This window comes from Magnolia sinica, chromosome 13, assembly GCF_029962835.1.
Source record: "Magnolia sinica isolate HGM2019 chromosome 13, MsV1, whole genome shotgun sequence".
Classification (NCBI taxonomy): domain Eukaryota; kingdom Viridiplantae; phylum Streptophyta; class Magnoliopsida; order Magnoliales; family Magnoliaceae; genus Magnolia; species Magnolia sinica.
In genome coordinates this window covers 61201617-61345795 of record NC_080585.1, presented here as the reverse complement: position 1 = coordinate 61345795, position 144179 = coordinate 61201617, and the positions used below count along the sequence as shown (strand labels likewise).

General features: G+C 41.5%; 1 protein-coding gene and 1 long non-coding RNA gene across 4 annotated transcripts; one reads left to right on the top strand and one right to left on the bottom strand.

The window, feature by feature from the left end:
* The first annotated feature begins 32843 nt into the window (after positions 1-32843).
* LOC131222263 (uncharacterized) lies at positions 32844-33484 on the top strand. The gene is made up of 3 exons (XR_009159960.1): positions 32844-32938; positions 33068-33145; positions 33226-33484. It is a non-coding gene; the product is annotated as an uncharacterized LOC131222263 (long non-coding RNA).
* Positions 33485-76946: 43462 nt separating this feature from the next.
* On the bottom strand, positions 76947-121670 carry LOC131223808 (tRNA (guanine(26)-N(2))-dimethyltransferase). Of its 3 annotated transcripts, XM_058219319.1 has the most exons (7): positions 120813-121670; positions 120577-120620; positions 87695-87821; positions 87508-87607; positions 79185-79388; positions 78979-79041; positions 76947-77347 (listed from the first exon to the last, which is right to left on the bottom strand). In XM_058219319.1, exons 1-7 carry the CDS (start codon positions 121577-121579, stop codon positions 77243-77245), a joined length of 1410 nt encoding a protein of 469 aa, XP_058075302.1. In that variant the 5' UTR covers positions 121580-121670; the 3' UTR covers positions 76947-77242. The 3 variants fall into 3 exon arrangements, with proteins under 3 accessions (XP_058075302.1, XP_058075303.1, XP_058075301.1); XM_058219320.1 differs by lacking the exon at positions 120577-120620 and having other exon boundaries at positions 87695-87736; XM_058219318.1 differs by lacking the exon at positions 120577-120620 and having other exon boundaries at positions 87695-87895; positions 120813-121665.
* Positions 121671-144179: the final 22509 nt, after the last annotated feature.

Here is a 144179-nt window from a genome sequence, read left to right as displayed (position 1 = left end):
TTGTTCTCAAATCTGTGTCCTAGCACACAAGCAGATAAGACAAATATGTCTCAAGTACCATATTCATCTATGGTAGGGAGCTTATGTTTGCCATAGTGTGCACCAAACTAGATGTTTCGCAAGTAGTGGGAGTAGTCAGTAAATACATACCCAACCTGAATAAAGATCATTGGACTGTTGTGAAGTAGATTTTTCATTACTCTCGAATGGTACTTCTAAGGCAATTATTTGTTATAGCGGCCAAAATTTAAACTTAATTGGGTTTGAGGATGCAAATTATGCAAGAGATAGTGATAAAAGAAGATATTCTATAGGTTATATTTTTTGCTTTGGTTGACGGTGCGGTTAGTTGGATGTCGAAATTATAGTTAGTGGTGACCTTGTATAGTATAAAAGCATAATACATATTAGCTACACAAGCATGCAAGGAAGCTGTTTGGTTGAAGATGTTGCTAGAATAATTGAAATTCAAGCAGAAAATGGTGGTGATTCACTGTAACAATCAGAGTGCATTACACTTAGCAAAAAATCCAATATTTCATGCTCGAATGAAGTACATCGATGTTTAATATTACTTTATTCACAATATGGTGGAAGATGGTCAAATCTCATTGCAAATATTCACACCGATGATAATATAATAGATATGTTGACAAAGCTTATTGTAAGGGGAAAAGTTTGTTTGGTGCAGGACTTCTCCTGGGCTTGTTGCTACCTAACATTTTGGTGATGTCTAGGCGGCTATTATTTGGAGTGTTTTTCACACTATTACAGAAACTAGTCTTCAAGTAGGATAATGTAGAGATGTGGTTGACGTCTTCCAGTGAGAGACATCTTTTCCCGTTTTGGTCTCTCTATTTCGTACTACGTATGTATGTACGACTCACTTTACCCTATACATATGAAGCCTAATTTTCCTAGGACTTCTAGTCAGGATCTCTTGTAGTCTATATAAGAAGAGACATAGTTAGAAAGTGGTACTTTATTGCATTAATTCATCTTTTAGGATATTCCTTTATGTGAGATTCCTTATATGGATGGGAGAGAGGCAAGGCTTGTATTTTTATTTCTCTTATTTTTAGTAAACAAGAAAGATTTGTATTATCATCTCGTAGAATAGCCATATTGTTGAACTACATATGTTCCTATGATCCTTTTGGGCTTTTGTTTGACCGTTATTATTATTATTATCTTGGTTTGTGTATATTGATCATGTGCAAGTATTTTCATGCAACAGTTTGTACATGGATTTCAAAAAAGGAGCAATCATAATTGGACTCAACTCGTTTAAACAACTTATCATGTGTGAGGTAAAGCCAAATTTTATATTGGAATTCTGGCTACTTCTGTTTAACTCAGTGCATAAAACACACTTGAAGCCCACCATATAGTATAGTATACTATATGTATAATCACTCCATCTATCAGGTTCTATCCTCGTTGGCCACAAGGCAAAAAATCAGCTAGATGCACAACTCACATGGGCAACGCCATATGGAACAATGGGAATGGAATAGCAATCACGAGTTTGTGTGTGGTCCACCGTGGTGTATATATTTTATCAAACAAATTAATAAAATGTAATACGCTAGCATGAAGAGAGTACAAAAATCAGCCCACTGCAAAACTAAGGAAACCACACAATGTGAAATTAGTGATTTTGGGATCAGTTTTACATTATTCCCATTATCGTGGTTCCTATGAGTTTTTAATCCAACATTTCTTAATTACGATGCAAATAATGGTTCTCACCAGATGGACGAAATTGATTTTAATATACAACATCGTGGACCCCACAGAGCTTGGATATTTATACCTGGCATAAAATAGGTATTGTAGGCCTCAAATTCCAAATAATAGGGGAAACAAAATTGACTATGGATCGCTTACCATATCGTTGGATCAGGAGCCGTGTGCGGTGTGATCTAAACCGTTTATAAGATTAGCCTGGACATAGATGGAGAATATCTAGTGAAGGAACTTTCCTATTGGAATACCTCAGAACTATTACTGTTTAACCTCTTTCTTCTTCTTATTTATTTATTTATTTATGATAATGGACGTTGCTTTGGTAGCCATTGATTCGAAGGTGTAAGATTTCCCAATCTTGGAAGATTTTGTAGGCAACAACCGTCAGCATTGTATTTCGTCAGATCAACCGCTTGGATCAAAGACGCACCAGATCCAACAGATATAGTCCCGAAGTTGAGATGCATTAGAGAAAACCGAAACTTGCGTAATGAGACCGGAATCATGTACAACACTTGTTTTGCAAGTAAAACACTCAAGACCTGTGTGGGGCCCACTAGTTGTATATGTAAAATTAACTCTGTCCTTCACGTTACATCCATAGGTAAATAATAAGACAGATACACAACTCAGGTGGTCCACAACGCAGGGAACAATGGGGATGTGGTGTCGACCATGGTATGTATCTTTGCCCTGCTCCTAGGCTGGGCATCGCCGGTTGCAACCCACCAAAAATGGTAATGCAGCGCGTGGGGATTAACTGGTGGGGCCTTTTAACATAGCGGCTAAACAAGCAAACAAGCAATTGCATACGTGGAGTTGAATAGGGTTGCATTGATTTAGGGTAGGATTGTCTGGTTACTACATATGTACGTGGAGTCCCATGTAAATACTATTTACATATTTATGTATGCAGTTTACTTGGTAAATTGTTTACAAAATATGTGATTTTTTATCCTCACTTGTTTGTGTTAGAAACAAGTGTAAAAATGTAATGAATATGACCCAACCTGTGAAAATTGGTGACATGACGTACCGTCTCACCACATGAATACACCTTGGATATCACATGAGTTCAAATCAATGTAGATGGGTTCGGCCCACCCTCATCAACATACGTGACAAATCACTTTGATTAGATGATCATACTCATAGGATTAGTAGTTTGGGAAATGGATAGTTCATATTTAAGTATATTAAAGAGGTATAACTATTGATTTGGACTGTCCATTATGTGAAGCCCATTTCAACTGTCTAATCACTTCGATTGGATTATCTTAACCATTAATTAATGGTTTTTTAAAAAAAAAAAATAAATTTACACGCACACACACCCACAAACTCACGCCGTAGTGGGATTTCACCAGCTACGGGTACTCGAACCTTTGAAAATCCTTTTTGGTCCGTCCATCATGTGATGCCCACCCATCTCAAATCACTTTTGACTGTATATCCTTACACTATAGTTAGTGGTTTTGGTAAATGGACGGCCCATGCCGAGTATAATAAAGATGTCTCAGCATCAATGTGGACTGGCCATCATGTATGATCCACCTTTGATTGCCCATCCATCTCAAATCACTTCGAATGGATGATCCTAACCATCTAAGTATTGGTCTGGAAAATGCATGGTTCACATTGAATATGCTTGTTTGATTTTCTTAATTACCCATGAATGCAATGTAAATGGGTTTGGGTACCCATTGTGGTGTGTGGGTGTGAAGGTGTGTTCATAAAAATAAAAAAAAAATAAAAAAAAATAAAAAAAATTGTAAATGAGTCATTATTACCTTTTTAAATGGTTTCTTTTTTGAGAAATTACTACCACTTAAATTGTGAGAATTTTAATTAAATTTCATGTATTTATACATGCACAAAAATGCCATGACGAATATGTTATATCCATGCCGCTCATATGTTCCACAAGCTCATTTTAGGGCATGCATCCAAAAATGAGCCAAATCCATGACTCAAATAGACCACGCCACGTGAAACAGTGATTATAATGGACCTAAATGGGTGAAAGTTAATGCCTTCTTAGAACCTACGCTAATGTCATTAGTCATCCAACATGTTCATAGGATCATATAGACATAGATAAAGGGATTTTTTTTTATTATTATTTTTATTTTTATTTTTATTTTTAAATCGGCTTGATTCAAAATTTATTTGGCACTCAAGCAATTATCAACGGTAGGCATTCAATTCTCACTTTTTAATGTGGTGTCGCTCACTTGAGCTTTAGATCGGCCTCATTTTTGGGCTCACATCCTAACATGAGCTGGCAAAATGGATGGGTGGCATGGATATGATCTATACATCATGGTGGGCCCCACAATTTTTGTCACTCCTCGCACTTCGGATACAGAGTGTGCACCCTCAGACCTGAGTTACGGTCTATGACTCGTACACCAAGTGTATATAATCCACTTATCAAACTGTTGCTAAGAGGTGTAGTTAAAGGTATTCTAGGTTCTCACCATATAAACATACAAACATTCACATCATTACACATCCATTGTTGCTACTTATTCCATCATATTCACAACTATAAATTTAAACTATAAAATTAAGTATATCCACCCATCTGGGACTTTTATTCAACTATAATATCAAATATTATTTAATAAATTTTAACTATAAACCATGAAACATCAAATCTAACATCAATAAGTAAAAAATATAATTAAATCCCTATCAACTAATTCCATAAATAGATTCATCCATCTAATACGGCAAGTTCCTCTTTCGCCAAATACAGCCATTGGTACTGAGTTTCATCTGCTAACCTAGCCTCATTCTTCAATACCTGATTTGATTACCCTGGATCGTTAATCTCCATACAGTTGTTAAATCCACAACGTTAACCGGGCAGGCTAGTGAGTGAACACATCATGGTTCATACATAGCACGATCAAACTGAAATAATCTGTATGCAGTACGAGTATGGATCCAGAGATGTCATGGGATGTATGTTAAGTGGGATGGTCATTTACTTATATAGGATATTTGTCAACCCAAAAATTGTACCCGATAGACATCCACCATAGGTAGGCATGGGTAATCTATACCCATCAGATATCTACCTAGGTAGGTTGGGCAATCATACATCACTCTGTGAGTAGGCTTCCACTATTGTAGGCATCTGGCAATGAATCTACTAGGCGTAACCATTCAAAGAGATCCTCCAGGAACCCAAGGCACGAGGTGTGCATGCATTCACAATGGATGCATGCAATGTATGCTCAATGTCCATACATCAACATGTATAGTCAACCGATACATCTCTCTTGGATAGGAACAATAGAATTAGGATATCATTGATTGGCATGATTGCATGTTCAATATGCATCAGGAATCTTTCATGATATGTGTCATAAAGCAAGAATTATAATAGCACAACATTACAATAATTACATTACAATCATATCAATCATGGCGTTTACAATCAATCACATCATATATGTTAATCGTACAAGTATGAGACAAGTTGGGATTCACTAACAGTTTTTAGGTCAAGTCGAATTCATCGAATAATCGAAAACTTTGGAATCTAAACTTTGAATCCCTATTAAGATAGTTTAACATATTACAATTTAATTAAACTATTCCAACAAGTAGGGTCCGCCTTTGATCAAGTCAAGATGACCAAATATTACTCCTTAAATTCAATTTGAAAATCAACAAGGATTGTCAATCAATACAGTCAATCGATCGATCGATCTAGCTCGATGGTCTTCGATTGATCTTCCAATCGATCAACTATAGATCGGTGAAATTCAAATTTTAAGGTCTCAACTCTCAAGACAAAATTTGTCACCTTTGATCGATTGAACATGCCCATCGATCGATTGAGACTGGTTAGATTAAATTTGATTTAGTTGTTAGATAATTTTGGTCATTCTTAATCAGTACCCTCGATTGATCAATCCTGGACTTCAATCAATTGCGATTTAGCATGATATTAAAATTTGATCTCTAGAAAAAAAATCGACACGTCCGATCGATCAAACGCTACTTCAATTGATCGATCGAAGTCGGATAAGTTTTGTTACACGATTCGATTTAAAGAAAAAAACTAGGGTCTCTTCCTCTTCCTTAATTTAGGTGGATTCAATTGATTCCAGGATTGTGTCTATCACACCCCAAACTCGAAAACCGGACTCACAAAATTTTCAATCGCTGAATCCGGTGTTCACAGCCTTCGTAGTAACCCATTCTCAGCTCCCAGCTCCCATGCACCAGGTTCCGATCTTGGGATCCTACAAGGAGGATTTTCAAGGTGAGTTTTTTTTTTTTTTGTAAAGGAGCATAATCACAAGTGTACCCAAGTCACCAAAACATTATTACCACATATCTACTAATATAATATTTAAGTACAATGCTGAAAGGAAAATACATCATATAACAGAATTTCAAAAGATCGGGCACATGCTCCTACCTCAATGATATTGCATTCTAGCATAACCTGCACGTAACAAATGTGCATAAGCTTACTACGAAGCTTACAGAGTGCGTGCGTGTCTGCACAATGCATGTGTCAAGCATACAAATGTTAGAGTAAGTGGAAAGATGGATGTCAAACTGGCAAGTCCATAAATACTATCAGCCCTATCTAGGCTATGCGATGCAAAGACATAGTAGGTCAAATGTCATATGCTGAGGATGCAATGTAATATTCAAATCTTGACAAGTCCATAAATACCATCTGCCTTATCTAGGCTATGCGATGCAAAGACATAATAGGTCAAATGTTATATGCTGATAATGTAATATAATATACAAATCCTGACAAGTTCATAATTACCATCAGCCTTATCCAGGCTATGCGATGCAAAGACATAGTAGGCCAAATGTCATATGTTGATGATGTAATGCAGTATGCAAATCCTGACAAGTCCATAAATACCATCAGCCTTATCTAAGATATGCGATGCAAAGACATAGTAGGCCAAATGTCATATGATGAAGACGCAATGTAATATGCAAATCCTGACAAGTCTATAAATACCATCAGCCCTATCCATGCTATGTGATGCAAAAGGTGTGACAAAGTTGGTGTGTGTAGTCGTGATGATAGTATGTGGTATTGTAAGCTGTGGAGTTCATCACAAGGGACTTCTATCCAAACTAGTCTCATACTTGATTTGGATAGCTAGACTCAATGTGGTAAACTCTTGATCTCAAGTTAGTTGCGTACCTAACCGAAATCATGGCCATTGCGAAGATGCACATAAGGATTTAGTTGCGCACTACCAGCCTAGGTAGATAGTGAATGAATGAGTCAAATGTTGAACATGCAACTCTTACTCAGTAAGTCCACATTTTAATACAATTATCATCACTCGAATCATCACCAGGGTCTAGTACACTCTACACTGGCTGCTGCCCCATTACGCGCATGCCTAGGTGAGTCGAAGAGACCTCACCATCCGCCTTACCAATGCTATGCCAATGCCCACCCGACTTGTTGATAATAGACCCATTTACGATCTGGTCAAACTCAACCTAACTTATAGCCCCCTACCCTCGGACGGATAAGGTCACACCCCTTTCTAACTGACCACGACACAATGGGAGATGCAGCCTACTAGTATTTGGCATTTAGATGCTCATGTAATCCACTCGGTCTTGACATTGAAGCATCCTGTTAGCCCACAGGTTTTAGAGACTTTCACCCAAGGACATCCTTAGCACCCTAATGCTAGAACAAATATTTTCGGTGTCCAGTCTGGCCATCCACGATATGTCTATGGAGGCCACAACCCTGATGTCGTTAGGGTGTAATGCAAATGAATCATACAATGCGTGAATGCATAAGTCCATCATCCGAGTCATGCAACCATGTCATGCAAGCCATACATACATGCAGGATGACCCCATCTCTTATGGGTTCCTGAAAGTATCCCAAGCTTGTAAAGTCGTCAATGCAGCCTTGCCATGCATAGACAAGCCAAAAATCATGAATTAGCCATCATCCAAGTCATGTACACATGATACGAATGAGATATGATAACATACAATTATAACCACTATGCATGAGGTGTGTAATACCATATCAAGCATAAATCAAGGCTAAATCAATATAAAGCAATGTTACATCTAAGATAAAATAGTGTCACATCAATATAAAAAAAGCACCATGTCAACATAAAGGATGTGTTATAGCAATCATGAGTGTAAACATCGCATAAATCACTAAGGTATACTACATAAATTATCAAGGAAGTATTGTACCAATACACATGTAAAATATCACACCACATGAAAATTCATCATTCATAATGGGTAGAACCTACTTGGAAACCAAGTTTATCAAGGCCCATAGGGCTATACTTAAGTGGTCTTTCAAGCTAATGGGCTCACTCAGCAAGCTCGCACCTAAGCGACCAAAACATATAACTATCGGCATCTAAACGGGATAACAAATTATAGGATCCACCAAAAAATCATAGTGGGCCTGAAATGGTCATCAAAGTGGGCCCTACAACTATCCCTAAGCAAGGCCCAAGAGGGCAGCTTGCAACCAACCAAACACAGGCCTATGATGGGCTCAATACATGCAATGTGTGGAACCTAAACAGTAGTTCAATGGTGGAAACATGACACAAACCACAGGGTTGGCCCATGGTATGACCACTACATATAAATGCAGGCAGGCCTAATGGGCAGTCACAACATGAACAATAAGGCAACCCATGGTGTGGGCATCATTTATTCACTAAAGAGGATCCACAATTAAGTTAGATTGCAAATAAAACATTATGGGCTCCACAAATCTAACATGTATATGACTAGGTGGGATCCACTCAAATCTACGCCTAATAGGCCCCGCATACTCCTACATAGGTGGGCTTATAGTTGAAAGGCCCACTCATAGTGAGCCATGTGGGCACATAAAGAGTTTAAGATGGGTGCCAGTCATATCCTCTAATTACAACTCAAGTATGCTCATAATAGCCTAGAAAGGCACATATGTGGGGTTCACCTACACTCATGGTGGGTCCCCTAAGTATCTCAGCCCAAGGGAATATGCTATGATCAATCATCACCCCACAACATGCATACAAATTATGCGTATGGGCATATGTCTGGTCATGATGTCATTATACTAAGCATATTCTTAGTGTGTCCTATCAGGCCAAGTATACTAGCATGTTATCAGACGTATCAGGCAATAATCGGCCTTAATTGGCATATCATATGCAGAGAGTGGGAATTGAACGACATGGCCCACTAGAAATATAGAAGTCTATGTAGTGTGGCCCATGTTAGACTAACATTAACTCATCATGTAGCCTACAAGGCATGAATAAAATATATATAACAAGGCGGGGTCCACTGGGAGTGACCCAGATGGATACCCATATGTACAACACGTGTGTCACTAGGCTACCAATCCATTTAGGCACATGGCCCACTAATGATGTCCCGAAATAATCAGATTATCAATGACATCACTATAATTACTTTAGTAGAATGATCTGCACCGTTTGATCATTGCTAACGTAAATCGACGATTACAAATCATTGGTTAGTTACTAAGATGTGATCCTATGTTTATAGCCCATCTGAGTCTTGGGATTTCATTAGTTCAGGCAAAGTATATGATTAAATGGATTTAATAAAACCATAGTTCAACATTCACATACCAACTAATTTAAAGATTTGTATTCAAGATGTTAAATATAACCAAAGACCTAAGGGATCTCGATTCCAGGGATTCCCAAGTCCAAGGGATCCCAAAACTAGGTATTCTCAATTTCGAGGAATCCCAAAACCAAGAAATCCCAAGTCTAAGAGGTTTCTACCCCCACATTACCCTATGGTGTGGCCCACTTAAGATCTGGATCAACCTGAGTTTTGGGCCCATAGCCTACCATGATCTGATAAGATGAATGAATGGAGTGGATGGGATACATACATCATGTACGGTCCCACATATGGGGGCAGCCCAAGGAGATTTTGGCCCTCACGTCACTGGGCAAAACCGCCGAGTAACACCTTTCTTTTTATTTGTTTCTCTTTTTTTATACATCATTAGTGCAGGCCCCACGTGGATCTTCTACTCCGTTCACCGCGTAGTTCATCTCGAGTGGGTCAACAGGCTCTGATTTGGGTTGATTTGGACAAATATGGACTCCACAGTAGGCCTTGGAAGATTTCAATAGCAATGGTTTGTTTCCCCTCATCGCGACCCACTTGAGATCTAAATCTGTCTCATCTTTCGGCCCATGGCTTAAAATGATCTTGAAGTCGGTGGATGGTGTGGATTCAATAAAAACATCAGATCAGGGTCCCACTTGTGAGACCCAAAATTTGCCAGCATTCATATATATATATATATATATATATATATATATATATATATATATATATATATATTATAATCGTTGTATATTTTGCATACATTATTAAGGTGGGCCCCAAGTGGATAATCTAACCCGTTCACCATCTTTGTCAGCTCGAGTGGAGTCTAATAGACTTTGGTTTGGGCTATTTGGATAATCAAGGATTCTAAAGTAGGCCTTAGAGGGTTTCAACAGATGGACATTAATACCCTTAGTACGGCCCACTCGAGACTCATATTTACCTCAAAATTTAACACATGGCCTAAAATTATATGGGGAAGATGGTGAACAGTGTGGATTAAACAAATTCACCATGGTGGGGTCCACGTGCGAGGGTAGCCCAAATGGTCTTCCGCCCTCATGACACTGGGTAATAATGCCAAGTGACATCTTTTGTTCTTTTTTCTTTCTTCCTTTATTTTTTGTTTTCTACTGTGGGGTCCATTAGTGAATAATCCATTTCGTCCATTATATCGGCCAGCTCTCTATGGACTAAAGAAGTCCAATGATAGGTAGGTCCACCACCTACACACACAACAGTCGGCCTTAGAAAGTTCCAATAGTGGGACTTTGTTTCCCTCATTGCAGTCCACTAGGAACTCAGATTTGTCTCATTTTTTTTCTCCTTGCCTAAAATGACATAGAGAAGGTGGTGGATGGCATGGATTAAACAAAATACATCAAGGTGGGTCCATGGTTGGGACGCCCCCACCCCACGTCCCCATGGTTGACGTGAGGGGGTGCTCCCATTCCCACCATCGGTTGTGGTGTGGTCCACCTAATGGCTGGATCGGCTAGATTTTTTAGCTCCTCCGCTAAAATGAGTCGACAGATGGATGGATGGTGTAGATCTAAGAAATACATCAATATGGGTCCCACGAGTAAAAACCCACTCCAAACCTCCCATGTAAAGTAAGAAATGATGTGGGTAACCTATCTCCTCTAGTATTTGTGGTATGCCCTACCTAGGATTCAGATTAGCTTCATTTTTTAGCTCAACACCTAAAATGAGAAGGGAAATAGGATGGATGGTGTGGATGATATATATATATATATATATATATCATGATTGAGCTCACGAGAGAAGCCCATATGGTGGCTTTGGAAGGTAAATGGTGCTAGAGACATGTCTCTGGACTAGGGCCGTACATGAATCGGGCTAGCGCGGTGAAGTCGCTCGACTCGGCCTGACCTGGAACTGAGTTCGATCTGGGATGGGTCATTTTCTTCATCTCGAAACTGAGTTCCGACTTAGTTCGAACATGTCCCAATTTGGCCCAACTTAGTCCGAAATTGTAACGTCTCAAAAAAATCTGTACAAGACCCGAGTACCACCTCAGGCAGAAATCACTCAAGACCAAATCCTTTAGAAATTAGACGAGAATTAACTAAGTGTTAAATGAGATTATCTATGAAATTAGCTTTGATCACTTTGAATACAATATGTAAGACCCAAAACTTGTAGAGTCATTTACGCTATATTACCGTGAAATCTAGGATCAATCCCAAAACCCAGTTGCTCTCGGGAGCATCGCAAAACTCCGTATCAGACCTGGACCACGCATCGAAAGTTCGATTACCCCAAGACTATACAGTTATGACTGCCTTGTTGGGCTTGACGACCAACTCGAAAATCAAGTCCTAATAATATCCAGAAATGCACAACTTGAGCCCAAAGCGAAGTGTGTGAGAAACGCGAATATCTTTAGAAAATGAACTACAACTTAAGTGAATTGAGTCGTTCACTTGCAGGCCAAATCTAAGGTTTCAGACCATCAGAATCTGACCCAATTACACCCTCAGATCAGAAAAAATTCTCTACACAAGTCAGTGTACTTATGGCCCTAATTGAGTGCCGGTGACCGTTGAACTGATACAAGTCCGCCACGGTCGATCTACAAATCCGATCGGACCAAAAACTTAACTTGACCTAGATCCAATGTTAGGAGACTTAATCCAGACCGTACGCAGAAATGGGCCTCCAGATGCACTCTGTTGGACCGAAACGGCCACTATTTGGTTATAACTTAAGTATACCATGGCCTTAGGGCCATTGAGTTCAGTTTTGGGCCTATATAAGGGCCTTAAACCCTCTCTCTCCCCTCACATACGAATTTGCAAACCCTAGAGAGAGAAGAGAGAAGAAAGAGAAGGAAAGAGAGAGAAAGTGAGTGAGAGAGTGGGGAATTGTTCCTAGGATTCTTCCCTGCCATTCCACGTGCTTAACCACCATTACCGTATCGCTATTCCAGTGATTCTGACTCCGTACTTGGGTAAGAAATTCTAACCCTAATCTATTTTAGGGATTCAAATAGAGCAGATGGTGGAATAGCTAACCTGTTTCATGTTATAGGTTGTCGTTGTGTCATAGACAAAGACTTAGTGTTTAAACTGAGTTCGTTACGAGTCTACCGGTGAAAGGTGTAGACTATAAATGTTTAGGTTAAGGTTTTTAAGGCTCTCAATGTCAGCAATGATTTATGTCTGACTTGATTGCTATCACATATGCTAAGATACGATGTCTTCTATATATTTCATATATATGTATACTATATTGATTTTAATGCATCCGAGTGTTTGTTTAAATGTCTGAATGAATTTGGAATTTAGACTTGTGCCTGCCGTGCTTATTAATTGTAATTATATGATGGTTGTATGCGTAATAACTCCTTTGTGAAAGGACTTGTCATAATATATGTTATAACTAATATATTACATGTATATGGATATGTGTAGTCTAAGTGTTTGATAAAATGCTTGAATGAGAAAATGTTTGATGTAATGTATGTAATGAGGGTGTTGAGATAGGATTCTCAATTCCCTTATACATAGTTACAGTTTCCTTTATGTAACCTATCTTACTACTATGCGATATATGGATGAAATGCTTATTTTTGGTTTCATGTGGAGTATGTGTTTGTTGAAGTAGTCAAATAAGATTTTTATTTAGATTTGGTTACCACATGTTGTCTTGGCTATCACATGTGGATGCAAATTATTTGGAGTATGATTGGGGCTACGATGTATTCCAGGCAATCGGTAATGGTTTACGATTAGTGGCCAAACTGGTTTAGCCACAACGGATACGTTTGAGGAATCCGAGTTGTATGGTGATTATTGACAGTGGTTAGGCCACAAGGGGTGCGTATGCACTCCATGTCAATTAATACAACGTACGCTCATACTAGTCAAGCTTGTCAAGTAACCCGATTGGCCCAATGTATGTTCACCATGTATGGACGCTACTGCTTGAATCTAAGATACCAAACTCACTAGTGAAAAGGCCGTTTAACCTTGGTACCTTAATCCGCTAAGACTCGTGAGCCGAGCATGATGGTATGGGATATTGTGGTCGAGCTGTCGGCCTACGCTAGGGCGACAAGCCTCCCGGTAGTGACCAGTGAGCAACCCAGACTCGTGAGCCGAATATAGTGGTATGGGACACTATATTCGAGTTGTCGGCCTAGGATTAGGTGATGAGCCTGTAATGTCCTCAAGCATACACTAGGACTATGTTAAGGTGACGAGCCTTTCTGCAGTAACCTCGAGTATAAACCAGGCCTGCGCTGAGGTAACGAGTCGCTCCGTAACGACCTAGAACTGCCTATCGTATGAGACTAACTAGGATTGACGACCCTAGATAGATCATTATTTGGGAAATGATATAAGGGAGGTACCTTAGCTTCCCAATCTTGCTGTATGAATAAACCTAATTAAGTATTGGCTAACACGATCATGCACCGCATTGCATGTGCTTTGGTGAGGAAGCGCATGTTTCAGAAGGATGCCATGCGCGAACGTGAGATGAAGTCACTGAGGGAGTATAGGCGAGGGCATGCATCATTATCACATACCATGCTTGCATTAACAAGAGTAATATAGGACATGATTGTTGTACTGCGTTATCATTACTGCTTGACTGAATTGATAACATGTTAACCTTTGCCTTATAGTTCCACTGAGTTGATCACTCACTCCCACTCTGAGACAATGTTTTAAAACACTAACCAGACTCTATCTTAGTTGCAGATGATGACACGGCTTATGAAGTGGAGCCTGATTTTGATGTTGATGAGGAGTTCTCGTATATGCAGTATTCAGGCGGGTTCATGTAGACCGCATTCTGATCTCGGGGCTACAGGGATTTCATGATGTAGACAGACCTACACCTTTGATATTTTGTAATTTGAAATGATATTTGTAATTGTTTAACTTGGAACATGATTATACTCTGAAGACGCACTACCACTTATATGCTTTTTATATATCTATCATAGTCTTCCGCCTGTGAAATTTAACTGTCTCTGGAGTATGATATGTTGTTTTGGCATAATGTCACTCATGTCCAATGCACTAATATGGACAACATTAAATCATCACTTTCCATGTTGCATAAGTGATGCGTTGGAACTCGGGAGTTAGGCTCCTACTCGACCCCCCAATTTTCAAGGCGTTACAAGTTGGTATCAGAGCATGATTTGGATTAAACTGGACCTGGGTTATGGTAACACAACACACACTGATATACTTTGACTTAGGAGGGTGCGATGAAACATAGAAACAGTTATAGGATTTCCATTTATGCCGTCAGGTGAAACTGACCGTTAAAATCGGGGCCCATATGCATCCGGGATCATACGTGGTGACCCCAAATTTTTTCTAGACCGTCAACCGATAGGTTTAGATGATGAAGTGACAGATCCCATACTCGAACAAACCAAAAAGCGTGAATATACGCGAGATGGAACCTGAAACGACTCAAACGGAGTCGAGGGCCCAAATAGTGCACATCGGATGGGGACGAAGTGGACCCTGCACATTTTCAGCACCCCGAGGGGGGGGGGGAGGGGATGGCATCGCCTCTAGGGCGAGCCATCGTCGGATTGTCCACGGACCGGCGATGGCATCGCCGAATCAGTGAGGCCTCGCCGGTCGGGTTGTTCGGGCCTGTCGGGCCAATGCGGGCTGGCACTTATGTGCTGCTGTGGGACCCACAAAATCAGGTGGGACCCCTTTTATTTCTTTCATTTGCTTCATTCTACCCGTAACCTAACTCCAAGCTTTCCTTTTTCTTAAAAACTTATTTCTTCTCTCTCAAATCCACCCCTCCATCCTCATATCTTCTTCATTGTATACCCACCTTCCATTATTTCTCTCAAATCCATCTTCCACAACTACCTATCTCCCTTAATCCCTCTCATTTGAGTACACAAACACTCATTGTGTCTCAAAAATCTCAAAGTCCAACAACCCATCATATCCCTCCACATTATTTCACTCCAATGGCTCCTTTCGAGCTTGTAATGACTATTTTCTCCATCTCCACGCTTCTTTCTCTCATGGGAAAGAAGAGAGCTTCCACAGATGAAGTTGGGCCTAACCGCCCTACTCGTTCAAGGAGGTCGAAAAGCACTGCCGCAGGTACAAGCGCTGATCGAAAGATAAGGATAAAGCGGGACTTCGATCCCCAGGCTCCTCGAGAGAGAGCTCTATTAGCATATCTATCCCATGGAAGATTTGAGGGCCGTAGTGTAAGCCCTATATCCTAGACTGTACCGTTCCATAGACTTCTGCGGTCTTTTTGGTCAAATTTTGGCAACCTTCGACCCTTAACCGGTATTTACGCGCGACCCTGATTCACACGCCGTCAACCCGGGTCGACTCAATCCAAGACTTGTACCATAGTGACCGCGCCGTCACCGTGGTTCCGATGCCGTGACTTACGCGCCACGGCGATACCTTGGTTAGGAGATGTGGGCCAACGTTCGGTGCGAGAAAAATGCCGCGCATGCGAATTTCGAGAGAATCTCTACGATTTGTCACATCAATCCATTAATCCATCAATCTCAACATGTCAAGCACACATCACCTTTCACCCATTCCCAAGCAACCACAAAAGTTAAAAAGTTCTTACAAAACCCATACTTTTCTTACACCATTTGCCACAAAAGTCAAAAAGTTCTTACAAAGCCCATACTTTTCTTACACCATTTGCCACAAAAGTTAAAAAGTCCCTTACACCCATCACTCACCACATCCATCACTCCATCACCCATCACTCTCTCTCTCCCTTTACAATTCTCTCTCCCCTTCATTTTTCAATTCACTTTCCCAAGTAAGAGAGCACCATACGTATGAGCCTCCTCAAGCTTTCCCAAGCAACAAAGGTGGCCCACTTTCCTACCCCTTCATCTCCCATCTCAACCATCCAAACCTCATCTCCTCCGTTGGAATCGAAGCTAAGGAGTTAAGGAAGCCAAGGGAGCAAAAAGATCAAGCGGTGGGTGCTTTGATAGAGTAGTTTTAATGTTTTTAAGATAGGCCAAGTGAGGCCAACCGACCAATGGTTTGGATCTCACTTGGGACCCTAAGATGTGGTCGATGGCCCACTTTGATCATCATGATCATTCCATGATGGAGCCATTCTCCATGGACCCCATTATGATGTTTATTTTTCTTGTATACCTAGGGTCATCTAGACCGTCTATTTTAGTGGAGAAGGGATCTCCACCCTTGAATTTTGATTTAATGGGCCCATGTGTAATGGGACCCACTTGATGTATGATTGGTTGCAAGGGAGGGCCCATAGTGTCGGGGTCCCTCCATCACGCGTGTCCCACTCTCTATCCTTCTCTCTCCCTCTCTATTTCATTTTCTTTTATGAGATCATGATATGGTTGTGTGGCCCACTTGAATGGACCCCACCATGAGGCATGTATTCTTCCCAACCATCTACAAGTGGGGCCCACTTTGTGTGTGTTGTATCCACACCATCCTCCATGAGGTGGCCCACCTAAGCAGGGCCCACCTCTAATGTATTTGTTACGTGCAATGTCCAGCGTCCAGGGACGCTGGACGTGGTTTGGAAAACACAAATATCAGCTTGTTTCCAAGCTTATGGGTGGCCCACTCATGTAGGCCCCACCTTGATGCATGTGTTCAATCCACGCCGTCCATCCTCTTCCTCAGACTATTTTAGGAGTTGAGTTGAAAAATGAGGTTGATCCGAGTATCTGGTGGGCCATAGCATTAAAACAGTGATTTTCACCTTTCAAGTTTGCTTAAAATTTCTTACGCGCCAAGACATGTCCAATATTGGGCTCGATAGACTTGTCATAGTCTGTAGAGACTAATGGCTGGGGTGGATTTACTTAATGTGGGCCCCACATGTGAAAAACCGTAGGAAGGTAAAAACAATAATAAAATAAATAACATCAGCAGCAGCAGGCGCTGCTGCTGTGTCAGAAGGCAGCAGATGCTGCCTGCGCACAGCGGACGGGCGGACGGGCAGCAGCCCACGGGCCCAACCGTGGGCCCCACCATGATGTATATCTGTCATCTAACCCGTTCATTGGGTGGGCCACTCCCTGAAGTGCACCCACCCCAAAGGTCAGCCTGATCTAGAGTTCAAGTCGCCCGCATCAAAGGAATCAGTGATGATGAACGTCTGCCATTGAAACCCTTTTTTTGGGTCCACAGAAGTTTTGGATCAGGATGAAATTTGTTTCTACTCTTCATCTGGGTCTACGTGACCTTATCAATGAGTTAGATGGTGTATAAACATTATGGTGGGCCCCACGTGGAGCCCACAGTGATATATGTGTTTTACTTTCGCCGTCCAGGCGGACGGTGGAGCCCACTGTGATTATGTGTTCTATCCCCACCGTCCAGGGGACAGTGGGTGTGTGTGTGCGCGTGTGCGTGTGTGTGTGGGCGTGTGTGTGTGTGTGTATATATATATAATATTATATTATATATATAATATTGTATATACTATATATAAAATATATATTATATTATATATAATATACTGGGTGGTGGGCCTTCATGTGGCCCCCCCTCACCATGATACAAGTGTTGCATCCAAAACCGTCCATCCATTTTGATAACTCATTTTACATCAGGAGTTAAGAAATGGGCTAGATCAAAAATTCAAGTGGACCCCACCATTCAAAGTAGTGGTCAATGACGCCCACTGTTCAAAATTTCCAAGAGGCCATAACAGTTTCCCATCAAGTTGATATTGACCCCACTCTATCTATCACTATGTAAATTATGGAAGGGGTTGTTGGGAAACATATTTCATGGTGGGCCTTAGGAATTTTAATGGTGGAAATCATCACCACCGCTTTTGTTGGGGTGTGGCCCATTGGATGTGCATGGGACCTAATTGGTGCGGCCCATTTGAGATACATAAGGCCCATGTGATTAGGCCCATTGTGATGTATTTTATGGCCCATGGGCTATGGCCCATTACAATGTACATAAGGCCCGTTGGTGAGGCCCATTAATGCGGCCCATTCGACGAATGTAAGGCCCATGTGATACGGCCCATTTGATATAATGAAGGCCCAATGGGATGTACCTAAGGTCCATTGCAATGTGTGATCCCAACATGGTTTATGTAATGATGTTTACGATGGGCTATGCCTTGGGAGCAATGATGGTTTGACGTCCACATTGCAAGTATAATATTGGTTAAATGTCCACATTACAACTCTCCCTAGGGCCCATTGATAGGCTCCTACTTGTTGTGTGTAGACCGTCTAGTCCATCTGCGTTGTAAGGATAGTGCATTACTTTATAGCATGTTTAGTATAGTTCCATAATTCATGATCATACGCATCATATGTATGCTTGATATGAGAAGTGACTGATCATAGCATATGCCTTCAGGCAGATTGTTTAGGGGCTCCCGAATAAGCGGTGTTGCCCTACATGAGCGCACGATATGCGCAGGATTGCTGCATGAGTGGATAGTGTGATTCATGCATTCGCATTGTGTGATATGGTACTGTACACCCTAGCGACATCAGGGCCGTAGCCTCCATAGGCATATCGTGGTTGGCAGGATTGGATACCAGAAATCGTGTTCTACATGGGGTGCTATAGATATCCCTGGGTGAAAGTCCCTAAACCCTTATGGTACCAAGAGGTTACTCCAACGTTTAGACCGAGTGGGTGCATGAGCGCCGAGTGCCGATTACCAGACGGTTGCGCTTTCCACTATGTCATGGTCGGTTGGAAGGGGGTACGGCCTTACCCGCCTAAGAGGAGGGGGCAAAGCTAGGCTGAGTCTGACCAGCTCGAGGAATGGGTCCACTATTGACGAGCCGAGCCTGATATTGGCAGGCAGATAGTGAGGTCTTTTTCACTCACCTTATTGCGCGCGATGGAGAGACAATCTGGCTTGTAGTGTACTAGACCCTGGTGATATCCCAGAGTTGAGCTATATTCATATGTGGAATTAGATGAGGATTCGCATGCTTGAGTTACATTTCGCATCGCATAGCCTTGATATGGCCGACATCATTCATGCCTTGCATCGCATGGCCTTGGTATGGCTAATAGCATTCATGGATTCATCAGCATATTCCACATTACTCTGATACTGCATAACTACTACCTTGCGCACACACTTTCACCACCCTCTAAGCTTTCCATAAGCTTATGCACGATCGTTGCATGCAAGTGACGTTGGAGCACAGCAGCGCTGAGGCAGGAGCGCTTTGTAGATCATCTTGGAGTTTTTTTGTTTATTATCATTATATTTCCCTTTATGCTCATTGTACTTTTAAAGTTTTTGATCATAGTGGAAATGTGATGGAGTTTTTGGTGTTGTTTGTGGTTTATGCCTTTGGTTATGCTTATTACGAATCAAACTGATGTTGAAAATCCTCCTCGTAGCATCCCAGGATCGGAACCTGGCGAATGGGCACTAGGAGCCGAGAATGGGGTTCTGCGGAGGCTGTCGGCGCCGAATTCAGCGATCGGGAATTTTGTGAGCCCGGTTTCCGAGCTTGGGGCGTAACAGAAGTTGGTATCAGAGCATAACTAGGGAATAACTAAGAATAATATTACATATCCGCTATAAATGGGTAAGTCCCGAAGTTCGGATAGCTTACCGATCTTTGATTACAGACCCTTAACGTGCGTGCCTTCGAGAGTTTTGAAGTTAATAGGCACCTTTGCTCTTTCCTGTAGGACAAGATGCCTAGGAGAGTGACCCGATCGACTCCCGCACCACCACCTGAGACTCTCGCTCCACCACCTGGGGCTCCCGCCCTACCACCTACGATGCCCACTCCACCACTAGAGATTTTTACCGCCCATCCCGAGGATGCTACTCCTCCATTAGAGACCGGTACGAACCTGACTGTATCTGTGAGTGCCTCCCAGTTGCAGTAGATGTTATAGGTTGTGACGGCTGCACTCCAGGGGCAGGGCAGGCACCCTGTTGTTTCACAGGCCTAGGCAGAGCAGGAGCGCGCGAGCGCCCTCCTTCGAGAGTTTCGACGGCTCGATCCCCCGGCGTTTCCAGGGTGAGCCAGACCCGACGGTAGCTGAGAGATGGCGCACCGATGTGGAGAAGATATTCGAGATGATAGGATGCATGGCTGAGCGGTGAGTCCGATTAGCCGTATTTCTCCTCTATAGTGAGGCTGAGCACTGGTGGACGTCAGTCTCCCGAGCAGCGGGCGCTGATTTTGTATGGACTTGGGAGGATTTTGTAGATCAGTTTGACCGACAGTATTTTCCTGATCTCATCTGACGACAGCGGGCGTTGGAGTTCGAGGCCTTGGTGCAGGGTGATATGATGGTGGCTCAGTATGCCGCTCATTTTGTAGCACTGTCCAAATTTGCACCGTACTTGGTGGATGATGAGGAGTGGAGAGCCCGTCGATTTGAGGACGGCTTGCGTTACGGTCTTCGAGGCCGTGTCATTGGGCATGAGCTCCCGACGTTCGAGGGGGTGGTACGAAAGGCTCAGATTTTTTAGGCTGAGTGGGCCGGTTCTCAGTCTGATCGTGGTCAGAGGAGAGACCGGAAGAGGAAGGCTCCTTCCAATGATTCCCATCAGGGTCGACCATAGCAGAGGCACACAGGTCGCCCAGCCTTTCGAGCGCCAGCACCACCTCTGAGGCAGTTCGCCGGCTCTTGTTTTAGGTGCGGTGCGACGGGGCATTGTATGTGGGAGTGTCCTCGCCCCCAGTAGCAGCAGCAACAGCAGAGAGGTCCACAACAGCCTCCACTGCAGCAGCAGCAGAGACCCCCACAGCAGTAGCGACAGCAGCCCCCACCACCGAGGTCACCTCAGCCGTAGCATCAGCACTAGCCTCCGAGACCGCAGCAGCAGAGGCAGCAGTTTCGACCGCCTCAGCGACAGCAGCAGCAGCATCAGCACGCTCAGAGGGGACAGGCGTCTCCCCAGCCGGCTCAGGCTAGGTTTTATGCGGCTCAGCAGGACTGCAGTCATCCGGAGGAGTCGTCGATAGTATACTTTTAGTATCTGCATGCATTGCACGTGTGTTGTTTGATTCTGGTGCATCGCATTCTTTTGTGGCCAAGAGTTTTTACCGATCACTGGTTTGTCATTGGAGTCTGCTCGTGAGGGCTTGTCAGTATCGACTCCCTTGGAGAAGACTGCAGTGTTGAGCCGATTCTGCTCGTCTTGCCCTGTTCTGGTTAGGGATATCTTTCTGCCTACCGATCTATTTGCATTGCCGATGTCCGAGTTCAACGTCATCGTGGGCATAGATTGGCTTGCCAAGTACCATGCCATATTGGATTATTCCGTGAGGACAGTCACGTTTTGTATACCTGGCTTGCCGCAGTACCAGTTCATTGCTGAGCCCAGAGGAGAGCCGTTGTCTTATTTGATGTCATGTGCCATAGAGGAGCCCATAGCGGTAAGCATCGACCAGTTGCCCGTGGTTTGTGATTTTCCTGACGTGTTCCAGGAGATTCTGAGATTACCGCCTCGTCGACTCACCGAGTTTCAGATTGATCTCGTGCCTGGTACCGTGCCTATTTCGAAGGCCCCGTATCGTATGGCACCGTTAGAGTTGAGGGAACTGCAGAAGCAGTTGGATGAGTTGCGCGAATTGGGCTTTATCCATCCTAGCAGTTTACCGTAGGGAGCGCCGGTACTCTTCGTAAAGAAGAAGGATGGCTCGTTGAGGCTCTACGTATATTACTGCGAGCTCAACAAGGTCACAATCAAGAACAAGTATCCGCTCTCAAGGATTGATGATTGTTCGATCAGCTGCAGAGTGCACAGTTCTTTTCGAAGATTGACTTGCGTTCCGGTTATCATCAGATTCGGGTCCAAGAGGAGGAAATTTCGAAGACAGCATTCAGGACGAGTTATGGTCATTTCGAGTTTCAGGTCATGTCCTTCGGACTGACCAATGCGCCCGCAATATTCATGCAGTTGATGAACGAGGTCTTCCGCCCTTATCTCAATCAGTTTGTTATAGTCTTCATTGACGACATTTTGATCTATTCGAGGACCCGTGAGGAGCACGAGCAGTATTTGGAGGTTACATTAAAGACCCTCTGCACACACCAGCTGTATGCGAAGCTGGAGAAGTGCGAGTTTTGACAGGAGGAGGTGAAGTTCCTCGGTCACGTGGTGACGAGGAAGGGTGTCACAGTGAACCCCTGAAAAGTTGAGGCAGTGCGTCGGTGGAGCCAGCCCACGAACGCGTCCGAGATCCGCAGTTTTCTTGGTTTGGCGGGCTACTACCGGCGTTTTATTGAGAGCTTCTCTCGTATTGCAGCCCCGCTGACCAGGTTGACTCGGAAGGGTGCGGAGTTTATTTGGAGCGACGCCTGTGAGCGAGCATTTATGGAGTTGAAGGACCGCCTCACGTCCGCTCCTATCCTCACTCTTCCCTTTGGGAGTGATGGTTTTATTGTATTTACCGATACCTCACATATTAGTTTGGGTGTTGTCCTGATGTAGCACGGGAGACCAGTGGCCTTCGCGTGTCATCAGATCAAGGTCCATGAGCTGAACTACCCCACGCATGATTTAGAGTTAGCTGCAGTTGTCTTTACACTGAAGGTGTGGAGACACTATCTCTACGGGGTTAGGTTTGAGCTCTTTTCTGATCACAAGAGCTTGAAGTACCTCTTCACACAGTCTGAGTTAAACATGAGGCAGAGGTGCTAGATGGAGCTCCTGAAGGATATGATTTCTATCTCCAGTACCACTCGGGTAAGGCGAACGTGGTGGCGAATGCCCTCAGCCGCCAGCCACGAGGCCTGGTGGTGCATATGATGATTCAGGAGTGGCGGATGCTCAAGGATATAGCAAAGTACGACTTTGAGTTTGGCTTGCAGTCTTCTATTGTGCAGTTATCGAGTCTGTCGATTCAACCCTCTCTTGTCGCAAGGGTGATCGAGGCTCAGCAGGCAGACGAGTCATTACAGGATTACCGACCAGAGGCAGCATCTGAGAGTCAGGCAGATTGGCATATTGGTACAGATGGTGGACTTCGCTTCAAAGGCCGATTATGTGTCCCGGATATTCCTGAGTTACGCAGAGATCTTATGACCGAGGTACATCGATCGCGGTTTTCTATCCATCCTGGCTCGACAAAAATGTACCGCGATATGAGGCGACAGTATTTTTGGGTGGGGATGAAGCGTCAAATCGCCAGTTTTGTGGCCAAGTGTGACACATGCCAGCATGTCAAGGCCGATCATCAGAGACCCCCTGGTCTATTGCAGCCGTTAAGTGTCCCAATGTGGAAGTGGGAGCACGTGTCGACAGATTTCATTATGGGCTTGCCGAGGACTCAGCGTGGTCATGACGTCATCTGGGTTGTTGTGGATCGTCTGACGAAGTCGGCACATTTTATTGCGATTCGTATGACTTGGCCTTTAGACCGGCTTGCGAGATTATTTATCAAGGATATTATGAGACTGCATGGTATTCCAGTCTCGATCGTTTCTGACTGAGAACCGAGGTTCACGTTTCAGTTTTTGGGGAGCTTTCAGAGAGCGATGGGGACTAAATTACAGCTCAGCACTGCGTACAATCTGCAGACCGATGGCCAGACCGAGAGGGTCAACCAGATCCTTAAGAATATGCTTCGGGCCTGCGCGATTGATTTCGAGGGTAACTGGGATGAGCATCTGCGATTGGCTGAGTTCGCATACAATAACAACTATCAGGCGACCATCGGCATGGCTCCTTTTGAGGCACTATATGGTAGACCATGCAGATCACCGAGTTGTTGGACCGAGGTTGGAAAGCGTCGTCTCCTAGGTCCCGAGCTTATGCAAGAGACGTCAGAGGTTATTGATATCATCAGGTAGAGGATGCGCACAGTTCAGAGCTGGCAGAAGAGTTTTGCTTATCGTTGGCGTCATCCCTTGGAGTTTGATGTAGGGGACCATGTGTATCTCAAGGTCTCGCCTATGAAGGGCGTAGTTCGATTTGGAGCGAAGGGCAAGCTTACCCCGAGATTCATAGGACCTTTTAAGATCACTGGGCGCGTTAGCGCCGTAGCCTATCGGCTTGCCTTACCATCTCAGTTGTCTGGCAACCACAACATTTTCCATGTCTCCATGTTGAGGAAGTGTGGGTCAGACATCATTCCTGTTATTGATTGGCAGCCGTTAGAGGTTCGTGAGAACGATTCCTATATTGAGCAGCTAGTCTGTATCCTTGATTGGAAGGAGCAGGTCCTCCAGACTAAGATCATTCCGTTGGTGAAGGTTCAGTGGGATCACCATTCTGTCGAGTTAGGAGGGGAGAGTTGTAAGCCCCGTATCCTAGACCGTACCGTTCCATAGACTTCTGCGGTCTTCCCGGTCGGATTCTGGCAACCTTCGACCCTTAACTGATATTTGCGCGCGACCTTGATTCACACGCTGTCAACCCGATTCGACTCAATCCAAGACTTGTACCATAGCGACCGCGCCATCGCGTGGTTCCGATGCGCGACTCGCGCACCAAGGCGATACCTTGGTTAGGAGATGTGGGCCAGCGTTCGATGTGAGAAAAACGCCACACGTGCGAATTCCAAGAGAATCTCTACAATTTGTCACATCAATCCATCAATCCATTAATCTCAACATGTCAAGTACACATCACCTTTCACCCATTCTCAAGCAACCACAAAAGTCAAAAAGTTCTTACAAAGCCCATACTTTTCTTACACCATTTGCCACAAAAGTTAAAAAGTTTTTACAAAGCCCATACTTTTCTTACACCATTTGCCATAAAAGTCAAAAAGTCCCTTACACCCATCACTCACCACATCCATCACTCCATCACCCATCACTCTCTCTCTCCCTTTACAATTCTCTCTCCCCTTCATTTTTCAATTCACTTTCCCAAGTAAGAGAGCACCATACGTATGAGCCTCCTCAAGTTTTCCCAAGCAACAAAGGTGGCCCACTTTCCTACTCCCATCTCAACCATCCAAACCTCATCTCCTCCATTGGAATCGAAGCTAAGGAGCTAAGGAAGCCAAGGGAGCAAGAAGATCAAGCGGTGGGTGCTTTGATAGAGTAGTTTTAATGTTTTTAAGATAGGCCAAGTGAGGCCAACCGACCAATGGTTTGGATCTCACTTGGGACCCTAAGATGTGGCCGATGGCCTATTTGATCATCATGATCATTCCATGATGGGGCATTCTCCATGGACCTCATTATAATGTTTATTTTTCTTGTATACCTAGGGTCATCTAGACTGTCTATTTTAGTGGAGAAGGGATCTCCACCCTTGGATTTTAATTTAATGGGCCCATGTGTAATGGGACCCACTTGATGTATGATTGGTTGCAAGGGAGGGCCCATGGTGTCGGGGTCCCTCCATCAGGCGTGTCCCACTCTCTATCCCTCTCTCTCCCTCTCTATTTCATTTTCTTTTATGAGATCATGATATGGTTGTGTGGCCCACTTGAATGGACCCCACCATGAGGCATGTATTCTATCCCAACCATCTACAAGTGGGGCCCACTTTGTGTGTGTTGTATCCACACCATCCTCCATGAGGTGGCCCACCTAAGCAGGGCCCACCTCTAATGTATTTGTTACGTGCAATGTCCAGCATCCAGGGACACTGGACGTGGTTTGGAAAACACAAATATCAGCTTGTTTCCAAGCTTATGGGTGGCCCACTCATGTAAGCCCCACCTTAATGCATGTGTTCAATCCACGCCGTCCATCCTCTTCCTCAGACTATTTTAGGAGTTGAGCTGAAAAATGAGGTTGATCCGAGTATCTGGTGGGCCATAGCATTAAAATGGTGATTTTCACCTTTCAAGTTTGCTTAAAATTTCTTACGCGCCAAGACATGTCCAATATTGGGCTCGATAGACTTGTCATAGTCTGTAGAGACTAATTGCTGGGGTGGATTTACTTAACGTGGGCCCCACATGTGAAAAACCGTAGGAAGGTAAAAAAAAATAATAAAATAAATAACATCAGCAGCAGCAGGCGCTGCTGCTGTGTCAGAATGCAACAGACGCTGCCTGCGCACAGTGGACGGGCGGACGGGCAGCAGCCCACGGGCCCAACCGTGGGCCCCACCATGATGTATATCTGTCATCTAACCCGTTCATTGGGTGGGCCACTCCCTGAAGTGCACCCACCCTAAAGGTCAGCCTAATCTGGAGTTCAAGTCGCCCGCATCAAAGGAATCAGTGATGATGAACGTCTGCCATTGAAACCCTTTTTTTGGGTCCACAGATGTTTTGGATCAGGATGAAATTTGTTCTACTCTTCATCTGGGTCTACGTGACCTTATCAACGGGTTGGATGGTGTATAAACATTATGATGGGCCCCACGTGGAGCCCACAGTGATATATGTGTTTTACTTTCACCGTCCAGGTGGACGGTGGAGCCCACTGTGATTATGTGTTCTATCCCCACCGTCCAGGGGACGGTGGGTGTGTGTGTGCGCGTGTGCGTGTGTGTGTGAGCGTGTGTGTGTGTGTGTGCGCGTGTGCGTGTGTGTGTGGGCATGTGTGTGTGTGTGTGTATATATATATAATATTATATTATATATATAATATTGTATATACTATATATAAAATATATTTATATTATATATAATATACTGGGTGGTGGGCCTTCATGTGGACCCACCCCCCCCCCCAACCATGATACAAGTGTTGCATCCAAAACCGTCCATCCATTTTGTGAGCTCATTTTACGTCAGGAGTTAAGGAATGGGCCAGATCAAAAATTCAAGTGGACCCCACCATTCAAAGTAGTGGTCAATGATGCCCACTATTCAAAATTTCCAAGAGGCCATAGCAGTTTCCCGTCAAGTTGATATTGACCCCACTCCATCTATCACTATGTAAATTATTGAAGGGGTTAATGGGAAACATATTTCATGGTGGGCCTTATGAATTTTAATGGTGGAAATCATCACCACCCCTTTTGTTGGGTGTGGCCCATTGGATGTGCATGGGGCCTAATTGGTGCGGCCCATTTGAGATACATAAGGCCCATGTGATTAGGCCCATTGTGATGTATTTTATGGCCCATGGGCTATGGCCCATTGCAATGTACATAAGGCCCATTGGTGAGGCCCATTAATGCGGCCCATTCGACAAATGTAAGGCCCATGTGATACGGCCCATTTGATATAATGAAGGCCCAATGGGATGTACCTAAGGTCCATTGCAATGTGTGATCCCAACTTGGTTTATGTAATGATGTTTACGACGGGTTGTGCCTTGGGAGCAATGATGGTTTGACGTCCACATTGCAAGTATAATGTTGGTTAAATGTCCACAGTACAACTCTCCCTAGGGCCCATTGATAGGCTCGTGGTTGTTGTGTGTAGGTCGTCTAGTCCATCTGCGTTGTAAGGATAGTGCATTACTTTATAGCATGTTTAGTATAGTTCCATAATTCATGATCATACGCATCATATGTATGCTTGATATGAGAAGTGACTGATCATAGCATATGCCTTCGGGCAGATTGTTTAGGGGCTCCCGAATGAGCAGTGTTGCCCTACATGGGCGCACGATATGCGCAGGATTGCTGCATGAGTGGATAGTGTGATTCATGCATTTGCATTGTGTGATATGGTACTGTATGCCCCAACGACATCAGGGCCGTAGCCTCCACAGGCATATCGTGGTTGGCTAGATTGGATACCGAAAATCTTGTTCTACATGGGGTGCTATAGATATCCCTGGGTGAAAGTCCCTAAACCCTTATGGTACCAAAAGGTTGCTCCAACGTCTAGACCGAGTGGGTGCATGAGCGCCGAGTGCCGATTACCAGACGGTTGCGCTTTCCACTGTGTCGTGGTCGGTTGGAAGGGGGTGCGGCCTTACCCGCCCGAGAGGAGGGGGCAAAGCTAGGCTGAGTCTGACCAGCTAGAGGAATGGGTCCACTATTGACGAGCCGAGCCCGATATTGGTAGGCGAATAGTGAGGTCTTTTCCACTCACCTTATTGCGCGCGATGGGGCGGCAATCTGGCTTGTAGTGTACTAGACCCTGGTGATATCCCAGAGTTGAGTTATATTGATATGTGGAATTAGATAAGGATTCACATGCTTGAGTTGCATTTCGCACCGCATAGCCTTGATAGGCCGACATCATTCATGCCTTGCACCGAATGGCCTTGGTACGGCTAATAGCATTCATGGATTCATTAGCATATTCCGCATTACTCTGATACTGTATAACTACTACCTTGCGCACACACTTTCACCACCCTCTAAGCTTTCCATAAGCTCATGCACGATCGTTGCGTGCAGGTGACGTTGGAGCACAGCAGCACTGAGGCAGGAGCGCTTTGTAGATCGTCTTGGAGTTTTTTGTTTATTATCATTATATTTCCCTTTATGCTCATTGTACTTTTAAAGTTTTTGATCATAGTGGAAATGCAATGGAGTTTTTGGTTGTTGTTTGTGGGTTATGCCTTTAGTTATGTTTATTATGAATCAAACTGATGTTGAAAATCCTCCTTATAGCATCTCAGGATCGGAACCTGGCGAATGGGCGCTGGGAGCCGAGAATGGGGTTTTACGGAGGCTGTCGGCGCCGGATTCAGCGATCGGGAATTTTGTGAGCCCAGTTTTCGAGCTTGGGGCGTCACACGTATGGTCCTTTTTGAAGCACACGTGGACGAGAGGCTCTTTGAGGAATATCTGGTGATGGACCACCTAGTGGATGCCGGGTGGGGTCCCATATTTGAGGGCAAGTCTCGTGCGAATGTGGGCATTGTTGAGCCTTCTATGCCCATATTCGAGAGTCAACCCTAGAGCCTTTGCAATTCAAGATTCCCGTGGGAAGGCGGGAGGCCACGGTTGATGTTGGCTTAATAGCTCGACTCATGGGGATACTTCTTGGCGAAGTCCATACTAATGAGAAGAGTCTTAAGAGTGTACATGAAAGGGATCGCCGTATGCGATTCCTTTGTGGCCAACTAGCCCACTAGAATCCAAACAATAGCCTCCTAGCATCCAATCTGACCGACGACTTCCGCCTGCTCCACCACATCTTCACATACAATGTGTACCCCAAGTGGAGCAATCGCAGCGAGTGCACGCACCTGATGGTAGACTTTCTGTACCGTGCTGGGCAGGGAGAGAAGCTGTGCGTGCCTACATATGTACTGCTACAGATAGTGCAGACTGCGTGCTCTTCTAGGACGTCTGTTTCGCTCCCCTTCGGCCGACTTATATGCAAGCTTGCACGTGAATTCGCCTACAAACTTGGGGCAGAACTTCCTGTGCCGATCCATTTCATCAACGACACTACTCTCAACAACATGGAGATTGGGCCACAACGGCGTCAAGCCCGACTCAACGAGAGTGAGGATGAGATGGAAAGCGAAGATGAGGGGAGTAAGGAAGAAGAGGAAGAGAATGAGATAGAGGAAGAAGGAGAGCAGGAAGAAGAAGAGGAGGCCCAAGACACTGATGAGGGCTCTCCTCCTACTACACCGGAGCGTGGTAGTGATCGGGCTGCTATAGAAGCCCGCTTGGCTCGACTTGAGGAGGGCCATGCCACCCTACGACAAGAGGTTGGTGAGACCCAGGCCTTCGTGAAGCAGAAATTCAAAAAGGTGTCTCGCACCTTGAAGGCTATCCTGTGCTGCATGCAGGATAAGGGTGCACCTCCTCCATCACCTGATTCAAACGACTAGTCATGCTCGCAGTTGTCTTTTAGTTTGCTTTGTTGCTTGCTTCCTAGTTTCTATGTTTTAGCCTTGACGGGCTTAGTAGTAGAGTAGGTCAATAGTGTGTTGTATTTAAGGCTTTGATTAAATTAGCTCACATGCGTTTCCTATCATGATTCATGTAATACTATATCTCATGTATGGTGATAAATTTTGTTTAATGAAATGCATGTGACTCCTTTTGTTATGGACTGCAGAGAATGCTTGAAGAATTAAGTGTTATATGCCAAATTTCATGGGTTGCACCCTATGTCGTATATAGGGAATGCCACCTAAGGTCACGTGGAGTACGGCACGTCTCACACTTGGCGACTTAGTTGACGGGGCACCTCCCCTCAACGATAGCCATATGGACCCCAGTTCGGGCCCGACTCACGAGACCCTACCGAATTCTCAGTTGGCCACTGGCCCCACTAATGGGCCGACACCTATTGCCCCACCTGTGGTACCACCGGTTCCTGAGCAGAACCATGTATCCTCTTCGATGCCTCGCATACCATAGTCCGCTCCTCCTCCTGATAGGCTGGAGAAGATGATACTATTGATGCAACAGCAGTAGATGCAGCACCAGCAGCAGTAACAACAGTTCTTGGCCACCATCGCAGGGACTTTTGCTCAGAATATACACACGGCCCCACCTGCACCACCTGTGCACCCTGCTGGGAATGCGGGTGTCAGCGACGCGTTCGAGCGATTCTAGCGCTTGGGCCCCCTACGTTCATGGGTACTCACAGACCCGAGGAAGCCGAGTATTAGCTTGACCGCATCTCTAAGATGTTAAAGCCGCTGCACTGCACTGAGGCAGAGCAGGTGGAGTTGGTCACCTTTATGTTTGAGAAGGAGGCCAACCTTTAGTGGGATAGCATCCTGTGGACTATTGCTATTAGCTTCGTGTGGACGTGGGAGGCCTTTAAAATGCGCTTCCACGAGAAGTATTTCCCCCTCACGTACCGCCATGAGAAGGAGGGAGAGTTCATTCGCCTCCGAAGGGAGAGATGACCATTTCTGAGTACAAGAATAGATTCATAGAGCTGGCTAGATATGCTCCATTGATACTAGCTGATTAGCCAATGCATATGTGGCAATTTTCTGAGGATCTGCGACCTAAGATCCACTCGAAGATGTGCTACGCTAGCATACCCAACTATGATGAGCTAGTGAGCATGTTTATGTGAGCTGAGCAGGATGGGGACAGGCAGTCCTGTATACGAGCACCCATGGGTCAGAGACCCCGACCAGATCTGCCGAGCAGACTATTCCTAGGTAAGAGGCCACCTGCGGATTCGCCTCTTAGGCTTGCGGCACCACCGACTCAGCTGGGGCGAGCAGACTTGCGGTGCACCTACTGCGGGAGGTCGGGCCACACAGATAGATATTGTTTCAGCAGGATGAGCGACAGCGATTTCTCACCACCTCAGAGGATTGACCGCCAGCTTCCTCAGGTTATTTCAGCCCCACCTCTACAGTCAGCACCAGCACATCCATCATTTCGGCCGCCTGCGCCTCGATTTAGGCCTCCACAATGACCTATGGTACTGCAGCTGAACCGTTCTCAGTAGGCTCGTGTGCACTCACTTGCAACTGAGGCATCCGAGATAGCACCTACAGCACCTATGGCTTTCGAGGTCATAGCTCACGTCCAAGGTACTCTAGTCTTTTTATTGGTGGACACCGGGTCCACTATCTCTATAGTATCATGCGCTGCAGTCAAGCGACTAGGGTTGGAAACTAGTCCTATAGTTGGGTTGAGACTCCTTACCACCACTGAGACTTTCTCAGATTCTACCAAGATGTGTAGGGGTTGTTCGATAGACCTAGGAAGCAGAACATTGCTCGTTGACCTGATGGTCACACCGTTTTGTCATTATGATGTGATTCTCGGTATGGATTTGCCCACGGAGGTGAAGGCAGAGATTGATTATATGTTATGGTGGTGACAGCACATGGACCTAAAGGCACGACCTTTATATTCCCAGTGCAGGTCAGTTGGTACTACCGCATCAGTTGCTATGCTACCTTGTTAGATCATGTGGATGGTCCGACGTTGGGGAACACGCCAGTAGTTCAGGATTTTCAGGATTTGTTCAGGAAGATTCCTAGATTGCCTCCCCGGCACAAGATCGATTTTACTATCGACCTGGTGCCTGGTGCGACACCTATTTCATTACCGACATATCACATACCTCCATGTGAGATGGAGGAACTGAGGAAACAGATCGATGATTTATTCGATGCGGGCTTCATACGACCTAGCGTGTCTCCGTGGGGAGCACCTGTGTTGTTTGTGAAGAAGAAGGATGAATCTTTGCAATTGTGTAATGATTATTGCAGGTTGAACCAAGTGATGGTGAAGAACAAGTATCCTTTGCCCAAGATAAATGACATGTTTGATCAGTTGAAGGGGGTGTAGTATTTCACCAAGATCGATTTACAGTCAGGGTATCACCAGTTACACGTCAGGGATGAGGACGTGCAACCATCAGGTCATTCAATATTGTCTGATTGGAGTGTCTAGCTCAACAGGCCAGCTTTGCTATTGAGCAGTGCAGAATACTATTTCCTTGCAGTATAACATGGGCGGGAATAGCTTGGTATTTCTATTCCCACATCCCTGGAATGGCCCCTTAACTTTCTTTTTTACTCATCATGATAGGAAACAGCCTAGTTGTAAGAGTCTTACAGTTTTAAGCATTTGCGACCATGAATTATTCTTTTAGAACTGATATGGAGGTTTACTATATAGAGCATTTGTTTTATTTTGCAGGAAATGATTCAACTCCTAGTGGACCCGTAATAGGGTTGGGCAAATTTCACACAGTGTGGTTCTGGGAACTTTCAATATTGGGGACCAAGGTGAAGGCATTGTACCTGACCTTACGCTGGTATGTTCATCGATTTTTTCGTAAGTGAATCACAGTCAATTGCTCTGAAGGGTGCAATCAGTCGGCCTATGCATAACAGTCTATTTTCCAATTTTGTAGGCTAATTTTTCTCATTGCTTTCTTTCATAGATTATTGGAGCAGTTCTGAATTCTGTTGGAGTTGGAAATGTGGCTACTAGTGGCGGGGCGAGAAATACACCTACAGCTGTGAGTAGTGCTTTGTTTATGCAATAACAATTTACATTGAGGTTCAACTGTATTCTCATCTGGGTGTTTGTGATTATCAGGCCAATGTGGCTGGCCCACCATCCCAAGGTGTTGATTTGCATCTTGCTCTAGTGGCTTTCCTTTAAAGCTCTCATCTTGTGTACAACTAAAATATTGGAGAGTCATTATCATAAAGTTGCATTTATAAGCCTAGTCCATTCATTCTTCTTCAGAGCCATAGGCAATGCGTTGATGTAATTTGGGCACGACAAGGCATTTTCTTTCCATGGAAATTACTTTTTGACTTTTATGATGCACAATTTTACACACTCTGAATCTTTTGCCAACTAGTTCTAGTTTTGCTTAATCGTTACTTTCTGCAGTTCCATGGACTTTTCATATAACACCAAGGTTCGGTGTCTCCAATCAACTGAGAGCATTTTTTTATTTTTATTTTTTTTATAATGGTGATGTGGGATGTTTGTATGTAATCCATAATAGATGGCTGATGTGGGATGTCTATTTTTTAATTATAGAATGATCAACACAAATATTGCTTCTTTCTCAATTAAGCAATGTCTGCCTGTTAGAATAGTTGAAGTACTCTTTTTAAAAATAAAAAATAAAAAATAAAAAATAAAAATAATAATCTTTGGTAAGTACATTTCTTTGACAAAGCTTCCTAGAAACTGTACTAATGATAATTGCCAACTTCATGCATATGCTGCTTTTGGGATTATTTTTTTTTTTTTTTGAAAGCAACGAAAGAATTTCATTAAAGAAAGAAGAAGGCAAGGAGAACTGCTGAGATAGTAGCCAAAAGGCAAACAAAAAGAAAAACTAGACACCTAAGAAAATAAAATTATAGTGATTTAAACCCATAACATTAGTCGCCCATTCAATAATCAATTTCTTAGCAAAAGAACCAACTGATTTAGCCGTAGCCTGTGTGTCATTAAAGACTGTCATTCCTTTCCAACCAGATGGCCCACCAAATAGCAATAATCACCAATCTCCAGATTTTGGTTTTCACGTTGCTAATTTTTGTGACCGTGCCAAGCAGCGAGAAAGGACACGGCGGGAAAGGGGGAGCAGCCCGTAAAGTTAAATCTAGACCAGAAATCCAAGTATATAAGATTGATGAACGGACAATGAACGAAGAGATGATCGACTGTTTCTTCGCTGCGCATGCAGCAGCGGCAGATACTGACAATCTGCATTCCTTTCTTGCTTTTGGGATTTGAAAGTTTAATAACTGGGGAACTCATTGTGGAGCCCCACAGTGTTTCTTCTCTTCTTTCCAAGTCATCAATATTCTTCTGTTGAGCAAGATACAGTTAATGACATCAAAAACCTGCATGCTACCTATCATCATCTTTCCAAAAAAATGTTTGTAGTTGGCCTTGTATGCTACCTAAAATACTATTATTGTAGGCAATTTTATACAACCATATGGACTATACAGGTTGTACAGTTATGTATGTACTAGCAAGTGGTTGATGTAGAGCCATATATATGACTAAAATTCTGAATTTACTCTCTTATCTTGCACATTGGGTGTTTATACAATTGTATGGTTATTCAAGGCTCTATGATTGATATACAAAACATAATAATTCAATTGCATGACATAAATGATGTAGGATTCAGTTTTGGTTGGACCTGTGGGTCTCAGAATCAGCAAACTAGCTATCCAAGCCATCCATTTGACTGGGTTTGTGGGTCTACAGTCCAATTGGATGTTAATGTAGGCCACATCCAACAATCGGATGGCACATGGTCTACTTATACTAGTTTAATTCGTATGCAGCTCAATTCTCTTGGGATGGTTGTTTTGCTACAACTATGACTCACTCATTCTTACATTTCTCTGTAGGAGGATCTCTTTCTGTGTCATTGGGTTAATTCACTTCTGTTAGGTTGAATTATCCATGCAAGTGTGGTGGATGCTGATGTACATGTTAAGTATATTCATGCTTCTTTGGCCTTACCATATCTTTTTCTATGAAAAAACAATTACCCTCATAGCATCTAGCATATTTTATTTAGATGTCCTTATGCAAGATAGGTGACCTATGCTTGTACTATCTCTATTGCTGATGTAGAGTGATGTAAGGATAAATGGCTCTTTTGATTCTATTCTTCAATCTCATCAATATTAAACTGGCCCACGATAAACTTTAACCACTAATATAGGTGATAGCAGGGTTTGATTGTTGTACTAAGCATCATAGAAATACAAAACTTGTTGGAGAATTAAATTTCCAGCTGCTAAGAACTAAATTCCAGCCGCTATAACACTTTCCCATTTAGTAGAAGTTGTTTTCTAGTGATTGGAAACTGTTTTTGACAATTTGAAGTTGTTTTATAGCCATCAAATTTTAGATGAAATTGCTGAAAAAGTGTCGACTTCTTTTATTTTTCGTTTTCTTATTTATGTAATTATTACATGCTTTTATAATTGGGTGGTAGACACTCTCCGGCACATTCGCAGGTTTCGGCACTATTTGCAGGAGCACTATTGGAAAAACAAGTTGTAGTCATATCTGTTGGGTAGCGCGGAAGGTGAGCCCTTAAGATCTGACGGTCTACACGATGTTTGGAACCTTTACAAAGTAGAAGAACGGTGCTCCAACGGCCCGCCTATCTACTACTGGAGCAGATGGAACTATTCACACCTCTGATCCTACGGTATATAGTGGTACGTGTATAGCTAGCCAACACTTGTGAAGCAGCCAATACGTGTACAATACAGCAACTTTAATACATATATGATGTATGATGTACAATACACTAGCATGTATAGGATCATTGTACATGATTGATTGTTTCAATATAGGCATTAACACATACATACATGCTGGTGTACATCAATGATTGGCTGGTGTACACGTATGCAATATAGGCATAAACTGTCCAGATGTTACAATATAGGCATTAAGGCATACACATGTATGTACGCTAGCATGATCATGTACAATACAAGCTGGTGTACATCAATGATTGGCTGGTGTACACGTATGCAATATAGGCATAAACTGTCCAGATGTTACAATATAGGCATTAAGGCATACACATGTATGTACGCTAGCATGATCATGTACAATACATGCTGGTGTACATCAATGATTGGCTGGTGTACACGTATGCAATATAGGCATAAACTGTCCAGATGTTACAATATAGGCATTAAGGCATACACATGTATGTACGCTAGCATGATCATGTACAATACATGCTGGTGTACATCAATGATTGGCTGGTGTACACGTATGCAATATAGGCATAAACTGTCCAGAATTTATCATTGATGTACACCAGCCAATCACTCCTCACATTTTATGGATTCTGTCTAGTGAGTCCCACCGTTAGTTAATGCCTAAGAATTCTAAGTCTGTGACTTATTTCCATAACACACATCCTTAGAATTTATTTATATGACAAGTGATCTGTTGCACATTGTACTCATAATTCTAAGTATGATTTAACTCACATACGTAGAAATGATTTATATTAATAAAAGGCTCTTATTACTGTAATGGATTAGCTAAGAAAACAATCCATTGTGCACATTGTACACACTTGTACACACTGATTGATTTGATACTAAAATCATAGACATGAATCTTGTCCATAAAAAAAAATCTGAACCGTCCATTTCCCTCATATGATTTTAGGGGTTGGGCCATTATTCCATTCCTAAAGGAAAAGACGGGCCACTTACCTTTTTAGATGATAATAATCGGAGATCCGCCGTTAAATATGCTCTGATACCACTGTTGGGTAGCGCGGAAGGTGAGCCCTCAAGATCTGACGATCTACATGATGTTTGGAACCTTTACAAAGTAGAAAAACGGTGCTCCAACGGCCCGCCTATCTACTACTGGAGCAGATGGAACTATTCACACCTCTGATCCTACGGTATATAGTGGTCCCGGATTGCGATCTATGGATCAGATCGTCCCAAGGACAAGCTAAGATGGACAATCTCTCGTGCACAATGTTTCTTTCTCCGTATACTCTCAGTATTTTGTATATCTCTCCTTATGCGAGAGAGAGCGCGTGCCTTTTATAGGAAAGGAGGGGAGATTGGATGAGACCATATCATCCGGTCTTATCCCTATCTCCTATCATAAATCAAATTCAATTTTGAATTTGAAATATAACCGAAAAGGAGAAAGGCCGGAAGATGCCTAAACATGTGGGACTCACCCACTAGTGATTGCTCACCAGTGGGCCCCACTGGCCTACGTCCAACAATATCCCCAAATTTGGTGAGTTGATACTTGTTTGGATGCTTTCCAATTCAATTTTTTATGAGCAACTTTCTTCAAAATATGTCGAATTTAGGAGCGGTGCAATTCAAAAGTGAGTCTAATGAACAACCTGCTTAGATATATATAAAAACCTCAAATAGAAAAAAAAAAAATCCATGCCTCTTTTGGATATGTGTGGCAAGAGCCCTACTGAGTTTTTGTTAAGAAACACTACAACAAAACAGGGTCTATTAAAAAAGAAGATAGCTGAACTTTATAATGCCCACATCAATTTCAATCTTGTTGAGAAAAGAAGATAGCTGAGCTTTATAGTCTGTTAAAAAATGTGCTTGGACAATCTATGATAACTAGACATTTCATTTCAACAAAGTTGCAGGATCCAAGACCACTATTGTATTCACATGTTGCATTACAACATGAAACACCCTGGCCATTATCATCTACACATTGTAGATATTGATGAAAACTATAGTTCTGACAATGACCAGAGATGTATCTGTTTTATCAATGGTAGGAAAGATTGAAAGAAACAAACACACACACAAACACAAAGCTCTGCCATATCTAGTTCAGTTGTGCTAAAGGGAGCGCCATGGGAAGTCAAATCGTTTGTTAAGGAAACGAACTTGAAAATGAAAAACTTTGCCTCTTCAGATGTTTACCTTGGGTATTCGTATTTCATAGTTGGTAGCTTCATCAGCTGCAACAGAAGGGTCGGTGACCATGCCATTTGTGACTTCTTTAAAAAATGCTTCCTCAGTTGATGACTTTGGAGCAAGAGTAGGGGTCAAGCTAGGAACTAGAATAGGACCTCCATGGCTAATTGGGATCCTAGCATCTTCCACACTTATCCAGTTCTCATTGTTTATAACTCTTATATTGCTTCCTGCTACATGCTCTACGAGGTTTGGTTCCTTGGTCAGGTTAGCCATTGATTCTTCTGCCAAGTTAACCAGTAAATCCCCTGTTGCATTAGCCTCTGATACATTTATCAGATCAGCCAGTGGTTCCTCTGTTACTTTCTGAAGATCTGCATTCTCCCAGTCTTCAGAAATGATGATTGTATTCTCAGTTTACCAAGTCTGGAAACACTGGTTTGGGCTGGGCTGTCATAGGATCTCTCCGTTAATTCCTTTGAGTATGAACTACATGTATTAGTAAATTTTCAGAAGTTCGAACCCATATTTAATCATGATTAAATTTCAATAACACATCTAGTGGCTAATTGTAGTATGATTTCTAGCAGAAAGATTGTTCCATCCAAGCCCACCTACTCAGGTGTGTTTATTTGCACCAACTATCATGAAATTTACACCATATTAGATTGCTTAATCATTAAATATCATGAGCTTTTGTTTGGTTTGCATTCTATAATCTATAATCTATACCTGTACCAATAATTTATCTAAACTCAATCTCATGATTTTAGAACTTGTTGCAAGTTGAATTTCAATCCTATTATGAAGCTTCAATTAAACTAAATATGATTATTTTAAAACCGATTTGAAGCCAATTTTGTAGCTATAATCTAAGAAGCATTCTTATAGCTTGATTTAAACAATCTGTTATGTTTAAGAACATGAAGTGAATTTTGCAGTTTTTCATTTTGCTGGAGTATGTGCTAGTTTAATTCTTAAAACTGATTTGAAGCCAATTTCGCACATGTAATCCTCTTCTTTACAGAGATACTGGTAGGAAGATGCTCATGAATTCTTCCAGTGCATGCTGGACAGGCTTCACAGTTTCTACGTGGACTTGAAACTGCAAGATGAGCCCTCATCTTCACATGCTAACAACTTCATAAACCAGATTTTTGGAGGCCGTCTTAGAAGCCAGGTATAAGCTATAACAGATAATACTTCTTTAGTTTTTTGTTTTTTTTAAATTTCTATACAAATCAGATATGACCATTATTCAATGCGTGAGATTGCAAACTAACTATTTATTTTTTTTCTTTGTAATTTTCTTTTGAATATCAGCTTTAATTTTGCAATTGTGGCCATTATTCAAACTCCTCTGAGCCTCTAATCGATCTCAGTCGTAGACTATAGATCCTCAAGATTTTTCTTACACCCATTAACTTGGGGAGCTTTTCTTCATTCATAGGAGTAATTTGGACAATCCCAAATTTACCTAGGATTCAGAAATTGTTTCTAATGATTGATATTCGGTGTACTCTGGGTAACCATGACAGGAAGTGAGAGATTATAGCTAATGAATGAGCTTAGAGGCTGAGTCCAAACCACTTTGGACAGCGTATAGGCTGAGCTTAGAAGCCCATGGATTGAACCGGGTCTTGAGATTCACACCCAATAGCTAATTGTTATGTAAGATGGACATCAGATAAACAATAGTTGTTAGCCAAAATCAAGCCATTGATTCCTCAATAACTGCTTCCATGTAATGTAATTGCATCCATTGCATACACTGGATGTCTTGTTTCTTCATCTAGTGGTAGTATGTCATCCAATATAACACTATTCCGTTAGGAACAAATTGAAACATGTGAGGCCTTTCTTTCATAACAAATGGTAAACAATGTTGAAACTAGACCAAGGAAAACTACAAGGTGCTAACAAGATGAAAACTACAAGCAAAACAAAAATGAAACTTGGCATTTTTAATCATCAAACTGGCATTTCTTTTAACTTCCACACTTGTGTTGTCCACATGCTTGTTTGGTAATGCGTGATTTTTATAACCATACAGGGACTTCCTTTCTCTTTAATGACACTTAAATATTCTGATTTGGCTAGATCCTTTCTTATTGTTTTTGGTTTGTCTGGTGACTCTTATCAGCTTACCTATGGGCAGTGACAGTAATCTTTGTTTGGAATTCAATTCACTTGTGCATCCAAAAGCGTCCTAAATCAGCTTAACTCAGTTAGGAAATAGACACAGATACTCTCATTTCTTATTTCAATCTTTCTGATAACATCGTCAATGTAGGTTGATTTGGGGTTGCCATTGACACCGGGGAATGTGACTGTTCTCCAGCTCAAGCTAAAGTGAGGAAGACATTTTATACAAATGTTCCTGATGAATATATGCAAGCTGTTGAAGATCTGGTTGTCCTAAGGACTGAATTTGGTAATGCATCAAAGAAAGAGCATTACCATGTGAAGGTATTATTTTAGCCTTAGTGGCTACTTTGTTACTAGTTTCCATTGAATAGATGTTGTAATGCTCAAAGGTTTTTTTTTTTTTTTGTTATTTAATGTAGGTGCTTGACCAACATGGAGTGACTCTTTCATGCAAATGTTCTACAACAAAAAATGGTGGAAAACTTGAGCTTCGTAAGGCAAGTATTACGCCTTCCTCTAGTCAATATTCATAACTAGATGCTATTAGTAAAATGCATGTGTATTGCATTTAGGAAATAACTCAAAGTAAGCAAAAGAACAATAAAATTACGGATCACTCCATGATTTATATGATCAAGGTTAATTTGTGTATGTTGATTGCTCTCTGGGGACCAAAATGTGTCCAGAAATGGATCCATCCACACATGAGTGAACCATTTTTCTGTCCATTGGATGGTATACATGTCAAAAATCTAGCTCATTCATCAGGTAGTGTACACTTTGCACATACCCTGGGCCAAAAACTGATGTTGGTCTACTAATCAAGGAAAATTATGCTTCTATGAGCAAAATCTTAGTACACTGCACATATACTTAGGCCAAAGATTGCTTCTTTGTGATAAATGGGTTGGGAATATTAGAATCGGATTTTTGTGAAGGTTTTAGCATTCTCAACCCCAAGGATTGTGTATGGAATCCACGAGCACTTAGTTCTCAACTGGTAATCCTGGTTAGGAGGTTGGGAAATACAGACCGTTGATCCGATGGGCCCTACGGAAATGCAGGTAAGATTCTCACGTGCTTGTGTAATTAGTGAATGTAAGGGCATCTGCAATTAGCATGAAACAGAATTTCTAGATGAAACAGATCTCTAACATAAAGAGGAGTCAGATACAAAATTTTGGATTCTTAGATCGATATTCAGTCTGGTACATGTTACAGGTTGAAATAATCACAAAGCGGCATTTCATCGCAGATACATTATGCCTCAATAAGGATTTCCACCTGAAGCTGACGCTGTTTACTAGGGAAACTTTTCGACAACTGCTAGCCTCCAGGAAAGGATTATATTAGAGACAGGCTCTCGGTTGGTGCAGTTGGCACAACAGATTTAAGGTTTTCAAAGGTAAAACGTTTCCAAAAATTGTTACTTATTAGTTGTACGGTTTTGCCTGTTTGGCTATATCAAGCTATGTGGCTGCATGGAAAGTTGTATTGCTATAAACATTTGGAGCATGGAAAATGGACATTCATGTGCATTTATAGTCTGAAAACATTAAATATACCGTTAACTGTTTTATTAGTATTGTGCTGATTATTGTCTTGATGAATGTTAAATGGACGAAACATGCACGCACATGTTTAATCATTGATTGACTATAATATTATTAAACAATTGTGTGAATTATTTTTTGAATGACTATCAGGTGTAAGATTCAAAAAAAAAAAATAAATACAAATTTGGCAATTTTTTGTAAATTTGCAGCTATTTTAGCAACGGACTAAATCCGTCGCTAATTTCTAAACAAGTAACGAACGACGGATATGAGGTCCGTCGCTCTCCTCATATTAACGACGAACCTTATCCGTCATAAATTTTTTTAATGACGTAAAATTCGATTTGGTTTTTTCAAATTTCAGCGACGGATTTTTTATTTTCGACGAATCTTATCCGTCGGTAAGCTGCGACGGACCTTATCCGTAGCATATTAAGCTCCATCGGAAAAAAAACGACCTAGTAAACAGCGACGGACGAAATCCGTCGTTTATTTGGTTTTACGACCAATTTGGTCCGTCATAAATCCGCAATTTTGGCGTAGTGTGCTTCTCTAGATTTCTAGTGCACATATGCTCTGTAACTTGATGTAAGGCCCATATCCTATCCATACTATTTCGTCGACTCTGGCGATCCTTTCCGATGAATTTTGGCAACCCGCGACCTATAATCGATGTTTGTGCGTGACCCTAAGTTGTATCCTGTAAATCTTAGTCGGCTCAATCCGAGACTTATATCATTGCGACCACACCGTCATGTGGTTCAAGCGTCATGTCTTGCATACCGATCCGATACCCTGGCCAGGAGATGTGGGCCCGCATTCAGTTCGAGGAAAACACCATGCGTTTTCAATCCCAAGAGAATCTCTACAACACGTCCCATCAATCAATCACTCAATCAATCAATCAATCATCTCATGTCAAGTACAAGAGCAATCCCAAAGTCAACTCTCTCCTTCTCTCTCTTACACACCCATAATGTCAAGTACAACTAACCTCCACGAGGACACCGTATCAACCTCCATGATAGCCCCCATAGTAGAAGCAGCAACCGCAGCACCAGCCTCTTATACCTCTCCCACAGTAGTAGAGGCAACAGATCAGGCCACCATAGCGGCAGCAATAGCAGAAGAGACCTCAAAGGGGACCTGCACCTCCCCAGCAGGCCCAGGGCAGATTTAATGCTGCCCAACAGGACCCTCAATCATCAGGAGGGATCGTCAAGGGTACTCTTCCTGTTTTCGCATGCATTGCACATGTATTGTTTGATTCTGGTGCATCGCATTCCTTTGTGGCCGATGATTTCTGCCGATCGACCGATTTGCCGATGGAGTCTGCCCGTGAGAATTTGTCGGTGTCGATGCCTTTGGGGAAGACTACAGTGATAGACCGATTTTGTGCATCTTGCCCCATTCTGATTGGGGATATCTTTTTGCCTGCTGATCTGTTCATATTGCCGATGTCTGAGTTTGATGTCATCTTAGGTATGGATTGGCTCGCCAAGTACCACGTCATATTGAACTGCTCCATGAGGACAGTCACGTTCTGTATACCTGACGTGCCAGAGTTCCAGTTTGTTGCTGAGCTTAGAGGAAGGCAACTTTCTTGCCTGTTGTCAAGTGCCGTTGACAAGTCAGCTGCTTTGAGTATCGACTAGCTGCCAGTCGTTTGTGGTTTAACCGATGTGTTTTAGGAGATTCCGGGGTTAGCACCTCGTCGGCACACTGAGTTCCAAATTAATCTAGTGCCCGGTACCACGCCTATTTCGAAGGCCCCGTATCGTATGGCATCGTTGGAGTTACAGGAACTGCAGAAGCAATTGGAGGAGTTGCGCGATCTAGGCTTTATTTGTCTGAGCAATTTGACGTGTGGAGCGTCGGTACTCTTCGTGAAGAAGAAGGATGGATCGTTAAGACTTTGCATAGATTACCGCGAGCTCAGCAAGGTCACGATTAAGAACAAGTACTTGCTCCTGAGGATCGATGATTTGTTTGATCAGCTGCAGGAGGTGCAATTCTTTTCGAAGATAGACTTGCAGTCCGGTTATCATCAGGTTCGGGTCCGAGATGAGGATATTCCGAAGACAGGCTTCAGGATGCGCTATGGTCATTTTGAGTTCCAAGTCATGTCCTTCGGACTGACCAATGCGCCCGTAGTGTTCATGCAGTTGATGAACGAGGCCTTCCGTCCGCATCTAGACCAGTTTGTTGTGGTGTTCATCGATAACATTCTGATCTATTCGAGGACCCGTGAGGAGCATGAGCAGCATCTAGAGATTACTTTGCAGACCCTCCGTGCACACCAGAAGTGCGAGTTCTGACAGGAGGAGGTGAAGTTCATCAGTCATGTAGTAACAAGGCAGGGCGTCGCAATGGACCCCTCGAAGATTAATGTCGTGCGTCAATGGGGCCAGCCCACGAACACATCCGAGATCCGTAGTTTCCTTGGTTTGGCGGGCTACTACCGAAGTTTTATTGAGGGATTCTCTCGTATTACAACCCCATTGACCAGGTTGACCCGGAAGAGTACCAAGTTTGTTTGGAGCGACGCTTGTGAGCAGGCATTTATGGAGTTGAAGGACCGCTTCACATCTACTCCTATCATCATTCTTCCCTCTGGGAGTGATGGGTTTGTTGTATTTACCGATGCCTAGCGAGTTGGTTTGGGTGTTCTCCTGATGCAGCACGGGAAGCCGGTGGCTTATGCATCTCACCAGCTCAAGGTCCATGAGCTGAACTACCCCACGCATAATTTGGAGCTGGCAGCAGTTGTCTTTGCATTGAAGGTGTGGAGGCACTATCTTTATAAGGTGAGGTTTGAGCTCTTCTCCGACCACAAGAGCTTGAAGTATTTGTTCTCTCAGTCCGAGCTAAACATGAGGTAGAGGCATTGAATAGAGCTCCTGAATGACTATGATTTTGATCTCCAATACCACTCGGGTAAGGCAAATGTAGTGGCGGATGCTCTCAGTGGTCAGCCACAAGGCCTGGTGACGCACATGATGATTCAGGAGTGGAAGATGCTTAAGGATGTGTTAGCATTTGACTTCAAGATTGGCTTGCAGTCTTCTATTGTGCAGTTATCGAGCTTGTCAATTGAACCCTCTCTTGTCGTAAGGGTGATCGAGGCTTAACAGGTAGATGAGTTAGTGCAGAGTTATCAGGCTGAGGCAGCATCTGAGAGTCAGTCAGATTGGCAGATTGGTTCTGATGGTGGACTTTGCTTCAAAGGCCGATTATATGTCCCGAATATTCCTGAGTTGCGCCGAGATCTTATGACTGAGGCACATCGATCGCGGTTCTCTATCCACCCTAGCTCGATGAAGATGTATCGTGATATAAGGCATCAGTATTTTTGGGCAAGGATAAAGCGTCAAATCGACCATTTTATGGCCAAGTGTGACACATGCCAGCATGTCAAGTCCGATCATCAGAGACCTCCTGGTCTATTGCAACCATTGAGTGTCCTGATGTGGATGTGGAAGCACGTATCGACAGATTTTATTATGGGCTTGCCGAGGACTCAGCACGATCATGAAGCCGTCTGGGTTGTCGTGGACCGTCTGACGAAGTCGACACATTTTCTTGCGATTCGTGAGACCTAGCATGCGGACAGGCTCGCTAAGCTGTTTGTTGATGAGATCGTGAGACTACACGGTATACCTTTGTTGATGAGATCGTGAGACTACACGGTATACCTGTCTCGATCGTTTCGGACCGAGACCCGAAGTTCACGTCTCAGTTTCGGGGGAGCTTTTAGAGAGCGATGGGGACTAATTTACAGCTCAGCACCGCGTATCATCCGCAAACCAATGAGCAGACCGAGAGGGTCAACCAGATCCTTGAGGATATGCTTCAGGCTTACGTGATTGATTTCTTGGGTAGCTGGGACGAGCATTTGTGATTGGTTGAGTTCGTGTACAACAACAACTAGCAAGTGACCATTGGCATGGCTCCTTTTGAAGCATTATATGACAGACCTGCAGATCTCTGAGTTGTTGGACCGAGTGTAACATCTCGAAAAAATCCGTATAAGGACCCGAGTACCACCTCAGGCAGAAATCACCCGAGACTAAATCCTTTAGAAATTAAGTTAGTATTAGCAAGTGCTAAACTAGAGTACTTGTGAAATTAGCACTGATCGCTTTAAATATGATCTGTAAGACCCAAACCGTGTAGTATCATCGGCACTACATTATCCTGAAATCTAAAATCCATCTCAAAACCCAGTTGCTCTCGGGAGCATCTTGAAACTTCGTATCAGACCTGGACCGCACATCGAAAGTCCAATGACCGCGAAACTATGCAATTATGACTGCATTACTGGACTTGACAACCCCCTCAGAAATCAAGTCTCAATTGTGTCTAAAAATGCACAACTTGAGCCTGGAGCAAAGTGTGTGAGAAATGTGAATATAATTAGAAATAAAATCCGAATTTAAGTAATCTGAGTCATGTCGCTTGCACGCCAAATATAAAGATTCAGACCGTCAGATTCAGACCCAAAAACACCCTCAGATCAGGAGAAATGTCCCACACATGTCGGTGTACTTATGGCCCTGATCGAGTGCCGGTGACCGTTAAACTGAAACTGGTCCGCCACGGCTGATCTGTAAACCCGATCGAAACGAAAACTCAGCCTGACCTAGATCCATGGTCAGGGAGCTTAAGTCCGACCGCAAGTGGAAAAGGGGCCACCAGAAGTGCTCCGTTAGGCTGAAACAGACGCCCTTTGGATATAACCTAAGTATACATTGGCCCTGGGGCCATTCCCATCAAACCTGGGCCTATATAAGGACCATAAACCCTCTCTCTCTCACCTCATACGAATTTGAGAAACCCTAGGAGAGAGAAAAGAGAAGGGAAAAGAGAGAAAGTGAGAGTGAGAGTTGGAGATTCTTCCTGAGATTCAATCCCGCTACTCCCGCACTCAACCGCCATTCTTGTATCGCTATACAGGTGATTCTGACTTCGTACTTGGGTAAGAAAACCTAACCCTAACTTGTCTTAGGGTTTTCGACGAGCGTAATAGATGAATTAGCTAACCTATTCCTTGTTATAGGTTATTGTGGTGCCGTAGACAAGACTTAGCTTTTAAAACTGAGTTCGCTACGAGTCTACCGGCGAAAGGTGCGGACTATAAATGTTTAGGTTATGGTTTTCAAGGCTTTCAATGTCAGTTAATGATTTATGACTGACTTGAATTGTTATCACATGCTTAGACACGTTGTTCCCGCACTTTACACACACACACACACACACACACACACACATATATATATATATATGAACTAGGTTGAATATAGTGTATTCTTGTGATTGTTGAAATGTTTGTATAAGTATGGATTCTGGATATGGATTTGTCATGATTAACTGTTGTAGGCATATGGTTGTGGTATACGTGACAATTCCTTAGTGAAAGGATTTGCCCTAATACGTGCTATCACCAACATACGTCATGTATGTTAGAATATATAGTCTAAGTGTTTGTAGAGTTGTCTGAATGAACAAGTGTATAATAAATTGTACTTTAAATGGGTGTTGAGAAGAGATTCTCAACTACCTTAACGATGTGTATGATTTTCTCCATGTAACTTATATTCTTTGTCTGTTTTACTTAGGGACTGTATATGTGTAAATTCATGTTTAAGTTGAAATCCATCAAATGCTCACATGCTTGTATGATGGGAATTGTTGATCCATTACTGTTCTGATTATCTTGTATGATTATCTGTTATAAATGAATGTGTTTGGGACTACGGAATAGTCCAGGTAATCGGTAACATGCACTGAATAGGTGGCTGAGGTTGTTTCGCCACATAAGACGTGATCGATGAATCCGAGCCGTACTTGGAATGTCGGCAGTGGTTATACCACACGGAGTGTTTATGCACTTGATATTGGTCAACTCAATGTGCGCTCGTACTAGTCGAGCTCATCAAGTAACCCGATTGACCCGATGTATGTTCACCATGTATGGGCGCTACTGCTTGAATCTAAGGTACTAAACTCACCAATAACAACCCCTTTAACCTTGGTACCTCGATCCGCCAAGACTCATGAGCCGGGCATGGTGGTGTGGGACACCGTGGTCGAGCTGTCGGCCTACGCTAGGGTGACGAGCTTCCCCGTAGTGTTCAGTGAGCAACACATCCTCGTGAGCCGAATACAGTGGTATGGGACACTGTATTCGAGCTGTCGGCCTACAATGATAAGGTGATGAGCCCTTTATAGTGACCTCGAGCGTACGCTAAGACTGCGTAGAGGCGACGAGCCCTTACGTAGCAACAGGAGTATAAAGTAGGCCTGCACTGATAAGGTGACGAGCCCTTTACAGTGAGCTAGAACTGCAACATCGTATGAGAACTGCTAGGACTGATGACCCTAGAATGGATCATTGTTTGGGAATTGATATAAGGGAGGTACCTTAGCTTCCCAATCCTGCTGTATGAAAATGACTAATAAGAACTTGGTAATCACGTTCATGCACTGCACTGCATGTGCCGTTTAGCGTTGGACAGAGCACTGAGGAAGTGATTGACATGCGTGACCGTTAGATGAAGATCGTAGAGGGAGTGCAGGCGAGGGCATGCATCACTTATACATACCATTCTTGCATTAATCAGAGTACTTAGGGATGTTTGACTGTATTGCTTTATCATTACTGCTTGACTGAATTGATAACATGTTAAACTTTGCTTTATTGTTCCACTAAGTTGATCACTCACTCCCACGTTACGTGACGGTGTTTTAAACACCAACCAAACTCTGTCTTAGTTTCAGATGGAGACTCGACTGATGAGGTAGAGGCGGACTTCGCAAATAATGAGGACGCTTTCTCATATATGCAGTATTTAGGCGAGTTCATATAGGTCGTTCTGATCGGTGGGGCTTCAGGGTTATACTTGTAGTGGACTATTACATTTTTTACATTTTGTATTTTGAAACAATACATGTAATTATTGACCTGGCAATGCATACATACTTTGGGGACTTATACTGACTTGTAAAGTTATACATATTCGTTTCAGTCTTCCGCTTGTGTATTTTAACTGTCCCTGGATTATGTTTTGCTGATTTGGCTTAATCTTATTCATGTTTTATGCACTAATATAGACACATTTAATCATCATTAAATATGTTGCAAAAGTGATGCGTTGGAACTCGGGAGTTGGACTTTTACTCGACCCTCGATTTTCAGGGTGTTACACCGAGGTTGGAGAGCGGCGTCTCTTAGGTCCTGAGCTTGTGCAGCAGACGTCAGAGGCTATCGATATCATCAGGCAGAGGATGCACACAGCTTAGAGCCGGCAGAAGAGTTTTGCTGATCATCGACGTCGTCCCTTAGAGTTTTTCATTGGGGACCATGTGTATCTCAAGGTCTCACCCATGAAGGATGTGGTTCATTTTGGAGCGAAAGGCAAGCTTGCCCCGAGATTCATAGGACCTTTCGAGATCACCGGGTGCACCGTGGCATATCTGCTTGCCTTGCCATCTCAGTTATCTGACATCCACAATGTTTTCTGTGTCTCTATGCTAAGGAAGTGTGGGTCAGATATCATTCCAGTTATTGATTAGCAGCCGTTGGAGGTTCGTGTGGACACTTCTTACATTGAGCAGCCAGTTCGTATCCTCGATCGGAAGGAGCAGGTCTTCCAGACCAAGGTCATTCCCTTGATGAAGGTGCAATGGGGTCATCATAGTGTGGATGAGGCGTCTTGGGAGCGCAAGGCTGAGATTCGAGAGCGTTATCCCCATCTTTTCGATGTTTGATTGTATGTTGTATCATGTTTTGATTATATATGATGTTATGTTTTCTATTCCTATATAAGTTATGTTTGGTTGCGATGGAGTGTAAATTTCTAGGATGACATTTTTATTAGGTGGGGAGAGCTATAAGGCCCGTATCCTAGTCCATACTGTTTTGTCGACTCCCGCAATCCTTCCCTATGAATTCCGGAAACCCGCGACTTATAATCGACGTTTGCGCGCGACCCTAAGTCGTATTCCGTAGATCTAAGTCAGCTCAATCTGAGACTTGTATCATTGTGACCGCACCATTGCCGTAGTTCCAACGCTACGTCTTGCATACCGATCCAATACCCTGGCCAGGAGATGTGGGCCCACATTCAGTTTGACGAAAACACCGCGCGTTTGCAATCCCAAGAGAATCTCTACAACATGTCCCATCAATCAATCACTCAATCAATCAATCAATCACTCAATCCCCCAAAGTCAACTCTCTCCCTCTCTCTCTCTCTCTTACACACCCATACATGTCAAGTACAACTATCACCTCACATCCATCACTCACATCCATCACCTCTCTTACAACTATCCCTTCTCTCTGTCTCTCTTCAGATTTTTCAAACACTAAAGAGGTGCACGTCCAAGCAATTCCAAGAGAGAAAAGTGTTGTGTGTGTCCCATTTCCCATCCCAAGATCTATCATCCTAGTCCTTCATCTCTCATCACCTTCCATCAAAGTGAGACACAAGGAGATCGGCGTTCCATCGGACCAAGAAGATCGAACAGTGGGTGTTTCTATAAGCCTAGATTTCACTTTTTTTATGATGGGCCAAGTGAAGCCTACCGATTAATGGTATGGATCTCACTTTGGACCCTAGATATGGCCAATGGCCCACCTTGATTCTCATGATCATTCCATGATGGGGCCATTCTCCATGGACCCCATCATGATGTTTACTTTTCTAGATTTAAAGAGGTCATCTAGACCTTCCATTTTGGTGGAGAAGTAATCTCCACCATTGATTTCTGATTTGGTGGGCCCACATGTATTGGGAGCCACTTGATGTACGATTAAATGCATGGAAGGGAGGGCTCATAGTGTTGGGGTCCCTCCATCGCACGTGTCACTCTCTCTCTCTCTCTCTCTCTCTCTCTCTCTCTCTCTCACTTTTGTTGTGTGTGACGATGTGGCCATGTGGCCCACCCGGATGTACATCACTTGATGTATGTCTTATCCACACCACCCAGCCATTTGGTGGCCCACCTGAGCAAGGCCTACCATAAATATATGTGTTGTGCCCAAAACCGTCTAGCGTCCAGGGACACTAGACGTGAACTGAAAACAAAAACATTAGCTCGAGTTAACAAGCTTTTGGGGTGGGCTTCTCATGCAGGCCCCACCTTGATGTATGGGTCCAATCCATGTCATCCATCCCATTCCCTAGACCATTTTAGGCATTGAGCCGAAAAATGAAGCCAATACAACTATCTAGCGGGCCATAGCATAAAAAAACAGTACTTTTACCGTTGAAATCCACCCTGATGTTTCTTTACACCAAAACATGTCGAATATTAGGCTTGATGGGTCTGTCTTGGGCCATAGAAACCAATGATTGAGTTGGATTTTACTGATGCGGACCCCACCTATGAAAAACCTTTTAAAAAAATCAAGCAGCAAGCACTGCCGCTGACACCAGAGGACGCGCGCAGCATCCTACTACTGCGCGCTGGAGAGGTAGGGACCGTTGGGTCCCAATCATGGGCCCCACCGTGAGGTGTGTTGGACAACAACACCATGCATTTGGTAGGCCCCCTTAGGGCAGTGGGCCACCCCAAAAATTAGCCGTATGAGGAAATCAGGTGGCCCACACGGCGAGAAATAGTGGGATTGAGCGTTTTCCATTGAAACCCTTTTAGGTTGTCACAGAAGTTTTGGATCATTATGAAATTGCTTTTCCTCTTTATCCAGGTATGTGTGACCTTGTTAACAGATTAGATGGTAGATAAATGTTATTGTGGGCCCCACGTGGGACCCACTGATGTAAGTGTTTTACCCACACCATCCCTGCGTGTGGAGGTGGGACGGCTGGTGTACCTCACTCTAGCTAAATAGCTGCTGTAGTGGAGTCACCAAGTTCCATGGGCCCCACCTATTTCATCCACGCCATCCATCTATCGAACCCACCATGATGCATGTATTGTATCCAAACCGTCCAACTATTTTGAAAGCTCATTCAAGGCTTGAGACTAAAAATAAGACAGATCTAGGATCAGGTGGACCCACCATCAATGTGGATAGTGACATCCACCGTTCAAACTTCTAAGGGTCATAGTACTTTCCAATAAAGCCGATATTTGTTTTCACTTCATCTATCACTATGTTAACTTATGAATTGGTTGGATCTCAAATACATTACAGCGGCCCCACACCGTGATGTGATCATCCATTAATCATGTGGACCACACCACAGAAATAGTGGAGGATTGAACGTCTATCATTGAAACCCATTTGGGTCACGGAAGTTCTGGATCAATGGGGAATTGTTCTCCCTCTTAATCCAAGTCTTTATGACCTTATGATTAGATTGGTTGAAAAATAAACTTTATAGTAGGCCCTGTGAATTATTTAACCATGAAAATTGTTATCTCCATTGCTATTTGTGGTATGGTCCAAATGATCCTTCAAAATGATTCTTTTGGGGATGTGATGAGGCCCATCTTAATGTATTTGTGGCCCGTCCGTTGAGGCCCACCTTGATATATATAAGGCCCATTTGAGGAGGCCCATCTTAATGTATTTATGGCCCGTCCGTTGAGGCCCAATGGGATGTACACAAGTCCATTGTAATGTGTGATTCTACCATGGTTTATGTAATGATGTTTATGGCGGGCTATGCCTTGGGAGCAATGATGGTTTAACGCCCACATTGTAAGTACAATGTTGGTTAAATGTCCACATTGTAACTCTCCTTAGGGCCCATTGATAAGCCCATACTTGTTATTAGTCCATCACTTTATAACATACTTAGTATAATTCCATGATTCATACCCATTCGCATCATATGTATGCTTGGTATGAGGAGTGACTGATCATATCATATGCCATTAGGCAGATTATCTATGGGACTCAGTGATAGGAGTTACCCACATGAGCGTGTGGTACGCGTAGGATTGCTGCATGACTGGATAGTGTGATTCATGCATCTCGCATTTGTGTGTCGTGATCATTGTACGCCCTAGCGACATCAGGGCCATGATGCACATCGTGGATGGCCTCATCGGTTACCGTAAATACTTGGTTCTAACACTATGGGCACTTAGGATGTCCTTGGGTGAAAGTCTCAGAACCTTTTTGGTATCAGGAGATGCTCCAACGTCTAAACCGAGTGGATACATGAACGACCGAGTGCCGAATACCAGTAAGCCGCGTCTCTCACTATGTCGTGGTCGGTTAGAAGGGGCTATAACCTTATCCGCTCGAGTGAAGGGGTTATAAGCTAGGCTAAGTTTGACTAGCTCACAAATGAGTCCACTATTGACGAGCCGGGTAGGTATTGACAGACTACTGGTTAGACAGATAGTGTGGTTTATTCCGCTCGCTGGGCTGTGCGACTAGGGAGGCAGCAGTCAGTGTGGAGTGTACTAGACCCCGGTGATATCCCAGAGAGAAACTGTACTGATATGTATACTTGATGAGGACTGGCATGCTTGCTTTGCATCTCGCATATGACATTTGGCTACATAGGCCTCGCATCGTATGGTCTTGGTATGGCTGATAGCATTCATGCATTGCATCACATAGCCTTGGTACAGCTGATTGTATTCATGGACTTACCAGCATTCTTCCACATTACTCTGATACTGCATACTTGGCACTTGTCTTGTGCACACACTTACACCACCCTTTAAGCTTTTGTAAGCTTGTGCATGACTGTTGCGTGCAAGTGGCGTTGGATCGTAGCAGCGTTGAGGTAGGAGCGCGCATCAAATTATTTTGAGCCTTTTGATCACCTTGTATTTCCCTTCCCGCATGGTACTTAAAATTTTTGATATAGTGGATATGTGGTGATGTTGTTTTGTGATTTGGTTATGCTTGTGGTTATGCTCCATTACAGAAATAAAATCATATTGAAAATCCTCCTTATAGGATCCCAGGATCGGAATCTGGCACATGAGTGCCGGGAGCCGAGAATGGGGCACTATGGAGGCTGTCAGCACCGGATTCGGTGATCGAGAATTTTGTGAGCCCATTTTCCAAGTTTGGGGCGTGACACTTGCCGTATATTGGATCCTGTCACATCAGAAATTCCTAGTAATCTAGTCCCTCTTTTTTACTTTTGCATAAGTATCATTGCATCTGCCTTCTAGACGCATTCTCGGACGTATGCTCTGGGGCTTGCCGAATTCTCGGATCTTGCTACATCAGAAATCCATGTGTGCCTAGTCCTATCCCAACCATAACATTCATCCCTTAAGATTTCCTTACCACACCAAGTAGAGACTATACATTCGTACGGGCAGAGAGGGTGCTTAACACCTTCCCTCTCCGTAATCGAGGTCCCTTACCCGGAATCCCAGATCGTAAACCAGGAGTCAATTTAAGGAAGGAGGATCTTTGGATTCCTCTGACCTTGCATATTCCGCAGGTTTTAGCCGACGACTGCGGGATTTTAAGGATAAGTGGCTAGTGGCGACTCAAAGACAACATCAACATCCAAATTAGTCCAGTCACCCTAATTGTCATCCTATACACCATTATCATTAAAAATAAGAACGTGGGCACCGATTCCCAGCGTTCATAAAATGACGACTCCACTGGGGATTTGCTGGAGCATACTGGCCGAGACCCGACTCGAAAGCATGTGGTACTCCAATCTCAAGGGACATTCTTCATACATTGAATACAAAAATAAAAAAATAAAAAATAAAAACAATCTTTGGCTTATGCTTGTCTAGCCATCAATCCGAGCCATGACTACTCGATCCCCTGCGGCTATGGCTACCCATGAAGAAGAGTCGACAACTTGGCCAGCTCCCGAAACATCAGCATCAACACCGGTACCATCACCAACGGACTCACCAATTACTGTAGCCATGAATGAAGTGGCTCAAAATCTCAAGACAATGCAGGAACTGTTGCTTCGTCTCGTACCAGGCACTATACTAAGCATGCAGGCAACACAACCCAGTGTTCAAAACAATCTAATCCCTCAAAATCCTTTTGCTTTCTCCCTCACTCCTCCAATAAATCATGTTCTCCCCCTTCTGCAGGAATCAATACAAGATCAACAGCAACCGACAATTGAGAACAACCCTCCCACACATTATCCAACACATCCCCCCGAAAACAGGAACAACAATCAACCAGTAACACAAGTTCCCCCTAACAGGAACGATCGACAAGAACTGGCGGATGCCCACGAAGGGGGCTAGTTGCGAGTCCAACTCACTCCCCCTAACGGGAGTAATGTTCCAGATCTGGCAGATACCCTAGGTGGGAGCCATTTTCGAACATCACACCCTCCCCTGAAAGGAAGCGGAGTTCAATTCTAGTTACCTCCTGCCACCGGGAGTCCATCTTCTTTCCACAAACCCCCCATGCTCAGAAGCTCGAGGAAATCGATCCTTATGAGGAGGAAGCAGCCCAAGCCCTATATCAAGGGGCAAGATATCCACAACACAAAAAGTCAAAAATTAAGGAGTTGAACAACTGCAATTGTTATAAAATCAACTGCAAAGGCAGCAAGGAGTGGATCATCCATCCACTAAATTCAAGGATCTATGTCCCTTTCCGGACGCTCGGGTGCCTCCAAACTTTGAAGTACCCAAATTCAAAAGATATGATGGTAGTGGGTGCCCCACAGCACATTTAAAAGGCTTTTGTAGGGAACTCAATACGATAGCAGGGAATAATGGGGCTTTGATACGACTCTTTCAGAAATCCCTTAAGGGCGATCCTTTGGATTGGTACACATCGCTAGATAGCCATCAGATTAGGACTTGGGAGAGACTCTCCCAAGCATTCATCGATAGATTTTCATACAATCTGAATATGGCTTCGAGAAGGGCAGATCTAGCTGCCTTGAGACATAAAAGCGATGAATCATTATCAGCATATGTAGGATGATGGCGGGCCATGACAGTCCAAATGAGAAACCCCATCGATGACAAAGAGCAGATATCCATGATCGTCCATTCAGTAAGTCCGAAAATTTCTAGATATCTAATCTCATACCCGTACGTGAACTTCTCCCAACTCATCCGAGCCGGGGAACAAGTGGAAGTCGGGACCATCTCCCCGTGGCCGCATCAGGCCCCCTCAATAATAAAAAAACAAAGTCCAAGGAAAGCCCATCGGATATGGGAATGGAAACAGCACCGCCCCCACGCAACGCACTACGGAGGTTAACAATATTGTCGCCAACACTTAGGGCAATCAGTACGCTCTGCAACTAGAGCCACAGCAAAACAGACAGTACCAACCACAACAGACCCAAAAGAGATATCAGGCGCAGCCGCCTTAACAACAATAGACAGGCAATGTTGGGCAAGAGTTTCACCCATTTAGCACAAACATACAGTCAGGTCCTGACAATGTTGATGTAAAGACAACTTCTGACACCGCTCTAACCTCAACTTCCGCCAAATCCCCTCCCCATAAGCTACAATGAGAATGAGTATTACGCATATCATTAGTCTCCTGGCCACTTGACCGATCGTTGTTTCGCCTTGAAACGCGCGGTCAAGGATTTGATCAAAAGCCAGAAGATCACAATCACCCTGCAGGCTAACAATACAGCTCAGGCCAACATACTCCAAAATCCCCTGCCATCGCATCAAGCAGGACCCAGCACATCCAGCACCTCTACCGTCAACAATATTGAGGAAAAACATCCTACATACTCCTCCCCGTATCATTCCATATAAGCAATCATGCCTGATATGGCAAATCGGACATGGGGATACCAACAGAAGCCTCCGCATGGGCTAGGTATTCCTTGAAGCAGCACCAAAGCACAGCCTCTCATCATCCAAGGGGCATCGATAACATCTAGCAGCTCACACTCTAAGCCTCTCACTCTCCAAGGGGCATATTTAGCTCCATCCCCGGGATATCCAAATAGGTCAGGTCATGAACCTCTTGTTCTTCCAATAAGCCTCCCCGATCTAGCCCCGTTGACCTTGCAAGGGGAACCCCCGGTCCAGCATCCAAGTTTCCTCTTACCTCACCAACTGGCACATGCCCAAAGAACCCCTCCTTCGCAAACCGCACATCAAAAGGAGGACCCCGCCGTTAAATCTCATGAGGATTTAGTCGTATCCTAGAGTCCACCATAGACTGTTCCGGCAACAACTCTAGCCTCAAAAGGTGATGATATACTTGGAAGGGAGGATGGTTCCCTCCTATAACACAAAGGCAGTCCCATGACACTATCCAGAATGCACCAAAGTAGGCGACAATGGTAGGTATTTCATAAGAGATAACCAGAATCCAAAAGAAACCTGGGAAACTTTGTTGGGAACAACCCACAAAGATGATGCTACCTATGACATAGCAGCTCAGCTCAAATCCATTCCTGCACAAATTTCCATTTGGGAACTCTTGTGCACATCGAGATCGCAACGAGAAATTTTTGTAAAAACTCCGAACAATGCACACATCTCTCTTGATGTACCACCTGAGATGGTGGCAAGCATGATCGGACAACTTCTCGCACCACAAGCCATCACTTTCTCTAATGATGAGCTACCCCCTCAGGTCCGTAAGCATGGGAGCCCACTCAACATAGCTGTCTATTACAAGGACCTCAAGGTCCCACTCGTGCTTATCGACAACGGATCAAGCTTGAATGTTTACCCTTTAAGGACTGCCGAACGTTTAGGGATCGAGCCATCTTCTTTAAGGCCCAGCACCATAAGTGTCAAAGCCTTCGATAACTCCGGAGGTAGGTAGAGGCAGAAATATACATTAAAATACAAATTGGACCAGACATGACTCTCGTCACGTTCCAGGTCATTGATATCTCTGCTTCGTTTAACCTTTTGTTGGAGCGACCATGTCTCCATGCTATTGGAGCCATCCCATCCACCCTCCATCAAAGGGTTAAATTCCCTTAAGGAAATCGAATCATTTCGGTACTGGCCGAACCAGAATCATTCTACCGATAGCAGTCAATATCCCAGAACCTGACCCCCCAGTAATAGATGTCCAGCATACAGAGGGTGACATACCATATCACAGCTTCGAGTTTGAAATTGTAAATTCCATTGCCAATCCCCACCCACTCGCAGCCGAATATGTCAACCCCCCAGCTGAATGGCTAATTTTGAACTACCGTATCGAGTTCCATGAAAGAGGTATGGTAGTAAAGCTAGAAGATCGGGCCCCAAGGCCTAGAAAGAGGCAACCATTCAAGTATCCACCCATCGAATTTGTCAAGGCTGGGACAATTTTTGGTGACACGATGATCTCTCTCTCAGATCACCTCCAACGACTCAAACTAATAGAACACTCCAGCCAGGAGTCCACCTGGCGCCAATACGGTGGGACAAGATCCTCAAAACATCAAAAGCACATCTAATGCTAGGGGCAGAACCCCCGGACCCATCACATGAGGCTAGGGGCATGGAAACGGGGCAACCCACAGAGGACTCAGGACCAAGAGTGCCCATTACAAGGCACACAGACAAGAGCGGGGAGGCACCCCCACCAACAGCTCAACAACGCAAGGGGCAAAAGCAACCCCCTTCATTGGATCGAAAAAGGAAAGTGGCCTTCCCTTGACTGGACAGACATCAGGATCCCACCACAATATAGACCTGAGGAGACTGAGGAGCTCCAACTCCTAAGCGGAGAGATTGGGTCAGACGCAGACTCTGAACCTAGTCCAGCGGACATCATGGTCATCGGGACGGATGACCCGCAGGTACGAACAATTCAGGACAATAGAGGCGAAAGGGGGAAAGAATCGAACTGGCCAGCCATCCCCCTAACGATCGAATCGGCCAGTAAGCCATCCACGGACACCGGTTTATAAAAAAAATGCCAATGTAAATATCAATTGGCATCCCGGACCAGGACAGGATCCATCATGGTTTGCAACGCCATCCTGTTCGGGATCCCTTGGCAACACGAAAAAAAACCCTCAAAACACAAAAACAACAAATATTTCAAAAATCACAAAAACATCAAATATTTCTTAAAATCACAAAAACTCAGAAACTCTTCAAAAACCAAAAACAACAGAAAATCTCTCAAAATTCACTATGCCAAACACATCACAAGCAACACTAGAGTTCGAGTTTAACTCGTATGATTTCGATCTAGAGTTTAAATTTGAACTCATGGGTTTAGATGAAGCCTGTGATGAGGGAAATGATGATACAACTCTCGAACTTGAGGATTCCCTCAAAAGGTTCGAAACAAAGGCCAATGTTGTGGCAAACGATTTCGAAGTTGTGAACTTGAGATCACTGGAACTCCCTAGGGAAGTGCGCATTGGTAGATCATTGCCTCCAGAATACAAGTAGAGGATGATGGAATTCTTGAAACCAAGGTTATCCAACTTTGCTTTCTCTTATGAAGACATGTCAGGGCTCGATGAAGATTTGGTAGTACACCACTTGCCAATAAAGCCGAAAATGAAGCTTGTCAAGCAGAAGGTCCAAAGAATGAAACCGGAATGGGCCCTGAATGTCCGTGATGAAGTGATCAAGCAATACAATGCGGGGTTCTTGGTAGTCTCCAACTATCCGGAATGACTCGCAAATATCATACCAGTTCCAAAGAAGGATAGTAAGGTCAGGATGTGCATCGACTTTAGGAACCTCAACAAAGCAAGGCCTAAAGACGATTTCCCTCTGCCTCACATTGATACGTTAGTAGATAATACCGCTGGACACAAGATCTTCTCATTCATGGACAACTTCTGTGAGACCCGTATCCTAGACCGTACTGTTCCATAGGATTTCGCCGTCCTCCTAGTCGAATTCTGGCAACCTTCGACCTGTATCCGACGTTTGCGCGTGATCCTAAGGCAAGTCTTACATACTGAAGTCGGCTCGACCTGAGACTTGTACCAGTGTGACCGTACCGTCGCCACGGTTCCGATGCCTTGTCTTATGCACCGATCCGATACCCAGGCCAAGAGATGTGGGCCCGCATTCAGTTCGAAGAAAAACATCGCGCGTTTGCAATCCCAAGAGAATCTCTGCATCATGTCCCATCAATCAATCAATCAATCACCTCATATCAAGTACAAGAGCAACCCCAAAGTCAAATGTCTCTCACCCTCTCTCTTACACACCCATACATGTCAAGTACACCTATCACCTCACATCCATCACTCACATCCATCACCCCTCTTACAACCATCTCTTCTCTCTCTTTCTCTTCACAAAATTCCAAGCAACAAAGTGGTGGACGTCCAAGCAATTCTAAGGAGAGAAAGTGTGTTTTGTGTGGCCCACTTCCCATCCCAAAATCCTTCATCCTAGCCATTCATTTCTCATCATCGTCCATCAAAGTGAGACACAAGGAGCTCGACATTCCATTAGACCAAGAAGATCGAACGGTGGGTGTTTCATAAGCATAGATTTCATGTTTTTATGATGGGCCAAGTGGGGCCAACTGATTGATGATATGGATCTCACTTTGGACCCTAGATGTGGCCAATGGTCCACTATGATTCTCATGATCATTCCATGATGGGGCCAATCTCCATGGACCCCATCATGATGTTTACTTTCTAGATTTAAAGAGGTCATCTAGACCTTTCATTTTGGTGGAGTGGTAATCTCCACTGTTGATTTTTGATTGATGGGCCCACGTGTAATGGGACCCACTTGATTTATGTTGTGATGTATGGAATGGAGGGCCCATAGTGGCAAGGTCCCTCCATCACACGCGTGCCTCTTTCTCTCTCTCTCTCTCTCCCTCTCTTTTTCATTCTTTTTCTTATGTGATGATGTGGCCGTGTGGCCCACCCGGATGTACCCCACTTGATGTATGTCTTATCCACACCATCCATGCATTTGGTGGCCCACCTGAGCAAGGCCCACCTTAATATGTGTTGTATTCAAACCGCCCAGCATCTAGGGACGCTGGACACGGACATGAAGTGTGAACGGACAGTGAGGTATACTCACAGCAGAAAAAAAAAAAAAAAAAAAAAGAAAGAAAAAAAAAAGGGGGTTTGATTTTAAGGCTTTTTGGGTGGGCTACTCATGTAGGCCCCACCTTGATGTATGAATTCAATCCACACCGTCCATTCTATTTCCCAACTCATTTTAGGTGTTGAGCCGAAAAATGAAGCTGATCCAATTTTCTTGCGGGCCATAGCATAGAAAATAGTGGTTTTTACCGTTAAAACCTACTCTGATGTTTTTATACACGAAAACATATTAGATATTGGGCTCTTTTAGACTGTCTTGAGCCATAGAATCCAATGGTAGGGTTCGATTTTTTGGATACAGGCCCCACCTAGGAAAAACCTCCAGAAAACAGTTTTTCAAAAATAAATAAATAAATAACAAAGCAGCAGCAGGCGCTGCTGCTGCAACGTCCAAAGGATGCACAACAGCGTCCTGTTGCGCTCCTATGCTGTGGACGGAAGGGCAGGGGGTCCCAACCGTGGGCCCCGCCGTGATGTGTGTGGACATCAGCATCGTGCATTTGGTAGCCCCTTTTTGGGGCAGTGAGCCCCCCATGATCAGTCGAGCAAGGAAGCTCAGGTGGCCCACGTCACAGGAAACAGTGAGGATTAAACGTCTACCATTGAAACCCTTTTTGGGTAACAGAAGTTTTGGATCATTATGAAATTTATTTTCCTCTTCATCCAGGTCTGCATGACCATACCATTAGATTGGGTGGAAAATGAACGTTATGGTGGGCCCCACATGGGACCCACTGATATATGTATTGTATTCACACCTTTCATCGATGTGGACCCCCACCATGAGGTATGTGCTATATTTATGCCGTCCATCCTTATGGGACCCACCATGATGCATGTGTTGCATCCAAACCGTCCACCATTTGGCAAGCTTGTTTTAAGGCTTGAGGCTAAAAATAAGACAGATCTAGGATCAAGTGGACCACATTATAGGAAACAGTGGGTTTGAACGTCCACCATTAAACCCTTAGGCTACAGGGTTTGGACCAATACGATATTTGTTCTTCCTATAGATCTAGGCATTTGTGACCTTATGAATAGGCTGGATGGGAAATAAACCTATGATGGGGCCCACTAGAATTTAAGCGTGGAAATCATTATCACCACGGTTAAATATGGTATGGTCTAGTTGATCTTTTGATATGATTCATTTATATATATATATATATATATATATATATATATCTAAAAATAGATGAGTTGGATTGGCCCATTCAACTCGGCCCATTCGAATCGGCCCGTTCGACTTGGCCCAATTGATTCGGCCCATTCAACTGGCCCATTTGATTAGGCCCGATGTGTTATATGAGGTCCGCTGTTGAGGCCCACCTTGATATATGTAAGGCCCATGTGATGAGGCCATATTGATATATTTGTGGCCTGTTGTTGAGGCCCACCTTGATATATATGAGGCCCATGTGATGCGACCCATTTGATATATTTAAGGCCATGGGTCGAGGCCCAATGGGATGTACTAAGGCCCATTGCAATGTGTGATTCCACCATGGTTTGTGTAAAGATGTTTATGGCGAGTCATGCCTTGGGAGCAATGTTGGTTTGATGTCCACATTGTAACGATAATGATGGTTAAATGTCTGCATTGTATCTCTCCCTAGGGCCCATTGATAGGCCCATACTTGTTATGTGTAAGCCATTTAGGCCCATCTTCTTTGTGAGGATAGTTCATCACCTTATAACATGCTTAGTGTAACTCCATGACTCATGCCCATACGCATCATATGTATGCTTGATATGAGTAGTGACTAATCATTGCATATGCCATTGGGCAGATTATTTATGGGACTCATTGATAGGAGTCACCCACATGAGCGCATTTGCATACAACAACAGCTATCAGGTGACCATTAGCATAACTCCTTTTGAGGCATTATATGGCAGACCGTGCAGATCTCTGAGTTGTTGGACCGAGGTTGAAGAGCGGCGTCTCCTAGGTCCCGAGCTTGTGCAGCAGACATCGGAGGCTATCGATATCATCAGGCAAAGGATGCGCACAGCTCAGAGCCGGTAAAAGAGTTTTGCTGATTGCCAGCGTCATCTCTTAGAGTTTATTATAGGAGACCATGTGTATCTCAAGGTCTCGCCTATGAAGGGCGTAGTTCGATTTGGAGCGAAGGGCAAGCATGCCCGGAGATTCATAGGACCTTTCGAGATCATTGGGCGTGTTGGTGCCATGGCCTATCGACTTGCCTTGCCATCTCAGTTGTCTGGCGTACACAACGTTTTTCATGTCTCTATGCTGAGGAAGTGTGGGTCAGACATTGTTCCTGTTATTGATTGGCAGCCATTGGAAGTTTGTGAGGACGCTTTTTACATTGAGCAGCTAGATCATATCCTTGATCGGAAGGAGCAAGTCCTCCGAACCAAGTTCATTCCCTTGGTGAAAGTTCAGTGGGGTCACCATTCTGTTGATAAAGCATCTTGGGAGTGCGAGGCCGAGATTTGAGAGCGTTATCCCCATCTCTTTGACGATTGATTATATGTTGTACCATGTATGCTGTCTCCGATTTTATATGATGATGCAATGTTTCCTCTTTCCTTATGAGTTATACCTAGTTATGTTGATTATGTAAATTTCGAGGATAAAATTTTTATTTGGAGGGGAGAGTTGTAAGGCCCATATCTTAGACCATAGCATTTCGTAGGCTTCCGCGGTCCTTCCGGTCGAATTCCAGCAACCCTCAACCCGTATCCGACGTTTGCGCGTGATCCGAAGCCGAGTCCTGCATACCAAAGTCGGCTCGACCCGAAACTTATATCTTAGCGATCGCGCCGTCGTCGCGGTTCTAACGCCGTGACTCGCGCACTGATCCGATACCCGGGCTAGAAGATGTGGGCTCGCGTTTATTCCAAAGAAACACCGCGTGTTGTGAATTTCGAGGAAATCTCTAAAACATGTCTCATCAATTAATCAATCAATCAATCAAGTACACTCCATACCTCAAGTATCAACACCCATCCCTCCTTTTCACAAGTCAACTCTCTCTCTCTCTCCCCTACCCATCCCTCTTTTATAAAAGTTTCAAACAAGACCTTACCTCCCCATTCCCTTCCTTACAACACCCATCCATATCATCCCATTACTTATCTCTCTCTCATTTCTCAAACCTCCCAAGCAACACCCCACATCCAAGCCTTCCCAAGCTCTCCCAAATCATCAAGTGTGGCCCACTTTTCCACCCTCTCATCTCTCATCCCCACCATCAAAACTCCATCAACCTCTATCAAAGTTGAAGGCAAGGAGCATACAAGTCTAAGGAGCTAAAGAAAGAAGCTGATAGGTGAGTGATCTACCGTCAATTTGCATTTGAGGGCACACTTATAGGTGGGACCCATTATGATGTATGTGTTGTAATCATGAGGGGCCCATAGTGGCGGGGCCCCTCCATCGCCGTCTCTCTCTCTCTCTCTCTCTCTCTCTCTCTCTCTCTCTCTTCCTTTATTTTGTGGCTCACTTAATGAGTATATGTGATGTCCAAACCATCCATCAAATGGACCCTATGGCTGTCCAAACTTGGGGACCAACCCCCTTTACTGGAGCCACCCCCTTTTAAAAGGTCTGGATGATGGGAAAATACACATCAGGTTGATCCAACCAAGTGGGCCACATCCACGTGGGACCCACCAACTGTGGTCCCCACATGTGGGACCCACCTTGATGAATGGTATATGCACGCCGTCCGTCCAGCGTCCAGGGACGCTGGACGTGTTCACTAAAGTGTGAACAGACAGTGAGGCGTACTAACAAATAAAAAAATATTAGTTTGATTCAAGCTTTGGGGTGGACTGCTCATGTAGGCCCCACCTTGATGTATGAATTCAATCCATGCCGTTCATCCGTTCCCCAGATCATTTTAGGCGTTAAGCCGAAAAATGAAGCCAATCCAACTTTTTAGCGAGCCTTAGCATATAAAACAGTGTTCTTACTGTTGAAATCCACTCTAATGTTTCTATACACCAAAACACATCGCATATTGGGCTCATTTAATCGATTATGAGCCGTAGAGTCCAATGGATGGAGCGGATCCACTTGATGGATCCGGGCCCTACCTAGGAAAAACCTCAGAAAAACTTGTTTTCAAAATATATATATATATAACATAGCAGCAGACGCTGCTGAGGACTTCCAGCAGCAGCGTCCTGCTGCGTTTGATGCTAGATGGGCAGGGACCACGGGTCCCAGTCTTGGGCCCCATTGTGATATGTGTGGAACATCAACACCGCGCATTTGGTGGCCCCCTTTTAGGATAGTGGCCCCTCCAAAAATCAGCCGTATATATAGTTCAGGTGGCCCACGCCATAGGGAACAGTGGGATTGAGCGTCTGCCATCGAAACCCTTTTTGGGTTGCAGAAGTTTTAGATCATTATGAAATTTGTTTTTCCTCTTCACCTGGGTTCATGTGACCTCGTGAACAGATTGGGTGGAAATAAACATTATGGTGGGCCCCACGTGGGTCCCATTGATGTATGTGTTCCACATTTTCCATTAGTGTGGCCCCCACCATGAGGCATGTGCCTTACCTATGTTGTCCATCCCTGTGGGACCCACCATAATGCATGGGTTGCATCCAAGCCGTCCAACCATTTTGAAAGCTCATTTCAAGGCTTGAGACTAAAAATAAGACAGATCTAGGATCAGGAGGACCACATTTCAGGAAACAGTGGGTTTGAACATCCACCATTAAAACCCTTAGACTATAGGGTTTGGACCAATATGATATTTGTTTTTCCCTCTTAATCCAGGTCTTTAAGACCTTATGATTAGATTGGGTGGGAAATAAACCTTATGGTAGGAACTTGTGAATTGTTTAAACAGTGAAAATTATCTCCACTGTTACTTGGGGTATGGTCCAAATGATCCTTCAATATGACTCTTTTTGGGTATGTGATGAGGCCCATCTTGATGTATTTATGGCCTATTGTTGAGGCCCACCTTAATGTGTAGGAGGTATGCTGTTGAGGCCCATCTTGATGTATTTATGGCCTATTGTTGAGGCCCACCTTGATGTGTATGAGGTATATTGTTGAGGCCCACTTTGATATATGAGGCTCACTGGTGCAGCCCATTTGATGTATTTGACTCGGCCCATTCGACTCGACATATTCAACTCGGCCCATTTCACTTGGCCCATTCGACTTGGCCCAGTTGATTCGGCCCATTGTTTCGGCCCATTTGATTAGGCCCGATGTGATATATGAGGCCCGATGTTGAGGCCCACCGGATATATATGAGGCCCATGTGATGTGGCCCATTTGATGTATTTAGAGCCCTTGGGTCGAGGCCCAACGGGATGTACATAAGGCCAATTGCAATGTATGATTCCACCATGGTTTATGTAATGATGTTCATGGCAGGCCGTGCCTTGGGAGCAATGATAGTTTGATGCCCACATAGTAAGGATGATGTTGGTTAAATGTCTGCATTGTCACTCTCCGTAGGGCCCATTGATAGGCCCATACTTATAGTGTGTAGGCCGTCTAGGCCCATCTTCGTTATGAACAGAGTCCATCACCATATAACATGTTTAGTATATATCCATGATTCATGCTTATACGCATCATGTGTATGCTTGATATGAGGAGTGACTGATCATAGCATATGTCTTCAGGAAGATTGTATATGGGCTCCCAGATAGGTGGAGTTGCCCTTCATGAGCGCGCGGTACGTGCAGGATTATTGCATGTTTGGTAGAGTGATTCATGCACTTGCATTTGTGTGATTGTAATTATTGTATACCCTAGCGACACTAGGGCTATAGCCTCCACAGACACATCGTGGATGACTAGATTGGATACCGAAAATACTGTTTCTAGCATCGGGGCACCATGGATGTCCCTAAATGAAAATCCCTAAACCTGATAGTACTAGAGGATGACTCCAACATCGAGACCAAGTGGATATATGAGCGCACAAGGGCCGTATACCAGTAAGCTGTGTCTCCCACTGTGTCGTGGTCGGTTGGAAAGGGGTGTGACCTTACCCGCCTGAGTGAGGGGGCAATTTCTAGGTTGAGTTTGACCAGCTTGAGGAATGGGTCCACTATCGACGAGCTGGGCCCAATATTGACAGGTGGATAGTGAGGTATCTTCCACTCTCCCAGTTGTGCGTTTGGATAGGGGCGGCAAGCTGGCGTAGAGTGTACTAGACCCTAGTGATTATTCAGAATGAGAACTGTACTGATATTTGATGAGCTGTATTGATATGTGGATTTGGATGAGGATTGGCATGCTTGAGTTACTTTTCGCATCGCATGATCTTGATATGGCCGATAGCATTCATATCTTGCATCGCATAGCCTTGGTACGGCTGATTGCATTCATGTACCCATCAGCATGATTCCGCATTACTCTGGCATTACATTCTAAGCACATTCATACTACACACACACTTACACCACCCTCTAAGATTTCTATAAGCTTATGCACGATTGATGCATGCAGGTGATGCCAGGACGCAACCGTAGCTTCGCCGCAGTTGGAGTGTGCCATCGAGCTTCTAGAGTTTCTGTTATTTTTATTATCTTATATTTCCTTTCATATGCATTATACTCAAAGTTTTTAATCATAATGGATTTTGTGATGGTGTTCTTGTGGTTAATGTTCGTGGGTTATGCTTATGGTTATGCTCATTAAGAATCAGAATCATATTAGAAATCCTCCTTGTAGGATCTCAGGATCAGAACCTGGTGTATGGGTGCCGGGAGCCAAGAATGGGGTACTACGGAGGCTGTCGGCGCCGGATTCGGCGATTAAAAATTTTGTGAGCTTGGTTTCCGAGTTTGGGGGGTGACAAGAATCCTCGTAAAGCCGCATCAATGCGCAGAGGCCCTACTTTTCAAACTTACCCTCCAATGTTATTAACAATCTAACGTGAAAGAGTTGTGATTGGTGACCCGTAATGCTGCATCAACGCGCAGGGACAATCACAGCGTTTTCCTCAACCCTCATGACATGTGCGTGTCATCTCTTTTCCAAACAATCAACTGACAATGATATAATAGCAAGCAACAGATTCAAACCACTACCTTTTCTGACCAGAAGGGTGGGGTGTCCACTCGCTTTGGCGCTCGGTTGCTCGCAACCTTGGCCAAAGAGGGGCATCTGTAGACACCCCACCCAGGCTAATGTCTTGAGAGGGCAAAGACAATCCGAGAACCATGATCATATCCGATCCAAACCCAGATTCGAACCCTAACCCTGATCCGAACCAAACCCTAAACTAGACCCTAACCCAAACCTTAGCCTAAAAATCCTAAACCTAGCCCAACCATAGCCTAAACCCTAATCCGAATCCCAAAAACATCGTCAAAACTGAAGCATACAAATCAGTACAAAAACACGCCCATTTGAGCCCAAAAGCCTGAAAGGATATTCCCGGATGAGCCAGAGCACTAAACAAAGTCCACCAATTAAATCCCGAGCCAAACCAAGCCCGGGCGGTAGTCGGACTACCGTCCAGCACGAGACATGCGTCTCCTCCGAGTAACAGCTTAGCCCTCTCCTCTTCACATTTCACACAACTACTTTCACTTTCCAAATCCAAGTGTGAGAGAGAGGGAGAGAGAGAGAAGAGAAGAGAGTGAGAGTGAGGGTGAGAAGGAGCTCCCGAGCCTCCAAGTCGAGATTTTTCAGCTATCCCCTTAGCCTCCTCCCTACCTTCCCAACCATCCCAATCCCCAAGTCTAGCCCGGATTGATCATGGTACAATCTATGTCTTAGCCTACTCAAGATCAAGCTAAAGATCCATTTATTTTATATATAGGTATTCATCATAACATTTATTCACTTCTCAACCCCCCCTGCTTCTCTAGATTTCTAGTAAACGTATGCTCTGTGACTTGCCATATATCGGATCCTGTCACATCAGAAATTCTTAGTAATCTAGTCCCTCTTCTTTACTTTTACATAAGCATCATTACATCCGCCTTCTAGACACATTCCCGGACGTATGCTCTGTGGCTTGTCGAATTCTCAGATCTTGCTACATCAGAAATTCGCGTGTGCCTAGTCCAATCCCGACCATAGCATTCATCCCTTGAGATTTCCTTACCACACCAAGTAGAGACCGTACATTCGTACGAGTTCCCTCTTCGTAATTGAGGTCCCTTACCCGGAATCCCGGATCGCAGACTAAGAATCAATTTAAGGAAGGAGGATCTTCGGATTCCTCTGACCTTGCATATTTCGCGGGTTCTAACCGACTGTGGAATTTTAAGGATAAGTGGCAAGTGGTGACTCCAAGACAGCATCAACAATCCAAATCAGTCCAGTCGCCCTAATTGTCATCCTACACCATTACCATTAAAAATAAGAATGTGGGCACCGATTCCCAGCGTTCACATTGAGCTATTGACATAACTCATTGCTCTAACTTCGAAAATTCAAGCATCTTTTGGAGACAATAAGCTTTGAAAAAATATTTCTTATGGAATCTACTCCTGAACTCACTCCAGGTCCACACATGCGCTATTGTGACCATTATTTTTCCCACTCTCCACCATATATTTGTTTCTCCTTGTAGTACGAACGTTGCCATCCTAGCTTTCTAATTCTTTTCACAATTAATCACTTAAAAATTTTCTCAACTTCGATTAGCGAGTCTTCTACTATCATTGGATTTGAAGTTCCCTTAAACACAAGCATTCTTAATTTCATGAATTTCTCCAATAAGTCCACTCCTAATTGCTCATGTCTCACAAAGGTTGGATTCAACTTGCCCTAAGGTGCCTCACACATGTTTACTATCATGTTCAGCTAGGGCCATGAACTGTTCTTGTTGTTGTTTCATCATGGTCATCATTTGAGTCACTAATCCAAATGTGACATCACATGGATGGGAACTAGATCTAGCAAATTTTTTGTGCATGGAAGTTGGTTATAATGGAAGTTATGCACTAGGTTCAGCACCACTCAAATTTCCTATTGGAGGGGCAAGACTTTTTGTCTCCTCTCATTCTTCTACATTTTCATCTTGCTCTTCACCTGGCATTTTAAACTCTAGTAGAACATCTGGGTCAACTGTCAGTTCATGAGGAACAATGACGCTAGTTGATGGAACTACGTCTCGGATACTATGCATTTTCTTTGCGGCCATTGAGTCCTATAAAAGATCTAAAGTTTATTATAAGAACAATATTTGTTGTCCATTTCTGTCCAGCAGAGTGTTGCAGATGAAAAACATTCAGATTTCATTTATTAAATCACACACACAGTTCATAGTGTTGGCAATGCCTATTTTAATTCCTAAGTTCTCCATCAATTAATATAATCAAGGGGTAAATCTCACGTATTGAGTTTCTAATTCTAGGGATCTACCAGTTAATGTGAGTATGTATGAGGACATAACCTACAAGTCACTCTAGTTTTTTTTTTTTTTTTTTTTTTTTTTTTTTTAAAGAGCCTCTCTAATACTATTCTGTCACTCCTCACACTTTAGATATAGAGTGTGTACCCTCAGACCCGAGTTACCATCCATGACTCGTACACCAAGTATATATAATTCACTCAGCAAACAATTGCTACGAGGTGCATTTTAAGGTATTATGTGTTAGTGCACTAATTTGTGCACCTTGTTTGTCAATCATGCAAGTCCATGTGTAGTCAATTGAGCCCTTGAAAGTTGAAGACCACGGACACAAGAGGATATAAGCATTAAGGAGCAAAGAATATGTATATGAGATGCCTTGGTGACCCTAACCCTTGACCTAAAACAATAAACCTTTAAACCTTTAGATAAACCCTAACTTTATAGTTAAGACTTGTTAATCATCCATTAGCCATAGGAGTTAAAATTGATCATTTTAAGATTGACTTTAAAGTTCAAAATAGCCAAAATTAGGACAAAAAGAAAACAAATGATCCTGAAATTTTTGACCGATGGATGGACCATTTCGACCGGTCAAAGGTCAAGTTCGGCCGGTTGAAAATAAGGGTCAACAGATCGAAAGTGGCAAAAACTAAATAACAAGAAATATCATGTGCCACTAAATATTTTGACAGGTCGAAGGACTTTTCGACTAGTCGAAGCCTTAGGTCGACAGGTTGATGGCTAACCGTTTTTGCCTGTTTTATGACCGTTGGAACTCGATTCCTTTATATAGAACATCTGGTCTTTAGGCAATTAGATGAGTTTTTGGTGGAATAGAAGTGTAGGTGATTCCATGATCATATCCCTCATCCCAAGTCTCTACTACAATGAGTTCTAAGTCATCTTCCTTGATATTAACACTCTAATGAGGATTCTAACCTCCACCTTAAAGATTTGCTTGAACTCCACCATTTTCTATATATCAGAACTAACTTCTATATGCATACTATTGTCTAAATCCTCTAAAAGACCCATCTAGGTGAATCTCCTATGAATTATAACTTCCCATTAGTTGTAGTAGATTTTACCAACCTCCCATCACCTTGGTTACCTCAAAGGAGCATCACATGTAATATGATTTATCACTGGAGCTGAAGCATTGGCATTACGATCGGATAAGCAAATGAGAACTAATTGAAGCACCGAAGAGTATCGATCATATGACTCAAGACAGCACTACAAAAGAGGATCAATCCGACAAGTAAGTTGTCAATTGTAAGGGTCCATGTATACTCCTTCCTAGTGTAGGATTGAGTATAGAGTTTGAATTACCAAAATCGACCAAGTCCTAAGGTAAGCCATCGGACATGGGTGTGTACGTGTTATTCTCTAAGGGAGCCTCCGACAAAAGTAATTAATGTAGGTCATTGGATTAGGACTAAAGTTGTTGCTTAGCTGATAGAAAACTAACTCAAGTCTCTTGCAAGAGGCTCCGACGGGAGTGTACATTAGGGTCCTTGTGTAGGATTGTAAAGGTTAGAGGTGAACCTAATTTAAAATCTCGAATAGTGAAAATCTGATATACTCATGGGTTGAGTGTGAAAACCAGGAATGGAGTAGGCAAACCGAACCACTATACATGCTTATGTTTGGGATTGTATTTGAGCACTTATTTAATTATGTTTATGTGATTGTTGGATGAATTGTATATATGCATGATTAGATGAATGCTATGAGTTAATAGTTAGCACATTTCACACACACTTGTACACTATCATATATATACTACTTGCTTCATTAGAATATGATTTGTAGTGTATGTGATTGGACCATTTATTAGCTTAGAAGCCTTAGAGTTAATTGTCTTACTTAGCTTGAATTGATAATTAGTTGAAGTAATCAATTGTGTATTAAAATATAAAAAACTTATTTGATCTTAATCAACCCCCCCCCCCCTCTCAGGACATAGCCTTCATTTCATAAGCTCCACCAAGCTTCCGCGCATAGCCCATTAGCCCTCCACGTGCAATTTTATTCCAGGTTCTCACCACATAAACATACAAATATCCACATAATTACACATCAATTGTTGCTACTTATTCCATCACAATCACAACTACAAAATAAAACTCCAAAATCAACTTTGTCCACCCATTTGGAACTTTTATTCAATAATAATATCAAATATCGTCTGTATAAATCATGACAGATCAAATTTAACATTAATAATTAAAAGAATCGAATTAAATCCTTATCAAGTAATTTCATAAATAGAATCATCCATCTAATACAGTAAGTTTATCTTCTGCTAAATATGGCCATTTGTAATGAGTCTCATCCGCTAGCCCGACCTTACTTGATCTGATTGCCATGCATCGTTCGTCTCTATATTGTTGTTAAATCCACAACATTAGTTGGTCGGGCTAGTAAGTGAACCCAACATGGTTCATACGTAGCACAATATAAGATAGCGCAATCAAACTGAAATAGTATGTATGCAGTATGAGTATGGATGTAGAGATGTTATAGGATGCATGCCAAGTGGGAAGATTATCCACTTAGGTAAGATATCCGTCAACCGGAAAACCATACCCGACAGATGATCATAGCTAGGCATGGGCAATCTGTACCCATTGGTCCATCAATTGAGCTCAAACAAGCAAGGTCTTTATCTGAGAAATGAGCTCGATCGTCGAACTAGATATCGAACCTTCGTCAACATAGAGAGATTGGGAAAGACAAAGGAATTGGGAAAAAGAATTGGAATTGAATGATAAGTAGGTCCCTTGTTTTTGGCAGGAATAGTTCTAGCCTTTGTTGCCCGCAAGCAAGGAGACGTAGGTCCATTACTGGCAGCTCCGGACCAAAAAAGACCTAACGGAGTAATCCCTTATCTCGGATCGGAAATGTTAATGGGACGGGCATAAATAAAGATACCAATTAGTTGTGATTGAATTCCTTTTATGGTTCGACATGAGAAACCAGTACGAATATAACCTACATGTCCAATCAAACTATGAGTTAGAGACACCCAGATCCATAGCTCAATTGGCAGATTGAGTGAAGATACCTCATTTCAACACTTGAGGTCTTGGTATTGATCCCTAGTGGGGGTGGCTAACATGGAGTGTGTGTACTGACATGAGTGTGTATTAACAAGCTAACCAAAAAAAAAAACTATGAGTTAGAGGCCTTTTGAATTTCATTTGGGAAGGAAATTCAATGAGGCAATGTAGAAAAATGAAGCGACATCCCCAGAGAAGGAGGTAGCATTTTTAGTATAGGTGATGGATTGGTCATCCACCTTCAACCCATTAGTAGCAAAAAATCAAACAGTGGATTAGAGTGAATGGTGGTTTTGGTTACTGCATTGGATTGGCCTATTTGACCAACCATTTGAGTTGTCACGAGCCAGATAGTGCACCAGCAATTTGAGTAACGAACACACATGTTTGGAACTTTCCGTTGACAGATAATGTCAGACATCCACCTATGTAAAATCATACATCTAATCTGTGAGTAGGCTTCCAATATCGTGGGCATCTAGCAAACGAATCTACCAGGCGTAACCATTCATGGAGATCCCCCAAGAACCCAAGGAACAGGGTGTGCAAACATACACAATGAATGTATATAATATATGTTGAATGCCTATGCATCAACATGTATAGTCAACCGATACATCTCTCTAAGAGTAACACCGGAATTATGATATGAATGATTGGCATGATTGCATGTTCAATATATATCAGGAATCTTTCAAGACATGTATCATAAAGAACGAATCATGATAGCACAACATTTTAATAATTACATGGCATTCATATCAATCATAACGATCACAATCAATCATATCATCTATGTTAATTGTACAGGTATGAGACACGTTAGGATTCACTCACCTGTTCGTAATAAAGTCAAATCCAAAGAATAATCGAACACTTTGGAATCTAAATTTCAAATCTCTATTAAGATAGTTTAACATATTACAATTTAATTAAACTATTCCAACAAGCACGGTCCATCTTTGATCAAGCCAAGATGACTAACATTACTACTTAAATTTAATTTGAAAATCAAATCAATCAAGCCAACTCGATGGCCTTCGATCGATCTCCTGATTGATTGGTTATAAATCGATCGATCGATTGGTTATAGATCGATGAAATTTGAATTTTAGGGTCTTAAGTCCCTAGACAAAAATTCCCACCTTTGATCGATCGAACCTACCCATCGATCAATCGAGATTGGTCGGATTAAATTTGATTTAGTTGTTGGACAATTTTGGTCATTATTGATCAGTTTCCTCAATCGATTGATCTTGGACTTCGATCAATCGTAATTCATCATGATATTAAACTTTGGTCTTTAGAAAAAATCGGCACATTCGATCGATTGAGTGCCAACTTCAATTGATTGACCGAAGTTAGATAGGTTCTCTTTCATGATTTGATTTTTAAAAATTTTTAGGGTTTTTCTTCTTCCTTAGTTTAGGTGATTTACATTGATCTCAGAATTGGGTCCAACCTATCCAATGGTTTATCTCATCATTGAATTCTGAGTAACTAGAGGATTGCTCGGATCCAAAACATCCAGTTTATAACTAGTGATTGAAAACTATTTTCGACATAAACTATTGTTATCTATCCAATTCGCATACCGTTGTGGGGAATCCCTCAATCGGATCACTTTAAAGTTTCAATTCCTAACATGATTCAGCTTTAGGATCCTTTGATTCGAATCTTCCTAGACTGATTCGGCTAGATTTCTAGCAGTCGATCTCCCAACATGTAGAATTAGTGAAGAAGCCGTTTTCTTCTCTACAAAACTTCTCCATATATTCAAGTAATTGGCGTAAGGTTAATCCTCCACGTTCATAGATTAGATCTAGGATTTTTAGATATAATATTATAAAAAATTAAAAAAAAATGTTCAGAGTTTTCGACCAGAGTTTTGTGGAATTCGGCAAATTCAGCTATGACCTATCCTTTCACCGAGTCTTATCACACCGACTAAGCTAAGTGTTTGGTTTGTTAATGACCATAAAAATAAATTATTAATTTGATTTTCTGGTTATCATATAGGTCTCTAAAGCAGGGATGTTACAGTTTTTGCGCCCCAAATTTCTTCCCACCTTTGTTTTGCGCCAGAATTTTTAACCCATCAATGTCAACTTTGTAATAAGAGAAGGAAATGTGTAAGTAATGATAATTATTTACAATATATTTACACCGTAATGTAGAAATCAAACAGGCCCGAAATGTCTAAGCGTTGATTTGGACTGTGCATCATGCGGGGCCCACTCTTGGTTGGCCAGTCCTTTCACTTTGATTGGATGATCCTAATCATCCAATTAGTAGTTTGGAAAATGGACAGTCTAAATTGATTAAACTAGAGAGGTCCAACAATTAATTTGGACTATCCATCCTGTAGGGCCCACCTATTGTCGATCCCTCTCGAAACACTTTGATTGATGAGTATAACCGTGGTTTAGGAAATGGACAGTCCATATTGAGTACACTAGAGAGATCTAACAATTGATGTGAACCGTCCATGTGGTCCGACAGTTAATTTGGACTATCCATCATGTAGGGCCCACCTATTGTCGATCCCTCTCGAAACACTTTGATTGATGAGCATAACCATTAGATTAGTGGTTTAGGAAATGGACAGTCCATATTGAGTACACTAGAGAGATCTAACAATTGATGTGAACCGTCCATGTGGGGTCCACCTTTAATTGCTCATACCTCTTAAATCACTTTGATAAGGCGATCCTAACCATATGATTAGTGGTTTAAGAAACATATAGTAGACATTGAGAGGTCTAAGCACTGATATGAACTATCCATCATGTGAGGTCCACCTTTGATTACCCATCCTTTTAAATCAGTTGTTTAGGGCTATAAAATGTCTCCTTTCCAAGCCATCCATCCATACATTTATGCATTTATATGATCATCCATCCATTAGATCATTGATCTATTTATCATCCATTCATTAATCATGTCATCCAACCATTAGGTCATCTAATCAACCATTTATTTAATTATCCAACCTTTAGATTATCTGTTGATGCATGTATTTAACCATCCATGCATTATTTATCCATCCATCTGTTAGATCATTCATTCATCCATTTATCTAATCGTCCCATCATCTAATTAAATTATGTATGTTCATGCATCTAAATGTGCAAATCCATCAATTTATTCATATGCTTGATGTGTACACTTCACACACTTGGATCATGCACACTCACATGTCCCATGAACACCGTACACACATCATCACACACTTACACATTTCATCACTACACACAATCCACTACATGATATATGAGGCCCACCTTTGATTGTCCATCTCTTTTAAATCACTTTGATCGTATGAGCCTAGCCATCAAATTAGTGGTTTGGGAAATGAATGGTCCATATTGAGTATACTAGGGGGATCTAATAATTGATGTGGACTATCCATCATGTGGGGCCCACCTTTGATTACCTATCCTTCCTAAATCACTTTGAAAGGACGAGCATAACCATTAGATTAATGGTTTAGAAAATGGATGGCCATATTGAGTACACTAGAGAGATCTAACCATCCATCCCACCTTTGATTGCCTATCTTATAAAAAACACTTTGATCGGATAACATAATAATACGATTAGCGGTTTGGAAAATAGACAACCCATATTGAGGTGGTAAAATCACAGATTGTAATTTACATATGTAAACACTCAGTAAACTGGCTTGTTTGCTGGGCCAGACAATCTACAAGGTGGATCAACCTGTTGGATGGTTTGAGCAATGGCCACATTTACATGGGCCAGAAACAACGCTAGCCAAGCTAGATTCTCCAAAATCTTAACTTTGGCCTGAATTTTTAGGCATAGATTTTTCGAAAAAACAACATCCAGATCTCCCAACCTTCTAATTTGAGATTTCATGGGCATGGTAATGATTTATGCATAAATGACATCAATTCCATTGGGCAAACTGAGAGCTCATGTCAAAAACTTAGGAAGGGCTTTTGCACATGAAGTCCAAGCTAACCCAATTTCTGGCTAACACTACTCAATATCAACATGGTACACTTGGGGCTCGAAATCAGGTAACAACGGTAGTGTGTGGGAGTAGTGAAAAATCACATCACCATTCGAGAAGGCCCTCCCAAGAGCAATGCCAAGCTTGAACGCTCCCCTTAATGTTTGAACCTAGAGACTCTGGAGTTGCTTTGCAATTTGAATGCACTTAGACATGGGACAATTCGTCTTGATTGCATTTGAGGCGATGTGTGACCTGCTCGCAGCATATCCTTCCTGAAACCAAATGATGGAGAGATTTTAATTCCCCCAAGATATGATAATGAAGTTAGCATGTCCCTATTCAGATTTGCTGATGGATGGCCAAAAAATGTGGGAGAAAAGGTCCAAATTCATTTTCATGTGCTCCGAGTTCCCCACCTCTGCGAGATGGGGGAATGCTATGAAAATTTCTATCCCTTTGGTGCCCACAAGCCACCCCACTCGAGACCAGTGTGAAAATGCCTCTGCATTAATCACCCCCGGTGAGGAATCTCGAACACGAGACATCCCGCTCTGATACTAATTTGATGTAGGACAATTGACCACTTGCTCTAAAAGCTCAAACCAATAGAGCATGGTGAATTAATCCCTTTTATCTCATCGCTGAGGCCCCACATTGCATGGGTTAGGACCTTGGCCGAACCCCTCGCATGGGCCCCACTTCATATGAATTCCACTTCACACGTGCCACCCACTTCACACAGGTGGGGCCCGACTCACATGGGCCACCCACCCCAAGTGTGGGATTCCGCCTCACACTGGATAATATACTACAATTGATAATAACATTGATGAGACTTGAAACATTCTTCTTTTTGCAAAAATCGAAAGTGATCCACACAGTGGGTTGCAAGAGACAGATGGTCTACATCCAAGAACACTAAGCAGTGTTCCAGATTGGATTGGTGACATTCACAATTATCAGATTCCATCTAGGACTGTCCAATCGCTTCATTATTTATTTATTTATTATTATTATTATTATTATTATTTTTTATTTTTTTTCTTTTGGGCTGTCATTGTCCACATAGTGGTGCACTAGAGAAACAGTTCCAATCATCCTAGAAATGAGTTAGCAACCATCTCAAGAATTGGCCATGAGCAATGCTGGTTAACGTCTTACCTATTCTGACATTAATCAACGATTCCTCTATTATAAGCAATTTTTGATATTTTACGAGATTACTAAATTTGTTTTATAGTACTATATGATCAGTTTTTATAGCCCTAATCCATGCATGTATTATGAAATGCCTTTTAACACCAATCATCATTATCATCATCTTAGTCATTCTCATAACAATTTGAGCTTAGCTTTTGAGTGTAAATTGACAAAACTTCTACAATTGGCTGCCATCAACATAAACCTTACTCTTTTACCTGAGCTCTTGGAACCAGCCATGGGTGTGGCTCACATTGACATCACTCAAATGCCAACATGGTCCCACCTGGTGTTGACCTCTAGCCCAAATATCATGCGCACATCCCAAAGCAGGAGAAAGCAAAGTAGGATCATGGCAGGGCAGTTGCCAGGCAAACATTCCTTTTAAAATCAATGATAATTTATATCCACAGAATTGAGATTGCACCCATAAACCGTATTTATCAGACGTTATCACTAATAATTGATAGTACGCATGTTATCACAATATGTGAAAAGTTACGATATACTCACCCTAGAAGCTCAAATGATACAAAATGGTATGATAAGATCATATTTCAAACCCTGAAGATTATCATATCAGTTTTTCTTAATGATACTGAAAGCATTTTATGAAATAACAAAAATATGGCTACTCTACCTTGTATATAAGAATGGTATTGTCAGTATATTTTTAAGAGTTAAAATATGAAGAAAAGATTACCTCATGCAAGGTGCTGATAATGGTCCTGAGGGGAGGGGAGTTTACTTTTGCTCGACTAGCTACCTGGGGGATACAACCAGAGAAATCCCATTTAACATTTCATTTGAAAAATATTGGAAGTTCACAATCACTTTGCATGCTCTTTGTGATAAAATTGATGAACTAAATACAGGTGCCAAGATGACAAGATCAAATGGCATGAGAACCTCATCTAGCCTGATGTATCCAAATGGGAGGTCAGGGTCACTTTCATCGATCATCTGTTTCAATAGCTTTTCTAAATCTGTGCCTTTCATGCCATTGCCTGTCCAGCCCCACTCTTCAGCTAATTTTAACATTTCAGTAACATAATCCCCATCATGAAGCGGTCCAGTCCAAAGTGGACCCGACACCACCAGTGAACGGGAAACCTGAAAAACCCCCCAACAGAAGTTCATGAGGAATTCCAACAAATCGACAAAGAAGACCCATATACAACCAAAAAAAAAAAATCATTATATCAAATATCAACCTTAGCATATAAACACCATCACTTGAAAGTAATAGAAAGCTAATACCAACCATCAAAACACTAGTTCCACATTGCAAATCCAAAAAAACTAATAGCAATATCAAATTTGTTTTGGTTCGACCTATAGTCACATATAAAAATGCTGATGGGATAAATTTAGGAACACATTTCCCCCATGATCTGTTGAAGGAAAGGGATAATGTGCAACCAGTGTTTTAAATAGCGGTAGTGTGATGCGTAGTGTTCAACCCTCTATAGCGTGTAGCGTAAATATGTAGCGTGTAGCGTAAATATGTAGCGTGTAGCGTAAGCTACATGATACTTCTATTTTTTAATTTAACAATATGACAAATATAATAAATAGTGAAAAAAAAAAAAATAGGAAAAAAAATGCCTAAAAGATGATTCATTTTATCAATTATAAGCATGTTTAAAAAAGTTATTAGTTATCATTTATCAAAAGCCAATCCACATATAAGCCAAATCAAATAATTATCACATCAACAACTTTCTAAGCAAACCACTTTAATTAATAATGTCTAATTGAAACCACAAGTCACAATTATGAAAAGAAATAAAAATCCCATAGGTTAAAAGTATCAAGTACAATACAAGTGTCACATTCCTCAACATTAGAAACAAAGAAAATGTGGAAAAAATAATAAAAAATAAAATAGTAAAAAAATACATTGTAGCTTACGCTACAAACGCTACGCGCTACGTAGCTATAGCATACACTACAGGGAATTTATGCTATTTGAGACGCTATGTAGCGCTACGGCCACGCTACGCTATGTAGCGTACACTACCGCTACGCTACGGGCGCTATTTGAAACACTGTGTGCAACTACGAGTTGTCAATTATATCCTTTATAGAAATGGCAAACCAACTCAAGGAATTTATCACACAAGTATTCAAGACCAAAATGGTTCTATAGAAGAGGTTCATGCTTCCTTTGTTGAAGTAGGGGCAAATGATCTGATAGGAGATTTTACCAGAACTGATTTGGTGAAGTCCCCTATTTCACATATCGGAAAAAGGAATGATACGGCAGGTTCAAAACATAGGTGGTTCTACAATGCAAATCCTAAAATCCACCATTCTGCCCATTAGATAGGAGAGGTATTAGAGAGGAAAGCATTGTCATCAATAAGAAAATGCCCAAAGTAAATGTTCAGTTCAAGGGATTAGAGAGGAAAGTATTACCATCAATTAATTGTTTTCTTGATTTGAACTTGGTCATTAGTGACCTTTATTGATAAATGGAACGAGGGAATACATGAACCACTTTTCCATGTGCTTTTATATTAATTGTGATTGGAAACTCAGATGAATTAGTGAGTTATAGAGATTTCTTATGGAATCTCTTTTGTGCACTTGAGAAAAATAGGAATGGATATAACTGCTCAGATGGGTCATAAATAGTTGTTGTTCCATATTATTGAGTGCTTGAAATATTCCATGACCACCCTAGTGGGTTTAGGTAACTCGGGGTTAGTTAGTCATCCTGTGTGATATGAATTGACAAAGAGTTAGGATAGATTAATCTCCACCAATGGGCATCTAGTTGCCATCACCCTTCACATTTGGGAGTATGGATGTTCATATGTTTATTGGGACCTAGTTCTAAGCTCGAATTATATATTTATATTGGATGGTCACATCGTCTCCCAACCAAGAGTACTCGTCATGCTTGGATTGGATCGACTCGATCATACACCAGCTTAAACATGTCCTCTGACCAGATATTGCAAAGGGACTTCAGGGGGTCTTGATGTGGGACTTTGATACTCCTTTTGATGCTACATTAGAGACTGACATACAAATGTTATTGGGTTCTCATATTAAAATTCAGTTGAGGCCCAATATACTTCAAAAAGGAATCCACTTGTCGCTAGGGACTAAGATTAGTGGCTAGATCTCATCTTTTAAATACTTCATTAGGCTCAAAATAATTGGTTAGTATCATTAAATATTTTCAAAGAGTTTTATAAAGAATTTCAAGCGTTGGATCTTTTGTTTTCATTGTATAATTATTTTTTATCAAGCTTGATAGAAATATTGATGGCCAGATGTTAATGTCCATTTTATAGGATTGCATTGGGTTTTGGAGACTTGGACTGGATGCCATAATGATGTGGAAGGACCTAGGTCTATTTGGGTGTGTGGATTATGTAGGATGATGGACTTTTCATGTTGTAGTACATATTGAAGTCTGTAGGGTCATGAAGCCCCAAAACAGGTGCTACACAAGAAACCCTAGAGCTCCTACATATAGATCATGGTATTAAAAAGGGCAATGTAACGGCCGTAACGGCCAATTATGTAAATAGTAATGGGCAGGCCAGTTATGCAACACGGGCTTGTAATGATCGTTCTTTTAAATAAATAAATAAATAAAGGATGTAAGAGATCTATAATGAGTAGATACGTGGCCGTAATGGACTGACATGGGCCTGTAACAGTCCGAGATGGGGCCAATACAATTTCCTCCCTTTTTTTTTCCTTTTTTTTTTTTTTTTTTCTTTTTTTTACAGGGCTGTTACAGCCATAGTTATCATTATTGAATACCTTGATATAGATCCTATTCCCTTTGGGAATAGGAGATCCTCAAAACATCACCTCTCCCCCTCAGGTGGATGAGAGATCATCCCTTCTCATCCCTTCTCATTTTGGCGGTCCATATACTCAATGACTCTACAGACCCATAATGTAAATAATTGGTGAGTATAGTTCTATTTTTTATTGGGAATAGAAAAGGAATGACATCAACTCATCGCCTTCTCCGCCTATGTTGGGAGGTGGAGGCATTAAAATCTTGTGGCTTAAGGTTTGAACTAAAACCATTCAAATTATTATTTTCAATATTTTCGTATATCTAAATGGGGATTGATCCTAAATTATTAAAAACAAAGTTTTGAAAACTTTTTATGCTTGTCTTTTGAAAATCACAACAGTTACAGGTCATAGGCTCTTGATTTTAGTTACATAAAGCATGAAGCGAAGTTGCAGTGGATTTGGGTGCGGAAGCAGGGAAGTATTTGTTTTGAAATGTTAGCAAGTATAAAAAAAAATAATAAATAAATAAAACTAGGAAGTAGGAGCCGGAGCACAATTTTGAAGAGCAAATCAAAGTGGGAGCCACATGCGATTAGATTGATCATGCAACTAAACTCTTGGTAACATAATAACAAAACTAAATGGAAAAAGAAGTGAACGACAAAATTGCAAGTCTTCACCATTGGTGAACCTTACATTTGTCCAGTCCATCTCGTATATTGATAAGAAGTAGACCCACTTTCTTTAGCTTTTCAGGAGGTAATCTGGCACAACCGACTGATGGGAAGGATCCACCCAAACATAAGCACCTCCAACCCAAATACTAGAAGCACAAACAAAGTAGAAACAATAACTGGAATTTTTATTCATTACAAATGTCCTTGAGACCACTCATGTCAGGCCCTTAAATAGGCTTCTTAGATATACAAAGAAGGAATGTTCTTAATGTCATTGACAACTAATGACTTATTGCAAAAATAAAAGAGCAATCAACTAATGATTTTATTGCATGGATGGCTGATTGATTTTGCAGAGTTAGTTGCCTAATTAGGAGGCTAGGGCCTCTTATTGATGGGCCATTTGTGGGGCTTATGCTTGAGCCTAATGGGCTTGGGCTTAAGCCCAATTCATCCTGCACCACAATCTTGATCAAACAACCTTTAGGGTCATTTAGGAGCGTGAATTGATGTCAATCGATGCTAATTGGTGAGTTTGGGAGGAGTGTGTGTGATGTGAATTGGAATCCAATTCACATCAAATTTCACCAAAAGGCGCTTTAATCCAATTCACATCAAATTTCACCAAAAGGCGCTTTAAAAAAAAATTTTATAGCAAAAACTGTGTGATTTTATTTAACATTGATTCCTTTTTTAAACAAACCAAAAAAAAAAAAAAAAAAAAAAAAAAAAAAAGAGGTAACGGAATTTCATTAAAAGAGTGCTGAGATAGCACAAAAGCTACAAGCCTACAACTGGAGCAAAAAAGAAAAATTACAATCCTTAAAAGAAGATATGCAAGAGGCCTACTCCACTACAAGGAGTATAGTCTTAGAGGAGACCTCTCCCACCATTGAAGATTTATTCCGAAAGCATCTGCTATTTCTTTCTCCCTAGATTGCCCACAAGGTGGCTGGAAGAGTCAATCTCTAAAGAGGCTTCTTTTGCTTTCCAAACTCAACCCCATGGCAAACAGATTGAAGGGCTCCCATCAAGGCTGGCATAACCTAACCCACATCACATTGAAAAGCTTAAGGATATTATTCCACATCTTCCTAACAAAGGTGCAATGGATGAAGAGATGATCTGCAGATTCGGCACCCGACATGCACATCACATACACACTGGGAAGTAACATAGCTTCTTCTTCTTCTTTTTTTTGAAGGAGCCCCATAATGCCACACATTGGACGTGGATATAAGGGGCAACCTCTATCAAGGATTGAAGAGAATTGAAGAAAGACCAAACCAAGAATTGGCCCATTTTATCTTTAAGCCAAATGATAGTCCCTATAGACCCTTATTGGAAAGCAAGGTTTGAGGCAATGAAGAAGCATATGAATTCCTCCACTTCCTCGTTCAACACACTCCTTGTGCAAGGCGGGGTCCACACCACCTTATCAACCCTCCACGAATAGCATCTAGAAACCGGGATGTTCTCCTTTGTAGATAGGCAAGCTAACCCTAGGAAATCGGACTTGAGGGGGAAAGCCCCAAACCACATCCTCCTAGAAGTGAGTTCTTTCTCTATTACCAAGGGAGAAGCCCAGCCCTTTCCATAACTTGTCTTTTAGACTAGAAATCCCCTTCCATAAACAGGAAGCTTTGGACAATGAGAAATCTTTGATCCACTAACCTCCAACTTGGCATAAGGTGAAACTTTTTCTTGTCATCAATCACTTGCTACAAAAAGTCACGTCTTAGGCACTCCAAACTAGTCAGAAACAACTTTGGGCATTTAAAGAGGGACATGAAATAGAGAGGTAAGTTCGATAGCGTTGCCTTAATGAAGGTGAGATGACCTCTAAGGGATAAATGTCTACTTTTCCACTTGCATAGTTTCCTCTCAAACCTTTCCACAAGACCACAACAACATTCCATGATACTTAGCCGGCTTACTGATGCATAGAGGGAGCTCGAGGTAAGTAGAAGGTAGGGAGGCCGCTGGACAAGTAAAGAAACATGACATCCTTGCAATTTCTTTCTTGGACAAATGCACACCCAACATCTCACTCTTGACAATGTTGACTTTTAAGCCCGACACTGATTTAAAGCATAGAATGATCATCCTTAGTTTGTCCACCATATCCTCATCAGCTTCTCAAAAGAGGATTGTGTCATCTGCAAACTAAAGATGGGAGTTTGTGAGGCATGTCTTATTGACCCAAAAGCCACAGATGAGCCCAACCTCAACATCTTGCCTAAGGCCTCTACTATCACCATAAACAAGAAGGGTGAGAGGGGATCAGCTTGCCGAATTCCTCTTGATGGCTTAAATAAGCCTTTATGAGACCCGTTGATCAATGCCGAGAACCTAGCAGAGCTCACGCACTCCATCTAACCTCTCCATTTCATACTACAACCCAAACTCCCTAACAAATAATTTAACAATTTTCAGTTAACGTGGTCAAAGTCGATGCACTTATGGGCAATTAGAGAACTATCTAAGACCTTTCTTCCAACAATAAACACGTTATGGCCTTTTGATGTCACACTAACTAAATTTGCCTGAAATCTGGGGGTTAAAGTTATTTGCAATAATTTTACATAACCCCTCCCCCCCCCCCCCCCCCCAATCAGACTGATCACCTTGGAATCTTTTAAGCTATCCGCCCTTGTCACCTTTGGGATGATAACAATTAAGGAAGCCCCTAATATTGATGACAAGCAGCCCCTCAAGTTTTGATTACCACCAGGCTCCAATTACTATCGATTCGCAAGTCACAGTTACCTCTCTCACTCTCTCTTCCAAATACAGGGTGTCAAATATAATTTGGTGATTCCAACTACTGGATTCCAGTGGATTTTGATTATAGGCTATAAAACACAACTAGTGATTCTAATTCACATGGATTCTATGGTAATTGTCAATGCATATCAATGCATATCGAATATGAGTTACCAAACAACCCCTTAGGTTCATGGATAACAAAATGCCAGTATGTTTTCAACACTAGATCATTCCACTTACATGCTTAGATATGAGAAAAACCATGGAAATCCATGAAAATGGAAAAGGTTTTCCATCAATGTGACCTTTTCTATTGTTTGGATAGCAAAGAAAATAGTGGATTCCATAAAACAATCATTAGCCTTTTCCATTGTTAGGATTCTCTATAATAAGATACGAGGTGATTATTATCTAATAAATATGATACTTCCACTTGCTCTCCAAATAAGACCTACAAAAATGAAAATAATGTTTTAATTGTGTTCATGATAATAATCATTAGATAGTTATTAGTTTTTCTTCTCTTTTCCTTTGGATTCCACATATCCAAACATGCCCTAGCCTGTTTGTATTGGTGAAAACCGAAACGTGCATGTGGAAAACCAAACATCATGTCTAGGGCTTGTTTTGTTTTGCCCATTACCATAGTAATTTAAAGGAAATGAGCAATGATTACATATTACTTTACCTATCTCCTGACAACAACTACATTTGACCACAATGATAACACTTTTACATTGTTTGATTTATCAACGATAAAATTGTAATGATAATAATTTTTACATTACTTCATTCTCAAATCATCATTTTAAAAAAAAAAAAAAAAAAAGAAGAAAAAAGAAACTGATGTTGGTGCTTAGATGGAGATTTTTACAGTAATTAGATGAAAATGTGCAATGATTACAAATTATGTGTCTACTGAATACATCTGCATTTGACCAACTATTCCTGTATTTGGTTTGGAAGTGGTAAAATAGTAATGATGATACAATTACTTTACATCACCACTGAAATGGGCAGAAGAAACAGGCCCCCAAGGAAAAGGACGTGTGGACAAGAAACCACAATAACCTAAATGTTTTAGCACATGTGATTACTATGGAAATGTAAAGAGGTGAAAGAGTCAAGCAAGGAGAACTATTTCTCATAATTGTGGAAATGTAGATTTAACTGGTTTTAAAGTGGGAATGGAAACCACCATTTTTAAGGAATAGGTGGAACTGGAATTCAATTTCGACGCATAATTTTGTTTTCTCGAACAAAGGAAAACTTCATATCTATGGAAATCAATTTTGTTTCCATCGTTTTCCGGAGGATTCCACCATTCCAAAGAAAATGGAGTCGATTCTTACCTCGTAGTACATAAAATCGGCATTATGTGACAAATAAGCCCTTAACATATAATAAATCGGCATTATGTGACAAATAAGCCCTTAACATACAATCGTTTCATCAAATGAACAAGTTTAACAGACAATCATTTCATCAAATGAATAAGTTTTTATTAGAAAGGATCGAGAACTCTGGAAATGGTAACACAAAATTGCATACTCCAACTCCATGGCCCCTCTGCGAAGTCTCATCCTTTTGAGCTCCTTAACCATATTCTGATTTTCTATGTCCTAGCATAGCTTTCTTCAAAAAAGGTGTCCCTTACAATGCAAGAACTCTGAAATATTTCCAAACAGAAACTTGGTAACTTATTGTTGCCACAGCTAAAGATTTAGATGGTCCCCTGCAACCCTAATTACCTCCATCAATCAAAGAAGAGAAAAAAGTGAAGTACAAAAGTTGATCATTTTTTGTTGAAGATTAAGAAGATCAAGTATATTAGAACCATCCAACTGAATTGTCTCATAGAACACTTATAAAGCAAGTCGTTGACAAGAATTTAGAGATTTTTTCTTCTATTGGATATTTCAGTAGTAATTAGAAACTGACATCAACTATCTAGACATTATATTGTCTACTGTTATAACAGAAAAAGAAAAAATAAAATAAAAAATCCAAACCTCCCCATTGCTGCAAGGGCAAGAAATCTTCCCCAGTTCATGCCATGAAAATGCTTGAGAATTTCCACATAGGTTGCAGTAACTAATGAAACCATAGCAGCTGTAGAGAATGGGAGGGTATGATATAATATCATATAGAAAAAATACCAACTAAAATGAGCAGAGCAAGCTGTCAACTAAGACTTACCCATTGTCAGGAAGCTTCCCACGATTCACACGGAACATGACTCTGAAAACAGGTCCATGGTACGAATAATATGAGAAAAGTGGTGAAATGTGGAAGCCCAAAACAACAGCTTCCCGTAGAGCCCCACCTATAAGCATTCGCAAACCAACCTCATTCGAATATGGCATAGGCCGAACATATGCTCCATATGAAGCTAAAGAACTAGAGAAGAAAACATTTGTGCATGTCATAATAAGAATTAATAAAATAACTAGTTATCAAACAAAGCCATCAATAAAAGATTGTCATGACAAACAAACAGAGAATGAAATAACTCATTCACGCAAAAAGAGACTGCAAATAAATCCCTCTACACGTCTAAATGGATACGAATGTGCTACCTCTATTCCACACTTCTTTTGAGTATAAATTCCATAAAATATTTGAGAAACATGGAGAGAGAAGGTGATAGCGGACAACCGACTAGCGCACCAAAAGCTCCAAAGCTGATGGGGAAGGACCAATTTATCCATATATGCAAGCTCTCCCAAACAAACCCAAGTGAGACTTTCCTGTGGGCAACCCCCGCTTTGCACGGATCCCCAAATCACACGGTCCCATAGTGGACCTACCTCGTGGCCATTCTGCATATCACAACCCTACCTCATGGGCCACCCCACCCCAACATGGAGATACCGGTGCATCCTTGGAATCACACAAAGATGCCCCCGCATTAGAAGGTAAATGAGAACAAAGTGCAATGGTGAAAATGTTGCCATTATATCAATAATTAGAACATTGAAAGACATGTTTTAGCATTCTTATGTTTGCTCCACTAGTTAAATGGACACCTATTTACTCATGTTTCTTGAAAAATGGAAGAAAAAGCCCATTCCTTAGGAAAAACCCGGCTACAAAAAGAGAAAAGGGCTGGAATCGACACATTGATTCTTTTTTAGTTTCGGGCTTCCTCGGATTCTGCATGAACTGGCTCACAACACCCACTGCAAATGCGATGTCTAGCCTGGTAATGGTGAGGTATATCAGTCTACCCACCAACTGACGATACATACGCTTATCCTCCTGTTTATCCCCGACGTCTACTCTCAGCTTCAGATTTGCTTCTATCGGCGCTTCCCGCATATTCCAAATCCAGAAGAGCATTGTTGAACACAGACAAGGCCAACAATAAATCTCCCTTTATTAGACCAAGCTGAAGTCCTTTTGGGATGAACTGGCATCTTACAATGATATTCCTCCTTGTACCTATCGAGCCACTGTCTCTTCAAGGGGGGGGGGGGTAGTTTACAAGTGTGAAATCTCACATCAATTTATTAACAGTGCATGTAGAGACTAATTTCAGCCATGTTTGTGTGACAGAATGTTGGGCAGTCAAGGAACAACAGGTTCATTTGTTTTCTTTCTTTTATCTTTATCTTTTTTAAAGATGGAACAACATGTTCATAGGTTGACCATAGCTGAAATGAGGATGTTGAGATGGGCAAGCGGCAAGCAAGGATAATTTAGGAGTTGCACCAATAGGTAATAAGATGAGGGAAGTAGACTCAGCTGGTTTGACCATGTGCAATAGAGAACAAGATTTGCACCAATTAGGAGTGGTTGGTTCAAGTTGAAGGCTCTAAAAGGCAAGGGGAGGGCCCAAAAGGATGTGGGTGGAGATAGTAAGAAAAGAGTTTAACTGAGGATATGGTCCTTGATCGAGTGGAATGGCGGAACAAGATTCTTGTAGCTGCTTGTTGGGATAAGGGTTAGATGGTGATGATTCAGAGAGTTATTCCTTTCTTAGTATTTCTCCTTTATATAGTGCCATACAATATTCCGCTTGATAAATAAACAAAAACATATTGGCATAAAATTAAAAAAAATAAAAAATAAATAAAAAATAAAAAGAAGAAGAAGAAGCATAGGTTAAACTTGTTATTTTTTATATATTGGTAACAGAAAAGCCTGTTAATAATGGAGCAAGAACCCAAAGGTTAAGCATTTTGTTTATAACTTATACATATAATTAAAACAATAGCAATCAAATGTGTGTTTCTCTCTCTTCGAAGGATTCAATTTAAGACATACATCCATGCTCGCTTGTTTTGTTCTTTCTTTTCAAAGGATTCAATTTAAGACACACATGCACACACAGGATACAATAGAACATCATCCATACATCATCATCATCCTAGCTATTTTGGGTTGGTTATGCGAATCTTGTTTTGGCAATCATTCCTATTTGAGACCCAATCCTCAGTAAGTGGACTCATTGTCACTTGTATCCTTTCTAATCTTCCCAAACATCCGTCTTAAGATCCACATCTCTGAATTGCTCATTTTGTGCTCTTTTTTGCCTCCTTATTGCCCAATAATCTGCCCCATATAGCATAGTCATTTGAATAACAATCTGATAAAAATTTCCCTTAAGTTCCATTGGCATATGTAAGCACATCTCCACTTCAACCACCTAGTTCTAAAACTAATGGAAACATATCTCTCCATCCTTTCATTTTTTTATTTTATTTTATTTTATTTTATTTTTATTATTTTTATTATTATTTTATTATTTATTTATTTTTGTGGGGGGATATTCCCAAGGGGCTCAGATCAGGACTTGATTTACCCTTATCAAGGCCCAATGATTGACCAGGCCAATCTACAACACATAGTGCTTCATTACAAGTGTCTACTTCAGTAACTCAGTCTTCTCTAGCCCATAGAAAATCAGTCACAGATTTACTTTTGCACAAAAGAGGTGATATAAGTTTTCAAGGAAGAGATTGAATCTTAGACACCTAATTACATAGTTTGATCCATCGTCTATTACTTACATTTCCTCACTACCCCATTTAGGTACTCATTACATTTCCTCACTAGCCCATTTAGGTACTCATACTTCTGCACATCATGCTTCATAGCATACAACCGATATGTGTTCCCTAATTTTCTTATCACAAAATATGTTTTGGTAGGGACAAGGTTGGGATTGCAGATGCTTCCTTTCATCAGTTGCGAAAAAAGGAAATATAGATGTCTTGCATAATCTCTCGTTACTCTCTATTCTTCATGTTCTCAACTTCGCAACTAACTTGCTTTTAGACAGTAGTATTACACAAAAGCTTGAATTATAGTGATGCAGGACATAATGATCTAATCTAATATGATGCCATGAAATTAAAAAATAAATTAACTAGAGAAATGGAACGGAAAAATAAAGCTAATTTACCATAAATTCATAAATTTCATATACATGACATGTTCAAATGCAAGCCTATGACAGTCCCGCAATGCGAATCTCATAAATCACTAATTAACCATGACCTATGGGAGATAGAACCCCCATCCTAGCATAGGGTTAAATCTGAATTCAATGAAAATCATGTGTCTTGTACAAGTTTGACGTGTTAGGGCGGTTTAAAGGCTAGGGAATGTGGGAAATGGGTTTGGGGTATCTAGGCCTAGAGGAATTAAGGTTGAAACATTAGGGTTGAGGTTTTGGGAGGTTTCGGGTTGTGATTTTAGATTTTAGGTTAAGGGTTTTAGGACTTAGGGTTTTTAGAATTGGAAATTTGGGTTTCACATTGTGGGAATTAGGTTAAGGGTTTTGGGACTTTGGGTTTCTAGAATTGGAAATTTTAGGTTAAGGGTTTTAAGACTTAGGGTTTCTAGAATTGGAAATTTGGGTTTCATGTTGTGGGAATTAGGGATTTATGATTCGGACAAGGGATTTTCAAATTTTAGGAATTTAGGTTTGGACAAATTGGGGATTTTGAAAATTAAGATTTGTGGATTAGGGTTTGGAATTCTAGAATCTAAGTTAGGATTTTAGAATTAGGATTGAAATAAGGGACAATGAATAGAGGGGAATGGAGGTGAGGAAGCAAGAGGGAGAAGGAGGAAAGGAACTGTTCATACGTACAACCCCATGTGTCCGTACGGCCATACGGACACCGGTTTGGGTCCGGGGTAGTTTGGGTTGGGGTGGATGGGTTAGGGTTTGGTTGGGTATGGATTTGGATGTGGGTTCTTTAGAGGCAAAAGAAAGATCAAAGAAGAGAGATTGGAGAAAATAGGGGAAAATAAAAGAAAAGAGAAGAAGGAAGATAATACCTTGTTGAGAAGAGAGAAAAATAGAAAAAATAACGAGGAAATTGCTCCCCGTGGTTTCGCAACACCAATTCAATCACATGACGATTTTTCTTTTTTTTTTTTTTTTTTTTTATAATATCATAATTCATAAACGACCTTTTACAAAAAGACACTCTCAAATAAGATTCTCAACATAAAGATGCTTAATGAATTAAAAGTTGTTCCTAACTCCCTAATCTCAACATAAATATGAGAGATACCAAAAAAAACGAAACATGTAGATAAACAAAACTAAACTATTTCGTGACCCATGGAGGTCTACGATCAAGATGTCCAATGATGATGATCCAATAGTCCAATCATCATGTCTACTCGATTCAACGATTAGATGTGTCCATCAAGTTCCTATATGCAGCCCACGCGCATCTTCTCAGTGTGGGGTCCTCAAAGATACACGAACATGCACGTGAGGTCTTCAACGTAACTAAGAATGTGAATTGGGCCAAGTGGGCCTCATGTAATGGTTGTCTAGCCATAAGAAGACTGCCTCAGCCCTCCTCTAGTATGTTTGCTTGGATGTCCTCATCATATAGTGTCACTTTCTTTCCTTCCAATTGTGTCTAAGGACTTGAAGACAAGGAGGACGATTGGAAGTGGTTGTGAGGCAGGCGATCTGAACCTCCTAGTTCCTGCTACTTGTGTCCTACAAGCTCTTCAATCTAGTAGAAGTGGTAATGATGATCAATTTATGCATGGGCATAATCAGCTTGGTTGTCTATCTTTTCAATCTCTAAGACTCTTATTTTCAGAATAATTTGTTTCATGCCTGTCTCTGAATTTCAGTCTGAATTTTGTGCATTATCAAAACATAATCACACTTCATTTTTACCTAATAATATAGAAATATTCTTCATTTACTCTATAGTTCATACTGATGTCTGGGGTCCCTCCCTGACCCTATCTTCCATTGGGTACCGCTACTTGATTTATTAATAACTATTCACGAAGCACATGTATCTATCTTATGAGGTTTAAGGATGAAGGCTATTTTAACCTTTGAAACCTGTCATAAGATGTCATGATCCAGTTTGAAAAATAAAAAAATAAAAAATAAAAATTCTTAGGTTGGATAAAGGTGGAGAATATTTCAATGATGAACACCAATCCTACCTTATACAGAACACCTAAAAAGTTGCTAATGCACTCTGCAAAATGGTGTTTCTGAGTGGAAAAACAGATCTTCTGGAGGTCAATAGAGATCTTCTTCTTATAAATCCTATGCCATCTCCGTCTTAAACTATAAAACTCCTTTTCAGCTTCATCATTTGGGTGTGTTTGTTATCTTCTCGTTTTAGACCCTAATGGATCTAAGTTGGATGCTAAGGATGTGAAGTGTGTGTTTCTTGGTACCCTTGTAGTCAGAGGGGTACAAATGCTACCAACCATACACTAGGAAGAAGTTCATATTGATGGATATTACCTTTTTGGAGTCTGTTCCTTTTTTTTTTCTGCCTCTATTCACGGGTAGAGTATTGTAGAAGAAAGGCCCTTTGTCCCACTTCTGCTGCAAATTCCTGATCTTTAGAGAAAGGAAAGAAGGTAATGATAGCCGTTGGAACTCCACACTAATCAACCTCTTCAAACCCAGGTAATTTGATTGATCTGGTTATGAATCCAGTCAATCCTCCTGTTGACGATGGTAGAGAATATGATCGACCATTGCCTTAAAGTACTCGTATTCACAGGCCTCAAAGTATCTTGAGTCTTATTGTTGAGGGAGATTGACAGTTCTACCACAGATACAGTTACTAATTTTGTCTCTTGTAAGTCCATGCCCGCTTCATATTGTGGCTATGTTTCCTTGTTATCTTCTTCTCTCATCCATTGTAGTGTTGTGGAAGTTCTTGCTCACCCTAAGTGGAAAGAAGCCATGCATGAGGAGATCAACACCTTAGAGAAGAACTGTACTTGGGAAATAGTAGATCTCCCTAAATGAAAAAGTCCCATGAGTTGTAAGTGGATTTATAATATGAAACACAAGGTTGATGAGTCAGTGGACAGACATAAAGCAAGATTTTTATTCATTATTATTATTATTTTGTGACTGGATAGAAGGCAAGATTGGTAGCCAAAAGGTTTACATTTTACCTGGACGAAGAATTTATTATGAAGAGACTTTTGCTCTAGTGGCAAAAATGAATTCTATCCATGTTATCCTTTTTCTTGCTGCCAATATGTCATGGGCTAATGGCCCTCATATGCAGCATCTACGACAAATACACCCATCTTTATTGTATGCGTAGATGATAGTGTTTTATCAAGCAAAAGCCTAGAAGAAATTTTGTTGCTCAAGGAGTATTTAGCAAAACTCATTTGATATTAAGGAGTCCAGTTGATTGAAGTATTTTCTCAGCATTGAAGTGGCAAGCTCAAAAACATAATCTTCACCTTCTAGCAAAAATATCTGTTGATCTTCTTACTGGAAGTCAAACTTGAGACTAAACCTACTGATATTCCTATAAAGCAAAATCACAGGCTTGGTGAACAGGGTGGTGAACCTCCCAGGTATGTGGGGATGTTTCAAAGGTTAATTGGCAGTTTAAAATATATTTACTTTAGTTGTCCTGAAATCAAATATGCAGTGGGAGTGATAAGTCAGTTTATGCACTCTCCCTATGTGACTGGAGGTTACTTGGTGATGAGGACATCACTTTACGTACACCTTTGCGTACATATCAGAGGAGGAGATGGGCCGCACCGATTTCTCTGTGGCTAGGTGAGTACCCATGATCATGTTGAGGACCTCATGTGCATGTGCAAGCATCTAGAAGACTCCACACTGGGAAGATGCACATGGGTTGCTTTAGGGAGTGATTTGGACCGTCAGATTCGATGGACGTGACGATCGAGCCATTAGATCACATGGAACACATGATCGGAACATTGCTCGTAGATCATTTTCACCATTATTGGACATTATTATCTTTTAAGATTTAGTTTATGATTGATTTATGTTGTGGACATCTGCGATTTAATTTGATTTTTCGTTAGACTAGGGTTATTTTAGTCAAAATTCATGAGACACGGTTTAAATTGTAATTTTAAAAAGTTCTTGAGGCTATAAAGGGGGAGGGGGGGAGAGGCGCCTCGCATTACTTGGGTTTTTGAGAGAGAGAGAGAGAGAGAGAGAGAGAGAGAGAGATCCTTGCTTCATTCTCCCATCTTCATGTGATTTGAGGGTGACTTCCATGTGAATAGGAAGGAAGATTGGTGCAAAGTTGATCTTCATCAACGGAAGTGCGAGGCCTCCTTTTACCCCCCACACTAACATCTCTTCATCAACAATCAAGGTATTCTTTCAAGTTCTTCAATCTTTCTTCCCCTTCATCCCAAACCATCAACATCCTCCCGATCTCCATCCCTTATACATCCATCAACAAGTCAAACCCTAGAAACCCAAAACCCCATCTACCTAACCCACACGTGTGAGGGTATATCCACACGTGTGAACCCATAGGGTTGGTCATATGGCCCCACTCTTGTTCCTTTGGCTTTCCACTACCCAAACAACAAAACTGTACTCTTTCTTGTCCAAACCCTAACCTAAACCTAAAAATCACCAAATCCCCAATTTTCCCAAAACCCTAATTCTTCACATTCTTTAATTAAAACTAAATCCCTACATTCCCTCCATCCAAAACCCTAATTCCTTTATCCCAGTACCTAAACCCCTTAACCCCTTTAACCAATTTACCCCATTATCGATAATTATAAGTTTTTCCCCAATTTCCCTAAACCCTAATTTCACCCTAGGTAATATTAGGCCTTTCCCTTTGGAAATAGGCTTATCCTATACTATTTGGATGTCCCTACATCCATTAGATCCTAATTTCTCTAATTTAATGATTTTGTAGGATGATGCTTGGTAACCTAGGTTTGAATTATGCATGATCTTCTCTTGGGATTTTGGTAGCTGTGATAATGGTAGCAAGTTTGTGATTTTTATTAATTAATTTAATTTTGCTGGTTGATCTCATTATCAACGTTGGTTCATGCATCGGTCCTACATCAAATTTGTGATTTTTATTAATTAATTTAATTTTGTTGGTTCGTGCATCGGTCCTGTGTGTGTGTGTGTGTGTGTGTGTGTTTGTGTGTGTGTACCGTGAGGTGTCAATTAAATCCACTTTGACAATCATGCATGCCTTCCCTCGTTTGGCCATAGGCCTAAAAAATCAGGGCAATCAATGACTCGAGCAGGGCACAAAAATAGGAACAATTTGGCAAGGATGCCCACCCTTGATTCTCGTTGGGCCCAACCCAGAATGGCTTGATTTTTAAGGCATCATCTAGGGCAAACGTTTCATTTCAATGGATTGGATTGCATATGCACAAGGCTCAATGGGCCCCACTATGCATAGATGGGAGCTTTCCAAGCTATGCTCAAACTCTATATGCATAGATAGATAGAAAGAAGAAGAAGAAAGACTAAGAGCAAGGCTCAACAGTCCTCTAGCCTTTATGCTAGAGACCAAACAACCCTCAACCCTCTTCTATCATAGGAAAAACAGTCAACAACCCTTGCTGAAGAAAATCTCATGAAAAGAAAAGATAGGATTTTGGCATCAAACGGGAGGAGTTTGTGGTTAATTGTACTAGTGAGAGTGATATACATTTAGTGAAGAATCCAGCATATCACTCCAGGACAAAGCACATTGACCATTGACTTGCATATCATTGGATATGGGATGTGTTGGAGCAGGGTTGGAGCTGAAGAAAATTCATACAAATAATCCATCAGATAAGATGGCGAAGGCATTGCCAAAAGGCAAGGTTGAGCTTTGCCAAGCCGTGATGGTGCTTGATGGATCAGCATTGAGTTTGTTGGGTTGATCGCTATGCAAGGTTGTGGCCTCCATGAGTTTGGAGGGAGAGATTATTAGGTATGGTCCATCCTCATGCATGAGCCACTCACTTTGAGATGGGTGGAGTACTTGAGTCATGTGTTATGTTCTTCACGTGTGTCTCTACATGTGTGAGGTTCTTACATAAGAAGTGAGAGAGAGTTGTAAAGAGGGGTGTGTGTGAGAGAAAAGAAAAGAAAACTTAGAGAGACTTGTTTTTCCTCTTGCATTAGGAGAGACTCTAGAAAGGGGTTTTCTGTATGCATGGGAAGAAGATCCTCAAGCTAGGCTCGAGAGAAAGCTTGTAATCCTCAAACATTGCATAGTGGATTCTTCCTTGACAACTCCATGGTTTTTTCTTCTCGGATTGAGAAGATTTTCCAAGTAAAATCAGTGTGCATCTCTTTCTCTTTTTATCCTTTAATTTTCTTTCCATATTACACTCGTTATTATGCTTGTTGGGGTTTTGTGGGTTGGTTGTACAAACAATGCACCCTATATGTTTGTAGAAATTCCTAAGTGATTTACATAGATGGAAAGAGTCCCATATCTTCCCAACAAAGGTAGTAGTATCAAAGCTTTGGTTGTTTATTAGGGCTTTGTTTGCATAAATAAAGATGAAAATTTTTACACTAAGGATGATTAGTCTCAATGGAAACAATTGGTTGATATAGAAGGCCAAGATGGAAGATGTGTTCTATTGTAGAGACTTGTATGCACACATTGAAGGAAAGAAGCCTAAAACCATGATAGAAGATGGATGTAAGAGGTTAGATAAAAAGGTTATCAGAACGATATGAGAATGGTTAGATGAGGTGGTGTTCCATCATGTGTTGAATGAATCCACGACACAATTCTATGGAAAAAATTACATGATTTGTATGAGAGGAAGAGGGGGGCAAATAGAGCATTCTTCATTAAGCAACTTGTGAACCTCATCTAAATGAGATGCATAGTATCGTGAACCAATTGGCATCTATGAAGATGATCTTAGATACTGAGTTGCAAGCATTGTTGTTGCTTAGCTCACTACCGACAAATTGGGGGACATTGGTGGTTTCCTTGAGCAAATCGGCGCCCGATTGGAAATTAACCATGAGTCATGTAACAAGTAGCTTGTTAAATAAAGAAACAAGTAAAAAAAAAAAAAAAAAAAAAAAAAACACTAGTGTTTTAAGTCACAAGTTTTAGCAAGTGAAGAGAGGTAGAACTTCCTATAGAGAGAAAAATGTTGAAGAAAAGTTTAATCCGAGATCAAAGTTAAGAAGCAAGATTTTATGTGACACTATTGTGAGAAGATCGGGCACATAAAGAGTCAACGACAATTTTTGAAGAGAGACAAGAACGAAGGAAAAGTAAAAGAAAAACGTTGAGAGATGGCTGCCACGTTGACCAGTGATAACACTCTACTTGTAGCAGAATAGAATGAAAATTGTCCATATTTGGCAAACCTCGACATGAATTGAATTGTTGATTGGGAGCCTCATATCATGCTATACCATGTAAAATCTCCTACAAGTTGGGAAACTTTGGTGTTTGTCCATGGTGGAAACGAAGGAATGTTTCAAATTGTTGACATTGGTAGCATATGTATAGAAATAAGCACCGAAGCCAAGCTAATGCTAAAGTACAACATGTGCCGGATTTGCATATAAATCTCATATCCATGGGAAAGTTGGATGATGGTTATACTACCATCTTTGTAGAGGCAAGGTGGAAGATTACTAAAGGTGTACTTGTGGTGGCGAGAGGCAATGAGTGTGGCACTTCATACTACATGAAGGGGTGTTCATATAAGGGGGAGCTATATGACACGACCGAAAGCACCTTAACGGACCCATGACATAAGAGACTTGGCCACACAAGTGAGAAGAGAATGGAGGTCTTGGCGAAGAAGAACATTCTTTCCAAACATCAAAGGTACGCATTTAAATTCATGTGATGATTGTTTATTTGGAAAGCAATATAGAATCTCTTTTGTAAGGAATAACTCTAGCCAAGCAACAAATATCATAAATAGTATTTAGTCATGTGTGTTGTCCCACAAAAACTGTTATGGTTAGTGGTGCCTCTTATTTTATCACCTTTATTGATGATGTATCTAGAAAAGTATGGCCTACACTATGAAAAATAAGAATGATGTGTTTGATATCTTTAAAAAGTTTCATATTTCAGTTGAAAGGGAAGCAAGAAAGCTTTTGAAGTGTTTGAGGACGGACAATGGTGGTGAATACACCTCCAAGGCATTTGAAGAGTACTGAGAAGCATAAGATACGGCTGAGAAGACCACTCTACGTACTCCTCCACAAAATGATATTGCCGAGCACATGAACCAGATTATAATGGAAAGAGTTCAATGTTTGTTATCCTAATCGAGATTGCCTAAATTATTTTGGGGTGAAGCAATGAGAACGGCATGCTATTTGACAAATTTGTCTCCATCGACACCATTGCAAGGACTAATCCTTGAACAAATTTGGAGAAGGAAAGATGTCAGCTACAACACCTATGGGTATTTGGATGCAAAGCCTTCATGCATATTCCTAAAGAATTAAGATCCAATTTAGATGACAATGTCGTGCCATGTATTTTCTTAGGTTATGTGGGCGAAGAGTTTGGTTATAGGTCATGGAATCCAAATGATGGAAAGGTGTGTAGAAGCCAACATGTGGTCTTTAGAGAGGACCAAACCTTTGAAGACTTTGATGAATCTATCTGGTAGAAGGTTGCTGGTGAGTGGGTAAATCGAGTTGTAGCCGTTCCCCATGAGCATCATGATGATGGGGATGCAAGCATTTCATATGAACAAGATGGTGGAAATGAAGAGCAATATGAAGAAGAAGAAGCACATAGTGAAGATGAGTTTGAGCATGTCCATGATGATGAAGATCATGGCAATGAGATGGGGCAACCTCCTCTTGATGAGTTGGCTATGTTAGAGCCAAAAAGGAGTTCAAGGGTACCTAAGCCATCAACTAGGTATCCTAGTTCAGAACATATGATGATGGCAGATTGTGGTAAGTCGGAAAGCTATGAAGAAGCCCGAGTTGATGCTCATAAGCATGAGTGGAAGAAAGCAATGCAAGAGGAGATAAATTCCTTGCATAAGAATGACACCTATGAGTTGGTGAAAAGACCAAAGGGTAGAATACCATTGAAGATTAAATGAGTCTATAAGTTGAAAGACGAAAATTGGCAAAAACGTTATAAAGCAAGGTTGGTTGTAAAAGGCTATAGACAAAAAAAAGGGTGTTGATTTTGATGAGATATTTTCGCCCATAGTGAAGATGTCACCAATTTGTGTGGTGTTGGGTCTTGCAGTGAGCTTAAATCTAGAGTTGGAACAACTAGATGTTAAGACAACATTCCTCCATGGTGACTTGAAGGAGGAAATCTACATGGAATAACCAGATGACTTCAAGGTAGAATGTGAGGACATGATTTGTAAGTTAAAGAAGAGTTTGTATGGGTTGAAGCAAGTACCAAGGCACTGGTATAAGAAGTTTCACTCATTCATGGTAGATCATGGATAGCATAGATCTTTGGCGGATCATTGCGTACTAAGTTCTCCAAAGGTAATTTCATCATCCTTTGTCTTTTATGTAGATGATATATTGATTGTAGGGCAAGAGATGTACTTGATTGACAGGTTAAAGAAAGATTTGAACAAGTCTTTTGCTATGAAAGACTAAGGATTAGCCAATCAAATCTTGGGAATGTGGATCTCTCAAGATAGAGAGGCCATAAAGTTAAATTTTTCATAAGAGAAGTATATTGAGAAGTTGTTGGATTGCTTTAAGATGCGAAGGCAGTCGTAACACCTCTTGCAGTCTGCAAGATACTTCAAATTGAGTTCTAGTCAAAGCCCTTCAAATGAGAAGGAGAGGAAAGAAATGGAAGTTGCTCCTTATGCATCGGTAGTGGGGAGCTTGATGTATGTTATGGTTGTACTATACCCGACATCAATGTTTGAGTTGTCGGTATCGTTACAAGTTTTGCTGGCCAGGGATAAAGATATAATATCGTTATCGCCAATAACTGGAAATTCGGAGAAAAATATGATAACAGTGAAATTTTTTCATGAAACTTCAAGACATGCCTAAATACACATATTTGCACATTTAGAAATTAAAAATTTGTAAAAAAATGCATTAAATAATAAATTTTCATTTAATGGGGCCCAAAAAAGCATACATTTCCATAAGAAATTACTCTAATAATAACCAAAATAAATTTATCTTAAGTTTCAAGTTGACCACACCATATGAAACAGTGGTAATAATAATTTCCACCATTGAAATTTTCATAGGGCCCAGTGATGTTTATTTGTCATCCAAACTGTTCATAAGATCACAGGGACATGGTTGAATAAAAAATGGAAATATCATGTTGGTACAAAACTTTTGTGGCCCCCGAGAATTTTTCAATGGTAAACATTCAATTCACACAGTTTCATGTGGTGTAGTCCACCCAAGCTTTGGATATGCTTCATTTTTTGGCTTGTGCATTAAAATCATCTAATAAAATGGATGGACTGAGTTGGATCAAATACACAATTACTATGGGCCCACATTTTACTTAGTGTGCAATTCACTTCGTTCCGGCGCAGTCCGGAAGCGAATTGGCAGGTGCACCTCATACCAGCTATTGACGTCAGCAAGTGATATGTGTTTGATCATGAGGTGTGTGTTATATCCAAACCGTTAATCCGTTTGAAGAGCTCGCCTTAAGCCTTTAGACGAAAAATAAGACAGATATAACTATTAAGTGGACCACACTGCAAAAACGAGTGGGGGATTGAACGTCTACCATTGAAACTCTTTTTGAGGTCACAGAAGTTTTATATCAATATGAAAATTGTTTTTCCACTTCATTAAGATATTTGTGTTTTTAAGAACAAATTGGATGCAAAATAAACGTTATGGTGGGCCCTACAAATTGTTTAACGGTGAAAATCATTATCTATGCTACTATCTATGGTGCGGTCCATATAATCTTTGGATATGATTCATTTTTTGGATAATGCTCTAAAATGAACTCTAAAAACAGATGAACGGTGTCGATATAATAAATACATCACTGTGGGGCCAACGTAACTTTGATCTCCTTTGAACCGTTCGTACAACTCGGAGCTCGAGGAGCATTAGTGCTCATCTTCGCACGACACGTACCTACAGTAGCTATAGACATCATTTAATATGCCTTACTTTTTATATAGTATTTTAAAATGATATGAAAAAATGGATGGACGGTGTGGATAACAATAATACATCACGGTGGCCCTGAAAAATGAACCAGATTCAAATCTTCAATGGACCACACCACAGGAAACTTTGTGAATTGAACGCATATCATTAAAAACTTCTTGGTGGCCACAGAAATTTTGAATCAAGCTGATATTTATTTTAACCCTTCATCCATGCCTTTTTATATTTACAAAAAGGTTTGATGACAAATAAACATCACTGTGGGGCCTAAGAAGGTTTCAACAGTGAAAATCATTATTCTTATTGTTTCTTGTGGTGTGGTCCACTGGAGCTGTGGATATGCTTTAATTTTGGGATTTACCCCTAAAATAAACTAGAAAAATGAATGGACGGCGTGGATAAATCACATACATTCACGGTGGGCCCAGAAAGTTTACTCAGTACGCTGAAGCGCACCATGCGCCTGTTTGCTTCCGCTGAAGCATAAAAAAAAAAAGGTAAAAAGAAAAAAAAAAAAGGGTTTCATCTGCGAAGAGGGTTTTCCGGCGAAAAGGGGCGATTTTCGATGGTTTCAAACAATCTCCCGAAATCTCTGATTTTTCGCCGAAATCATGTATCTGTGAATCACACGAGATGAGCGCTGTCGATTGCTGCTCATGAGATTCTTTGCTTCCGAGTTCCGATCAACCATCAACCAGGTATTACCGAAATCAAAAGTTTATTTTTCGATTTTTACCTATTTTGTCGGAAAAAATCAAAGATTATCGAAGATATCGCCGATATTTTGCCGATAATCCAGAGAGAAACGAAAAATGGGGGTTTCGGTGTCGCTAGTCTCGCTAGTCTAGCGACACCGACATTATCGGCGATATTATCGACATTTCGTCAACAACGCGAACACTGCCCGACATAGCACATGCAGTTGTTGCCATTATGAGCAGGTTTCCTGCCAATCTCGGCAAAGAGCATTGGGCTACCGTAAAGTGGATTCTTAGGTATCTAAAAGGAACTTCCAAGATGTATTTTTGTTTTGGAAATGGTAATCCAAAGATAGTGGGATTCGCAAATGCAGATTTGGGAGGAGATATGGATTCAGGGAAGTCCACCTCAGGTTACTTGTTTACATTTGCAGGGGGAGTAGTTTCATGGCAGTCTATGTTGCAAAAATGTATTTCGCTCTCTAGTACTGAAGCCAAGTATATTGCAGTGACAGAGGCATGTAAGGAGATGTTGTGGATGAAGAGTATCATCCAGGATTTGAGCATCAAACAGAAGAGTTTGTGGTTAATTGTGATAGTAAAGGTGCTATACATTTAACCAAAAATCCAGCATATCACTCCAGGACAAAGCACATTGATTTGCATATCATTGGAAACAAGATGTGCTAAAGTAGGGTTGGTGGAGCTGAAGAAAATTCATACAGATAATCCATCAAATATGATAACAAAGGCATTGCCAAAATGCAAGGTTGAGCATTCCCAAGTTGTGACAGGGCTTGATGGATGAGCATTGAGTTTGTTGGATTAATCGGTATGCAAGGTTGTGGCCTCACTTCATGAGTTTGGAGGGAGAGATTATTGGGTATGGTCCATCCTCATGTGTGAGCCACTCACTTTTAGATGAGTGGAGTACTTGAGTCATGTGTTATGTTCTTCACATGTCTCTCTCTCTCTCTCTCTCTCTCTCTCTCTCTCTCTCTCTACATATGTGTGCGTCTCTACATGTGTGAGGTTCTTACATAAGAAGTGACTGAGAATTGTAGAGAGGGGTGTGTATGAGAGAAGGGGGGGAAAAAAAAAAAACTAGAGAAACTTGGTTTTCCTCTTGCATCAAGAGAGACTCTAGAAAGGGGTTTTTTTGTATAGCTGGGAAGAAGATCCTCAAGCTAAGGTTGAAAGAAAGCTTGTAATCCTCAAACATTGCATAGTGGATTCTTCCTTGACAGCCCCATGGTTTTTCCTTCTTGGATTGAGAAGGTTTTCCATGTAAAATTGGTGTACATCTTTTTCTTTCTTTATCCTTTAATTTTCTTTCCATTTTACACTTGTTATGCCTATTGTGGTTTTGTAGGTTGGTTTGCACTATTGTTTAGAGTATCATGATATTATCAAAATGTCCCCGATATTACTCATATCTCCAGCTCGACGATACTGATAACACTAGTAGCGATACTGATAACATTAGTAGTATCATAAATTCCAAGTATCGGCGGTGTATCGCTAAGTATCGTGATGCAGGACGCATGCATGTGGCTAAATAATCAAGTGAGATCACTCAACGACTTAATCTAAATAATTAAAAATTACAAACTATGCTAAATCATCATACATATTGAGAATCGAGCATTTGAGTATGAGAATTCCAAGCCACATGTGTAATAACCACGCATTGCATGACCATTAAAACAAACTAATAGGATTTTATGGATGTAGAAACACCCAATTAGCATAGGAACTAATTTACTTCAAAGGGAAGCTATTACTAATTAGAGTTTGCTCAATTAGGGTTTAGGTTAACCTAGGGTTCATGGGATTTAGGGAAAAACTGAAATTAGGGCTTAAGTTGCTTAATTGGAAAAAAGGATTTGGGATGTTCAAGTCTTAATTGATGGGAATTGTAGAATTGGAGGGTGCGGTGTTTGGAAATTGGGGTCAATTAGGGAATAGAAATCTAGGGTTTAGATGGTTTGGGAAGGTTGGGAATTGGGGATCTAGGGTTTAGGTTAGGGTTAAAGTATAGGGTTCAAGGGGTTTTTATGGGGAAATAAAGAGGAATCAAGGGAGATGTAGGGCTGACCGTATAGCCAGCTATGACGGCTCACACACATGGCCGTACGGTCACACGTGTGGACTGTTTTGGCTAGGGTTTGGTGATTTCAAAGGTTTGGGTTAATGTGGATGATGAAAAGAAGGAAGGGATTCAGGTGGGTATAGATCAAAAGGGTGGAGGAAAGAGATGAAAGTGTGCAAAGAATACCTCTTTGGACAGAGAAAAGAGAATATGGAAAATAGGGAAGCCTCGCACCTCCATCAAAGAGGAATGGCTTCACACCAAACCTACTATCCAAATCACTTGGAAGCAATCTTCAAGTCACATCAAGAAAGAGAGAACTTGGGAGTTGCCCAATACTCCTCAGAATGTAGCTCATGATGATACGGGCCCAATGGGCCCCATGTATGGGTCATCTAGTCAAAGAGATACCGGTGCCCTCCTCTTCGCGTAACTAGGATGGATGACACGCGAATGTCCTCATCAACTCCTCTTGGCTGAGAAGAGTCCGCCTTTGGCAGACTAAAGCTCATGTATCGCTAAAGGATATCCAAGTCTAAACACTAAAGCTCTATCTCGGTGATCCGCATGCTGTCGGAAATCGGCCTATTCCTCCACTTGACGAGCAATTTCTGAAATCCCCCATGGCGGATGGAGACCACTTGCTCCTCTAATATGTCTTCAATTTGTTCACTTCTAGCAGGTAAGGAAGGTAAGGGTGGTAAGGGCTAGGGCAATGGATCAGGTAACGGCCATGGATTAGGGGATAGGTCAGGATCACTACTATCAGGGTCCAGGTGAGGGTTTGAATATGGGCCAAAAGGTGAAGTAGTAGACCCTTATACTATACTAGATCTTCCACATTGAAAGTAGAGCTAATTCCCACAGTAGGTGGAAGGTCACATACGCATTATGATCGAATTTCTCTAGTATTTTGTATGGTCCTGCACTACATGCTTGTAATTTCTTAACGACTCCCTGTGGAAACCGTACAGGCTTCATACAAACCATCACAGTCTCCTACTTGAAATTCTTGAAATATGCGATGAGAATCAGCAAGTACTTTGTACTTTTCATTACTTAGATTTATTCGCTTCCTGATCTCACTCTGCAAGTCATGAATGTAGCATGCAAATGCATGTGCAGCCTCTGAGGGCGTATGGGACACTGACATGGGTATGAGATCTCCATAGGCTTCTTAGGTTTATATCCATGCACAACTTCAAATGGACTCATGCCTATGGACCTATTGATGAAACTGTTATATGTTAACTCAACTACAGGAAAAACGGTGTCCTAAGTCCCGATGTGATCTCCCACAAGGCATCTAAGCAGATTTCCAAAACTCTTATTAACAACCTCAGTTTGTCCGTCTGTCTGGGGATGATAGGTTGACGATAACTGAAGTCTCATTCCCATCATTTGCTACAGTGTCTTCCAAAAATAGCTCATAAAGTGCAAATCGCGGTCAGACACTATGGTCTTAGGTATATCATATAAGCATACCACCTCCCCAAAAAAGAAATTTGCAATATTGGAGGTGTCCGGCGTTTTAGAGCACAGAATGAAGTGGGCCATCTTGGAAATTTGATCTACTACAACGAAGATGGAATCATGTTTCTTGATAGTCTTCGGTGCCTAACACGAAATCCATATTGATATCTTGTCACGGAGCATGTAGCACTGGCAAAGGCATATACAATCCCATATTTTGCTTCGCCAGTTGACAAGTCTTGCACTGCCTAATGATCTTGGCTACATCTCGGTTGAGACTTAGCCAGTAGAATCTATCTTCCATAAAGGCGATGGTCTTGTCCCTCCCAAAATGACTAGCTACTCCATCAACATTCCCAAACTAGAAAATCACATAGGGATGTACGAGGGATGCAGAGTTTGTCACCTTTAAATAGGAAGTCATCAATGATGACAAACCCACAATTGTCTCTCGACTGACCATTCCCCAGTGACGCATATGACTCTCCAAAATCTAGGCACATAGGAAACTCACCCTTTAGTTGCCCAAACGTAGTCACTTCTACACTCATACTCTAGAGTAGCACCACTCGACAACTAAGGGCATCGGCTGGTTTATTCTCAACCTCAGCCTTGGGTTTAAGAACGAAAGTGTGTTCCTGAAGAACTTGAACCAATTTAGCATGCCTAAGGTTCAGTTTCTTCTAGGAATTAAGGTGGCGCAAGGCCTCATTATCGGAGAATAACATGAATTCTTATAGTAACAAATAATGACACTAATGGCGCAAGTATTGAACAACCGCATAGAACTCTGTCATAAGTGGAATACCATTGTTTAGCTTCATTTAGCTTCTCACTAAAATAAGCTATTAGATGTCCTTCTTAGCTTAGTACCCCACCTACACCAACACCCAACGCATCACATGCAACTTCAAAGACTTTGGAGAAGTTAGGAAGACGCATGAGACGAGCTCCTGTCATCTTAACTTTTATCTCCTTAAAGGTCTTAGAGGTTGCATTAGTCCATTGGAACTTTCCTTTTCGTATACAATCGGTGATGTAAGCCATAATGGAGCTAAACCCTCTAATGAACCACCTATAGAATATGGCTAAGCCGTGAAAGTTGCGCACATCATGAATACTCTGCGGTTCAGGCCAACTGACAAAGGCTTTTTTAAATTTCTCAAATCCACTAACATTCCCTCCAATGACACAATAAACCCTAAAAAAATAATTCTATCTGTCATGAAGGAACATTTCTTAAGGTTGGCATTGCTTTTCAGTCCTAAGAATCCTGTAGACTTGTCTCAAGTGGTTGAGATGTTGCTCCTTAGATGTACTATAGATGAGAATATCGTCAAAGTACACCACTAGGAACTTCCCTATGAAAGGTCTCAACACTTGGGTCATCACCCTTGTAAATGTGCTTGGAGTGTTGGTGATGCAGGACCGATGCATGAACCAATTAACTTGTGAGATCAAGTAGCCGAATTAAGATATTTAACGAAAAAAAAAAAAGAAAAAAAAGAAGAAAAAAAAGAAGCAAGCATCGCTATAATAATCACAAATATCATGAAAATCAAAAGAGCATCACGCATAAGCCTAACCTAAGCAACCAACATCATAACTCATTAAATGAAAAGAAATTAGGATGTAATGGATGTAGGGACATCCAATTAGCATAGGGTATAGTTTATTTAAAAATAGGAAACCCAATACAACCTAGGGTGAAAATTAGGGGTCGTTTGGACGGATGGATTCAGGGGTATTACGGTGTAGTGGATGGGATTTGCCCGTCCACTCCAACATTGTACGGCCGCGAAGGTGTTTGGCCCGGCAAGGAGATAAGGCCGATGGGATTCGCCAGATCTTCTGCTGGATTTGGCATGGGATTGTAATCTCGTCTCTCTCTCTCTCTCTCTCTCTCTCTCTCTCTCTCTCTCTCTCTGGATTGCGCCTCGAGCCCAATCCCAATCCTTTCCGCAGTCATTCGTACGGCCAGAGAGATGGGATTGAAGAGGGTTCTGTGGCGGGAGTGGTGGCAGGAGGTATTTTTCACGCCCTTTCTTCGTTGTTTTATATTCTCTTCTTTTTTATTCATCCTGGCCATTACACTAGTGGGGGAAGATAATGTTGCTAGCAAAGGTACGACTTCTCCCTTCCTCCGGCATGCAATGCTCTTCATACCCTAGAAATCCTACATGCATGTTAGCCACCCTGGCTGTGGCAGGGCCTAGGTCTTCCATCATGCATGTCCGATTTGATACGGTTCTGCCATGACTTCTATTACCACTGTTTGAGCTCAAAATCGATGTGGAAAAAACACAATTATGGGATGTCTTCTGTTTACAGAGGTGGTGGTTTCTGGAATTTGGGGGTTTTATGATATCTAATTTCTCCTTATTTTGGAATACAGAAATTGGGCGTTTGTGGATTTTTATGCTTCTCTGTTAATTTTCAAATGGATTTTGACATCCTCATAATGTGTTTGGACTTCAAAGACGCCGTTGCAGTAGATGGTTTTGATTTTCCTAATTAATTTGGGAAATGATATCTGGATTTTGGGGGTTTTGTGAAATATCAATCGTACTGTTCATTTCCTCTGTAGAAATCCCAAATATTCTAGATTTTCAATGTTTTTGGCTTAATCACCTACTCGATTTTGGCATCACACCACCCGACTGTAGTTGTTAGTTACAAACTTGGGTTAAAACTGGATGCTCTTGTATTTACAGTTAATCTCTAATTTGACACTGTTCATTTCTCTCTGATATATTGCTCTCATTTCGAACTATAGGGTCCATTATGATTGTTGGATGCCAATTTCTTTATATAGTTCACCTGAGAGTGTTCGATTCCAATAGATACACATAGTTGTATACGTGGATTACTACAGAACTATACACTGATATTGGTCTGCTAATGGTAGAAATATTTTTTGGGAAAACTGTTGGTTACTCGCAGCGAGGTCATTGAACTGCAAGCCATGGATTAGTTAAAGATCACTGGTATGGTCCTCTCATTTTCCGGTTTTCCAAATATCATTCATAGCAATCACCCATTTCTCACTGTTAGAAGTTTCGCTTTGGTGTTTATTAGCTTTCTACAGTTTTCTTAAATGTCTTCTTGTTATGGAACATGACACAGTGGCGTGTAATTGTTTTTTATTTCTATGGAACATGACACAGTTTCCTCGCTGGTTTGGATATACTCACTGGTTTCTCACTGGTTTGAATAAACATAACATGACACAGTTTTCTCATTTTCTTGTTATGGAACATTACACAGTGGCGTGTAATTATTTTTAGCTTCCAAAAGCCTCCAAACATTTTGAAGGATACCAAAACAGACGTTTCTTGTGTTTCAGAGGCTGTGTTTTTTCAAGCGCATTTTCTCTTAGGGTTTGGGTAATTTGGGAAAGTAGGAAAATTAAGAATTTTTGGTTTAGGGTTAGGGTTTCGAGGATGGAAGAAAGGAGTTTTGATATAATGATGGTGTGAAACCGGAAGGGGCAGGTGGTATTCACACATGTGGCCGTACGGTCACACGTGTGGTATGGGAGTATGGGTTTAGGTCGGTCAAGGTTTGGATTGTGGATGTGTATGGGAAAGTTAGGTTTGGGAGAAGACGAAGATCTAGGATGGGAGAATGAAGAACCTGAAGAAAATACCTGGATGGGGGAGAAAGAGAAGATGGCGTGAGGATAGATGGAGACATCGCACCGCCATTGATGAAGATTAGCCTCGCACCAATCTTCCTTCCAAATCGTATGGAAGTATCTTCAAATCGCATGAAGATGGAAGAAGAAAGCAAGAGTTGTTACCTTCTTTTTTTCCTTTTTTTCTTTTTTTCACAAAATCCAATGGGAGAATGGTCACATGCCCCCCACTTTTTATAGATCCAAGAAGTTTCAAAAATTACAATAATCCCCCTGTATTGTGAATTTTAACGAAAATAGCCCTAGTCTAAATAAAATCAACTAAAATATTCATAATGTGCCCAAATATAAAATAATAAAAAACTAAATCCTAAAATATGATAAAGTCTAAAACTGATGTGAATGATCAACAATCAATGGCCTGATCACGTGATCCATGCGATCCAATGGCCCGATTGTCGCATTCCTCCAATCCAATGGTCTGGAGTACTCCATAAAGCAGCCCATGTACATCTTTCCAGTGTGGGGTCTTCCAGATGCTTGCACATGCACATGGGGTCTTCAGCACAATCATAGATACTCTCGCCTAGCCACAGGAAAATCGGTGTGACCCACCTCCTCTGATACGTACGCAAGGGCGTACGTGACGTGATGTCCTCATCAACTCTCCTCGGCTGAGAAGAGTTCACCTCTGGCGGACTAAAACTTCTGTAGCGCTCCAAAATGTCTGGATCTAAATGTTGAACTCATCCTCAGTAATCCACGTACCGTTTGAAATCGGCCTGTGCTTCCACTTGACAAGAAATTTCTGAACTCCATGTCGAGTGGAAACTGCTTGTGCATCCAGTATGTCTTCTATCTGTTCGCTTCAAGTAGGCAAGGAAGGTATCAAAAGGTGAAGTAGCAAGACCCTTGTAATGTACTAGATCTTCCACATTAAAAGTAAAACTAATTCCTATGGTAGGTGGAAGGTCTACCACATACACATTAAGACCCGGTTTCTACATTATTTTGTATGGTCCTACACTACACGCTTGTAACTTTTCAACGGCCCTATGTGGGAACCGTTTAGGCCTCATGCGAACCATGACATAATCTCCCACTTGGAATTCATGAAACGTGCGATGAGAATCAGCAAACACTTTATATTTTTCATTACTTACATTAATTCGCTTCCTGACCTCACTATGGAACTCATGTATGTGACGTGCAAACTCATGTGCGGACTTAGATGGCCCATGGGATACAGACATAGGTATGAGATCTATGGGTTTACTAGGTTTGTAGCCATGCACAACCTCAAATGAACTCATGCATATGGACCTATTGATGGAACTATCGTGTGCTAACTTAGCTATAGGCAAAACGGCATCCCAAGTTCGGACGTGATCACCCATAAGACATCTAAGCAGATTTCTAACTCCTATTGACAACTTCAGTTTGACCATCTATTTGAGGGTGATAGGCAGATGAAATTCGAAGCCTTGTTCCCATCATGTGCCATAGTGTCTTCCAAAAATAGCTCATAAAGCGTACATCACAGTCAGACACTATGGTCTTAAGTAGACCATGTAAATGCACTACCTCCCCAAAGAAAAGCTTGGCCACATTGGAGGCATCAGACTTTTCAAGCACAGAATGAAATGGTCCATTTTAGAAAAACGGCCCACAACGACAAATACAGAATCGTGTTTCTTGATAGTTTTTCGTAAGCCTAACACGAAATCCATACTAATATCCTGCCACGGAGCATGGGGTACTGGCAAAGACGTATACAATCCTATATTTTGCTTCATCTACTTTGTCAATTGACAAGGCCTGCATTGCCCAACAATCTTGGCTACATCTCGCTTGAGACTTGGCCAATAAAATCTATCCTCCACAAGGACAATGGTCTTTTCCCTTCCCAAATGACCGGCTACCCCTCCTGCATGAAGTTCCTAAACTAGGAAATCATGGAGGGATGTACGGGGGATGCAGAGTCTGTCACCTTTAAATAGGAACTCATCGATGATGACAAACCCGCGACTGTCGGTTGACTGACCATCTCGTAGTGACGCATACAAATCTCCAGAGTCTGGGCATGTAGGATACTCCTCTCTCAGCCGATCAAACCCAATTACTTCCACTCTCATACTTTGGAGAAGCACCATCCGACGACTAAGGGCATCAGCAGGTTTGTTCTCGACCCCAGCCTTATGTTTAAGAACGAAAGAGTATTCCCAAAAGAAATTGGACCCATTTAGCATGCCTAGGGTTTAGTTTTTTTTTTTTTTTTTGGAACTGAGGTAACATAAGACCTCATGGTTAAAGAACAAGACAAATTCTTACGGTAATAAATAATGCCGCGAACGATGCAAGGATTGAACGACCGCATATAAGTCTGTCATAGGTGGAATATCGTTGCTTTGCCTCATTCAACTTCTCACTAAAATAAGCAACGGGGTGCCCTTCCTGACAGAGCATGCCACCTATGCCTACCCCAGATGTGTCACATGCGACCTCAAAGACTTTAGAAAAGTCTGGAAGGCGCATGACAATGGCTTCGCTCATCTTGCCCTTCATCTCCTTAAAAGCTCTAGAGGCAGCTTTAGTCCATACAAACTCCCCTTTCTTGATGCAATCCATGATGGGAGCTATAATGGAGCTAAATCTTCTAATGAACTACCTATGAAAAGTTGTTAAGCCATGAAAGCTTCGCACCTCATGAATATTGTGCGGTTCAAGCCATTCAACTATGGCATGGACTTTCTCGATGTCCGCTCTCATGCCCTCTGATGATACGATGAACCCTAAGAAGATGATGCTCTTTGATATAAATGTACACTTCTTAAGGTTAGCGTATAGCTTTTCAGTTCTGAGGACCCTGCAAACTTGCCTCAAATGGTGGAGGTGTTGTTCTTTTAATGTGCTATAGATAAGAATGTCATCAAAATACATCACAAGGAACTTACCCATAAAGGGTCTCAACACCTGGGTCATCACTCTCATAAATGTGCTCGGGGCATTAGTCAAGCCAAAGGGCATAACTAGCCACTCGTACAGCCTATCCTTCGTCTTAAAGGTTGTTTTCCACTCATCTCTTGAGCTTATATGTATTTGGTGACACCCGCTCTTGAGGTCAATCTTTAAAAAGATCGTGGCACCCGCCATCATATTTAACATATCATCAAGATGCGGTATGGGAAACAGGTACTTGACAGTGATTTTATTGATGGCTCGACTATCCACACACATGCGCCACATGACATCTTTCTTGGGTGTGAGAAGCAATGGCATGGCACACGGACTCATACTCTCTTGAATGATGCCCTTTCTGAAGAGCTCATTTACTTGCCACTTTAACTCCGCATGCTCCGTAGGATTCATTCGATAATGAGGAAAGTTTGATAAAGTCGACCCAGGGACAAGATCAATGACATGTTGGATGTCCCTCATGGGTGGAAGCTTATCTGGTAAGTCCTTTGGAAATACATCGTGAAACTCATCCATAATTGGCTTCGCCTCAGGGGGGTCCCTCTACACTAACCTTGGGTGTAACTTCTCTCATCACTAAGGCATACACTATCGAATCTACCTTAGTATCTCTCTCAAACTCCTTGGCGTTGATTACATGGAGAGACTTAGGTTGGGATTTCCCCACATCCCTTGGGTTACTCGACTTCCCCTCAGTTTTTTTCTCCGCATTGCTTTTTGGTGGGAGAGGAACTAGAGATAAATTTTTTCCTTATTTCATGAATGAACATACATTTGAGTGGCCGTATATCGTCACATCGTGGTCAAATAGCCAAGGTTGTCCTAAAATGATGTGTCCAACGTCCATAGGTAAGACGTCACACCATAGCAAATCTGAATATGATCCAAAATTAACAGGCATGAGACATCGCTGGGTAACAGGCATGGAAGATGCATCCACCCATGACACTCTATAGGGCTGAGGGTGCGGTTCAGGTTTCAACCCCAAACGGGACAAAGTGCTAGTGGAGACCACATTGGTACAACTGCCACTATCGACGATCATCTTGCAATTCTTCTCTCCACATTTTGCATAAGTGTAAAATATCGTAGTCTGACGCCAATCATCATTCTCCTTAGCATTGGTCAAGGCGCCCCTAACTACTGCAAGTGGTGTGGTCTCTCTTCTTCTTCTTCTACTTCTTCATCACCAGCACCATTGATGTTGGGCTGATAAAATTCTTCTTCAAAATCGCCACGTTCATCTCCTTCTTCCTCACCATCATCAATTATCAGGGCTTTGTTCCTTTCTTTCGAGGGACATTAATGTGCAAAGTGACCAATTCCATAGCAATTAAAGCATCACGTTTGCTCACCTCCCTTGAGCTAGCACTTGCTATCACCTTTTCTTTGACATCTCTAGGGTTGTGTTGGGACCCAACTTAAGGTCTAGATTGACTCCCCATGTTAGGCTTAGCCCCTTGAGAGTAAGTCTTGACACTTGGATCCCAAGAGTCATAACGCTTACGAACTAGTGCCTTAAAGTAGTAGTATTTAATGTCTTGCACCACTTGGTACATGTGCTCCAATATACCAACATCACTAGAATAAAGTTCTCGTTGGATCTCAAATCGGAAGCCCATCCTGAATTTGGACAATGTAACCATCGGGTCCTCAATGTCACATCGCATCATGTACTCCTCAAACTTAGTGATGTAAACTGGAACGGTCATGGATCCCTGACGCAAAGCCTACCACTGGTTTTGGAGCCTCTGACGATAAGAAAGAGGGAGATATTTTTCTTTAAGGACCTCTTTCATCTCGGCCCAGTGCGCAACTGTGGGCTCTCCTTTCCTTTCAATTTTACGCTCCATGTTGGTCCAAAAAAGTTTGGCCTGGCCCACCAACTTCATCTTGAAAAATATCACTCGACGGGCATCAGACATATCATACCACTCAAAATAGTGGTTCATGACTACCAACCAATCAAGGAATGCTTTGGGGTCCAAGCGACCATTAAAATGGGGGGTATCAACTTTCACACCTTTCATGACTTGGGCATCTAAATTATAACAGTCATAAGGCTCCTCATATGGTGGTAGCACGTATGCTCGACCATGGCCAACGCCTTGGCCACGGTCATGCTCCCGCCTATCAACTTGATTTCCAGCCTAAGATTGAACGTCTTCCCAAGTGTTGAGGTTTGCCTGTAAGGAGGCCTTAAGTTGATTGACATGCGCATTGGTCACGGTTAATTAAACGGCAATGGTTCTACTATGCACTTCAATGGTCATCAAACAGTTATTGATAACATTAAGGGCCTCAGCAATGTACTCTTGATTCATAGTGGGGTGTAGACCAAAACCATGTCCTGAACGAGTGGGCATACACAAGGAAACTCTAAAAGGAAACCCTATACGTGACTCTAACTTAGATGTGATCCCTTTATCTCATAGCCCAGGCCTCACATCTCATGGGATAGGACCTTGGCCGAACCCCCCTCGTGGGCCCCAAATCACATGGGTACCACCTCACACGGGCCGCCCACCCCGAGTGTGCCCCTGCATCCCACAGGCAACCCCACTCAAGCCCAATGTGAAAATGCCCCTGCATTGATCACCCTCAGTGAGGAGTCTCAAACACAAGACCTCCCGCTCTAATACTACTTTGATGCAGGATAATTAGCCACTTGCTCCAAAAGCTCAAACTATTAGAGCATGGTGAATCAATCCCTTTATCTCATAGCCCAGGCTCCACATCCCATGGGTTAGGGCCTAGGCTGAACCCCCCTCGTGGGCCCCACATCACATGGGGCCCACCTCACACGAGCCACCCACCTTACACGGGCCGCCCACCCCGAGTGTGTCCCTGCATCCCACAGGCAACCCCACTCGATCCCGGTGTGAAAATGCCCCCACATTAATACGAGTGGGCATACGCAAGGACACTCTAAAGGAAATCCTAGGTCCAAGGACAATGTGATGACAATGATAGTACTAACCGAAAGATCACGCTAGACATACTAACCAGAAAATTCAACAAGTCACTCTCCTCAAATATTATGTTGAAAATTCAGCAATATAGTAATCCGAGGGTGTCAAACTGAAAATTCAGCACGGGTGTAATCTGAAAATTACAAGCTGAAAATTCAGCAATGTGACAACCTGAAATTACTATGCTGAAATTTCAGCAATTGTATAAGTGGGGCCGTGAACTGAAAATTCAGCAATAAGATACTCCAACAAAATTTCAGTAATATGATCCTATATGCAATTCATACTCTGCAAACCCTAGATGTGACTCTAACCTAAATGCAACACAAAAATCCTATGCTAAACCTATTCTCTGATACCAAATTTGATGCAGGACCGATGCATGAACCAATTAACTTGTGAGATCAAGTAGCCGAATTAAGATATTTAACAAAAAAAAAAAAAAAACAAACATCGCTATAATCATCACAAATATCATGAAAATCAAAAGAGCATCATGCATAATCCTAACATAAGCTACCAATATCGTAATACAAGATCATTAAATAAAAAAGAAACTATGATCTAATGGATGTAGGGACATCCATTTAGCATAGGGTATAGTCTATTTCAAAATAGACAGCCCAATACAACCTAGGGTGAAAATTAGAGTTTGAGTAATTTGAGAAAGTAGGAAAATTAGGAATTTTAGGTTTAAGGTTAGGGTTTCGGGGATGAAAGAAATGGGTTTTGATATAATAATGGTGTGAAAGCAAAAGGGGCATGTGGGATTCACACATGTGGCCGTACAGTCACACGTGTGGCGTGGGAGGAAGGGTTTAGGTCGGTTAGGGTTTGGATTGTGGATGGGTATGGGAAAGTTGAGTTTGGGAAAAGACGAAGATCTGTGTTGGGTGAATGAAGAACCTAAAGAAAATACCTGGATGGGGGAGAAAGAGAAGATGACGTAGGAATAGATGGAGACCCCGAACCTCCGTTGATGAAGATAAGCCTCACACCAATCTTCCTTCCAAACGCATGAAAGTATCTTCAAATTGCATAAAGATGGAAGAAGAAAGCAAGAACTTTTCTCCTATTTTCATCACAAAATCAAATGAGAGAGGTCACACGCCCCCCTCTTTTTATAGATCTAAAAGTTATAAAATTACAATAATCCCCATCTTGTGAATTTTAACGAAAATAGCCCTAGTCTAAATAAATCAACCAAAATATTCATAATGTGTCCAAATATAAAATTATTAAAAACTAAATCTTAAAATATGATAAAGTCTAAAACTTATGTGGACGATCAACGATCAATGGCCCAATCATGTGATTCATGCGATCCAATGGCCTGATCGTCGCGTCCCTCCAATCCAATGATCTGGATTACTCCATAAAGCAGCTCATGTGCATCTTTTCAGTGTGGGGTCTTCCAGATGCTCGCACATGCACATGGGGTCTTCAGCACGATCACGGGTACTCGCCTAGCCACAGAGAAATCAGTGCAGCCCGCCTCATCCTTTGATACGTATGCAAGGGCATACGTGATGTGATGTCCTCATCAATTGGTCAAGACAAAGGGTGTGACTTACCACTCGTAAAGCCCATCTTTCATTTTAAACGTTGTTTTCCACTCATCTCCTGGGTGTATACGGATTTGATGACACCAACTCTTGAGATCAATCTTTGAGAAGATGGTGACACCCAACATCATGTCTAGCATATTATCAAGACGCGGTATGGGAAACTGGTACTTGACCGTGATCTTATTAATGGCTTTACTGTCCACACACATGCGCCACGTGCCACCTTTCTTGGGTGTGAGAGGGGCGGGCACAACACATGGGTTTATGCTTTCCTAAATGAATCCTTTCCTCGGGAGCTCCTTAGCTTGCATCTTTAATGCCATGTGCTCTGTGGGATTCATTCAGTAATGCGGGAGGTTAGGTAGAGTTAACTCTGGGACAAGATCAATCGCATGTTGTATGTCCCACATAGGTGGGAGCTCATCTGGGAAGTCATTAGGAAAAACATCCTTAAATTCTTCCATCATCAGACTCACTTCACGTGGCAACTCTACATCAACCTGGGGTGTAACTTCCTTAACCATCAAGGCACACACCTCAGGATTAGTCTTAGTCTCTTTCTTAATTTCTTTTGTGTTTATAATATGCAAAGACTTGGACTGGGGTTTCTTCACATCCTTCTGATCACCCCTCTTGACATTTTCTTTCTTATCTAGGGTGCTCTTGGGCGGGAGAGGGTTCAAGACAATCCTCTTGCCTTCATATATAAACGAATACGTATTCAAGAGACCGAATAGTGTTGTGTCTCTATCATACAACCAAAGCCTACCCAAGATGATGTGTCCGACATCCATAGGCACCACATCACATCGCAGTTTGTCTTTGTAAGATCCAAACCATATAGGGATAAGACACTGCTAGGACACTGGAATGGAGGATGCGTCAACCCAGGCAACACGATATGGTTGAGGATGAGAAACAAGCTTTAAAACTAGCTGAGCCACTGTGCTCGATGAGACCACATTGGTGCAATTGCTGCTATCATAATCACTTTGCAACTCATCTCCACACTTGACATAAGTATAGAAGATGACAGTTCTACGCCAATCATCGTTCTCCTTAGCCTACATTACGGCACATCTAACTATTGCAAGTGGCATGGTCTCAATTTCCTGATCCTCTGCACCTTTGTCACTAGCACCGGTCGCATTAGGCTGATATACTTCGTATTCGTATTCGTAATCGCCCTGCTCATTTACCTCTTCTTCACATTCGCCAAGCATGAGGGTCTTGTTCCTCTCTTTCGAGAGACATTGATGTGCAAAATGACTGAATCCTTGGCAATTGAAACACCGCACTGATTTACCTCCCCTAGAGTTGGTACTTGTTATATACATTTACCCTTAACATCCCTAGGATTGGATTGAGAACCAATAAGGGCCTTGGATTGACTCCCAAAGTTAGACTTAGCTCCCTGAGGTGTAGTCTTAACATTCGAATCTCGAGAGTCAAATCGTCTCTCAAATTGCGGCTTAAGGTAGTGCTCGAGGTCTTGAACTACTTGATACATTTGTTCCAGGGTGCCAATGTCGCGAGAAAGGAGTTCTCGTTGAATGTCAATTCAGAGGCCCGTTTTAAAACGGGAGTGTAATCATCGGGCCCTTCTCAATATTACATCGCATCATGTATTCCTCGAATTTAGCGATGTAATCTGACATGGGCATTGTTCCTTGGCAAAAGGACTGACACTAGTCTAAGAGCTTTTGATGGTACGAGAGGGGGAGATACTTTTCCTTCGGAATTTCTTTCATCTCTACCTAGTGCGTGACCGGAGCAACTCCAGACCTCTCAATCTTCTGCTCCGTGTTGGTCCAAAACAATTTGTCTTGGCCCACCAATTTCATATTGGCAAACCTCACACGACGGGCATTAGATATGTCACACCACTCAAAATAGTGGTCCATGTCCGCCATCCGGTCGATGAATGCCTTGGGATCCAGATAACTGTCAAAACTAGGGGCCTCAACTTTCACGCTCTTCAAGACATGTGCATCTGAGTCATGGCGGCCATGACACTCCTTACGATGTGGTTGCACATGTGCTCCACCACAGCCAACATCTTGACCACGTCTGTGTCCACATCCTTCAACTTAACCCCCAACTTGAGATTGGACATTTTTCCCAATATTGAGGTTCTCCTAAAGGGAGGCTTCTAACTAATTGAAGCACACATTGGTCGGGGTTAGTTGGGTGACGATAGTCTTATTGTAAGCCTCAATGGCTGTAAGACAGTTATTGATAGCGTTACGAGCCTCGGCGATCTATTCTAAGTTCATGGTGGTGGGATGTAGACCAAAACTATGCCCAGAACGAGTGGGTATAATCTAGGGGTACCGAAATAACCTAGACCTGACACTCTAAGTTATGTACGATGGAGTGTAATACTATGGGGTATGATGATATGGAATGCAAACTATATGTGAACAAAAGAAATTAAAACCCTAAAATGCAAAATTTCAGCGTAAATGCCACTCTAACTTAGATGCGACAAAATAGCATATGCTAAACCTATGGCTCTGATACCAAATTTAATGCAAGATGCATGCATGTGGCTAAACAATCAAGTGAGATCAATCAGCGACTTAATCTAAATAATTAAATTTTACAAACTATGCTAAATCATTATACATATTGAGAATCGAGCATTTGACTATGAGAATTCAAGGCCACATGTGTAATAACTACGCATTGAATGACCATTAAAACACTAACTGATAGGATCTTATGGATGTAGAAGCGCCTCACAACTCCGTCGAAGAGGAATGGCTTCACACCAAACCTACTATCTAAATCACATGGAAGCAATCTTCAAGTCACATGAAGAAAGAGAGAACTTGGAATTTTTTTTTTAATGAAATCATAGAGGGAAAGAGTTGCACATCTTCCCTACATTATCTTCAAGAGCCACTAATTCCATTCGGTTATGACCTCTAGAATCGGAATATTGGAAAACCAAGGTATTCAAAATCAGTTACGTAACGGTAACAGTCATAACCGTTACACGTTACAGGGTCAAAACGGCCGTAACGGCCCCGTAATGGTCCAGTAACAACATTTTTCAAAAAATAAAAAACGGCCGTAACGGCCGATACAGGGGCTGTAATGGTTGTTATGGCCCGTATCATAATGGTAACGGTGGTGACCATTACGGCCACCGTTACCGTTTTGGAACACCTTGTGAAAAACTCATCACAAGAATGGGCCCATTATGCAATATACCACTTCCTAAAATGCCAAAGCAATTGTGTACTCACTTCATCGATGGCTATGAGTCCACCTACCTCGAAATTTCACTATGGGTGATTTGCAAATCCACCACATACCACTGCAATTAATAAATTACAAACATGTTGCTATTGCCCAGTTCCAACAAAATTCAAACAATATGTCCCCAAATGAAGGAACTTGTTTCTGTAAAGTTAGAAGTCCTGGGTTCAAAAGGTTCTGAAATTCAATCAGAAATTCAAAAATAATAATTAATTAATTAATTAATTAAATTGAAAGGGAACCTACTTACTGCTGAGGCCGATGCCCGCCTGATGAATACCCATCCGTCGACGTCCCATAAACCAACCCCCCAATCCTTACTGCTGCAATTGCCGACCTCAAGAACCCAGAATCACTCCCAAATGAATCCACATCGATCAAATCAAAGAAATCCCTCTCCAAATACCTCTCCACCAAAACTCTATTGGCATCTGAATGCGTCACAACCCATCTCCGGGTTCCACCATCTGAAACCCTAATTTCACCTGACAGATTCGACACAATGGTGTGCCTGTAATCCTCATTGGCATCATTAGCCCAGACGAAGTCCGCACCGGCCTGGCGGAGGTAGCGAAGGGAGCGGACACCGCACCCGCACATTGCGTCAAGGACACGGAGGTTTTGATTGGATCGCTTGTGGAGGGCAGCAGACAGGACCGCGAGGTCACGGCCCACTGCACTTTCAGAGCGGAAGAAGGAATCGCCGGTGTGGAATTTAAGGCCCCTTTCACTGATGAGAAGACCCCTATGGTCGTTGTTGTTATTGTTACTGCTGCTGCCGTCGTCGTGGTCAGTAATGGTGGAATGGTTTTGGAAGGGAAGAGAGAGAAGGAGAGAGAGGGTTTTGTTTCTAGGGTTGGTGTTAGGGTTTGGCGGAGAGAAAGAGAGAGATGAGATGGGTCTTGAGAGAGGGAATTGCATTTGAAAGTTTGGAGAGAGAGAGAGGGTTTTGGATTTTGTTGGCGGTTTATCCTTCTGTTTTTTTTTTTCTTTTCTTTTCTTTTCTGTTCTGTTCATGGGTTTTAGCGGGAACGGATTGAAGGGTTGTTAGGCGCACGTGTGAAAAGAGGCTGAGTGTGCAAGATCAGATACTGTTCGCTGGTTGGGTTAAAGGACGCGGATTGCGTCCTACCCCGCCCGTGTCTGGCCCGAATGGGCAGATCTGTTGGCGGGCCCACCGTGATGTATCCGTTTATCCAAGCCGTTTATCCCTTTTCTAATATCATTTTAAGGCATAATCACAAAAATGAGTCAGATCTAACACTCAAATGGACCACACCACAGATGACTCTTGCATTCAATGCAACTGACATTGAATGCTTTGTGCATTTAATGTAATGAAGCTTATTATTGGGTATGGTCCAATTGAGCGTTGGATCTGCATCATTTTTGCGTTCGTGCCTTAAAATGATAAGAGAAGAGGGATGGACGGCTTGGATAAACGGATACATCACGGTGGGCCCACCCACAGAACTGCCCATTCGGAACTTAGATACAGGCGGGGTAGGACGCAATCCGCGTCCGGATTTAAGAACCAGTGATCTAGTCAATTGAATTGAAACAGTTGATTTTTTTTTTTTCTTTTCTTTTTCTATAGTCGATCATCTGGGAAAGGATCATCACTTCCAAGTTCCAATTGAAACAGCTGGTTGTCTTGCAGCTTTCCTTTCCCTCTAACTTTCTTCAAAGGGAATGATCACTTCCGTTTTGGAGGCCCACCTATGACCTTTCCGTGGCATCCATACCAAGCATCCGGTGAATCACCTCACACTTACCGGATGCAGATTACGAACTGAGTAAACTCCGTGTGGCACAGTGTGATGTACGTGCCTTATCAACACCATCCATTCATTTTTCCAGCTCTGGGCTCAAAATTAAAGCATATTCAAAACTCAAGTGCACCGCACCACATGAACAGTAGGAATTGAATAACTGTAAAACTACTCAGGGCACAAAACTTTTGGATGAATTTGATATTTGTTTTTTCCCTTCGTCCGTGTTAGATAACAGATAAACATCGCTGTAGGCCCTTGGATATGCTTCAATTTTTACTCCTGCCTTAATTCCTAAGGGTTTCTTTTTACGATGTGGTCCACTTGGCTTTGGATATGCTTCAATTTTAACTCCTCCCTTAAAACTAGCAGTAAAAAGGGGCACGTATACCATTGTGAGCCCCATAGTTTACTGAGTTACTCAGTATGCAACTCCACGTCCATTTTTACCATATCATCCGGATGAAAAAAAAAAAACTAGGGTTGGAAATGTACAATTAAGCTTAATACCTGTATATTCACATGGTATGGCCCATCTGATTTTTTTTAACGGTTTTACCTTTCGTGTGACTCTTCATCTTCTAGATGAGGAGCACCTGATGACTGATCTGATGGCATATACACAACACGGGGGATTGCACATACCATCTCGAATTTTCTATACTAGGCCTCACCCTCCCCAAATGTCTCCCGTCGTTCCCTTAGGTGTGGTCCACCTGACTTATGGATCAGGCTTTATTTCGTGACTTTGGGGCGAGGGTGCATTTAATTGCTGGTTTGGATGGCACTCACACATGGCAGAGGGCCCCACATGGCTAGAACGTATTCTTACGTATGTCATGGTTCCCTTTCTTCAAAGGTTAGGATTGTGAGGACCTTCATAATTACAGATGGGCCATATCCATGCTGGGACCCACCTGATTATCAGCTAAGATGTTGCAAATGCATTTAACTCTTTCAAATGAGGACTCGGAAAATTTGCGAATCATGCGATTGGGCTATTCTCCAAGAGAATTGGGAGAGGAAATGTATGATCACAAGTATTCTTATCCTTCTCTCTGTACATGAGGTCCATAAATTGTTTTTACTGATTGTTGCAAATCCTCAAGATTATGCACTTTTGATATATATATATATATATATATATATATATATATAGAGAGAGAGAGAGAGAGAGAGAGAGAGAGAGAGAGAGAGAGGCCAAAGATTGGAAAGATTGGACGGGCTAAAGATTGGACGGGCAGGTTGTTTAAATTTGAGATTTGTGGGGTATAAGCTATCCTAGGGAGCGTAGTAGGTGTTAGCCGGGTAACAGTTAGTGGGTGTTGCCTAGACCGTAGGGCCCATACGTCAGAAGGGCAAGGTTTTAAAAATGTAGCGGATCCAAATCTAAAGTAGACCACATGGTAGGGATTGAATTCGCACCATTAAAAATGTCTTGGGACCTTAAAAGTTAATGATCAAGATGATATTTGTGTTTCCTTTCATCCTAGTCTGTGTGATCTTATTAACAGGTTAGATGGTAAATCAACATTATAGTGGGCCCTATAATTTTTTAATAGTGGGTGTTAAATGACCAATATTTCCTATGGTGTGGTCCACTTGAGATTGGATCTACTTCATTTTTGGGCCTACAGAACACAGCCCGCATGGGTGGATTTGGGCTTCACATTTCGACTTCTCTCTTACAGAAACTCTCGTGATGTTGAAATTAAATGGGGACTCCACTCAGAAGAAAATGTGTATTTTTTAGAATCGTGGCTAGCTAATGAAAGCTTAGAATTATGTCGGTTAGAAATAATAGAATTGCTTATAAACGGAATATCCAAAGATCTCTTAATCCAAATGACTCCTACTGTTGGTTTTTGGCCAAAGATTCGAAGTAAAGGTCTCGGTAATAGAAAAGGAAGGGGTTAGTTAGGCACCTTTTTTTGCCCACACAAAGTGCAGTTTTTTTCCTACGGAATTTTGATTTTTAGGAATTCAAAAAATTCTAATGGTAACTACATATAGGTCCAAGTGGACAAACACTAGATAAAAATAAAATAAAACAGAAGGAGATGAGAGTGCAGTATCGATATGTTATGTGTGGGATGTTGGCATGAACTAATGGACATGTGAGAGTAGAAAGAGGGAAACCAAGCACTCTTAAGCTAAAAGAGATAGTCAAGTGTCCCTGATTCTATCTCTACTCTGCTGATCGCTGAACTTGACGGAAACTAACAGTCTCTCGATGTGAGGAAGGTCACTAGAGGAAAAGGGAGTACCAGACTCCCAGAACCCTCAGACTCTCGAAAGCTCTCTTCTAATTGCTTAGACCTGTTCAGAATTACTTCCAAGCTATTCATACTCATTTCTAGTTGTTGCCAATTGTTTCTACTTGTCGCAAATGAGGGAGGCTGGCTCCATATTATAGATATGACCGAAGGGAATTGGATTCCCGTCGGGCGCTGACATGACATATAAGTGCATTTCCAAAATGCTTGAGGTAATATGAGCCTGCAAAACTGATATGTAGTCATTTCAAGGCCGGAGGCAATTAGATTCCTGCCGGTCATATTTCATAAATTTCGAGGTATTCTGGCCACCTCAGCTAGCAGCAGGCACCATTTGTCAGCTTGGATCACTTCCACATAGCCAGTGGAATTCGATTCCCGTTGGTCATGTTTGGCCCATCCGGACCGTTAGTTGGTTTTGGATGGGCTTAGGTACCCCTCAAGTGCACTTTGTTTCCTCTAACGATGCTTTGTTAGCTCGATCTGATGTCGTTCTTGAGAATTCTTTGCGATCGCGCAAAGTATTATCTTTGTTTTTGGGTGAGGTATTTATAGATGTGCCTCTTTGGTGGAGGCTACTTGCAAGCGAACACCAAAGTGATAGACATCCCACCATTTTGGTCTAGATGTTTATAGATGTGCCTCACAGTCTGGACTAGTTGTTACCTTTGTGTCAGCACCAACTGATCATTTGGTGTAAAGATAACTCGCACATACCACTAGAGTTGAGGAAAACCTTGCAATTGTTCATGCACTTTCTTTGGCCTTACGAGAAAATAATTGCAATGCTTTCACGTTGTGATCAGAAATGTCATTAAACCTAAAAATGATAGCGCCCTTCTGCTTTATACAGCTTTACAGGGATCCCCCTCTCGTCTGGATCTATGATTGTTCTTGGCATAATTACCCCATGAGTACTTACTGTCAACTCGTCAAAGTTGTTAGCAACTTCGTGCTTTCTTAAGCCTTACAGGGAACTCACTACATTTTGATCTATCAGATGCCACAAGCATCCTGAATTAGGTATGTGTGGGTGACCCTTAGGCCATCATCCGAGTTCATCACTTGGAGTTATAGCTGGTCATCTTCGACAAGTTGGGTCACAGTTGGCCCTAACATGAATTAGCTCGTACCAATAGGTGACCTGACACTAAAAAGTTTAGGTTGGCCTCATTCTCACATTTGATCTTGAAAAACAACTAATGACTCGGAAGAATCCCAAAACCAATTATTGTTGTCGCACCAGCTTCCACCGAGTATGAAAGGCTTCCCAGTGCCTAAGATATTGTACGCATTTTGTATTTAAAAAATTAACTTTCTTTTTTAAATGAGTCCTCACCGTTAAAACATTGTTTCATGGATTTTTATTACAATGATTTTTGAATATTTCTTTTCGAGGCTATTTATTTTTAGAAAGATCCGCCCAATCTCATGGGTGGGTGTTGTTATATGGTTTTTATTTTTGCCCTTGATTTTTTATTTTTTTTTATTTTGTTATTTTTTTGAATTTGAATTTGAAAATGAGCCAGACCTTTCATCTCAAGTCCATCGGAGATACCAATGGTGACAATCAAAGTTGGCTTTTATTAGGAATGTTTTTTTTTTGTTTTTTTTTTAAAAAAATAAAAAAGAAAATCTGACATGTCCTCTCATCTCCCTCGAGGGTTTTGTTAGATATGATCCGTGTGAGTTTTTATTAAAAGATTTTTTTAATAATCTGATATGTCATTTTGTCTCCACTGGGGGTGCCAATGGTTACGATCGAGATTGAACTATATTTTTCATATTTTTTTTAGAAAGATTAGATTCGGCGTTATGCGCCTTGATGGTCACAATCAGGATTGGTTTCTATGGCATTAGATTTTTTGAATTCTTTTAAAGATCCAAACCGTTGTTTCTCGATTTGATGTTACGATTGGGATTGGTTTTTATTGCATTTTTAATTTTTTAATAAATACCTAAATTGGCGGATCGGTGGGCCATCCTGCCCTGATTTGTATGGTTGAGATTGACTGATCCATGTGGGCTATGTGTGCGCATGGGGGCCCACTTGGGCATGATGGGGGTCCACCTAGCACATGTGGGTCCCACCAGGGAGAAACGGCAGCACACACATAATGAGAGGAGCATGCATGTGCAACGGAGTGCACGGTCAAAACCCTTGTTTTTGTGTTCACCAGACATCAAAAAAGGCAATCGGCGGGAATTGGATTACTGCTGGCAACAATCAATCCGCTGGCAACAATCAATCTAATGGTCCAAGCCGCTTCCGTCACGCCTCAAAATGTGGCTCCAGGGTATAACGATTATGGTCCCGAGTTTAAGGGTGTCAGATAAATAATGAATGAATGCTTAACATTATACATCATTCTCTTATCCAATTTTACATTTATCCATTACTTATACTAAGAACTAATGTTATTAATCATCATCTGCAATAAAATCGAGTTTAAATCATCAATCTCATCCACTAATCTTCCAATCAAGTCTTTGATCATCAAATCTAACGGTCAACTATATAGTCCTTATTACATCAATTCATCGAATAAAATAAAAGAAAATGTATGAATCGATTCTCTAACATCCTTCCTCATCCTGGAAGTTCTCTAATTCATCATCTCAAATTGATTGTCCATAATAAATGAGTGAGCTAGAAAAGCGCAACAAAATAGCCTCACATAATTTATCATGTAATCAGAGTTCAAAAGAAATAAAGAGGCTTTCATATAATATGAGTAATTGGGTATTTAAATCCAAACGGACATTGTAACTCAAACATGCAATGCAAAATATAAAAGTATGTGTCAATTGTAACTCGTTTCAACACTTGAGGTCTTGGTATCGATCCCTAGTGGGGGTGGCTAACATGGAGTGTGTGTCCTGACATGGGTGTGTACTGACATGCTAACCCCAAAAAAAAAAAATAATAAATAAATAAAAATGTCTCAATACGGTTATTAGTAGAATATTTAGGGCTAGTTTAATTCAGTCGAGCATACACTATTAAATAAATCTCTGTCGGTTTGCATAGCTAGTCTCTTGCCCCATACCTGAGTGCTCACCCAACCGGCTACAACCAATGTTGTCGGTCTGCATAGTTGGTCTTTTGCACACACCTAGGTGCTCACCCAATCAACCAAAACCAACACGGTTAGTCTACATAATTAGTCTCTCACCCACATTTAGGTCCTCACCCAATTGGCCATAACCAATGAAATATCCATCAGACAAATCTCTGTTAGCCTATGTAGCAGCCTCTTGCACACACTTAAGTGTTCACCCAAAGAAATTCACAAAGATTGTTGTGTTACATTTTCTTAATGTGGAATTCCCAAAGGACCTTGATGTGCATCGGACATGGTGATCAGAAAGGTTAGATGGCTTACCTATTTGTACCGCCATTGCTGAGAAGTAGAAGGTCTGAGATTTTCAACTGAGGTCTTCCTTTCCTTAACACCGCTTTAGAGAAGATTCAATGGGGTTCAGCTTCTATCATGGTGTAGGATTGGGGACCCAACCTTCTTAACATAGGTTAAGGGGTTGAAGAGTTTGAAACCCATCAAAACTCTTCTCCCCAAGGCTCCACACGAATTGGAATCCTAGTTCTGCTAAAATAACTGTATGTATCATAGTTATAGCATTCTACCCCTTACATAGATTTCTGGATGTATCACAACATAGTGGGGCCTACTAGTTTACCCGATCACATCATCCAACCTTTAGGACAATCCAGACCGTTGATCAATAAGGCCCACCTTATAAAGTTCTTACATTCTCCCACTTGGGCTACATTGACCAATGTCATTGATTAATCTATAGAAAATACTTTAAAATTTTTATTTTGATTTTGAGAAAACATCCAAATGGTTAACCAATGCAGTTGTTGGATAATACGAGTAATGCTATTACAATTTGGTCCATCAAGGTTGCTAGTATCGCGGTACTCATCACAACATTTAATCTAAGCGAAGTGAGGCTAAGCATGGTCATAATACTATCAATCTTAATGACATAGATTAAGAACTAGAAAGTGTGGTATAAGGATTACACACGTATTGTAATAATGTGTGTCTATCTTTAAGAGGTCCTAAAGCTTTCAAATATTTCCAATGAAATATGGTTGTAGTTCTACTTACTCGAAATAGATTGTGCATACTTCGAGAGAAGTAAAAATTGACTTTATATCAGATTCATCAAACAACTTCATTAAATGTGATCTCTTTAATATCTGAAGGATAAAACACGCTTAAACTCCCACTAATTGAAAACATCTGTGAGATCACTCTCGTGTATGTTACATGCTCCTGAAATGGGATGACAGGGAGCACTTTAGTAAGCAGATCTGCAATCATCTGCTTAGTACCGATGAACTCCACAAACACTTGATAATTCTAAACTATTTCCTTTACAACAAGATACTTGATGTCAATATGCCTTGACTTTAATGAATGCTTGTTGTTACTAAAAAAGGAAATCACGGCTGAATTATTGCAAAATATTCTCAATGGTTTCGGGATATACTTCAGTACCCGCAAACCTAAGAAGAAACGTTATAACCATAATGCTTGATTAGATGCTTCATGACAGGCAATGAATTCAACTTCCATGGTGAATGGGCTGTGGTAAAGTAATATCCCGAATTTTCGCGACCTGAGTATATACTCGTGCCCAAGAATTCTGGGTGTTAATAATGTAAAGATTTGGATGCTTCAAAATCTTATCTTGATTTTCTTTTGCATTTAGATGTTGAGGGTCAAATATTACATATCAGACCCCGATTACTGCCTGATTTTACGTACACGATAATGCCTAATATTATAATTTAATCGTGTTTTTGTTGCAGGATGTAATAAGGAGCTTTGATTGAAAAAGAGTATTAAAAGCATGGATTTAATGCTCCAAAGTCACCAGAGCAAGGAATGGACTCCAAGGGACCGAGATCGATGGATATACACGCCAGAGATTCGAAAAAATTGAGAAACTGAAGCTTAAGTGACCTGAAAGTTATTCAGAAAGCAAGATCACAGGGTTTCCACCATCCACTCGGCTCGAAACTTCATACATGGCCTGAGGACCATAAATTAACCGTACACGTCAAATTTCAGCCATTAGATCCTTGTGGAAGTGGCCCAACGGAGAGATCAGAGGATAATAACCATTAAGAAAGCATCTTGGACATCCTTGGGAGATCTGGACCCAAACTGAACTGATGGAAAGAGCACGAAAAACGGTGGATATTTGTCAAATTTCACTTCTTTTGGATGGTGCAATCAGGAGATACTGACGGCAGAAGATATAACAAAACAGAATGGCAAATCTGTAAATAGATGTGTCATGTATGGCTTACGTGAAGCCCATTGTTTTTTTTAACGGTGAATGTTGTCCATACATTGGTTAAGCGTGTGGCTCACCCTGAAGTCAGATCTACTTTAAACTGGAAGCCATGGGCTAACACTATGTACAGGAGCTGATGAAGGGAGTGGATCTCCAAGAATGTCATCATAAGCGGGCCCCACCAATTTTTTGTACAAAACATGCAAATAGTGCAAAAAAGTCCAGTGACGTACGTGCTTGTGATTGGGTTTTGACAGTGAGCCCTATCCATCATCCTTTTTCATGATCTGGACCGTCCAATGTGTCCTAGAGGGGTGGCTTGACCCTCTCCTAGGTGGAGGAATTATAGAAGATAGCATGAAGCGGATTTCAACCATTCAAACGGAGGACGGACGGTAAAATAGAAAATCAAGTGGGCCACGTCAGAAGAAATTCAAAACTATCCATCTCCAAACGGTTTTTCGAGGAGAAACTGATGTACGGGGTGGATTTCTCTGGAAAGTCCGACCATGGGCCCCACCAAATTATCAGTGCAAGAAGTTGGCGCAGATTGCTGCGTCCATGAAAACCGGACGTTCCGGATCGTCCTGGCCTACTGGTGATGATCAGATGTCTGATCTTAACCGCCCATCATACAGAGGGGCTCGCTTTAGCCAAGCCCATGTTGTCTTTATGCACTCATACATGCGCAGGTGCTGGTTTCAATAATCACAAACGGACTGTCTTACAACTGTTGCAGTTGATCTCTTTCATGGGTCACGCTGAATCTGATCCAAAACTGACCATCTCCGGTCAATTTTTCGAGGAGAATCTGGTGAACGGAGTGGATCTCTTGTTTGAATTCAAGAATGGGCCCCACCGGAACTTCAGCGTAAGAATTCTATTCCTATCATGAATCGGACTGCGAAGAAAGGACGGTTCCAACTCGGCAGCGTGCGTGAGGAGTTTTGGCTCTCTCCGAACGGACGTCCTATTGGCTTATAAAAGAAAGAAAAAAGAGAAAAGAGAGGGGGGCCGTGGGGAGAGGAGCTTGGCTGGACGTCAGGGAGAAGCGTTTTGAAGGGACGTGAGCGAGGCCTGGGCTGGACGAAGCAAAGAGAGTATTATCTGTTTTTTTTCTTTTTTCTTTTCTTCTTTTCCTTTTGTTTATTTTGAATTTAGCCTCATCATGTCTATTCTAGGCTAAACCTCTTAGCTAGGGCTAAGAGGTGAAGCTTGTAGAATGATGGGAGATTGTATGCGTGTGCCTTTTGTTTAGATTGAGGGGATTTTTGATTTAATTTTATTATGGGAATATTTTTAGTTTTTAATGGCCTGTTGTGACTGAAATTACAATGGGTTTGCAATGGCTTTGAGTATTTCTTTTTTCTTATTTTGATTATGACGTCAGGAAGCCCTATTGTTCGCCATCGTCTCCTGAGCATGGTTGGATGTCGGTACCCTTCCTAACCTTCATAATCATCTGATTGGTTGGTAATTAGTTTAATTCTGTTATTGACTTTGTCTCTTGGGCATGGTTTGGTGATGGAATCCATTCTAATTCATATACCTTTCACCCCTTGAAAACTATATCAAAGGAAGTCTAGTCAATTTCCATGATTTCTGAAGCAGGCATAAGATCTCCCTGATCTCTACAAGTGGATCCTCTGAATCCCTAATTTTCTTCCTTGGATTGTTTAAAGTTTTAGATAATTATTCCACAATTATTTCTGAAATTCTATTTGATTTATATTGCATCTTAGGCTAGTTCTATTTCTATCTAGTTTCAGGAAACGTACAGGTATTAGTCCCTGTGGATTCGACCTCGGTCTTACCGAGTTTATTACTACATCACAACCCTATACTTGGGGAGTGAACAAGTTTTTGGCGCCGTTGACGGTTACGTTTTTCTGAAATTAATTAGTTTTAGAATTAGGTTAGGATTAGGATTTTACTAACTTTAGGTTAAAGGTTTTTATTTTATTTTATTTTTAGAAGCTAACCTGTTTTCCTATTTTGTAGGATCCTGAAATAACTTCTAAACTGGTAATCCCTTTCTAATTCCTCTACTTTTTCTATTTTTAGAATTAGGGTTTGAGTTTTGGAAATTTTCTATTTTCTAGTATTTTTCTATTTTTAGGAACTAGTTTATTTTTAGAAACTTTCATCTCTTGTTTTTAGAAACTAGGTTAGTTATTTCCTTTTTTAGAAATTCTTTCTAATTTTAGAAACTAACTTAGCTTCTAGGTTTAAGGAACTTTCCTTTTTAGAAACTAATTTCTGTTATTTTCTTTTGCAGGATCTTAATATAAGAATCTCTAGTCTGGTAACATCTTTCTAACTTCTCCTCTTACTTTATGTATTGCTGTAGGATTCTTCTTTTTTCTAGGATTAGACTCAGAGTTAGGGTTCTACCATGGAAGCATGGGTACATGCATATGCCGAGATGGATAAGAGATATTGGGGAATGCCTGAGGGTTGTGGAATTCAACGTATACCTCAAGATTTTTCTCCATCAAGAACAGACATTGAGAACCGACTAAAACGTTATGTTCCATCTGTTAATAGGGCCGTATATGATCGTAATTATGGAAACGAGGATTATTATCAACCATCATATTCTCCCATGTATGATCAGTATGACTATTACCAGGGGAAACATCAAAATTTGGAAGATGAACCAACTATATGTTATAATGATTACCCTCTTGGATACGCTACCATTGATATCCAACCAGAAACAATCCAAGAGGATTTAGTTCAGCGTAGCCTGGCCTATCTCACGGAAATGAGAAAATCGTTGGAAGCGCTTAATTCGCGCCTTGATAAGATAGAGGAGGCTCGGTTATCTCAACCACAATTCATTCTAGAAATACAATGCGAGAAAAGTGATCCTAACTCGCTTTGGAAGAACTCTGGAATTATAAATGAGGAGTTGGATTCTATCAATGAGCATATGGTTCAATTTCCCGATGAGTTGATCTCAATGACTGTTCAAAGGAATGGTCAAGATGCGTGGGTATCTTTTAAATACAGTGATGATGACACACTTTCCTCACATGACACACAGGATCTCAATGATGACGTAGAGGTTAGTTTTTTCAAACCTCAACCGAACTTAGCTGTAGAATGTGAGGAGAGCGACCCCATCCCAAGTGTGTACTGTACGAAATTAGACGATGATGCTTATTGGGATGATGATCATGAATATACAGCCCAAAGTCCCCTAGAATCAATCTCAAGTTTGGTCCAGGTCAATGATCAAGATGTACATGAAGTGGTCGGTCATAATGAGCCACTCCCCTCACCTGATATGTCTGATTTTAAGGTAGAGGATGAGCTCCTTACAATCGACCCTTCTAACTCTTGTGAAACATGTTTGGACCACTCCTCTGAATTAAATGATGATGTGATTCGGGAGAAGGACGAGTTGCTCGCTACGACCTTGGAAATTGAAACCACTAAATTGAGGCCACCATCTGAGCTGTACACGTTTAACAATTCAACGCCTCGATTGAGTAGTCTCAATGAACAAAGTGATCACATTGATGCTTACCCTATTGATTTTCAATCTGTCTGTGCAGGACTGGAGGAAGAAAGCGTACATCTGGCTACTTTCAAGGATGATGGTTTCCTTAGGCAGATCATCACAAGCTTTAATGTGGAAAATGAGTCACCCTCAGCTGAATGTCCCAACTCTTTTGATGATTGTTTGGCACACTTTGCAAATTCAAATGATCCCATGATAAGAGACATAGTGAATGCCTTGCAAGACAACACCTCGGTAGTCATCACTGACCGAGAGAACCCTTACTTTGAAGCCCCTTCTTCCACAGATCCTGAATGTTTACCATTAAGGGAGGAGGAGCTGAAAATTGAACCGAAATCTGACACTTCGGAATGTGTTGAGACTACATTACTTCTTGTGAAGTTTTCTAAACTTTATCTACCTGTAGTTTCTGATCCACTATGGGATACTAACGTTGAAACTTCTTCTGTCACAGGTGAATCGTATATACTATGGATACCTCAAGCACTTCAACGAAAAATTTCTCATGAGGTACATAAGTTTCTATGGAAGGTCATGCTCCAAGGCATCCAAGCCTATTGCAAAAAGGGCTTTTGGATGATCCTGTTGAGGAACTTACTGAGAAACTTATCAAGATACTGGCCGAAAGAGGAACCTTGCGGCTTGACTTAGTAGTTTTTCCTTGCTTTCTTAGGACTAGGGTAGTTGCTTTATTTGTCTGGCTGAAGACGGTAAACTTAGCGCTCCTGGCAGGCAACTTAGCCTTTCATTGCATTTTATTTTCTTAGTTCAATGTTTGTGGGTAACATTGCTGCAAACCCTCACGAGACTACAACTCGTCCACTAGGGGCAACCTAGGGGTTTAAAGGCTTGTTGTATATGCTAAATGCAATCGAGAGCACCTGCGAAAATGGTATAGGTGGGATTTTATTTTTATTATTTTTATTTTTCTTCTGTTGGTTTCTCTCTTATGCTTACCCGCTCTTACGTAGATATCTTTGGAAAGCCTCTTGATTCTTTCGTCCAGGTACTATCTTTCCATCACTCCTCTTATATTTTCATTGTCCCATGTACATTGCATGCTTATTTCTTTTACATTGAGGACAATGTAGATTTTCAGTTGGGGGTGGGAGATTAGGCTACCTAATCAGTGTTTTCTTGGTCTTGAGCAGAAATTGTGAAAATTTTTAAATTTTTCTGAAATTTCGTATGAATTCGAAGTGATTTTGACGGCCATCTTGGATTTAGAATTACAAGATAAGTGATGTTGGTAATTTATGACTCTTGGATTCAGTATCTTTTAGATTTCACAGTTAAGTTTGAATTGTTAATCCATGATTAGAGGTTTTAAACATTGATTGAGTCATGATTTCACAAGACACATCTTGCTTTCACATAAAGGTTTCAGTTTGATATGGAAGGGTTAATTTGGTAATCACTAAGCATGTAAGGAACCAGCCTGAAAAATTTGCCCGTCATGATCAATTGAAGAAAAAGAAAATACCTACGAAAAAAATAAAATAAAATAGATACCTTTGTAAAGGGTTGTACAAATAATCTTCACCATAGATTTGCTCCTTATAGGTGTAGATTTAATTCCCCATGGATGATATGTTAAAAGGGTTAGGTGTACAAGTCTTCATCATAGGTTTGCTCCCTGTAGGTGAGGATTTGATTCCCCTTCTTGGCGTTACTTTTAATGAAAAAATCAAAAGTTGAAGGAATGAAAAGATGATCTGTGAGGCAAGTTTTGGTTATCATGAATCTTCTTATTGGTTACTAGTGATATCCTGAAATAGAGAAGTGAATTTTAATGATGCATGATAAGCTAAGATTATACTGTACGCTCATAGATCTCAATGATTAGAATTTTTTTAATTAATGGAATAATACTTTGAACTTGACTATGAAGTTTACCGTGCGCTTGAGTCTAGGAGGAAGTAATATCCAACATTCATGAATCTGGGAATTCTCACATCTGGATTATTCTACAAAAATCACGCGAGTTTATAGAAATTGTTCTGTAATTCTCAACTTACTTTTCGCATATTTTGCTCGGGACTAGCAAAATGCTGGTTGGGACTTGTGTTGAGGGTCAAATATTGCATATCAGACCCCGATTACTGCCTGATTTTACGTACACGATAATGCCTAATATTATAATTTAATCGTGTTTTTGTTGCAGGATGTAATAAGGAGCTTTGATTGAAAAAGAGTATTAAAAGCATGGATTTAATGCTCCGAAGTCACCAGAACAAGGAATGGACTCCAAGGGACCGAGATCGATGGATATACACGCCAGAGATTCGAGAAAATTGAGAAACTGAAGCTTAAGTGGCCTGAAAGTTAGTCAGAAAGCAAGATCACAGGGTTTCCACCATCCTCGGCTCGAAACTTCATACATGGCCTGAGGACCATAAATTAACCGTACACGTCAAATTTCAGCCATTAGATCCTTGTGGAAGTGACCCAACAGAGAGATCAGAGGATAATAACCATTAAGAAAGCATCTTGGACATCCTTGGGAGATCTGGACCCAAACTGAACTGATGGAAAGAGCACGAAAAACGGTGGATATTTGTCAAATTTCACTTCTTTTGGATGGTGCAATCAGGAGATACTGACAGTAGAAGATATAACAAAACAAAATGGCAAATCTGTAAATAGATGTGCCATGCATGGCTTACGTGAAGCCCATTGTTTTTTTAACGGTGAATGTTGTCTATACATTGGTTAAGCGTGTGGCTCACCCTAAAGTCAGATCTACTTTAAACTGGAAGCCATGGGCTAACACTATGTACAAGAGCTGATGGAGGGAGTGGATCTCCAAGAATGTCATCATAAGTGGGCCCCACCAATTTTTTGTACAAAACATGCAAATAGTGCAAAAACGTCCAGTGACGTACGTGCTTGTGATTGGGTTTTGACAGTGAGCCCCATCCATCATCCTTTTCATGATCTGGACTGTCCAATGTATCCTAGAGGGGTGGCTTGACCCTCTCCTAGGTGGAGGAATTATAGAAGATAGCATGAAAAGGATTTCAACCATTCAAACGGAGGACGGACGGTAAAATAGAAAATCAAGTGGGCCACGTCAGAAGAAATTCAAAACTATCCATCTCCAAACGGTTTTTCGAGGAGAAACTGATGTACGGGGTGGATTTCTCTGGAAAGTCCGACCATGGGCCCCACCAAATTATCAGCGCAAGAAGTTGGCGCATATTGCTGCGTCCATGAAAACCGGACGTTTCGGATCATCCTGGCCCACTGGCGATGATCAGATGCCTGATCTTAACCGCCCATCATACAGAGGGGCTCGCTTTAGCCAAGCCCATGTTGTCTTTATGCACTCATACATGCGCAGGTGCTGGTTTCAATGATCACAAACGGACTGTCTTACAACTGTTGCAGTTGATCTCTTTCATGGGTCACGCTGAATCTGATCCAAAACTGACCATCTCCGGTCAATTTTTCGAGGAGAATCTGGTGAATGGAGTGGATCTCTTGTTTGAATTCAAGAATGGGCCCCACCGAAACTTCAGCGTAAGAATTCTATTCCTATCATGAATCGGACTGCGAAGAAAGGACGGTTCCAACTCAGCAGCGTGCGTGAGGAGTTTTGGCTCTCTCCGAACGGACGTCCTATTGGCTTATAAAAGAAAGAAAAAAGAGAAAGAGAGGGGGGCCGTGGGGAGAGGAGCTTGGCTGGACGTCAGGGAGAAGCGTTTTGAAGGGACGTGAGCGAGGCCTGGGCTGGACGAAGCAAAGAGAGTATTATATGTTTTTTTTCTTTTTTCTTTTCTTCTTTTTCTTTTATTTATTTTGAATTTAGCCTCATCATGTCTATTCTAGGCTAAACCTCTTAGCTAGGGCTAAGAGGTGAAGCTTGTAGAATGATGGGAGATTGTATGCGTGTGCCTTTTGTTTAGATTGAGGGAATTTTTGATTTAATTTTATTATGGGAATATTTTTAGTTTTTAATGGCCTGTTGTGACTGAAATTACAATGGGTTTGCAATGGCTTTGAGTATTTCTTTTTCCTTATTTTGATTATGATATCAGGAAGCCCTGTCGTTCGCCATCGTCTCCTGGGCATGGTTGGATGTCGGTACCCTTCCTAACCTTCATAATCATCTGATTGGTTGGTAATTAGTTTAATTCTGTTGTTGACTTTGTCTCTTGGGCATGGTTTGGTGATGGAATCCATTCTAATTCATATACCTTTCACCCCTTGAAAACTATATCAAAGGAAGTCTAGTCAATTTCCATGATTTCTGAAGCAGGCATAAGATCTCCCTGATCTCTACAAGTGGATCCTCTGAATCCCTAGTTTTCTTCCTTGGATTGTTTAAAGTTTTAGATAATTATTCCACAATTATTTCTGAAATTCTATTTGATTTAGATTGCATCTTAAGCTAGTTCTATTTCTATCTAGTTTCAGGAAACGTACAGGTATCAGTCCCTGTGGATTCGACCTCGGTCTTACCGAGTTTATTACTACATCACAACCCTCTACTTGGGGAGTGAACATTAGATCACATCCAGTTACATTCACAAAGGTACTATTCACGGGAGTAAAATCAACCATATTTATTATTCTGTAAATGTAAAGTGTAAATCCAAAACTTCTAATGCTCTCTCAATGGGAGCTTATTACATTATCAAGTTTGCAATGGAAAACTAAATAAAACTACGTCATAAGCTATCTCTTATTCATTCAGTATAATCTTCCATTGGAAAGTGGTCCTCTGGGTCTTCAATCTATACATCACCTGCATCATCTGTATGGTTGGAGAGGGTCAATGCCCTACTCATAGTGATGATTATCCTTTAAGATTAACAATAATTCAAGAGATTCATGAAAGTAACGTAAGGGTTTTGATATTTCTCGTACTCTACTACTACGAGAGGTATCAGTATGCACAACCAATATATATATATATATATATATATATATATATATATATATATATGAATGCATGCTTAGTAAAATGTGTGCGGCTCATCGTATGTAGTGATCATCACAATGTGGAATATAATTCATAGAAAACCTGACTCGCCCAGCATCCTATAACTACGGAGATTCACCGGCGTATCCAACGTTAACGTGGATTTATACGAACATCTTAAGGCGACACAACAACGCGGTTGAAAAATTTACATAACACGATGTGCTCATGGAGCGACTATTTATGACATCCAATCTCGAAAAGTGATGTAACACGCATGACGATTTACTTACACCAATGGTGCACCATGCTAACTAACCCACGAAATTACGTGCCAACCAAAAGGGCCGCTATCTGAAACGTATTACGTCCATGATAAATATTTAATCACTAGCTGTGATACCTCTAACACATCACTTGCACCAATAGAGAGATAAATTGAATATGAGAGTTTTGGAATTCCAAGACGCATGCCCAAGCTTTAAAGGAAGTAGCATAAGACTAGCATAATAAAGGAGAAGAGTAGCAATAAGCTAACTCAACAAAAGAGAAGAGTAGTGATAGGCTAACTCAATAAAAGAGGAGAGTAATAATGGCTAACTCAACAAAAGAGAAGAGTAACAATGGCTAACTCAACAAAATAGAAGAGGAGCAATGGCTAACTCAACAAAAGAGAAGAGTAGCAATGGGTAACTCAACAAAATAAAAGAGTAATAATGGCTAACTCAACAAAATTGGTAAAGGGCAAGGGGAAGGCATGCATCTATAGCCTCACATAAATTCATAAAGATCACACATAATTAAAATCATACCTTAACCATAATTCCCAAAGAATAAATAATTGATAATGGTAAATCAAATAATTACAGGGAGGATTCACAGTAACATAGAAGCATGTAAAAGAAAAAAATAAATCATACCAACTCAAATTAATGTAAGCTTAAAAGAATCCCTCACCTTAGCCTTATATCTAAATCTTAGGTAGATATCCATGTAGAAAAGCTTCTACATGAAAAGTTTTCACATGAATCATGACATCACTTGAGCAAGAGGAAGACACCATACATATGGAGAAGGAAGAGAGTATCTAGGCTTTTCCTTCTCTTTCTCTTTCTCTTTCTTTCTTTTTCTTTTTCTTTCTCTCTCTCTTTCTCTTTCTCTTTGGGCATATGAGTGGAGAGGGAACACACATCCCTTTTAAAAGGAGTGGGCGTGTGACAGGTGTGTGTTTCACATCCCACTTGGATTGGGTTTCTCCAATTTTTCCTTTTCTGATAATCTTTCTTTAAATCTAATTTGTCCATTGTGTCAGGGTCGTCGAATAGAGCCAAGGTATATGATTTTCTTAGTGATCCGAAATTTAGATTGGCCTATCTTGAAAATTCTCATAACAGGTGTCAAAACGAACTTGATCTCAATTAACGGTTCACACTTAATGACCAAGGCCCAATTTTGGGTGAAATGTATAGTCAGGATAAGTAAATGGTTGGACATAAAGTGGGTTTTTGGAGTAATTAGGGGGTATAATATGTGTATCATTAGATTCGAGTGTCTTGTTCACATGTATAAGTTTCTCAGATTGTAGTTTTAATGAGGGGTTAAGCATATCATAGGTGACGAACAAGATGAATGGATTAGAATCTCAACTTGATGAGTGTATGAGCGAATGTAGAGATCAAGTAGCTAGTTTACTACGATCAAGTGGTCCAAAATCAAAGTGAACGGCTAGATGTCTCTATCTAGCAGTGTATATTTAATTGAGCGGTTGGTTATGATAGACAAGTAAGAATATTTGGGTATATGATGATCCTATCTTAAAATCAACGGTCAGATTGCTTGATTTATGAATCAAGATTATTCTCGATGATCATTTTCACGTTGGAGAATAGATGTAAGGTTAGGATAGCTAGATTGGTATTGTACATATGTACATATTAAGTTAAATTTCATGGTAATACTCGAGAACTTTCAATACTCGGGTATTGAAATATTCGGAGTGTTACAAGTATACTGTTTCACGCTTTTCTAAGACATAGCTCCTCTAATCATCATGAATGTGTAACCTGAGGTGGACTTCTTAGTGTCAAATCATCCTATAAAATCTACGTCTGAGTATCTAATCAACTCCAAATTATCAGATCTCTTGTATGTGAGTCTGAAGTTCTTTGTTCTCTGTATATACCACAACAATTTCTTTGCAGCTATCAAATGTTGCAATCCTGGATTAGATAGATATCTGTCCAACATTCCAACAACAAGCGCAATGTCCGGTCGCATACAGACTTGAGTATATATAATGCTCCTTACCACTGATACGTACGGAAGTTCATTCATTCGATTCTTTTCCAAATCATTCTTGGGACATTGGAATTGTCCGAATTTATCACCCTTTACAATGGGTGACCATCCAAGAGCACAATTCTGCATGCCATACCTTTTGAGTATCCTAGTATTGTAGGCCCTCTGTGACAAGCTGAGCAATTCATGAGATCTGTCATGATAAATCTCAATGCCAATGACATAAGAGGTGTTACCAAGGTCCTTCATTTCAAATATTTGAGATAAGAATTTCTTGGTATCTCTTAACATTCTGATGTCACTGCTAGCTAACAGAATGTCATCAACATACAAAATCATCATAATGAACTTACTCCTACTGATTTTAATATAGATACATTCATCTGTAGTGTTTTCTACAAAATCATATGAGGAAATTACTTCATGAAACTTTAAGTACCACCGTCATTAAGCTTATAACCCATAGATGGATTTCTTTAGTTTACAAACCAAATATTCTGAGCCATGAGATACAAAACCTTTGGGTTGCAACATATATACATTCTTATTCAGATCCCTGTTGAGAAATGTTGTCTTTATATCCATCTAATATAATTCTAAATCCATATGAGTTACAAGAGTCGTTATGATCCTGAATGAGTCTTTCTTAGATACTGGTGAGAAAGTCTCCTTAAAGTCAATGCCCTTACGCTGGTTAAAACCCTTGGCAATAAGTCTGGCTTTATATCTTTCGACATTATCCTTGGAGTCCCGCTTGGTTTTAAATATCCATTTACAACCAATCGGCCTTATTCTAGAAAGTAATTCAACAAGATCTCATACTTTATTGTCCTTCATGGATTTCAACTCATCTTTCATGACATCAAACTAATGAGAAGGGTCAGCACTTTGTTCAACTTGTGGAAAGGATTCAGGATCCTTTTCCATCCCCATGTCAAATTCGTGCTCCTTTAAGTATACAATATAATCGTCTCGATTTACAGGCCTTCTCTTTCTTTCAGATCTCCTCAATGTTTCAGCTTATTGGGTTTGATTTTAATTTTCTTCATCAATGGGTTGTACCTAAGGTTCAAAATGGTGTTCTATAGTGACTGCAGCATTTATATCCATGTGATCTTGAGTGACTATGATCGGAGTCACAGTCCTTTCTTCCTCAAATACAAAGTTTCTAATGTTCGTACTCCCACTGTTTTCAGTGTCCTTAATAAATTTGGCATTCTCAGTCTCAACAATCCTAATAGAGCAGGAAGGACAGTAGAATCGAAAGCCTTTTGACCTTTCCGGATATCCAATAAAGAAACAGCTTATGATTCTAAGATCGAGCTTCCTTTCATGCAGGTTATTAATTTTGGCCTCACTAGGAAACCCCCAAATATATAGATATCAGAGACTTGGTTTTCTCCCATTCCACAGCTCAAAAGGGATTTTGCTTATTGCTTTGTTGGGGACCCTGTTAAGGATATGAACTGCGGTTTTGATCGCATCACCCCACAGAGATTCTAGCAATGTCGAATTGCTAACCATGCTTCGCACCATATCCATAAGGGTGCGATTACGCCTTTTAGTCATACCATTCTACTCTGGAGTACCAGACACAGTGTACTGGGTGACAATGCCGCAATCTTGTAGGTATCTAGCGAATGGCCCTGGATTGTGACCTGATTCATCATATCTACCATAGTATTCACCACCATAGTTAGATCTGACAACCTTAATCCTTTTATCGAGTTGATTTTTAACTTCATCCTTACAGATTTTAAAAGCATCCAGGGCATCTAATTTTTCACTGATAAGATAGAGGTGCCCGAAATGAGAGTAGTCATCTATGAAGGTAATAAAATATTTGTGTCCACTCCAGGATATCGTAGGGAATGTATAAGACCCGTATCCTATATTGTATCGTTCTATAGGTTTTCGTGATCCTCCGGTCAAATTTCGGTGACTTGCGATCTGTTATCGGTATTTACGCACGATCTTGAGTCATGTCCAGCATGTCTGAGTCGGCTCGACTCGAAACTTGTACAGTCATGACCGCATTGTCACCGTGGTTCTGATGCCGCGTCTCGTGCGGCAATATGACGCTTAGATCATAAGTTGTGGCTCACGCATTATAATAGTTGGGGACCACATATTGCGGGACCTACCTGACCCTATGGCACCATTCCCTAGGTGGGTGATGTCATGTCCTTACACAAGTAATAATGGCTCCTCTTCTTAAGTCAACACCTCCCCTTACCTAGGCATTTATGATGGCCTTACATCATTATGACATGCCATAACTTCTCTCTCTCTCTCTCTCTCTCTCTCTCTTATCTCTCTCCCCCTCCCTCTTTCTTCCTCATTCCCCATTGCAAGAGCCATAGACGTTCAACCCATCCCAAAAAATCCAACCATCTTCCACCTTAGATCCTCACTAATCCAACCTTTATATCATCATCTCCACCGTTGAGGAAGCTTCGTAAGGGCATTGGAGCATAAGGGTAGAAGTTGAAGGGGAAGATCTTGAAGTGGGTGCTTCTCTCTCTCTCTTTTTCATTTTTGTGTGATGTGTGGCCCACTCGGATGGACCCCACCTTGATGTATGTCTTATTCAAACCATCCAAGTCATGTGGACCCTACCTTATGGTGTGGAAAACACAAGTATCAGATTGATTCAAATCAAGTGGGCCACGTCCATGTGGGACCCACCTTGAAGAACATTCAAACCGTCCAGCGTCCAGGGATGCTGGACATGTTTTGTGAAGTGTGAACGGACAGTGAGGTGTACTCACAGCAGTTTGATTTTTTTAGGCTTTTGGGTGGGCCACTCATGCAGGCCCCACTTTGACGTATGGAGCTAATCCACGCCGTCCATCCCATTCCCCAGATAAATTTAGGTGTTGAGCCAAAAAATGAGGTTAATCCGATTATCTGACAGGCCATTTCACAGAAAACAGTGTCTTTACCGTTGAAATACAGTCTGATATTTCTATACACTGAAACATACTTAATATTGGGCTTATTGGATCTGTTATGAGCTGTAGAAGCCAGTGGGAGGGGTGGATTGTCCTGATGAGGGCCCCACCTACAAAAATCCTCAAGATAACCAAAAATAAAAAAAAATATGAAAGCAGCAGGTGCTGCTGCTGACGTCCAGAGGATGTGTAGCAGCGTCCTGCTACGTTGTGGATGGACGGGCAGGGACGTGGGTCCCCAAACATAGGCCCCACCGTGATGTGTGTGGACATCAGTACCGTGCATTTGGTGGCCCCCTTTAGGATGGTGGGCCACCCCCAAAAATCAGCCATATGTGGTGCTCAGGTGGCCCACATCACAGGGAACAGTGTGATTGAATGTCTGCCATTGAAACCCTTTTTGGGTAACAGAAGTTTAGATCATTATGAAATTTGTTTTTCCTCTTCATCCGGGTCTATGTAACCTCGTCAACAGATTGGATGGCAAATAAACTTTATGGTGGGCCCTACATGGGACCCACCGTGAT

Bases quoted from the DNA above. Each gene is read 5' to 3' on its own strand.
- LOC131223808 (XM_058219318.1), bottom strand. From the start codon at position 121,579: ATGAACAGAACAGAAAAGAAAAGAAAAGAAAAAAAAAAACAGAAGGAT. The intron at 87,896-120,812 runs GTAAGTAGGTTC...TTTCTTCTCTAG, and splicing joins GGCGGGCATCGGCCTCAGCA to TTCTTTAGCTTCATATGGAG. The intron at 79,042-79,184 runs GTTCTCATGCCA...TGTATCCCCCAG, and splicing joins GATACATCAGGCTAGATGAG to GTAGCTAGTCGAGCAAAAGT.